The sequence below is a fragment of the Sphaerodactylus townsendi genome, linkage group LG02 (genome assembly GCF_021028975.2).
Source record: "Sphaerodactylus townsendi isolate TG3544 linkage group LG02, MPM_Stown_v2.3, whole genome shotgun sequence".
In the NCBI taxonomy this organism is placed as follows: Eukaryota; Metazoa; Chordata; class Lepidosauria; order Squamata; family Sphaerodactylidae; genus Sphaerodactylus; species Sphaerodactylus townsendi.
In genome coordinates, this window is record NC_059426.1 from 133,815,880 (window position 1) to 133,960,058 (window position 144,179).

Sequence of the window (144,179 nt, forward strand, 5' to 3'; positions counted from 1 at the left end):
AAGACATGCAGGGACCACCATTGGACAGTTTGAACTTTTCTTTGTTGCAAAGATGAGGAGCAGGAGTCTCAGGGCATTACTGAGCCCTTCGGGGGAGGGCGGTTTATAAACCCAATAATAATAATAATAATAATAATAATAATAATAATAATAATAATAATAATAATAATAATAATAATAATAATAATAAAAGGAAACAGCTATCTGATAAAAGAAGATAGCTGGGTGCGGTAGCGAGCCCACCTGGATTTCCTGAACGGACCTTATCGGCTTTCCTTTCAGCACCATTGCGAGATCTCGCGGGACTACGTTTGACAGCAGGATTTTGTGATCCCATTCAAAGTTGTAATTGTATCTTGCTTTTGTATTGTTGTTTTCTTATTGGTGTTCGGTGAGGGACTTGCCCCCTCACCTCCCCTTTCTACCTCCCCTGTTGCCCCTTTGAAGTTTGGGGAAAACAGTTCTTGCACTTGGTTGAAAGGTGTGATTCTCCTGCCAGAGCTGTGACCACCATCTCCAAATAAAATCCTTTGCTTTGAAGACCATCGGCTTCCTGCACCTCATTAAGTTGCTGAGCTGAAATCACTTATTGTTACCTGAGCAGCAGTGGTAACACTTTTAAATCTACCTTATAGGGAGAATCTGGGGTCCCCAGTTTAAACAACATTGAAAGTGATGTTGTTTTGGGGTGGATTATCCCCCACCCTGAAACAGCATCACTTTCAATGTTTAACCTGGGGACCTCAGATTCTTCTCCCTGTAAATCCATGCTGAAGGGGGTGGATTTAATAATAATAATAATAACAATAACAATAATAATAATAACAATAATAATAATAATAATAATAATAATAATAATAATAATAATAATAATAATAATAATAATAATAATAATAATAATAATCCCTTCATGGGCACCCTCTTGTTGTGGGGAAGGGGTTTGCGTGCTTCGATGATCTTGAGAGCTATGCTGGAGGTAGGGTATTCTATCAGAAGCGGCTTTCATGCCAGACAGGTCTCAACTGAGAAACCAGACTAAGAATGTCCACCAACCCATACAACATGGTGATACAAACAAAAAATTATTCCATACCGCATTGGTCGTTGCGCAGGTTAACAAGGGCTGCGTCGCATGCTGGGGTCCCTGGGCATTCGTCAACAAGTGGGCTACAAGTGGACCAACCATCCAAAAGAAAGAAGTATAGTGCACAATAAAATCGTGCCATCATGGCTTGTTACTACAACTCAGAGCCAGGAAAAAGAGGAAAATCAAGCTTCAGCGTCTATGGCACAAACCAGCTGAAATGGTCCCAGTGGTAATCGGCACGCTGGGCACCATCCCAAAAACACTAGGGCAGCACTTAAAACATCTTCGAATTGACAAAATTAACATCAGTCAAATTCAGAAGGCAGCCCTGCTGGGATCCACACGAATACTACGCCGATACATTACAACTTCCTAGGCCTCTGGGTGAGGCTCAAATTGTAATGAAGGCCAACAACCAGCTAAATATCTGGCAGCTGTGAAATCTACAATAACAACAACAACAACAAATCACAATCACCACCACCACCACCACCACCACCTTCATTAGGCATTGAGAGAATAAAAGAAAGGAAGACAACAAGCATTGGCAGGAAGGGGGTGGATTTAAAAGGAAAAACTGGGGAAATTTAGGGGGTGCCTGCTGTCAGGGGTGCAATTATTAAGATAGCAGCACCAACATTTCAGAGTATCTTTGTGAGACCCTACTGATAATACCACCCAGGTTTGGTGAAGTTTGGTTCAGGGGGTCCAAAGTTATGGACCCTCAAAGGTGTAGCTCCCATCTCCTATTAGCTCTCATTGGAAACAATTGGGGATGGGGGCACTCCCTTTGGGAGTCCATAACTTTGGACTCACCACACCTGGATGATATCATCAGGAAAGTCTCCCGAAACATCCCTGAAATTTTGGTGCTGCTAGGCCAGGGGTTGGGAACCCGCGGCTCACGAGCCGCATGCGGCTCTTCCGCCGCTGTTCTGCGGCTCCATGAGCCGAGCAGCCCGAGGAGCTCCATCTTTGCCCGCTCTGCAAAGGAGCAGGAGCCCAGGCGCATCACTTTCGCCTCGGGCGGCTGGCGAGAGCCAAGCCGCCCGGGACCCTTCTTCAACTGCGCCTCTGCAAGGAGCAGAATTGGGCACATCACTTGCTGCCACTTCGCAGCCCGGCCAGGCCGTGCCGCGGACTTTGTCTCCTGCCCTTCCGGCGGCCGGCCAGGCCGAGCCGCCGGGCCCATCTACGCCTGCCCTGCAGGCGGGGGGGGTGTGTGAGCGGGCAAGGGAGGCGCGAGCGAGCAAGTGGGCGGGGGAGCGGAGGGGGGCGTGCGAGCGAGTGGGGGGTGGGGGTGAGCGGGGGAGGGTGAGCCAAATGGCTCTTTGAGGGGAAAAGGTTCCCGACCCCTTTGCTAGCCTAAAACCTGTTCCCTCTGCAGGCCAAAAAAAAATGGAAAAACACTGAAAATACAAAAAATCCCACAAATGAACCTGCAGTTTTTGCGCCCCCCTGGGCAACTGCCTACTTTGCCCAATGGGAGGAACGCCTCTGCATGGCCCTCACCTTGACATGCGCTCCCTCTGCTAAAAGCACTTCAGTCAATTTCAAACTAGGTCAGTTTGTCAGCTACAGTCATAAGACCACACTGCCAAACTTGATTACTGCAGTAGTGTAGTTTTTAACAGCATGGTATAGTGGTTAACAGTGGTGGACTCTAATCTGGAGAATCAAGTTTGATTCCATACTACTCCACATGAGTGGCAGAGTCTTATCTGGTGAATTGGATTTCCTAAGCCCCCAGCTGAGGAAACACCATGTTCTTTTCCTACACCAATAATCTGTGTTCGCGCCTCCATATTGGAGATGAAATTGGCCAAAGGTTACTGGGGCTAAGAAAGCTCTGGTCAGTTTCATATTTCATACACTAGATGAGCATAGTTCATTCACTTCTACGAATGCATTTCCATGTTCCAGAATATTAAATGAAATTGTCAGATACTTAACAAAGGGAGCTTTGACACTTGAAAACTCATACAAATGAAATCTTGTTGGTCTCTAAGGTGCTACTGGATTTTAATCCAGCTGTTCATGAGGCAGTTGTCATAGTTTAAATTACCATGGTGAAAAAAATCTGTATAGTCCCACCTCTGCATCTGGACGATATAATCTGGGGTGCATTTGCCCAACAGATCAGATTTTCACCTTAGTAGATACTATTATATCTAGTGCTGCAAATGGATGTTCTTGTTTCATCTATACAGTGTCTTTTAGCAAACTTTGGTTGGTTTGCCAGATAGTCATAAGACTACATTTTCAGACTTTACTGCAGTGGTATAATGGTTAACAGTGTGATATAGTGGTAAATAGTGGTGGACTCTAATCTGGAGAATCAAGTTTGATTCACTCTTCCACATGAGCCACAGACTCTTATCTAGTGAAATGGATTTGCTTCCCTACTCCTACACATAAGGCCTGCGGGATGACCTGTGGGATGACCAATTCTCTCAGAATTCTCTCAGTTCCACCTACCTCACAAGAGGTCTCTTGTAGGAAGGGGAAGGGAAGGAGTTTGTAAACTGCTTTGAGTTTGAGAAAAGTCCAGAACTTTTTTTCTCTCTAGTAATGGATTGCCTTTGAAGACTGCTTGGAATCTTCATTCAGTTCCAAATTCAGCCTTTTGGTTACTGACTGCTCCATCTGTTTGAGAGGACATCTAACTATGTTAGTTACCAATTTGTTTCCATGTATAATTCAAAGTACTAGTGCTTACGCTTAAAACCATAAAGGGATATTCTGGACCAACTGCTTTTCTGCAGACTTACTTGAACATTAATATCAACAAGAGGCAATATTGAATGTACCTCCATTTTTAAAGTGGGTTACTAGGATAGCCAGAGTCTTTTCTGTGGTGGCATACATCACTTGTACAATTTTCCTCCCCCCTCCCCCAACTAGTTAACTTGCAGTTTCTTTATTAGCTTTTAGATTTCCGGTAAAAAAAATCTTACTTTTCTTGGTGTTTTCTGTGCCCATTCCTGGCTTTGCTTTCTTATTTAATTGTTTGAAGTTTTTACCACAGCTCAATTAAGTTACACACATGTATTTTCTGCTATTTTTATTTGGTAATAAATCAAATTAAATCATTTTAAAAATCCTAAAAGCTGCTGATTTTAATTTTAATACTTTGATGTTACTGTTGTCGCTGGTTTATTCATGTGCTTGACTATGATCACTTTATTGATTTTTGTTTTGTACCAAAAATGACATGGCTTTGAGGTGGCAGATGAATTAATAAACAAATAGCCTAATTGTCATTTTTATGAGTCTAGAGAAAAAACCAAAATTAGATATTGATGTGAATAATATGAACAAGTCATTAAATGGGTTCAGTAGATAAATACCAAGTGGGTATGCTATTACATCTTCCAGCAACCCCTTCAATAAAGCAAGCAATGAAATCCATAATAACAATGAAAAATCAGCATTATAGATTCAATCAATGCACAGGACACTAGTATTAAAGCATCCTCTTAGATCACTATAAGAGATGCTGATACAACCATTTCATGCTACAGTGGGAAAAATATTTTGTGTCTTACCCATCACATATACTTTTTTAATTGAAACAATGAAACATAATAATATTCTCTTGTTTTTCGGTACATCTGTGCCCTGAACTTCAGGTTCATTCAGCAATGGCACAGACAATAAAAATTAACATTTTCAACCATTCCTGCTTTTAGAATTGATCAGATAGTTCATGCTGAATAATTTATAGCTTCGTTTTCATATGCATAAGTAATCAGCAAACAATTATTTCAACTTGTTTTGAATTATTTGTTAAACACTTCCCATGAATTATTGTTGGCCTGCTACACTTTCACAGTCAGATAGTGTGGAATATTTCATATTCACTCTGACTCACATTTTGTACGAAGTAATCCAGGCATAAGTAAGGTCCCTGGATTTCAGTGGGAGTTTTATAAAGCTGATGGTACAGACAAATGGTTGTAGCCCCATTTAACTTTGGTTCAAAGCCTATTATTTTCTTCTTCTGAATAACTACATATCAAATAATTAAAAAATCTTCTGGGAAGGCTCAGGATTACTAACTCTAATTGAGATTTATTGTTTATGACCTTCTCCAGGCAGGCTCTCAGGCAGTAGCAGCAGCAGGCTCCAGAAACTCACTGCCAAGTTTAGTGGTGGAGCACACTCCAGAATAACTCCAGAATAACTCTCATTAGCTGCTCCCAGGACATGCTTTTATACTTTTTTGCTCATGCACAGAAGTATTTGAAAGAAAACCACCTATGAAACATTTGCTGTGATTGGGCAAACAGGACTGCACCCCTTAACATGCAACCCCATTGCCACCAGGACTTGCCCTCCTTCCCCCCTCTCTCCTGAACTTTGGAAAACCAGCTATTTGGACAAATTTGTAGGTCTTGACATTTGAAGCCAAACAATGATGTGAAATAAGTGCTCTGGGCAAACAGAACTGCACATCTCCCTCTAACTCGCTCCCCTAGTTGCCTATCAGAAGTGTATAACCCCTTCCTCCTGTTGCCTTGGAAATCTTCAAAGATGGAAAAGAGCAACTCTGTAGCCCTTTGAAATAGATATTTGACATTCCTGAATAATCCCTCAACCCCCCCAAATTTGCACACCCCCCCCTGGATTAGGATAACTAGCTGCATGGGGGGATTTTGCATTGACACTACTGAAAACTACCAGTAATTCATTTTTCGGGTATTTTTTCATCTCAGATACACACAAATGTACATCCACAGTGCAAAATGAATGATTTCATTACAACAAAATTAAATGCAGAAAGCATGCAAAAATGGGTGAACTTCTTGCTACTGGAGAAAAAAGTGAACATCCCTCAGAAGGAAAATCCGTATTTCACTAAAGTTCTTGCATGTGTATGAAGTGTTGTCAAGTCACAGTCGACCTATGGGTGACCCAGTAGGGTTTTCAAGACAATAGAGGTGGTTTGCCATTGCCTGCCTTTGCATAGTAATCCTGGTATTCCTTGGTAATCTTCCATCCAAATACTAACTAGGACCAATTCTGCTTAATTCCTGAGGCTTGACAAGATCAGGCTAGCATGAGTTATCTAGGTCAAGACAAAGTCCTTATATTCATCTAATTTATGAAAACGTTGGCATGTATACAAGGTTTCAATTTCACCAATCAAGCAGATCCATGTTGGAGAAACCAACCCTTCAGATACCCTGATTCAGATAATTTTGGGTTTTTGCATGACCTGGTTCAAGCAAATGCTCCTCATACAAGAAGGAAAACAAGTAACAAATTAAATTCAATTAGGCCACGGCTTATTGAAGGATATAAACAATAATGTTACTTTGTACTGGTTTACCTCATTTTTTGCTCACCAGCTGGAGCCAATTTTTCATTGATTGCTTGGCTGTTTGGAAGCATTTGGAGTCTGTTTATCAGGATACTGTTAGGTCTTAGTAATAATGTCTCCAAGTCTTATATCCAACTTCTTATTCAAATCCAGCCAACAATGTAAAACACATTTCAACAGCTGCATGCACTCCCATCCCCTACATATCTTTAAATACCAGTCTCTTAAAGAAACATACACACTACACTACATTCCCCCTTTTCTTCTTTTTAACCCATAACATAGTCCTTTGTCCAAACAGGTGGTCGACTCCTTCTTCTTCCTCTTCTCACTGTGATAGGTGGTGTATTGTGGATTGATGGTAGTGGTGGTGCCTGTTGAGGCGTGTCAAAGGAGTACCATTAGGCACAATTCTGCTGATGCCCCACATGTTCCAAAACTCACTTTAGCAGATAAACAGCCACATAATGGTATTTGATTCTTTAAATAGCATACCAACTGTAACTTTGGTTCCACCAAAGACACATTCTTAAAGTACTGCAAATAAATTGCCTCAAGTAATATAAAGACTGCTGAACCAGTATCTAACATCAACTCAATATCCTGGCCATTCCCTAAAGGGGGTAACAAATATCCTTATAGCACACATAATTTTTCCCACTACAGACAAAGGACTACTTCCATCCACATTCAAAACATTTATATCAGGCACTTGAATTGCATGTACTTGATGACTATTCTGTCGAACTTGACACACCTTAGCAAAATATTCAGTCCTTTTGCAGTAATTACATTGTGCTCCTTTTGCAGGGCACTTAGGATAACTTGCAATATGTTGTAGGGAGCCACAATGGAAACACATTTTTGTCATTATTCTGCTTTGCTGGCTCCCTGGCTGTCTGGTATATCCTTTCAGTTACTTTGTAATGTCTTGGGGTAACTTTGGTGCTTTCTGTAATAGTTCCACTTTTTCTACTCCTCCTCCAGTGCCCAGGTGTATCATATCAGCTGCACTCAAAGCTGCTTCAATTTGGTTTGCTATCATAGCCTTTCCCAGTACAAGCTCTGGATCCAAGAGCAACCTCTTCCTTATGTGGGGTATGTTTGTTTTTTCTACTAGTTGATCTCGTATCATGTCATCAGCAAGAAGTCCAAACTTGCAGGAGCCAACGAAAATCTCTTAAAGCTGCAATGTATTGTAAGGTTGACTCCCCTAGCTGTTGTTCATGCTGATGGAATTTTAAACCATAGCAGTCACATTAACCTTGGGCACAAAAAAATCCTTCAATGCAGCCAAAGCAGTTTCATATTTATCACCACCAAGGGGAAGTGTATAAAAAATATGTTGCCTTCTGCTCCCAGGGAGTGGACAAGCAGAGTAAGTTTTCCTTCTTCAGACCTCTGTGTCACTAATTGCAAGCAGGTAATTATCAAAAAGACAAATCTATGAATTAAAAACAATTGGCAGCTCAACTGAACTTGGTAGAAAAGGTACCAGTGGATTCAAAGGCAAACAAGCCATACCACCTTAGTTGCCAATGTTATGTCTTAGTAATAAGCTCTCCAAGCCTTATATCCAACCTTTTTATTCAAGTCCTGCCAACAATGTAAAACACATTCTAACAGCTGCATGCACTCCGATCCCTTACGTATTCTTAAATACCAGTCTCTTAAAGAGATATAAACACTACACTACAGATACTTTTCACATTTCAAACAATATGGTACATTACTGTGCAAATAAGAATGTTGCATAAATATGTGATATTACAGAATAAAACCCCACAGACCTATCAACACTGTATGCCACTTGGCAGCCAATTGCATCAATAAACAGTGAGTACATGTATCTAACTAGGTATTTATTTATTTATTTGTTTGTTTGTTTGTTTGTTTATTTATTTTTAAAGACTTCTGGTTTAATGCTCAGCTCTGCATTTTTAAGGTTGTTTTGGGCATGCACATTTTTGCATAGCTTTATGGTAGGTGTAGTCCTGAATCTTGCCTCTGCTGCTCACACCTGGCACCCAGAGTGCCTTCTTTTCAGTCCCTGACAGCTACCCCCTAAGGCTCACAAACAAACATCACCCAGCATAATGCTTATCCAATAGCCAGAGGAGCAAGAGGGGATGGGCAGGAGCTGACAGACCTGGGTGAGAGAGCAATGGCAACAGCAAGGGAAACACCACTCCAGCAGAGCCATGGGCCAACTCTTAGCACCCTGGAGAACTAAGCAAGCAGCTGCATCTTTAAAGAGGCGATGTGGGGTGGAGAGAGGAAGAGAGTGACTGCCCAGGAGCCAGTGCCAGGAGAAGGCACTAAGGAGACAGCTAACATGGGCCAGGCCAGTGAGCAGTGACAGAGCCTGCAGGCTTGGGCAACCAAGGTGAACTGGGGGAAAAGGCCAGCAGATTGTCTTGAGGAAAGAGCTAGGGATAGACTGACAGGTTGGTGAGAGGGGGGAGAGGGAAGAGAGGGAAGGGCTATGCAGAAAAGCAGGGCTGCAGGTTGGACAGTTGGGTAATGGGGTGGAGCGCCTCTTATAAGAAGGGAGGGGGTGAGAAGGCCATGGAGAATGGTGGTGGTTAGATTCCTGCAGAGCTGATGAATCAGCCCACCAGGGGTTGTGAGGATACTTCCAGTTCCACTTCTGAGGCTGACTCACAGGACAGGGATCTGGCGGCTGACACAGGGTGGCCTCCCAAATAGGGTGCTGACCAGGGGGAGGTGCTCACACTCTCCCACATCATTCAATTACCTGGAAAAAGATACATGACCACAGGGAAAAATCAATTTCACTTGCTGTGGAGATGTAAAAGCACCTGCAAGGCAAGGAAATCACCACAAGGAAATAAAAACTCCATCATCATAGCTACTGCTGTTCAATTTAAATTGCAGTGAACCAAATAAATGTAAACTTCATCTCACAAGCTATAATGGCTGTTGAATATGGTATGTTCACCTGCCGAATCGATTCACAGTGAAGTTTGCAAATTCTCTACTTGAAACTCACTTTTCCTCCTTCCCAGTCTTTGGGTTAATAACCCTACTCTGGATGGGATCTGGTAGTAATTCTAACCAGTTTCCTTTGCTTTGGTCACAACCTAATTCTTAAAGTTGTGAGCAAAGCAAAATAGAATGGTTAGAATTACTACTAGATCTATAAGTTCCTGTACTTCTGGACTAACTAGCTCTGTAGTGACTCCCTCCATATACACAGTTGACTCCATGCTTTTCCAACTGTTTGATCTTTTCCCCTTTCAGCAAGATGCTTCAAGATACTTTCTGATATCCTGCTGATCTACATAAATCTTCCTTTACCTTATGCTCAAATTGTATCAATCCCTAATTCAAATCAAATAGCTAATTAGAGGCTAGTCTCTCTCTCTATAGACATATCAAATCATCGATTCAGTCTGAAGCCCAGTATCTTCTGAACCTTAAATGGAGGGCACTAAAGAACAAACTTATAAACTGTTCTTCTCAGTGGGAGTCCTCATGGGTGTACTATTTAAGCCACCTTAAATTGTGTGATAGAAGACAGATGGGTATAAAAATAATAAAAAATAAAAAATACTCCTCTCCTGTTTCCCATCAAGGTGTGCTTAGCCAGCACTGGTGAGGAAGATCCAAATGCATTAAAATCTACTCAAAGCTGGAGAGGTAGCCCATAGTAAACAATAAACTTAATTGGGTCTTACCAACAATTATAAAAGTAACCCACTCAGAATCTGGGCCATATTACTATATTTAGTGTGCCAGATTGAGTTGGCAGGATTTTTCAATTATTCCCTGGAGGAAGGAAAGCGGATAGAGATTAAAAGCTATTTTACTCTGCTAATCCTTTTTGTACTGTACATTCCCACCATATCTCTTGCCAGAAATTGACTTTGTGCTAGGAAAATCGCATTCCTTTCATCACGGTGTTCAAATAACTTAGCACACTTTACTTTTCTATGTTAATGTTCAAGGGAAAAATAGGTCTGCTTCTAACACTGTAACTTCAATAGATATTCAGTGTACCACAGGAAGTATTGTAGATGACCCTATCAATATTGCAGTGAGGCTGACATGTTCCCATACAGTATAAGGGTAATAAACCTGTTTTTCTGCAAGCAAATCAAGATTTGGCATATAATGGTTTCAAAATAAAACCTTGCACTACATGTTACTTTGCCACTCTTTTGAACAGTCTTTACCTTGCTGTATGATGGGAGTGATACACCTCTGAAGATGCCAGCCACAGATGCAGGCGAAACGTTAGGAACAAAATCCACCAGACCATGGCCACACAGCCTGGAAAACCCACCAGAAGCAGTCTTTACCTTGTTCCTTCTTTATTCAAAACAGTTTGCAAAAAACACAAAATAGAACCACATTAATCAACCATTAAAGAGAGCAAATCAAAATGAGCTGTTAAGAATAACCCTCAAAAATAACTATGGATCATAACTAAATGAGAATAAATCACCCCAAAAATGGGCCTTGCATTTTTTTAGAAATGCCAGTAGGGAGATCCAGAGAGCTCTTCTTAAGCTCTCTGCCATTATTAAGTAAATGTTATCCACAAAGATTAATGAAATTAAGCCAGAGGGAAAGAGTTTTGAGTCAGAAATGTGTGGCTTGCAGCCAGATACATGTTTCACATGGGACGAGTCCTGCTTCTATCCTAAGCAAGGCTTTGTATGTACAACAAGGTACTCCAAAGAAAATAGGAACTTTAGACTAGGTTGCTTCTAAATTTTGGTAGTCATTATACATCATACCTCTGTGCCATACATAAGTTGTTGATCACTTTACCTTGTAATACTTTCAATATGTGTGGTGTATGTGACCTCCCTTCTGTCTTAAGTTGCTACTGTTCTTTGTGCCAAATGAGCAAGCTGAGCTGACCATGGTCTGGTCAGTGATATTGACCATGGAACACAACACCTAAGTACCTGAATGCTTTGACTTGGTCAATTCCATGACCATCAATCTGCCATCTATCTGACTGAAAGGCATCTATTTCAGTCTTTGAGATGCTGTTCGATACTTTGTGAGTTCCTGTAGAGCTCTTCTGAGTCCTACTTCAGTATATGAGAGGATAGCAGTGTCATCAGTTTGTGGCATTATTTAAAAGGTCCCAGTCCTTCCCACAGCAGTTTTCAACATGGAAAATGATATATGGAGCAGGAACTTATCACTGTAATAACATGATCTCAGATCATGAAGTGGCAGCTCAGATCATAGATTGTGCTAATGTTATAACAAAACCAAGACGATATCCATACATGTTGGATCACAGAGAAGGCCATATTTTCAAACTGGTAAAATGTAATGAGCATAAATTTTATTTATTTTGGCAAACAGACTAACAGGCATAGCTTTAACAGCAAATCCCATTTTAACACCAAAGTTCCAGTGAATTTTTGCAGATGAGAAGTTAAATTACCAAACTAAACCTGGCTCAGTTCACTATTTATGGACATATTTCTATCAAGTTTTTGAGAGAAAAAACAACAAGGTGATTCATGAGCTGATCAAATTAAGAACAATATATAGAACCTTAAAAAGAAACTAAAAAAGTCAAAGAATTGTGTTAAGTCAGCAGCAAACCTTAACTACCTGGCGCAGAACATTCTTTGTTGACATTTAAAGTCTAACAAAGTGAATCTTTCTGGAATGGAATTCCAAAGTGACTGCCACAGAAGATTAAAGCTTGCCCATCACTAACATCCATGTATCTCAAAAAGTAGATGACCATGTGGCAGTTTCCAAGGAAGACTTCAAAGACAGATGAAGAAAATGATAACTAGGTTCATAGGACAGAAAGCAGTTTATTTTTATTTATTTACTTCATTTATTTACTTTCTTGCCAACGGGGACCCAACACAGCTTAGAACATTCTCCTCCATTTTATTATCACAACAACCTTGGGAGGTATATTAGACTGAAACCATATAGCTGATCAATGGTAACCCAACAAGTTTTTATGGGAAACCTGGCTGTCCCAGTCCCAGTGGCAGTTCATTATGTAACCTGGGCTCAGACTGTTTAGATAAGGACTAATACATAGGCCCATTAAAGGTAAGGACTAACACGCAGACCCATTATGCATAGATCTCTTACTTTGGGGCTCTTCATGGGCTCTTCAATGCACAATGGGCTTGCAGAGGCATTTCCTCAAATTTTTCCGTTTATACTTAAGGGAACACTCTCTCATGGGTGTGCAGTTTTTCTGAAGAGTTCTCTTAACTCCACCCATCAAGTGATTCTTAAAAACACAGACCTGAAAGGTACTTATTCTTAAAGGCACATATTTCTCTATACCTGGTAATCAAAATTGCGAGCTTAGCCTTTAAACTGCACTTTTATCCACATTGCTGTTCCAAAAATAATCCCTCACCCCAAGTGAAAGAGCAAAGCAATTCCTTCCCCAGACCACATGCTGCCAAAGAAGGGGACATTGTGCTAGAGCCCTGCTAGATCTGATATCCCCCCCTCATCTCTGGCAACTGATGCTGGCAGAGGATAGAGAGGCTTGTTATTTCCAAGCACTCTCTGTTCTTCTTATGTCGAGATATCGATCTATCAACATGAAATGCAGAGGTTCTGTGTTATGGCTAAGTCGGTGTAAGTAAACCTTTTTCTTTAAATTGAAGCAGCTGACAACATAAAGAGGGGGTGAGGGGGAAGGTTGTGAATGGCAATGGATAGGAGAAGGAAGGCTGGCTGTGGGTGGAGGGAACATGCCCAGTGCAAACCTATACTCAGTGGCAAATTTCCCCGCTCTGGCAGTGAAGCAAAATAAAAGTCATGCTTAAATTGGTCAAGCTGCAGAGAGAATAACCCTTTCCACACAGCAAATTTTGAGTGGGTTACAGCTGGGATTAATGAACCCAGCGTAGCCCTGGACCCTTCGCATGGCTGGCTGTCTCATGGACAGCCAGCGCACCAGCAGGAGGGGGGCACCTTTGAACAGAGGTAATTTCTCTCTGAACCTTTTTGGTAACTTCTCTCTGAAACTTACTTCCCTCCGATGCAACTAGGTAGGAAGGCACACAGGCTCCCCCAGAGCCCTGCTGGAGCCATTAGTGCCTGCGTGGCTCCGCAGATGGGAGCTGGGAGGGGAAGAAAAAAAATGCAGCTGCATAACACACTTTGCAGCCATGGCCATTCACTCGCACATGGCTGCAAAGCAAATTAAAACAAAAGAATCACACATAGTGCAATTGTTGTAAAATTTGTGTTTGTGGGGGGGGGGACGCAGAGTTGATCCATGTTAGGATCAGGATCCATGCAAAGTTCCCTCCCAATCCAGGTTTTTAACCATTGTTATCTCAGTTTAATTGGCCTGTGCAGAAAGGGCCAATGTAAAATGAAAGCAGAGCTCCAGGGTTTGCTCCCATCATACAGCAATCATGTTGTGTGTAATCAGCCTTTGAATTGTGTCCAGAGATCAACCAGTGCAGATTGCTTCTCCCTAAATACCCCACAGAGAGCATTTATATTTCACTGGTACTAACCTCTTCGTTGTCCCTGGCCCTAAAACTATCCACTTGTCCTCAACCAGAGCCAGAATTAATTCTGTCCTTAATTAATTCCTAATCTGGTGGAACCATTAAGGTGTAATGATTAAGAGGGATAGACTCTAATTTGGAGAACCAGGTTTGATTCCCCACTTTTCCACATAAGCGGTGATTTTTATCTGGTAAACTGTATTTGTTTCCCTGCTCCTACACATGAAGCCTGTTGGGTGACCTTGGGCTAGTCAGTTGTTCAGAACTTTCTCAGCCGCACCTACTTCACAAGGTATTTGTTGTGGGGAGAGGAAAGGAAGGAATTTGTAAGTCGTTTTGAGACTGCTTACATGAGAGAAAGGTGGGTATAAGCCCAAATTCTTCTTCTTCTCCTCCTTCTCTCTGCCTAGTAAGACCTGGGCCTTGCAAGACTTCACTCAATTCTGCAGGGCCTGAAAGACCAAGATGATCCACCAGGTGTATGGTTGAGGACAATGCCGGAAATAATTTGTATCCTGGCCTCCCTCCCTTTTCTTCTGCTGGTGGTCAGTGTCTCCTGCTATACCATAGTATCGCTGATGGAGTAGAATATCCTCCCAAGATGCCATCACAATATTAGGTGCCAATTGTTGGAAATATTTATTAGTGGTTGATTTTAATTGTATAAATGTGATTTTAAATTTTAGTATGTATTATATGTAGGATGTAAGCCACCCTCAGCCTGACTACTGAGGGAGATGGGGTATAAATAAAATTTCTATTCTGTTCTAATTAGGAATCAGCTGTTGTTTCCCAAAACTAACACAGGGTTCTTCTTTTGTATTTAGCAAATTTATTTATAGTGATGTGATCTGGATGCCACAGGGGCATGAGTTTTAAACTGTACTAGCAGGCCCGACCACACGTTGCTGTGGCAATTTTCCTTCTCATCACAGCCTGCAACCCACACAGATGTCCATGCAGGTCCAATGATCTGCAGCATAGCCTTTTGGGGTGGTCAAATGGAATCCCTCTTTCCCTTTTCAATGCACATCGTTATATGGTGCTGTCTTTTTTTTAGTATAAGGTAACCCTTTCCATTCCACAACGGAACTGTCCAGAGTGCCAATCCCGCTGTCCATGAGGCTGGTTGACACACACAGTCCTGGCTTGGGTAAGGCAGAACTGGGGCAAGCAGGCTATCCCAGTCAGGCAGCAGAGGCAGGGTGGTGAGGCGCTCAGATCGAGGCCAGCTCCCTGGGTTCTTAAAGGACCACATGCAAAAGAAGCGAAGCCAGTGGTGTTGGTTCGCCCGCACCCCGTGGATTTTCTTCGAAGAAAAAGGCAAACTCCAGCTCGCTTTTAGTAAAAGAGAGCTGTGGCGAATATGTGTGAGGAAGTGGGTAAGTGGTGGTTGGATGTGAGGGAGGGCAGAGTGAGGTGTGTGAGGATGAGCTGGATGTGTATTGTGTGGTAGCAGCGGGTGAGGCACAGAGAGTGAAAGTTATCTGCGTGTGAGGGGGGGGGGAACCCCACCTGACATCTCACATGGCAAAGTGTGTATGTGTTTCACTTCCACTTGTATTACCTAACAGTATTACATATTTACTGTTTTCACTGCTCATCTCTGCCCATCTGCACGAACATTCTAAGCCCTCATACCAAGCCCTCAGACCACAGACAGGCTGCACGAACATTCTAAGGGTGCCAGTTAAACAGAGGCAGCTTCATGGCCTGGTGTGCCAGGAAAAAGACGTTTTACCTGGCTCAGGTATGGACTTTCAGGGGCTTGAAGGTCCAATTACCTGCCCGCCACAGGGAGGGACGTCCTGTGAAATTTGGGGGGCGATCTGTCCAGCAGCTTCTGAGGGAGACCATCAGGGACAAACACACTGTTAGATTTTTATATATATAGAAGATAACACAGGACGTACTCCTACTCCAGATTCCACCAGAAATACAACATTAGGACTTTTGTCTTTTTTGATCTAACATTCAGTTTGTTCACCATCATAAATTCTTTTAATACATCACTGTTTCAGGACATTAACTGTCTGCCAGAATTTGATAGAAAAGACTCCCACCCAGAAGTTTTGAATAGCTATTGAATGAGATGGGAATCTGGATGGAATCTTGCAGATGGCCATAGGGGAGGGGAATTGACTTTTCAATTCCATCCAGGCTAATGTACAACAATGAATAGAGATAGCAGGGTTCAGAAGAGTCAGGCATTTTACAATGTTTTCCAGTTTGTAATGTAGATCTTCCATTAGAATTATTAGGGCTACTTCATTTTTGCAACCAGATCTAAACCTTGAGTGAAAAATAATCTCAGGATCTCCCACAATAGACATGACCCTGCTCTAGTTATTTAGGGGGAGGGTAGCTGGAGTTGTTTAGAACTCTGGTAGGGCCAATGGCATTCCACTAGGTTTACCCAGTGATTTATCATCTGCTCCTAGGAAGGTCAAGTTGGGTTGGCTAACCAAGGATGGGCTCACATGCTTGAACGGGCTTGATTAAATGAAGAGGAAACACCCAAAGCATGATGTGGCATCACTCACAAGGAATGAATGAACAGAGGAAGAGGGGCATGATACATTTCCATGAAAAGCCCATCCAAAACACAGTGCTGAGTTGGAACCTGTGAAGGTGTGGAGGGCTTGGACCAGTTACCCCTATCAAGACTTAAAATTGATATTTGTGGTGGCATGTTAGAACAAAATGCTATGTGTTTTGGGGGAATGCATACAACGAATAGCACAGACTGAAACAGCTTTTAGTGAATATGGGCAAAGCTTTATCTTCTTCCACTTACCCACATATTAGTATTACTAAACAATAAGAGACCAAACTAGTGACAAAGAAGTGCCCTTTTGGTTATGTCAACAAGGAGCACTGAGATGGGAGGAACAATCAAGGAGTTATACATCACTTTCAGTTTGATTTCTAGGTTGTATGGCAATGTTCCAGTAGTATTTTCTCCTGATATTTCACTTGCATTTGTGGCTGACATGCACATGCAGAATAATGCACTTTCAATCCACATGCCAGTCACAGATGCATACAACCTGGAGAACCCACAACATTCTAGTGATTCTGGCCATGAAAGCCTTCGACGATACACTTGCACAATTGTTTACAAGTGGCAACATCCAGTTTCCCTCAATACGAATACATGGCTCACATAAAACTTTTGGACACACAAATGCAATGGAAATGAGTGTCAGTTTCACAAGACCAGGTTTGGTGCATTGAAATTAATTTATGAAAAAAGAAATATTACTTAAGGGCACATTGATACAAAACTTGTGGTGCAAGTTATGGTTGTTGGCTTTTAAAAGAATTAATCTATTTTTTTCCCAAAACTAAAGTGTATAAATGATTTGAACTTCTGAATTTATTTGAATTATTATCTGAAGGTTTGAACCTCTAAAATATTGAACAAAGCTAACAGAGACAACGTTAAAGATGGCTTATGGCAATTCAACAACTGTGAATTCAAACAATCTACAGAAAATGGAACAATTCATGACCTAAAACTGAAGAACTAAAACGATCTAATATTCCAAACAAAAAAGTGTGGCAAAGAATTGATATTTATTTCCAGCACAACTCTGCAGACTGCAAGCACTAAATCACCAAATTCTCAGGATTATGCTGCCTGTAACAAAATATTACCATTTTGGGATGATCAACAACATTCAACATGGCATTATATCACTGCATCTAGATTTTAAGTGTGATGTCAAAGTGGGAATTGTGGTGCCTACATTTTACAGCATGAACCAGGAACACTAAGCTGCTGTTGCTATGGCTGCAGTTTCATCCACTGCATAGCTATAGCTTTGTACAGCTTCAAGGCTTCATGGAATATAAATTTCCACTGCAGCAGTAGTTGGGGAATAGTATAACAAAAACTGCCTAAAATATTTTCTGCTTCTGAATCTGATTTCCAGCCCCATGTTTAGCAATGCTCCCTTGAATGTACAGGTAAAGTCAGACGTAGACTTAAGGAGAAAACAAAAATAGTGACTTCTAATTGCTCTCATAAAAAAAGGGAAAGTTCTTCCCCATCTTCGTATTAATATTTGACACCACCTGCTAGTTTCCTTATTCTTTATTGAGCCCAAGATAAATTTTGTAACATATGCCAGTCTGCCACTTTTCTTTTGTTTTACCCTTCTAACCCCCCTTATAATGCTTTGTACTGCCAAGTGAAACATAATTGTCCTAAAGTTTTCAATGCTGCTCTGTGGTAAGCATCAGGATTTAGCATGTATAACATTGTCTGAGGCATTTGTTCAGCTGTCTGTTGAATCCCCTGAAACTAATGCTCAGTCTCTATTAATGTCTCAGTCCCTGGAAACCGCAGCCTATTCTCTCCTATAATTAATCTTGCAGGTACTGCCTTGACATTATTGGTTCACCAGCAGAGCAGAACTGCCTCAGCCATCAATAATAATTCAACACATTAGGATGAGGCCTACATACACAGCCCACAGAGGTAGCTGAACTGTGTGAAATCTTTAGAATTTCTCTGGGGTTACAAAAGGGTATGTTTGTATGTGAGAGAGAGTGCACATGCATGACACACACACACACACACAGAGAGAGAGAGAGAGAGAGAGAGAGAGAGAGAGAGAGAGAGAGAGAGCTCTGTCAATGAAACTAGCCATTTTGGCTGCTTGATAATCTTTCAATTGAAGGTTTTCAGTGTTACTAATTGTTTTGCCTCCCATTTTTACATCCCGTTTAGCCACCATTTGGCACAGCATTTCTGATTGTCTGTTTATGGAATCCGAATACTGAAGCTGTTTCAAATTGTCTTTCACAGATGTTGGGAAAAGGAGAGGTAGGGGATTTATTACTCAATATTTCTGTATTACTGATTGGAACGTGAGGTGCATCCACAATTCATCTTACTGCAGGCTTCTCAGCTTTTTTTCTCTCCTCTTTCTTTCTTCTACAAAATTATGGGCAGCCCAAGATGTTCTTTCTGGTTTTGTGTAGACAGCAGCTGTGCAATTTCAAGCGGAATGTTTGCTTTGATTCTCCTTTCTTTAATTGAAATCCACAATTATGAGATTTGCTTCTTTTATGTTTGTGAGTTTATTGGTTTAATCTACAAAATGTGCTGTCTTGCTGTCTTGCACAGTTAAAGGCAACAGCTGGGATTTAACTTGGGACTCAGATGATAAACTGGGAAGAGGTTTTTTTCTGTCTCTGTGTCTAGCAGTTACTGGAAACAAAGCCCCTTTCATCAGATTTTAGGGCACTTGATAGTTTGAACAGGAACAACAACAAAAACATTGTTATGACCTTCAATTACAAATGATTTATTACCACTTTTTCATGTAAATGACTGAAATGAAAAGAAATCTTTAAATAGGGACTTGTTCTGACACTTTATTCAGGGATTCCTTTTCATAAGGGAATCTGTATGTATGATATCAAAATAATCATATTTTTGATCCAGTTATCCTGCAAACAAATTAACAGCTCAGTTCACTCCTTGAGTTATGTCACAAAGATAGGATAGTTTCTAAATAGTAGGATAGTTGGCTCTCTACATCTGGGCCTATCATCTAATGGGACTCGCCACCGCCCCCCCCCCCCTCTCCCGGGGAGAATTTTAAAAATGGGGTTGGCCGGATGCCTCTATTATTGCTATCGCTGTTTTAAAGGTTTTAGTAATTTATTTATAATTATGTTTTAAACTGTACACCACCCAAAGCCCCTCGGGGATGGGGTGGTATAAAAGTCCAATCAATCAATCAATCAATCAATCAATCAATCAATCAATCAATCAATCAATCAATCCCCTTGTGCTAGTGGAAGAAATGTTATATCATGTAATGGATTTATGCAACTGAAGTATACCACTGAACTGGTGGCATGTTACACTGGCATATAGTGGTAGTACTCTATCAGGGTGAGGGGCAAAAATCAGTGTAGTTCTCTGCACAAAGAAGAAAAAGGTGGACCTTATATAGCATTGTGTGTCCAGTTCATTATTATACCAGGGTATTATCTAGGGTTGTCAGATTCGGGTTACGAACTATCTAGAGATTATGGAGATTGAGCCTGTGGAGGGTGAGATTTGGGGAGGGGAATGGCTTCAATGGGGTACAATTCCATAGAGCCCAGGTTCCAAAGCAGCCCTTTTTTAAAAGGTGAAGTGATCTCCATCACCTGGAGGTCAGCCGTAATCCCAGGTGATCTCTGGCCCCAACCTGAAGTATGACAATCCCAATAGTATCTGTTATACAAAAAAATGTGTAACATCAGTCATGAAACCGTATTAAATAGAATGGGTAAGGGTGGAGAGAAGGTATAGATGATAAGGGGGATAGGGTATATTTTAAGAGGGGGTAATTTTGAATGTCCACGGTGATTCATTGTCGAATTAGTAGGGTGTAATGTATAATGTGCAATGTGATATGTGATTTGTTTGTGTTTGAATGTTTATTATTAGAATGTCTAATATGTAATGTTTAATGCAGTAATGTAATAATAAAACTTTTTGTTAAAAAAATAAAAATAAATACTTCTTACTCTTCCAATCCCACTAGTAGAATGAAAGCTTTGATCTCCAGTCCTGCTGCCTCTTCTTTCCATCTGCAGACACTGAGCTGCCATTCTAGCCTGACTTACAGGCCTGCACACTTGAGACCTGGGCAGTGTGTTCATTGCAAAGCCAGGGTCAGCCACCATCCAAGGACAAGCACCTATCCATATTAATGATATTGGAGTAAAGGGCTTGTAGAGGAATAGACTGGCTGGCTGGCAAGCAAACTTCCTATGCCGGTGTTTCCTGCAGGAAAGTCTCTCTCACCCCTTTTACATGGAACTTATCAAATCTGAATTTTGGATTCCACATGTGCAACTTTGTATATGGGTGACAGGTAGTTGAATGGAGTCAAAAACCTGCTATGGGGAATGGGGGGGAAACAGTATCTGCTGCAAACATGCTATGTGGTATGGAGCATAGACACTTGGGTGGATGCACTTAATTGTCTTTGAATATGGGTGTTGCGTTGAAATTGACAGAACTAGGTTATTTTCCACAGTTTTCCCAGCCTTTAGGTTACAGATAGCTATATTAAGGGAGCTGGTGATACAGTGGGACATTGTCATCAGTAAGACACTATGTCAGGCTAGAATGGTAGCTCAGTGTGTGCAGATGGAAAGAAGACTGGAGACAGAGCCACCACCTGTGCTAGATGACAGTCCACAGTGGGGAAGGTGAGAGAGTCATGTGCCTGCACATAGGACCACTAGATGAACAAACAGCTATGATAAGCAGCACTGTTTTTCATTGCCTGTGGCCTCTGTGCAGTCCCACATGGGAGACTGGCAATCTTACCTGTAAGAAGTGAGTGTGCTGCTTTCAGCAAACCAGAGATTGCCACATTACATTACCTGCCACAACCATCTCAGTCCTAGCATCGACATCCACATTGTAGTACTTGCTAAAAGTCAATGGAGTGGGCCACATTGCTATCTCACAGGTGTCCTTAAGGTCCACATGAGATTTAAAGCTATTGAAGCAGCTAGGGCACTAGTGTAGTGGGCCCAAATTGGGCAATTGGGCAATTGGGCAAGGAACCATCCCTTTGCAGTAAGCCAATTTGATATCAGAGGTACCCAATTAGATAAGGTCAGGATAGAGACAACAGAGCCTTTCTTGGAACCTCTGAACCAACAAACAATGCAGAGTCCTTCCTAAATGGCTTAGTTCTGCCAATATAAAAAGAAAGAACCCTGTGCGCATCCAGGGAGTGTATAGCTCTGTCTTCAATAGACTGAGGGCCCATGGAAAATACTGAAAGGACCTTCCTGTGAGAGGTGAAACCAGGACACCACATTATGCAAATGTTTAAGACTAGGTCTAGGACTACCTTGTCAAGAAAAAAAACTGTGTAAATCACTGACTCTGTGTGCAGAGGTAATGGCCACCAAAAAGGCTGTTTTGTGTGACAAAACTGTGCAGACTTGAGATGGTTTAACACCAATTTCAAGTTCCACTAAGAAACTGGGGATTTAACAGGTGGAAACTTGTTATTAAGCCCTTTCAGAAAACTCTTCGAGAGATGAAGTGAAATTAGTGATCATGGAAGGCAGACATAGTTGCTAAATGCAAATTAACAGAAGAGTTGGCTAGGCCAGTGGTCTTCAGTGACAACAGGTTAGGACAACCCAGTCAACTGGACAGGAATAGGTATCCAGCCCTTCAGATTATGCCCAGGCTACAATCAAGCCCATTTAGTCGAAAAGATCTGCAGGTAGAAGAGGGCTTCTCAAAGGACTCCAATACAGTTAACATTTTATCTGGCCAGCTTGTCAGGGAGTGAGGAGCTAGGCTGTGAGGTGTAGGGAAGCTACATTGTGAAGAATCTGATAGATGCTCAGGAAACTGGTTTTGGGGTAACTGTATGTGTCTCCTTTTGGACAGTATCTACAGGGGACCAAACCATGGCCTCCTGGGCCAAATGGGCAATCAGAATAAAATAGGCTTTGTCTGATTTGACCTTGGTGATCAAAGGGCGGGAAGATCTACATCAGTTGTCCTGACCAGCTGATCTGGAAGGCATCTCCCAGAGAGTGAGGGCCCGCCCCTCCATGGTGCCATACCAGAGGTGCTTGGCATTCATCATTGAAGTGAACAGACCTACAGCTGGTTTCTCCCGCGGATGAACGCTGGCCAGAGATACTCCTCTGCCACCACCCACTCATTCTGGGGCTTGCAAATCCTCCTCAGCTTGTCCATCCAGGTGTTGGATGAACTTGCTACATGGATTGCTGACAGGTGGGAGTCATCAAGATGGCCCATTCCCAATTTTGCACAATTGCAATTTTGCACAATTTCCTCTTTGAACAAGGAAAGAGAGCTCATTCCACCCTGGTTGTTGACATAATATTTGGCCACCATGTTGTCAGTGGTGATCAGGATGTCTCTGTCCTGAAATAGATTTTTAAAAGAAACCGGAGCATGTCTGTTGGCTCTGAGTTCGTGTTGAGACCAGAGTCCCTGCACAGACTCGTGTTGAGACCAGAGTCCCTGCACAGCAGAACCTTGGCAGTGTGTGCACCCCTCCCACAGGGAGGCATCTGAGGTCATCAATATTGAAGAAGCAGGTGTCTCCCAAGGGCATGCCATCCAAGAGGTCACCATCCATCTGCCACCATTTAAGGGATTCCAGAACATACATGGGAATAGACAATCTGTGCCATTGCAGGTCCACATTAATTCTGAATGTCCTAATGAACCAGTTCTGTAGGAGATTCATTTGGAGCCTGGCAAAGCATGCAGTGGACATTGCCAAGGCCATTAAACCCAACAGCTGTTGGCTAGCGACATCTCTCTGAAGTGGTTCTGCTGGAACTTGGCTACTAGGCTTTGAATGGCTTGACCCTTTTAACAGGGAGGATGGCACAGCCAACATCTGAGTCTAGAACAATGCCTATGAACCCAATCTTACGAGCGACTGTAACCTGGACTTGATAGCATTAATGGCAAGCCCCAGTGAAAGGTGTGTAAGGCAGTTGGTTCTGGAGACCATCTGCTGAGGGGGAATCAAAGAGCCAGTCATCCTAGTAAGGAAAAAATGGTGCAGACTTGTAAGGACAGGTACTTGACTGCTACTGTCATTACTTTAGTAAACCCTTGGGGCAGAGGATTAACTGAAGAGAGTTGGAGTTTACCACACTGAGAAGCAGCTAATACACTGATTAAAAAGATAAAAGGTAAATGTTTATTAGGAAGTACATTAGGAAGTACATTTAGGATAGCTACGAGTCTCTGTTACTAAATTCCAGGAAGAAGCAGGATATCAGACCTGAGAGAATCAGTCTAAGGACAGACAAGAGCTAATCACTTGTCTGCCCCCTGCTGGGTCATCTTCTCAGTTCCTTTTCACATTAGACATTGCAACATCCAACGTGCACATTAGACATTGCAACATCCAATGTGCACATTAGACATTGCAACATCCAGTGTGCAAAGTTCACAAGATACATCTTCTTATGAAGACTTTCAAACTTCTCGCCAGATAAGGACTTGGTGTATTCATCTGCAACCATTTCTTCTGTAGGACAGCCCATCTTCACACATGTTTCTCACAAGATGATACTTCATACCCATATGCTTGGTTCTGGAGTTTATCTTCACCATCTGTTCAAGCTTTATGCATCCTTGGTTATTTTCAAACAGTTGTATAGGTTTCGGTTCATCTATCCCAAAGTCCTGCATCAGTTGATGTATCCATTTAAATTGTTTGCACATACTCAGCTTCAGTGGATGACACAGCTACACTTTCTTGCATTCTGCTGCTCCAAATGATTGCAACTGATTGCACCACCTCCATTAAAAAACATGATTTTCTGTCTTTGGTATTTCCTGCCCAGTCTGCATCCATGTATCCCAACAGTCTGGGACTGGCACTTGCTGACAACTTCAGCTTTAGATGAGTGGTACCAAGTAGGTATCGAGCAAGTCTCTTGACTGCATTCCAGTCTCTTGTGTTTGGTAGTCTTTCTGCACAACATCCCCATAGCTGAGCCTATGTCAGGGCATATCAGTGTGTTTATGTGTATCAATTTCCCCATTGCTTCTCTATAGCACTTATTGTCAGGTAGAGGTTCACTATTTCCTTCTCGATTTAGGTAATTTGCTCCCATAGGTGTTCTCATTCATATTCATATTCATAAAGTCCAGGAAATCCAATATCTTCTGTTTTTGGTTGAGAAGATAGCTTCCAACATCTTCTCTCTCTATCTGTATTCCAAGATAATAGTGAATGTTTCCAAATTGTTTCATTTCCGCTTCTTAATTCAACTGCTGAACTATTTCATTACAGTCCTCTTTGCTTGCATAGCATAGGATAAGATTATCCACATAAATCAAAATGCAAGTCCATCGATTATCCACATAAATCAAAATGTAAGTCCATCTGTACTTTGCAGGCAAGATTCTGCTTTACCTTGTTCACATACCTTTTGGTAAATATCTGATGGTTTTTGGTTCCAACACCAGGTTGCCTGATTTAATCCATACACACTCTTCAGCAGCTTGCACACCAGATGCTTGCCCTTGTGTTGTTCAAATCCTGGAGGTTGCTCCATATTGACTTCTTCCTTTATTTCTCCATGTAGAAAGGCAATCTTTATGTCTAGGTGCTCAACTCGCATCTTTCTTGCAGCTGCAGTGCTCAAGGGCAGTTTCACAGAAGTGTGTCTGACCACTGGTGAAAAGGTTTCATCATAGTCTTCTCCAAATTTTTGAGAGTAGCTTTTTGCAATCAGTCTTGCCTTGTATATTTCCAGCCCCTGAGAGGGGTGGAACAGGATGCCTAGTGTTGGACACAAAATCTTCAGTAAAAGAATTCCAATTAGCAAGAAGTATTGAAAATCTGTCTTAGATGTCTTGATGAAATGCTACCTGTCAAAGTGGGTAGGACGGACAGGCAAATGTTCTGATCGTTGTGAAATATTTTACATGTTTTGTTCCTGATTCTCTGCCATTCTAATTATTGTAATTTGCCTTACACCATTCAAACTGGTATTTATTCTTTAAAATGGAAGCTTTATGCAGCCTTGTCACTTTCTTATGCATCATTCTTTGGTCAGTTTTACAGAGCTGTACTTATAACATGAACTTTACTACAATGTGTAAAATTGTGTGTCAGGGCTAGTTATAGACAACAAGCAGTGGTACAAAATAACAGGCAAAGGGGATACAAATCTGAACCTGAGAAAAATACAGCAAAGCATATACTTTGACCTAATCACCACTACAAGGGCAATAGATCCAGTTCTCCCTGACTGTACCCGAGAAAGATTGATAGTACAATTATTCAACCAACAAGTTTTAGCAGTGGATGTGAGAGAGGTTAGGGCAAGTTTAAGAAAGTTTAAGAAGAAAAAAAATGTGATGAATTGGAAAGGAGGATATTGTATGGAAAGAAACATAATCCCCAGACTTGAGTGATTGAGAGAGGAGAGGGCCAGGACAGATAGTAGAATTCTTTGAACAAATGAGTGCTCTTGGAAACTTACAAGAAGTAGAAGGTTTAAATAGGAAAGTTCTTCTAACAATTCTGTAATTTAAAATAAATGAACTCAGAAAGTAAATGAACTCAAGAGATAGAAGAATTATTCTTAAAGTTGGAACTGAACCATCAACAGCTATCTGATTTCTAGATTAATTCTCGTTTAATTACTATGGTGGGTATGGAGGTAGTGTTTGCTTGTTCAGGGATGATGTTGAAGATTATTCAGTCTGATCACTGTATTGACTTGGTTAGGGATTCCTTAATGTTGGGTAATGGCCTGAGGGTGGGAAAATGTAACAATACAACTGATTCTGTGTCCCTCAAACGTGCCATCATGGGGTGCATGAAGTGTTGCTATTGCAGCTCTATGTTGTAGTCCCATCTCCTATTTTCACATATGATTGCTAGCCTCTTACCCAGAGATATTACCTACCCATTCTCTTGTACTGAAAGATGCTGCAGCCGCTTCCCATGCCAGTTCATCTCCTATTTACTTCACCCATCTAATTTTTGCTTGTCCTTGGGCAAAAATATACACTACTAATAGTGGGGAAGTAATACTAATGAGCTAATAGTAGGTAAATGGTACAAAATGTACCATCTCTAAGTGAAAACCTGGCATCTTGATCCTCACCATCAATCTTCACTTCTAGATTGAGGTTCAAAAAAGAGGGGAGAGCATTTAGAATTTAAACTTAAAAATTATAAGCTGTCTTTCTACCTCATGGAATCACAATTGAAGACAGCCAATAAATAGAAAAACTAAATTAACTAAATGTCATTTTAAATAAAACCAACTCTTCCTAAAGACTGAAAATGAAGGGGCCAGGGTGTTCCTTAATTGTTGAGCTGCTACCAAAAAGCCCCTCATTAGATGAACTTCTTTGATTGGTGGAACAATCAGGAAGGCCTTTCCCTGATCATAATTTGTTCATAGTTTGTTCATAGTTCATTGCTTCTGTAAATACTTGTATATAGCTGCACTATACATAAACTGCACTTCACTGAAGAGTAACTGCTTCTTGTGGTGTTTTGCTATCATGGTGTTGCAGCTGAGTGCCAAGGCTGCTTACTCCTGCTCTCAGTAACAGGCCTTCTGGTCAGAAACAGGTCTACTTGCTAACAAAGTATTCATTCCAGGGCAGGATCATACTGGAGAAAAAAGTCCTTCAGATACCCTGCTCCCTAGCTATGTGGGAATTTAAAGAACTAAATGAACATCTTGAATTGGGCTTTGGAGCAGATGGATAACCAGTATTAGCGTTACAGGCTCCTAGTAGTTGGCTCAAACCAGCCATCTAGCTACAGAATTTTTGCACTAACTGAAGCTTCTGAACACTCTTCAAGGGTAGCCCTAAGTAAAATGTGCTGTAGTAGTCCAGCCTAGTGGTACCTAAGGCATGGATCACTGTGGCCAAATCTGATTGCACCAGGAATGGTTTTAGGTGGCACAACAACTAAAGCTGGGCAAAGACCCTTTGAACTACCACAGCCATTTGATTTTCTAACATCACTGATACATTGAGTAGCACTCCCAAGCTGCGAACCTGGTTTTTCAGAAAAAAAAACATATGATCTCATCTAAGACAGGAAAAACCTCAGATACCTGGTCTGCCTTTCTACTGCCCTAGAGAACCTCTGTGTTGTTAGGATTAAATTTCAGCTTGTTCACCCTCAGCAGTCCATTACTGACACCAGGCACCAGAGGTGTAGTGCCAAGGGGATGGGGGGTGCAATACACCGGGTGCGCACCCCTGCGGAGGCATTCCAGGGGCATGGTGGGGCATGGTGGGGCGGAACAGGGTGTTCCAGGGAGTTCCAGGAGCAAACTGGGGCTTAGAGGGGCACAGGGCGTGTGCGCGCACCAGGTGCACTTCCCCCTCACTCCGTCCCTGCCAGGCACTAGTTTGGAACATCGGTCGCATCTTTTGAATTAGATAGGGAAAAGGTAGAGCTGAGTACCACCCAAATAATGGATATTAGTTTCCACTCACATTTAGGAACCTGAATAATTTTATTCCCACAGAACATGGGCCATTCAATATCATGTAGTAACTCAGATAGGATCAAACATATGCCAATTGTGAGAAGTTGATAGAGATGGGTAGGATATAATGATCTGAGAAATTTTGGAGTAGAAAAGCATGCATCAGCACATAGCAGTAGACCTTCAGTGGCCAGGCAACACAAGAAGCACCTGGAACTTGATTCTCTCTCTTTGTTTTTCAAGATGTAACACATTCACTGTCTCCTGGAAACAAATATCTTGGAATGTCTAGGAAAAGTTGGATATTCTAACTACTTTCTTTATACTTGCAGTGTCTGTCCTCCATTCTTCTTATTTCTTACAGACATACAGATCATTCATGAAATCATTAATTTCAGAATTAGTACTTCCTTGACACAATATTGCTTTCCATTTAATAGAAAAAAACGAAGCATGCAGGTACAGAACAACTGTGTATTCTGTCCTACATTAATTCAAAACTAAAATTCATTTTAATGGATGAGGAAAAATAAATATTTCCTTTGCAGAATACACCTGTACATTTTCCTTTCATCATTAAAGAAAGCACTTCAGGTCTGATTTGGGGGCTAATTTTGACCCAGTTTTGAGCAATTATATTATTATGAATGCGGGGAAAAATGAGTGGTTTTCTCTTTCCACAAAGACCCTTTGTGAAAATTCATGAAAGCTGTATTCCATTGGGGCAACATTTTGAAGTCACTGTGGGTGAAACATCAAATTACCAGCAGTTATGCAAATGCTAATTATTTGTCAAAGATAAATAGATAAAACTCACAGTGTTAGCATGATGGTTTCAGAAAGCAAAGAATGACACTGTAAGCGTTAGAGAGATGCAAAAGGAGAGAGGCTGTGCACATTTACACATGAAAGAAGTGGTAAGTATGTGTCATGGTTTCCAATGCATTAGACATTTTGAAATACAGATGCACTGCAGTAATTCAGATAGGGATTTGGACTTTGAAGGTGGGTGGCTGTTCTTGCCAGTTCTCAGGCTGAAAAACTGAAGATGGGGTGCCAGTATAAAATAACATATTTTACTGATCCTACGCCTCTGTTTCAGAGGAATCAGTATTATCTCCATCATTTTGATGTACTATGACAACTATTGCTTCTAACTGTCCAAATAAGAATTTCAGAGCATGGGAAGAAGAAAGTCAGCATTGCATGTGGTTCATGAAGCTCAAAGCACAGGCATGTGTTAAGTTAGTGCCCCAGTGGCTTCTGGGTTGTATGGTCGCAGTTCTAGCAGCATTCCCTCCTGGAAAGGAAAGCAAGTGGAGTATATATACCTGTGAGTAAAGGTGAATAGGTGAGGGCATCTGAATAGGAGTGGCCTGGCAAGATGCTACACTTCATTGTTACTCTCTTGCCAGGCCACTCCTATTCAGATGCCCTCACCTATTGACCTTTACTCACAGGTATATATACTCCACTTGCTTTCCTTTCCAACTACCAGATCCTCTGATAGTGCCAGCCACAGATGCAGGCAAAATGTCAGGAGAGAATGCTGCTAGAACACAGCCATACAGCCCAGAAACCACACAGCACCCCAATGATTGCAGTCGTGAAAGCCTTCGACAATACAAAATTAAGCTTGTTGATAGAATAATCTGACACCTACTAAATATTAAGAATGAACTAGGCTTAAAATCAATTAAGATCTATGCCTAAGATATTTGTCATTTCTTCTTTCTTTTCAAAGCTGACATGCCAGATCAAAGAACCAGGCAGTAAACATCAGGCACCTCACATGTCACCTAAGAATATCACATAAGAACAAGCAAGGATACTCACCTTTATCAAATCTAATGTACAATCATGTCTGTCTTTTGGTCTCCCACCCAAAAAGAAGACAGATATCAAGACGGGATTGAATTAATATTTACATGACAGAACTGCCTTAGGTAAACTATTTATCCCATTAGGGTAGGCACCTTAAGAGGCTACCCAATGGGCTTGCCAGTGTTTTGGCAACCTTTAGCTCCACACCTGCTCTTTGTTTATCCTTGTCTGTACATCAAACCCATGGTGATCTGTAACAATATTGCTGTAAATGTTGGCTGATGGTCCCTTAGGTTATCACTTAGATCCATTTGAAGAGAAGGAGAATAAGCAACTCTATGCATGCATTTGTAAAAGGAGAATAAACAACTCTATGCATACATTTGTAAAAGTTGATCAAAAAAATCAATCAGGTCACATAGATAAAATAAAAAAACTTTGAAGCTTTATAAGCAAAAGACTCAACTAACTAGGATAACAAGGGTTATATGTATAAGAATAAAATGCTGTAAATTGATCTTAAATTTTATTTAACTTGAAAACTCCAATTGAAATTTTTTAAAGTTTGGATGTTATCAAATGCAAGCAAGCTTAACAATTATTTTTAACAATGAAGTTTAATTTTATGAAAATAATTTAAAAACTAAAAAATCTTTGAAGCATTAAAACTGATTTTCTCTTTCAGTGCCGATCATGAGTTTGTGCAGCTGTAATTTAGCTTTAAGAACTCTAGGAAACTACAGTCCAGTATTCCCCATGGGCTGATTTGTTTCGAACTTATGCCCATTCAAGATAGGACTTGAAGCTTAACAATTCACACAGGGGTAGCCCAAACTGCAATTTACATAAGCAGATTTATATTTTGAAATTTTTTTTATGTAGTCTCTTTGATTTAACAAAAATACAATTGCTTTGCCTTTCCCGGGTGGATGGTTAATATACTTTATAATTCAGAGCTTGGCTGTTGGAGATGACTTAAAAGCAAGTGCTTACTTCAAATCCATTCCTACAGAGCTCTTCTTTTCACTGAAGGAGATATGATTCCTGCCAAGATTAGACTGATCCAGTGCATGTGTATGTGTGTGTAGGATGGATCCAGTTAAACTTTTCAGCAAGCAAAACCACTCTCTTGCGTCTCCCTCCCACTACAACTCAAAATACGTCCCTCCAAAAATGCAGTTTGCTGCTCCTGGAGGATAGGCACCCCCATGAAAAGCATTTTTGGGACATTTTGGGCTGCTGCAGAAAGTGTGAGGAGCAAATGGTACACTCAATTGCATCTCTGTGTAAATCACTTTTTTGCAGACTTATACTTATTAAATAGAAATTCAATGTTCATTACGTATGGCCATGTTCCTTTAGTCAGATTATTTCCATTACCATCTTCAGAGAGTAATTTTCTCCAAATGTATTCATTATTCATTGGTTTTCATTAAATAATTCAGGAAGACAATTTTAATATAATTAATTTAAGCAATGTAAAGTATGCACTGTTATGAAGCAAGATCATAATTGATTTAATCCTAAATATAATTTACAATGTATTGGCATTATGTGTGAGATTTTGTATTCCTTAAACAGAAATCTCTCATATATGAGTCATATATGAACCCTACAGGGAGCTACCACCCACCAGGAAGAAAGCTTCACTACTTGTGTTACTTGAATGTTAATTATTTTTAATATCTGAGTGATAATAATTGCATATATCTTTTAAAGTAACGCAGCACTGATAGATGGGAGCACAAGAGCCTTAAAATAGTAAATTATGAGTAATAAGGCATAAAAAGCCTAGGACTGCAATCCCTAACCACACTTACATGGAGGTAAATTCCACTGAACACAACAGCACATCTGAGCATACCATTAGGGTACTAATGGTACACTAATGGTACAATGTATTTCTTAAAGTCTGAAATAAATTGGAAGGACAGAAGGTAACACCATATTTGCAAATGGAGGAAAGAGCATCTGCAAATTTTATAAGCTAGTGATACTTAGCACTTCGTGATTTAGAATTGTTATTTTGAAAAACTAGGGGTATAGCCTAGTCAAACTTACATACTTTTATCAGCGCAGCCTAAAAAAGTGTTAAATCTTCCTGAGTCAATTAGTTTCAATTAAAGTGTTATCCTAACTTGCTCCACTCAGACTCCTACTAAGGCTGTTTCTGCAGAGCCAACAGCAGCAGCATCCCACCGGCTTAAATGAAGCCGGTGGGGTGTCGGGACTGCTCACACAGTCCCATGTGGGCAGCCCTGACGCCAATGCTGCCCGCAGGGGCGGCTCCACACAGAGCCGCCCAGGATGTGTGCAAGGGACTAACGTTGCTGTCCTGTTCAGCTCCAGGCGGCTGCACAGACCTCTGGGGTTGGAGGGCAGCGTGGGCATGTCTTTGCAGTCACCCAGAGCTGAACAGGACAGCAAGGTGAGTCCCTTGCACACACCAGAGGGGCCAAAAGCGGTACCCTCATGTCGGTGCGGTTTGCACTGCGCCGGCCCGAAGACGGCGCTTTCAGAAAACCTTGCTCAAGGAGCGAGGTTTGAAAGCAGCGTCTTCATGCTGCTTGGGCGTGTCCAGCACAGCGCTGCACCTGCTGTGCAAACAGCGCCCCAGGGACGGTGTTTTAACCTCCCTAGGGCACTGTTTTCCGCCTGTGCAGAAACAGCATAAGATTTATTCAGGGGGGCTTACACCCAGAAAAATGTTTTTAGGATTGCGCTGTACATCCCACCAATTTCTACATTAAGGACCTACCTGCACAAGTTGTTTAGAACATTTCCAAAACAATAATGAAAAGTATTGGACTTCCGCATTTCAGTTTACCTCACTGGTTTTCATTTTCATCAGTCATTTCTGAAAATCCTTTTAGGATGATATTTTCCATTAAATATTTCTGAGCTAGCTTTCCTAGCAGTATGGTCATACTTAAAACATTTTATCTTTCCCACTGAAAAGCCTGGCCATTTTCCATGCCCCTGTGCCATCACTCAACTTTTCCCTTAGCACCTGTGTCCACCATTTTTTCATGACCCTAACCTCACTCTTCACTTTTTCATTTTTTTCATTGCATGTCTATTATTTGCTGTTTTGGTAGATCAATGAAGTATTGAATAAACAGATTTACAAAGCATCAAATAAACAGATCAACAAAGTATAATTTCAACAAATCAGCAAACATTACAGCAGCCATATATTGTTTGGTGAAGGTGAGCACATTCAAACATTATGGAAAGGGGGAGATGGAAAACAGTTCGGAAACATTCTACATGACTTATGCGGAAAGGGCCTAAGCTTGTGCTTATAGTTCTATTGATATCAAAGGTACTTAAGAGTGTATAAATAGAATGAGATTGTGCCTTGATATCCTGTTTCAGTTTAATTTCAAGATATTTCCTCCATGTTTACACATATATAAATATAACTATATCATTCAGAGGATAAATGTCTAATATTTATAACATTTTCCTGATTTTCCTCATTTTAACTTCTCACATCTCACTTCTCACACCTCACAGGCCACTCTTCTAAATTAAACTGGGGCTATTTTTCACATATGAAATGGATTTTGTTAACCTGAATTCCTATAACCTGTAATTACCACAAGTGAACACAAACTCCGTCACAATTCTAATTCCAGTTGATGATATTCCGGATGATAAGAGATGAGAAATCATACATTTCACTTTTAAGGAGCATGCACTTTATTCAGGGAGATGTATATTATAGGCTGGTTGCTGTTCTTTGCTGCTTGCCATCAGTAGATTAAGTTCGGTTTTAGTATTATTGTTAGTTTTTTGTAAAGTTCTATTGTATTTAACATTTTAAACTTTTATAAGCCTCCCCAGCCTAGACTCAGCTGGGAATAGGCAGGATATTTCAGATTAGCCTGTGCACTTGAACACACGCCAGCTGGGTGACCTTGGGCTAGTCACTGTTCTTCTGAGCTCTCTCAGCCCCATCTACCTCACAGGGTGTTTGTTGTGAGGGGAGAAGGGAAAGGAGTTTGTAAACCCCTTTGAGTCTCCTTACAGGAGAGAAAGGGGGGATATAAATCCAACTCTTGTTCTTCTCTCTTGAGCTGGAGGTTGGAAAAGATAGCCCTGGAGGTCCCTTCAAACTCTGTGCTTCTATGACAGTATAAGTACAAATGGGGCTCAAGCAGTAAAGTACAAATGAGGCTCAAGCAAGACATTTTCTACAGAATGAAAACAGGGAAACAACCTGAATACTCCAACTAAAGCACTTCCTAACATAACAAAAGGGAACTAGTCTGAATAGGAGTTAAATAAATTAGTATATAACAACTGGACTTGCAGTTATACCTGTAGTTCTAAGAGAACCTCTGAAGCCGGCATATAGTTGCACCCTTTTTTGATAGTTACCATATATACTCGCGTATAAGTCGACTTTTTCAGCACATTTTTGTGCCAAAAAAGCCCTCCTCAACTTATACGCAAGCCACCCACTGCCACCTGCCACCGCCGCTCACCACCACACCGCCACTGCCCGTCATCCCCCTGACTCACTCACTCATCTTTTGCTTTCTCCGGCCAGCTCTGAGGCTTGGCTTCAGGGAAGCTGCTGCTCGAGCAGGATGTCTCTGTGATTTTCTTAAAAGGGCAATGCTCTAAAGCGGCGGTGTAGCAGCGGCGGCAGTGGGGCGGTGTGCAGGAGCCTGCTGGGCGCCCCACAGGTGTGCACCCGGCATCATGGGTGGCCTCGGCTCTTCCCTGCCCCTGCCTGCTCTGGCGTTTCGTGGCTTGCAAGCAAGGAAACACCAGATAGAGCAGTTGTCTGCTTTTTGGGTCTGTCTGACGAATGCTCTGTCTGGCATTTCCTTGCTTGCAAAATCCTAAGCACTCTCAGAGCAACTCAAGAGCTGGAGACTGCACGGATTAATGAGGATCCAGGAATGGGAGGCTGATCCAGTTAGGAAGCATGCGCCTAATGCTTCCCTGCCCCCATCTGCTCTGGCGTTTCCTTGCTTGCAAGCAAAGAAACGCCAGACAGAGCCCTAACCAAGAGATTGAAACTCCTCAGAATTATAGCTAGGGACTATCAATACATATTAATTAAATCAGTGGCAGCTCTGAACCTGAAGACTACTGAAGGTGAGAAGGACACCCCCCCACACACACAAATCCAGACTTAAATGGCATGAAGAGTTTTCCCCTTGTACCAATCCTTCAAAAAATGTTTCCTTTCCCTGAATTTTTGAGACTCAAATTAAAAGGGAGTTGGACAGACCTACTGCCAATAGACAGTGTCCAATGTTCATTTATAAGCTGTATGCTCTGCCATCCTATACTATTAATGTTCTTCAAGTTCCCTTAATAGATGCCCTGGTGACTGCTCTCCATCTTCTGGCTTGGTGTCCAAGGATGGGGAGGAGCAAATTAATAATGTTCTGGACTGCAAAGCAGATCAGCTAGCCAGACTCTCCCATGAGGCCATGGTCATGGCTTTCAAGGCTTGTGCTACAACTTCCATTTTGGTTAGAGCTACCACTATACGGGCCAGGAAGCTCCTTAAACTCATCCCAGAGCATGAATGGAGAATGGCAGAGGGAGTCAACAGAATCTCAAAGTCTGTTTCTTTTTCAGCAGATGCCACTGATTGGCCAGTGGAAAACACCCAGATGTCCTCGAGTGCAAGGAAAAAAGCCCCTAAGGGAAACCAAAACAGCAACAGCTGTTTGGGCATGACCCTAGTAATTAAATTCATTATCATTTTGCACTATGCATATTACAGTTTGATCAGAATGTATTTCTTGTGAAACTTTTCAATAGGAGCTAATTTAAAAATATATTCTAAAAGAACAACTGCAGAGACAGCAAAAGACAAAAAGAAAATAAGCAGTCAGATTCATCATGTTTATAGTTTATTGCCTCATTAATTAAGTTGCAGACAATACACATGAGAAAATGCAAAGCATAAAAGTTCTTCAATAACATATTTATTACTCAAACAGCCCACTGCTGATTCACTGTTAAAATCCTTGTATAAAATAAAATGTTAAAGTAACAGGATGACTACTGATCCACTATTAAAATTATAGCATAAAATAAAAATTTAATACTTCTAGATGGCAATCCTAGGAAAGTATCTGCTAATAACTGTTCCATTTAATAGTAATCTTTCTTTTTTAAAGCAATTAAAAAAACAACATTGCTGCTATTTGAGATAAAGAACTCTGGTTTTTCTTGGAAATATTTATGTGTTTCCTTCAAAAAAAGTTAGTTTTACAGCACAGACAAGTGCAAAATTACTCTAATCCAAGTGATTACTGGAATAACTTTGCATTAGATTGCTCTGGGTCTCACATAGAAAGTGAAATCTTTTTTGTTAAAAAAAAGATTACATTTTGACTATGGCATTTAAGTGTTTAACAGTTAAAGTTCATTCAGTTCCCTATTGTACATTAAATTAAATTAATCTTGCAGCAATAATGTAATTCAGTTCCAAACATCTTGACTTTCTTCCGTGTATCCCAATAAAGGCTTGTTGTTGGTGAACATCATTCATCATCACCGACTTTCTTCCAAGGTCTGGTACAAATATTCCTTGAAGATCATTACCCCAATAAAGCAATTCACATCCACTGAACACATGAACATCCCTAATGCCAAGTCAAATCATTGGTCCATCTAGCTCAGTATTGTCTACTCTGACTGTTAGTGCCTCTTCATGGTATCAGTCAGAAAAATTTCTTTCCCAACATCTGCTGATTCCAAAAAGTGATTTGTGAAAATTTTTGCAAGCAAGGTATGAACTTCACCACTTGTTTCCTTCTTCTAAGGCATTTCTTTAGTTTTACTTCCTTCCAACTTGTAAGGCACTTCTGCATCTGCAGTCAGTGAAATCTTGTTAAAACAATGGCAGAAGGATGTATCAAGTTTTAGGAAATATCAAGATAGCCAGCATGGAGTGGTGGTTAAGAGTGGTGGACTTTAATCTGGAGAACGAGGTTTGACTCCCCACTCCTCCATGTGAGCAGCAGACTCTAATCTGGTGAACTGGATTTGTATTTCTACTCCTACACATGAAGCCTGCTTGGTGACTTTGGGCTACTTAAAGTTCTTTCAGAACTGTCCTAGCTCTACCTACCTCACAAGGTATCTGTTGTGGGAAGAGGGAGGGAAGTTTTAAGCCACTAGAGTATAAATCCCCCTTCTCTTCTTCTTTATTTGACAAGAGAAAAGGCCCCAGAAAAATATAAGGTACTCTAGGATGCAAAAGAAAGGGGGGGGGGGTAGCTTCACCAGATTTGGAATTGTATTTTGTCTCCTGCTGCTTATTTTGGATAAAAATGGATTACATAAAAATGGATTACATAAAAATGGATTACCTTTCTAAAGATATGGAGTAAATTCAAATGTAGATTTTGTCCCTGTCCCCAAAAACACATCAGTATGACTTTCACCAAAAGAATAGACATTAAATGATTTTTGAATAGAAATGGATTGTCTGTTGTTTATTGTTTATCATGATGTCCTCGACTGCTCACAAGAGGATGCAAAACAGAAACTAGAGCACAATTACAGGCAAAAGAAAAATAAAATGAAAACTATACAATAATTACAATTGCAGTTACAGGCAAAAGGTATTTGTGATTGGTTTTGTTATGCAGAGCTATAGGAAATATTTCAGTTAGATAAAAATGTATGGTTTTGATGACACCAAGATGGAATTTAAAATGGAGTTATGAACAAATGATGAACACATTATTGCTAAAATGTGTACACATTTGTTGAGATTGGAAACAGAAAGAGAATAGGGGAAAGAATGCATGATAAGATGGGCTATCAATTTTGAGTGTATTATCCATTTTGAACAATGGGAGAATATGTGGTCAAAGGGACTTAAATATACACTAAGTTCTAATTTGAAAGAGAACTTTTATCAAATGATGTACCATTGGTATAGGACACCAGATAAGCTAGCATATTTTTATAAAATGTGTGAAATAAGTGTTGCAAATGTGAACATCAAAAAAGAATGTTTTATCATTTATGGTTGACTTGTAGGAAAACTAAGGATTTTTGGAGATTAATACATTCTGTGGGACAGGAGATTAGGCCTGTATTTTATATTAAATAATATAAAGGGCATACATCTAACCAATATGACCAAAGATTCAAGATGGTTTTCTCAGTCTAGACTAACTGGTCAGTAGTTAAATGCTGGCAAAAGCACATCACTAAAGAATGTGTGGTACAGCATGTTACAGGGTCAAGAGGTCAGAAGTCAAAGGAGACAAAACTTGTCGGAACAGTGAAATTGTGTTTTTCTATATTTTAATGAACACTAAAATGATAGTGAGATACATGAAAAGTATGCATAGATGCAGTTTAGTAGAATTACATATTATAGTAATTGTTATAATCATTTTTAAACTTTTAAATGAATAAGTTGTATGTTTGTAAAAACTTTTTACACTGGATATGTCTCTCCCTTGGTATTCCCATCCCTCAGGAATTCAGGTGTCTGTCTATCTTGATAAAAGCCAGACATCCCTTTAGCTCACTCAAATGGAAGGGCACCATACTGTCTTTGTTCAGAAAGGCAGAATGGTCATTTTGATTTTAGCTTACATCATGAGGTCTGGATCTGAAAGAAATATGATAATACTGGGTATGTATGCATTAAAGGGAATGAATTTGAATTGTAACGTATGTATTCTTTGTATCTATAAAATATGAATTTCTTTGTCTGGCTAGGTGTGACTCACCTCCAAAATCACAAAAACACCCTGATATACTCCAGAAACAGTGCAAAGGGCTTCTGAGGCAAGGAGTGAGCTGACAAAATGGCACACATAAGGAAGTACAGGAAATGTAGAAATATGTGGGAAACATCTTGAAGGGACACCAAATGAAGCCTTTTAAAAAATGCTTCAGCGACAGAATCATTTTAATAGGGGATTAATTTAAAACATTTTGAGGCTGCAAATAAAATGTTTGGGGGTAAAAACTATGAGGAACTCCATGGAAGAAACATTTTATTACTTTTCTCAAAACATTTTAAACTAGTGTCAATGCAGAAATGGCCTATGACTCCTATAAGGCTGTATAAAAACAGGCAAGTGTGCTATAATGATGATAATATGGACTTCAATAAACACCAAACAGTGAGACATTTTTTTAAAAAAATATATAGGTTTTATTTCTTGTCACTGGCTGATGAATTAATTTGTTCACTATTTTGCTGTGAGACTGACTCTCTACAAACAGTTAACCACATATATATGCAGGAGAGGAGAAATTAGGGCTTCCATTTGACAATATGGGAGCACGCATGTGTGAAATATCATTGACTGTACTGTAGTGTATATTCACACATTCATAGCGTATAGTCATACATCAAGTTACCTGATGAACAAGCCTAGACAAGCAAAGCAAACAGTTGAAATGCCTTTTAAAAATTATTTTCCTGGTCAGAATTGGTGAGCAGAACATGATCTGAACTGATAAATGTTTAAATTTTTAAAAAGTTACTTTAAAAATAATAAATATATTCATTTCTATATTGAAAGGGGGCAATGAATTTTTAAAATTATTCCCTGGGTGGTTCTGTGGCACACTGTAATACTTTGGTGTTTCATTCTTTCCATACACATGACAGGAATAAATATCTGAATGCCTGATGTTCAAACTGGCATCCTTGTATTAGGCAGATTCCACATGGGCCACTACAGGAGCTTCCCACCAGCATATATGATGCTGGTGGAGCCCCAGGGCCGTCCGCATGCTGAAGTGCAAGCGGTCCCAGAGCGGTCGCAGCCCATGAAGCCACTCTGTTTTGTTTCTTCACACTTACCTTCTCTCCCTGTGGAGCTCCGCAGGGACAGGGAGGCACGCCCACATTGCCCTCCGACCTCCGGTGGTCAAAGGGCAGCGTAGGAGTGCCTCCCCGTTCCTGCGGAGCACTGCAGGGAGAGAAGGTAAGTGTGGGGGGAAATGGAGGCACTGAAAAGCGGCACCTTCAATCCGGTGCTGCAGGGAAACACTGTTTCCCAAAAGCCTCACTCATTGAGAGAGGTAGGAAAACAGTGTTTCTGCCCTGGTATTTTTGGCCAGTGCAAAATCCACCTGGGTTTTTGTCCTGCTCCAACAAAACAGCAGTCTTGACATCACATGAAGAGCAATACAAGGGTATTTTTGCACCAGAAAGTTGTAGAGTTTTGAAAATGGTTCACACGAAAGATTAGTTGTAAAAGGGTTTTCAGATAAAATGTTTCCAGGCTGGAAATACTTTGGGTGTCAGCATGTGGGGCGGCCGGGAGCTTATATGAGACTTCAACCCAGCCCTTGGCCCCACCCTGGAGCAGAGTGGCGCTGAGTTTCCCACCCACCTCTCCCCTTTGGTCAATGTTATTGCATGTGAATGCTGTCATGGCCAAGCCGACGGTTGCACATGGGAACTGATCTGATGGTGAAGGGAGCTGCAAAGCTAACCTTCTTTGGCGGAACCTCCTTAAGAGGTTTGGGGTGGAGCAAGCTGTGGGTCAGGATGCCCAGCTGGGGGCTACTGAGGCTTGCGCCCCTTAGTAAACGGATCTTCAGACAGGGGCTGGGTGCCCCCCCGAATTTCCACTATCGCTGCACTGTGAAAAAAGGATCTCCAGAAAGGGGCACTTTCCCCGGCTGCGTTCCACGATTGCTACACAAGGTTAAAGGTTTCCTCCAACAGGTGGGTTGGAGGAAAGTTTTCACTGGGGGACAGAACTCGGGCTGCCAAGTGTTCAGATCAGATCTCATGCTGCTCCTCCTCTTTTCATCCTTTGTCAATAAAATGGTTTGGCTATGGTGAAAATTTTAACCCATAGACAAGAGTGTTGTGTCGTTATTTTGGTTAGGAACTCTGAGCAGTGCCAGTCCCACCCTCAGATGGCAATTAGGAAAGGAATTGATTATAAAACTGCAAAGATTGTCATGCCCTTATATAAAGCAGTGGTGTGACCACACTTGGAGTACTGTGTTCAGTTCTGGTCGTCACATCTCAAAAAGGATATTGAAGAGATAGAAAAAGTGCAGATAAGGGCAACGAGGATGATTGAGGGATTGGAGTACCTTCTATATGAGGAGAGGCTGCAGCGTTTGGGACTCTTTAGTTTGGGGAGAAGATGTCTGAGGGGGGATATGATTGAAGTCTATAAAATTATGCATGGGATAGAAAATGTTAACAGAGAGAATTTTTTCTCTCTTTCTCACAATACTAAAACCAGGGGGCATACATTGAAAATACTGGGGGAAAGAATTAGGACTAATAAAAGGAAACATTTCTTCATGCAACGCATGATTGGTATTTGGAATATGCTGCCACAGGAGGTCATGATGGCCACAAACCTGGATAACTGTAAAAGTGGCGTGGACAGACTTATGAAGGAGAAGTCGCTCTATCGCTACCAATCTTGATCCTCCTTGATCTGAGATTGCAAATGCCTTAGCAGACCATGTGCTCAGGAGCAGCAGCAGCAGATGGCCATTGCTTTCACATCCTGCATGTGAGCTCCCAAAGGCACCTGGTGGACCACTGTGAGTAGCAGAGTGCTGGACTAGATGGACTCTGGTCTGATCCAGCAGGCTCTTTCTTATGTTCTTATGTTCTTAACTGCCCTGGGGGGCCAAACATATTAGGTCATATGTAGAGTCAAAGGTTGTCCCCCATGTTTCCTCTTAGAACTGATTTAGACAGTTTGGATAGAATCTCTTCTTGCTCTTAATGTAACATTTGATAGGAATTGGGTTCCATCACCATTATTGGATTGTCCATCTCAGCAAAATGGAAATTGAGGTCACTTAATACAGATCAAATGCTGGCTTAATAACTGTATAAAAAGTCATAACACAACTGACATACATGATTACACACACATAAATTCATACATTATTTGAGTTTTATTGAAATCAATGGGGCTTATTTTCATGTAACCTGTTTAAGATCAGAGTGTTAGTATTTTTTATGAGTTTCTTGAAGTATGTCTCTAGGTTTATAACCAAAGAAAAAGCATTCCAAGGATACTTTAAGATGACAAGCCTACAAAATGAGTAAGCACAACTATGAGCAGTTAATTACAAATTCTTAAGCAGCAGTCTTACCCCCAGTTACACATTTATAAATCCATTTTAAATTAATGTGGCTTATGCATGATTGAGTGAAAATGGAACACACTTCATAAAAAAAAGGTGTACAAGAACAGCCCAAGGAGAGCTGGATTTTGTAAAACTGTGCTTGGAATGCACCACTTCTGGGAAAGGGAGGCAGATTCCCATAACCAAGTGCTTCTCTCTACAGGGGAAAAAAAATCCTTACATGCATAGTTAAGAAGGAGGGAATTTAATATGGTTGAGCCAGTGGTTCAGGAGTGAACATATTCAGTGTGAAAACAGGGCTTTCAAGGGACATGAAAAGTTTTCTGCAAACCTCCCCAAAAGAGTTATTTTTTACCATCTAATAGACATTGACAGCCACAGCAGTCTTTTTCCTTAATTCAAATAACATCTCCACATAGTCAAATATAAAGAAACAATATAAAGAAACAATTTTAAGCAAAAAATGGCACTATACAGCAGTTATGGGGTGAGCAAAAGCAGACTACAAAGATTTCTTGATCTGGTGTGTCACCTGAATGTCAGGAATTGGTATTGCAGAACAGTAGCTTGTATTTTAGATTCTAGTATTCTTTGGATTCTAATAGCTTTCCTAATACATTCTATGTGAGACTGCCTTTTGTTATGTGATGGGGAAGTGTGATAAGCTTATCTAATGTTTGCCCAAGTGGAGTTTTACAGCAGAAGGCCACTCCACCAGATGATCCCAATGCTGTTTGACCCTACATGATATTATGGGGTGAGCAAAAGCAGAGATTGTTGGATTTTTAATCTTATGTTAGTGATTGTTCCCAAAATTTGGTAAAATTTCTGGATTTAACTGTAGGAGCCAAGAAATCAATGTGTCAAGTGAGATATTAGCTTTGCCAACTGAGTTAAGATACACATCTGCTGAGATGTCATGAGAACCAGATAGCACAGGAATGGGTTCCACACCTAAGGGCAAATGTACACCCCTCCATCACTGTTTGCATGCACAATCATCCTATACCAGAGTACTTTTTCTTGAACCTCAGACAGAAACTCATAGTTGGAAATCCTCAGACTGCTCTGCTGATCAAGCAAAAGACTGGCAAACACACACCTGATCAACATACAACACACAACTTCTTGGACAAACAAAAAGACCAGTCTCATCACTGATAAGAAGAGTTTAGATGGGCATATTATTTTGGGATATTGCGAAGATGTTATAGAAAATAGACATTTTGGTCCCTTGGTGACCATGTAAACAATGAATGAAGGAAAAATTAAGGTCATGCCTCTATCTCTAAGGAGTGGGATGCCAACATGGTACCTCCTTGCCCAAGGGAAGTATAGAAAAGCAGCTTTTCTTCTTAAGCCAGAAGTAGCTTTTCTTCTTAAGTCAGAACTAGCCTTTGGGGAGTAGTTGTATTTTATTTACAGCCTGCTTTAATTATGCACTGAGCCCTTCAGAGGCCTATCTATATCCTGCCCCCTCCCTCCCTTACATGCCTCCCCTCCATCTCCCTCCGCTAGGGTGGGTTGGCCATGTTCAGATGCTTGGCCCTTCCCCCTCCCCCTCCCTTGCATGCCGCCCCTCCATTGCTGCCCTTCCCTTACTTTCCTTCCCTTGCATGCCACCCCCCTCCCTCCACTAGGATGCCGGATGTCCAGATGCCGGACCCACTTCCTCCCCTCCCTTGCATGTCACCCCTCATTCACTCCCCTCCCTTCCCTCACTCCCCTTCACCAGTATACTACCCCTCCCCCTCCTCCCCTCCCTCACCCTTTGCTAGGGACAGTGGAGGGGGTGATGACACAAAAGGGTGACACAAAGGGTGAAGTTTAAGGATTGTGAGGCTGAAAAGTCTCTCCAACCTGGAGAACTGTGGTTGATTCCTCACTCTCCTGTGTGAGCTCTGAATGTCATTCTGCTGGGTGACCTTGGGCTAATCACAGTTCTCTCAGAGCTCTCTCAACCCCACCTAACTCACAAGGTGCCTGTTGTGGGGAGAAAAAAGGCAGGAGTTTGTAAACTGCTTTGAGACTCCTTATGGTTGACAAAAGTGGGTTGTAAATCCAAAATTCCCAGCAGGAAGTCCCACTGGGGTGATGTCGGGGGAAGAGGTTTGCCAGCTCCAGGTTGGAAAATTCCTGTTGGTCCTTTGGTGTAATTGGAAGAGAACAAGGTTTGGGGAGAGGATAGGCCTCAGCAGGATATAATGTTATAAAGCCCAGCCTTGAGAGCAACCACTTTCTCTATAAGGACATATTTCTGTCAACTAGAGTTCAGTTGTCACCCTGAGAGATCTGCAGATCCCACCTAAAAGATGGCAACCTTAATCCTGGCAGCAATCTCTGGGTGACTTAGGGTTGCCAGTTCTCCCCTGGTCATCAATGGGGAAGGGGGTGGAGGTGATCTTAACAGATGTAAAATTAGGCCTTAGGCAGCGATGTTGCCTGTGTGGTGATGTCACTTCCAGAAGTGATGGCATCATGTCAATGACAATGAGGGAGACATTTTGGTAAAAACTCTATGAAAGAAGCTGTTTTTACCACTGCCCAAATACCAGAGCATCCCCCCTGTTGTTGTCTGTGTGATGACATAATTTCTGGAAGTGGTGTCATCATACCGGAAACATTGAGGCCTCGGCCTCATTTTAAGCTTGGTAAGATGTTTGCAGGTCAAGCTGGAGGGGCCACATGGAGGGGGCCCAAAATAGGGGATCCCCTGCTGCCTGAAGGGGTCTGGCAATCCTAGAGTGACTTGATAACTCTCAACTTGCATGACTCAACTAGGCCTGGCTGTTTGCTATGACAGCAGCCATCATATGAAAGGCAGTGTAATATAGTTGTAAGAGCTTCAGAGTAGGGTCTAGGAGACCCAGGTTTGAATAATTACTATAGTAAAATTTGAAAACATCTAAATTATGAATAAATTCTGACAAATATTACTTATCTGCTTTTTACATTTCTGTCTTACCTCCAAATGGAAAGTTTGCTTTAGATATATAACCATAATGGACATGATCAATCCACTCACTAGGTCTGTGACATTCATCTACTTTTGTTCATATAATAATCATAAATGAAACATCCAGTATTTTTACAGAGCTATTTGCTAACAATATCAAAGGGATTTTGGTTGTGGCTTTAGTGTTTCTTTTGCAAGTGGGCTGTACGTCTGATTATCTTCCATTCATGCTTTACAAATGAAATTTGCATCTGATTTTTGTGAATACGCTTTGCATTTCATTAAATCACAGATCCTAGCAACTGCTCAGTATTGAGCTTCGTTCAGGCAAATGGTCATAAATGCAGGAAAACAAAGTAGTCAACATCACTATAGACGAGAAACCAAACCTATGTTAGAGCGATTTTTAAAAATGTGATCTTCTCTTTCTTTGGACATCTTCAAGTAAGAAAGTGGCATTCTTTTTAAAAAGTTGGGGTTTTTTTCAGGAAAAAGCCTAAATGTCTCCTGTGTTCACGACAGTCCTTTCTGAGTTCCTGAAGTAGTTTAAAATTGTATTTGGTGCAAAGATGGCAGAACAAGAAAACAGAAACATCCAGTATTTAATACTGGCTGTTTTCAGTAAATGTAATAAAGTATCTTCTGGATATTGCATATAAGCATCTTAATTTTCAGGGCAATTAGCTTTCAGAGAACAGAAACAAATTATAAGAGTTAGGCAATAAAACATAGATTGGATTATGTGAGAATCTTAGATATTGGTGAGAATTTTGTATGCCTAATGACTTACTATGGAATGGAGAACTCAACCTCAATAATATACTATTTTAAACAATGTTTGGACTAAAAGGTAAAACAATTTTTTAACATTTGTTGTCTTCAGTTAGCTCAAGTCCAAGGATAAGGAAAAAACTAGTGAAATTAACTGAAATTCAGAGGAGACACAAAGTGAATAAATGATCTGACACAACCCTCACCTTGGCTATAAATAAGATGCCCAAACTTTTCAAAACTTTTCAACAGCCCACTTGTAATCCTTTATATGAGGTATACAGATTTTAATAGATGGTGGCGTGGGGGGAGTGATAAGCACAAGTCTAGTCATTGTTCTGTAAAATGGAAATCTGTTCTTTTATACAAGTGGAGTATACAGGTTATGGTACTCTAGTCTGCTTCTGCCGTACCACCTCACACAGCTGAGCACTTGACTAGCATTTTTCCTCCTAGCCAGTCTGCAAAAAATGACTTTGGCTCATTCCACACATGCAGAATAATGCACTTTGAAACTGCTTTCAGTGCTCTTTGAAGCTGTGTGGAATGGCAAAATCCACTTGCAAACAGTTGTGAAAATGGTTTGAAAACAGATTTTGTGTGTGCGGAAGGGGCCCTAGATTCATCAACAAAAGTAAAAGTTGGAAGGCAGGATACATTGTGTGAGACATTCATCACAACCATTTAGAGACAAAGAAGTTACAGCTGGAAAAGCTTCTATTGAAGACAATGAGAACATCATCAAAATGCAATAATGTCTATGAACACACTATAATGTAGTACCTACATATCTATGTAGTTCCCTTTTATCCCGAACTTCTTCTAAGTAGTTCAAGGTAGCACTCATAGTTCTCCCTTTCCCTAATGGAACTTTCCCATCCTATCATTAGCGACCTTGCTCAGTTCTTGCAAACTGAGGGCTGTAGCTTTCTTAACTGAGTAAATCCGTCTCTCACTGCAGCTTTCTCTTTTCCTGCTGCCTTTACATTTTTACACTTCAGAATTTTTTCTGGCTCCATCATGGCTGCCCTTCCCAGTCTCGGTCTCCTAAATGTTTGGTTGCTGTGTCCCTTTTGGTTGATGCTTCAGCCAAAGAATATAAAATCTTTAACAATGTCAGTTGAGACAACCCGAGTGAGGATCTTTGAAGGCAAGTCAGAAGCAGAGGTGGTTTGCCATTGTCTTCCTCTGAAGTTTTCCTTGGTGGTTTTCCTTCCAAGTACTGACCCTGCTTAGCTTCCAAGATCTGATTATATACTATGTTCCCTTCCCTTCCACATTATCAATCTTAACATTGCACAATTTTTCAGAAGTCATTACGTCTGTCTTCTTGTAATTTTGCCTTGGCACTTTCTAATTTAACCATCATCATTAGTTGTTTCAAGTCTTCTCTATTTTCTGCCAGTAATATGTTGTCATCTGCGTATCTCAAATTGTTAATGTTTCTTTTACCAATTTTGATTCCACCTTCATCTAAATCTAATCCAGCTTTTCTTATGATATGTTCTGCATAAAATTGAAGAGATATGGAATTACAATATATTCTTATCTGACACCTTTGCCTATTGGAAACCATTCTGTTTCTCCATATTCTGTTTTAACAGTAGTCTCTTGTCCATAGTGCAGGTTGCACATGAAAGCAATCAGGATTTCATCCTTATGAAGTAGGTTAGGCTAAAGTAAATCAACTCGTTTAATGTCATATTTGAATTCAATGTTATTTGAACTCAAATGTCCCAGATCCTAGATAAATCCTCTAATACCTCACTGACTACTGTCTGTACACCCAACCAAAGTTGTTAAACCATTCCTGGTGACCCCTGACAAAAAACAAGAGTAATCACAGGATAAGAAAAAATCCCCAGTTCTAAATACCTATCCAATTGTCTCTATGGTAAGGAACATACAGTTTTAACCACAATTGTGTACTTTTTTTCAGGCAACTCAAGATTTGAGGAAAACATTTTTTTAAAAAATAGGTTCTGAAAGCAGACTTATTTCCCCTGCAGGATACTTTAAGCTCTCCTCTCCTCTTGCGACTTTAGCTATTTCCTAAGCCACTAGTGTTTACATGCATTTGAATGATAAATTGCTACCTGTGGTGTTTAGACAACTTGTTGTGATTCAAGATAAAAAATGGGACACTTTCATCCCATCCCACCTGCTTAGTTATTATGCTTCCTAAGAACAATGCTTCATTTCTGAACAATCCTGACAGGCAAAATATTTTTTGTTGTTTTCTGAATATGAGCAAAAAGACCTAATCATGCTACTTTCATCTGAGTCTTTTCTTGCTTTCACTGACACTGAAATCTCACCTGAAGAGCCCAATTGCAACAGTTCAGTGTGTCAAAATCATTCAGCATAAATCAAATTTGTCGATTTACCTGGATGTTGAATCTTGCTGATTATAAAAGTTCTCTACTGGACATCAGCATGGAGTGGTGGTTAAGAGTGGCTCAAGCCCCCTGTGGGTCAGATATCCTGGCAGCTGGCTCATGGTCAACTCAGCCATCCATCCATTTCTTGGTTGGTAAATGAGTACCTAGCTCATAGCTAGGGGGTAAAGAATAGCCGGGGAAAGCAATGGCAAACTACCCCACAAAAGAGGCTTGCCTATGAAATCACTGCTCGCAGTGGTACCCCAGGGTCATACACGACTGAAGCTGAAACTTTACCTTTTTTTAGTCCATGATGTCTGTAATTATGCCAGTGAGCTATTTGAGCATCATGGGCAAACCTGTTATTGGTAGTTTCCAGGTGTTGTTCCTTTGGCTGGATCTTTCTGAATCAAGTATGTCTTCCCAGTTGTTAGCCATTCATTGATTTCACCATTTTGCATGGCTTCATTAAACTGCTTGGCCATTGTCGAATGCAAATTGATTAGGTATTTGAGCCAGAAGCCATGCAATTGATGATGATGATGATGATGATGATGGAAGATTTCACAGCTGCCAGATCTTTAGCTGGTTGTTGGCCTTTCATTACAATTCGAGCCTCACCCAGAGGCCTACGAAATTGTAATGTATCAGCGTAGTATTTGTGCGGATCCTAGCAGGGCTGCCTTCTGAATATGACAGATGTTAATTTTGTCATTTCGAAGATGTTTCATCAAGTGCTGCTCTAGTGTTTTTGGGATGGCGCCCAGGTTTGTGCCATTATTTTCAAATTGTGGTATCTAGTGACCTTCTCGTGTTCTTTTTCAATGACTCTGCTGTCACTGGGTACTATGTCAGTGGTGGTCACTTTCTTGTCCTTGATCATGGTGATGTCTGGTGTACTGAAAATACCTCACCATCTTTTATTCTAGTCAACAGTAAGAGCTGTGTGTTCTATAGTTTGTAATAATTTTAGCATTTACATTGTTTATAGTGTGGCTTTCTCACTTAGATTCAAGGAGGATTACACAGTGTAAATAACTACAATAAGCAGGATAGTACATTCAGTGAGAAATGCAACAGGACTGAGATTGCAGAAATCTGAAACTGAACAAAAATCAGAAATAGAGCTTAAATGATGTACTAGTATTAATATGACATGTTGACCAGTACAAAAATAACACAGCAGAGTCATACATACAGTGGCAATATGATACACAATAGTATAGACTACAGTCCCCATCCCTTCATTAAAAAGTATCTTTCTTATATTGTCGAAGGCTTTCACGGCCGGAATCACTTGGGTGCTGTGTGGTTTCCGGGCTGTATGGCCGTGTTCTAGCAGCATTCTCTCCTGACGTTTCGCCTGCATCTGTGGCTGGCATCTTCAGAGGAGATCCTCTGAAGATGCCAGCCACAGATGCAGGCGAAACGTCAGGAGAGAATGCTGCTAGAACACGGCCATACAGCCCGGAAACCACACAGCACCCAAATATCTTTCTTATAAATTTCATATCAATGCAGCCCTATTACCTGTGTAATAATTCCGTTCTGAATAGTCCTCAACACCTGAATAGTTCAGTTCTACATAACTTGCAGGGTACCTTCAGAAGACTTTCTTAATGATACCACCCAAGTTTGGTGAAGTTTGGTTCAGGGGGTCCAATTTTATGGACTGCCAAAAGGGGTGCCCCATCTTCCATTGTTTCCAATGGGAGCTAATAGGAGATGGGAGCTACACCTTTGAGGGTCCATGAAATTGCATCCCTGAACCAAACTTCACCAGAGATGGGTGGTATCATCAAGAGAGTCTCCTGAAGACATCCAGCAAGATTGGTGCTGCTATCTTAAAGGCATCCCAAGAAATGTCCCCAGATTCTCTTTTTGAACTGGCATGGCTCCATTGCAGTCAATAGGACATTTCTGGGTGGTACAAGCAGGTTGCACATTTTTTAAGGTAGAGACACCAAAATTTCAGGGTGGCTTTAGAAGACCCTCCTGGTAAGAACACCCAGGTTTGGTGAACTTTGCTTCAGGGGCAGGGGGCAACGGGTCCTATCCCTGTGAAGGTCCATAAAATTGGACCCCCGGAAGCAAGGTTCACCAAACCAGGGCACTTTTACCAGGAGGGTCTCCTGAAGCCACCCTGAAGGTTTGGTATCTCTAACTTGAAAAATGTGCATGCTGCTTACACACACCCAGAGATGACCCATTGGCTGCAATGGAGTCACGTCAAATCAAAGAAGCTGCCAGGCTCTTCAGCAGCTTAAATGGGGCTTGCTGTTATGCCCAGCTGGTTGGGGTATCTGGTGGGGATTTTGCTATGGGTAGGGGCTCCAAATTTCCTGCAGGGCTGCTGGTTAATCTCCTGAAAGGAACCAGCCAACTTTGCTGAAGTTTGCATGGTTGGGGTCTCATTCTGTTGGCACCAGGTACTGCTTCAGTTGGGTGCCTATAGCATTTGCCTCTCCCAAACAATCTTCACTGAAGTTGGCTGGTTCCTTTCAGGAGAATCACCAGAGAGTATTATCCGAAGAGCTTTCACGGCGGAATCACTTAGGTGCTGCTGTGTGGTTTCAGGCTGCTTGTATGGCCGCGTTCTAGCAACGCATTCTCTCCTGACGTTTACCTGCCATCTGTGGCTGGCCTCTTCAGGAAGAGGATCTGATGATGTTTGGGAAAGCAAGTGGAGTATAATCATGATCTGTTGGAGTGTCCAGGGTGGGTGGGGAAACCTTGTCTGTGAGTAACAAAGGAGGCGGTAACCAGGTCAATAGTTGCGGCGACATCTGAATAGGAAAGTATGAGTAATAATGAAGAACTATAGCCTGGGAGTAACCCTGTAGATAGCAAGGTCACTGGTGGGAGACATCTGAATAGAAAGTGATCCCACAGCCTTTGTTTCTTTTGTCTATGGTTCATCCTGTGTTTGTGTGGAGCTGGTTTGACACAGTCTTGACCCTAGTAGTTTTTTCAACACTGGCAGCCAGAGTTGCCCTGTTCATTTTCATAGTTTCTTCCTTCCCTAATGGAAATTGTCCATGTGCTTATGGATTTCAATTGCTTCTCTGTGTAGTCTGACAGTAGTGGCTTTCCAGAGTGGTCCAATTTCTGTTTTTTCAAATAATACGCCTTCTATGTTCAGGTTGGTTTATCATGTGTTCTGCTATTGCTGATGATTTTCTGGCTGAAATAGTCTGCGAAGTGCCTTTAGAGTGTTCTTTGATACGTGTCTGTGCGCTGCGTTTGCGTGGTCTCCCCTATAGCAGACTTGTCCTGAGCTGCATGGTATGCGATAGACTCCTCGCAGTAAGCTAAAGCGATCCCTCTTATGACCTTTGCTGAACAGTAGCATCTGTTGAATTTTCTTAGTGGGTCTCGTAGATTGTTTGTGGGTTGTGCTTCTTCTTCATCAGTTTTCCTATGCGATCAGTGGTTCCCTTGATGTATAGGTACAGAACGGTTCCCTCTAGATGGCTCTTTATCTTTGTTCACGTAATAGCTTGTTCTTGGTCTTGCAGCCCTTCTGATTTCTGTAGCTTACAGGTAACCATTAGCCTGTAGAGCCCTGTTTAGGTGATTCAATTCACATCTTGTAGGAGGTGAGGTTCACAGATTCTGTTTCGCTTGCGATGTACCAAAGTTTTTATGAATTGCTCCTTTTTTGCCCTGGATGGTGATTGGAGTTTTTGTGTAAATATCTGTCTGTGCGAGTAGGTTTTCTGTATACTGTGCTGTCAACCAATTGCTGGATTTGGGTTTTGCGGATATTCAAAACATCCCTAAAGGAATGCGTAGTTTTCCTTCATTTTCTTTCTCCATAGTAAATTGGATGTTTGGAGTGGATCTTGTTGATATGGTCCAGGAACTTGTTTTAGTTCTTCTTCTCCGTGGCTCCAAATGAGTAGATGTGTCATCCACATAACGGAACCATATGGGTAGGCTTTTTTTAGTGCTGTTTTTCAGAGCTTGTATCTCAAATGTTCCATATAAAAAATTAGCTATTACAGGGCTAAAGAGGGGCTACCCATGGCTACCTCATCTTTCTGTTCATAGTATTCATTATCCCACTGGAAGTAGCTGGTAGTGAGACAATGTTGAAATAGGGACTGTGATGTCTTTTGGGAATTTCTGGTTGTGAGTGTCATGGTGTCTGCTAGTTAGGGACCTTTGGTGAATAGGGACACCACATCAAAGAGCTGAATCCAGTTTAGTCATTGGGGTTGAGTTTGGGTTTATGCTCATAGAAAAAAAAATCAGCAAACTCAAACTCAACCCCAAATGACAAACTGATCAGTTTTGATGTGGTGTCCCTATTCACCAAGGTCCCCATAGCAAGACACCTCATGACACTTCATTAACCAAGAAATTCCCAAAAGACATCACAGCCCTGTTTCAACATTGTCTCACTACCAGCTACTTCCAGTGGGAGTTAATGAATACTCATGAACAGAAAGATGGGGTAGCCATGGGTAGCCCCCTCTCTTAGCCCTGTAATAGCTAATTTTATAACTGGAACATTTTGAGATGACAAGCCCTGAAAAAACAGGCACCAAAAGCTCCACCATATGGTTCCGTTATCAATGGACTGACACATTCACCATTTGGTAGCCACGGAGAAGAAGAACTAAACAAGTTCCTGGACCATATCAACAATGTGAATCCACGGCCAAACATCCAATTTACTATGGAGAAAGAAAATGAAGGAAAACTGCCATTTTTAGATGTTTTAGGCCATCGTCGCAAACCTAAACTTAAAAGCAATTGGGACACACAGTATACAGAAAACCTACTCACACAGACAGATATTTACACAAAAACTCTAATCACCATCCAGGGCAAAAAAGGAGCACCTATAAAAACTTTGGTACATCGCAGGCAAGAAACAGAATCTGTGAACTCCTCACCTCCTACAAGATGAATTGCGTCACCTAAACAGGGCTCTAACGGCTAATGGTTACTCGAATACAGAAAGCAGAAGGGCTGCAAGACCAAGGACAAGCCACATGAAAAAAGATAAAGAGCCATCTGAAGGAGGAGGAAGGTGTTCTTACCATACATCAAGGGAACCACTGATCGCATAGCTGGAAAACTGATGAAGAAGCAGCACAACCTACAAACAATCTACAGACCCACTAAGAAAATTCCAACAGATGCTACGCTTCACAACGAAAGGATAAGAGGGATCCTTTAGCTACTGTAGGAGTCTATCGCGATCACCATGCAGCTGTGGACAAGTCTACATAGGAACCACCAAACGCGAGCGCACAGACACGCATCAAAGAACACGAAAGGCACTGCAGACTATTTCAGCCAGAAAAATCAGCAATAGTAGAACACATGATAAACTTTCAACCTGGACATAGAATATTATTTGAAAAACAGAAATTCTGGACCACTCTGAAAGCCACTACGATCAGACTACACAGAGAAGCAATTGAAAATAAGCACATGGACAATTTTGCAATAGGAAGGAAGAAACTATGAAAATGAACAGAACTTGGCTGCCAGTGTTGAAAAATACTAGGGTCAAGACTGTGTCAAACCAGCTCCCCACAAACACAGGATGCCCATAGAAAAAAGAAACAAAGGCCAGGATACTTCTATTCAGATGTTCCCACCAGTGACCTTGCTATCTACAGGGTTACTCCCAGGCTATAGTCTTCATTATTACTCATACTTCTATTCAGATGCCCTCAACTATTGACCTGGTTACCGCCTTTGTTACTCACAGACAAGGTTTCCCCACCCACCCTGGACACTCCAACAGATATATTATACTCCACTTGCTTTCCCAACATCAGATCCTCTGAAGATGCCAGCCACAGATGCAGGCGAAACGTCAGGAGAGAATGCTGCTAGAACACGGCCATACAGCCCGGAAACCACACAGCACCCAAATCACCAGAAGCCCTGCAAGAAAATTGGTACCCCTGGCACAGAGCAAGACACTAACCAGAGCTGCCCCAAATAAAATCTACAGCACAGACCCAGCTGGGCATAACAACAAGTTCCACCCCTCCCCTCCCACTGTTTCAAATGGAGGGGAGAAAATGGCATTTTTCCCTCCAGGAGATCAGCAGAGCTCTCCCTTCCTTCCACACCCACAGCAACACCTCTACCTTTAAAACAAAACCACTCTACAACAAAACCTAATGAAGAAGACATGAACTAAGCACACCACAGCATCATGACAACTCAGACACAGTCCAGCACTGTGGCCGCAGTAGATTAAGTCAAGGGGCATGTTTACCAGCCCTGACTTCCACTGAAACACCACCACACTATTTAACTATTTGCAAAAAAACATCCCAACCCTGTCCTTTTCTATTGTCCACAAATTGTTATTTGGCATTATTTTGCCAACACTACAATTTTGGCACCCACTGCAGCTTACAAAGTTAAAAAACAAGTTGCAATAAAAATGAATACAATAATAAAATTGACTGTAACTACAACTACAAATCAGATACTAGAAAATGTGGACTTCAGTATATTTTTTTTCCTTTCTGCAACACATTGACTAAAGCCCCCACTTCCATCCTTAAGCCATCCCAATGCTGTTGCTCCTCATTTCTATTTAGGGGATCCAGTGAGCCTGGGGGAATACAACACCCTTCCACCATCTATGCACACTGAGCAAATGTTTTACATTTTTTATTTTAAAAACCTGGTCCAAGATATGTCTACCAGGAAGACATACCTAACTGACAAACATTGCACATACTTTAAAAATGTCATCATTTTTTTTAAAAAAATCAACAATCAGATAGGGGAGTGGGAGACAAGCCTACTTATTCCTTGTCCCAGTCTCCACATGTGAACCTGCCATCGTTATGAGCAAGGTAAACGGATATCTGATATCTTAATGTCAACATCACTACTCTGTTCCAATATACATTAACTTCTTCAGTTGCAGAATGTGCTTTTCTGAACCTTGATTGACCACAACAGATAGAAATACTAAATGAACAAATGAATATAATTCTCAGCCCTTCTGCTAACTTACACCCTTTTTTTCAGATGTGTATTAATGTTCAGAGGAATTTCCCTAGCCACCTGTTCCAAATTTACCAAGGGCAAAAGGAAGCCTTTGGAATAACTTCCATTATAGTCATTTATATCCAGGCAGCAGCATTTCCCCTTTCTCCTTGTGTTGGCAAAGGTAGGCTTTTATATGCATGCCAAAGCACTACAATAATACTGTGTTAATAAAAAAGGGGGAACGCCTTGAAATTAAAACTATTAATTGAAGAAATTAAAATCATATTGTAATCAAAAATGCCTAGCAACTACTAGGCAAATAAAAAAATGAAATGTGAAATAAATGCAGTATTCTGTGTTCTGTTTAATGAAGGCAACTTCTATCTTTTTAGTAGTGGTCCACAGCTGGTCACATTTCTGAAGCCATCTTTCCTTCAGTTAGGCCACCATCTTCAGAACTCTTGAGAAAAATTTCTCACATCCCAAGCAAAAAACAAAGGATATCTTCCCTCCTTATGCAAATACAACTCCATCTCTGCAACCTGGAGAAAGAAATGCAAGCTAGTAAACTTAGTTCTAGAAAATTCTTTGGGGATTGATTGGGTTTGTGACTTTCTGTCTATGGTTTTTGGAGACCCCATTGGTTATGAATGCATTAATTACCATGCTCCCTGCTCAAGAACACTGAGAGATAGCTACAAAAATAACTTATATAGCCTTTCTGGAAAGACTGTTTTAGGTTAACTTGTGAGCATCAGAAGAATGCCAACTGATCAGTTCTTTTCCCATCTATACATTTTACACAGTTGTCCAGTGGAATAAGGTACCATACCTTCCATATGGTGTATGCTACAATCATACCAAGTGCATGGATTATAATAGTCCTACCCCTCTATACTGCAGTCCTTCTCTATATTAGAGCAAGAAGAAGAAGAAGAGCAGGCGGAGTTGGCTTTTACACCCCACTTTTTTCTACTTTGAGGAGTCACAGAGAGGCTTACAACTGCCTTCTCTTCCTCTCCCCACAATTGGCACCTTGTGAGGTAGGTGTAGCTGAAAGAGTTCTGAAAGAAATGTGACTAGCCCAAGATCACCCAGCAGGCTTCATATGGAGAAAAAGGGAATCAAACTCAGTTCTCCAGATAAGAGTCAGCTGCATGACCACCACACCATGCTGATTGGCAAATAAAGCCTGCTTTTGTGAAGCATCCTGGTATATAGCTTTCTTACAGTGGGAGTTTTCATATTTCAAGGGCAGGTAACTAACTCCAGCTTGTGAAATTCCTGAAGATCTGGGTGGAAGACTAGGAAGGGTGAAGTCTGGGAGTGGGAGGGAGCTCAGCAGGACAGTACTGTGATATAATCCATGGCCCAAAGCTGTCATTCTCTCCAGGGGAACTGATCTCTGTTTTCTGGAAATCCAATATAATTCCAGGAGAGCTCCAAGATCCAACTGGTGGTTAGCAATCCAGGGTTGCCAGCCCCCAGGTAATGATCTCCTGGAATTATAAATGATCTCCAATCAACAGATAAAATGTTTACTTTTGTGAGTGGACTCTATGGAATTACATTTCTGCTAATCCAAATCTCTCCAAATCCCACCACCCTCTAGAGTGTACCCCCAAATCCCCATGAATTTACCTACCCAGAGATGGCAACCCTAGCCAAGGATGTGGGCAGAAATGGCTGTGTGATAGCGTGAGACGAGAAATGAAATAGCCTTAAGACAGTTCCTCTGGATAATTTGTGACAAAGGTCATTCTTCTTTTAAAAAGAAACTCACTGTGGTGTTGTGTGTGTCCATTGCAGCCAAAGAATTGCAGCTAAAGAAAATTATCATCTTAAATAAAGATTTCAGACATAAAGCTTTAAAGCAAAAAGAACCATGATCAAATATTAAGCATGTTCAAATATGTCTTTGAATATGACAGGGGAGGTGTAAAAGGATGTGTAGGTCAAATGCGAAATTAGTCAGATTAGCAAAATTCTTACTCATTCTAATAAAGCTGATTCCAAAAGAAAAGTATATCATAGCTACAAGAGGTGAACAGTCAACTGGTTTTTGTTGTTGTTGTTGGCCCTTAGAGCCCTCTAGCATTTATGTTAATTTCAGGCTCATCTTCTTTATTGCTAACTGTGAAGTGAAAACTTTCAGGCTCCTTGAAGTAGACTGTCTAATGCTGAAACAAAACAAAATCTTCTACCTCTTTGTTGTAGCTTTAGACAGTTTAGTTCAAGGAGTCTGAATGTGTTCATGCATTGTCCTTCACAGCAAATCTTAAGTTGATTTTTAGTACACTCTTTTCATATATTTCACAGTTGACTATTCTTTGCACATGCTCGTGAACATTCTTTGCTCATGAGCATTCTTTGCTTTTTATCTCTAGTCATGTCATATTTACCTGTGAATATATAATGTCAGCATTCAGGGCTTTTGTGGAGAGGTGAATGCTCTATATTGATGTCACTTTTTCCTTTTGTATGTTAAACTTTTTCACTAATTTTATTTTTGCGGGCTTTTCTGAATCCTAATGGGGAGGCATTTTTTCTTGTTGTGTATTGGGACTTGCAGAACTGCATATTGTAATACTTTTGGGGGGTTTCCTTTTTGGCATTTGAACACATGCTGTTTGACCTCTGACATTTAATGCTTGACATCCAATGGAGACCTGAGCATCTACAGTGAAATCATACAGAGAACTAATCCACTCAAAATTCATTCACTTTAATTGGTTTAGATGTAGAATTAAACAAATATGAATAGGATTGCACTGAAGACTTGTCCCATTCCATCTGCCCCTTTTCAGTTATTCTGGTAACTGATAAAAAATAGACTAGGAAAATGGATTAGAAAAGTTGTCAATCTGACCAGTGTCATTGGCCCATTGACTGAAGATGGTATCCAACTATATCCAACTATCAGAATAAAAATCAACAACAAATAGATGTTATACAAGCATGCCACCCATGTGTGTCATTTTGAAAATATTGAAGATTATCTGTTACCTAGTGAGGTAATCTTTGAGATTATTCTCAGATCAAGGTAACAGATTTGTAACAATTCAATGTATCAAATCCATATGTAATCTGCACTGAAGCTGAATGTTGCCCAAGGATTTATTTATCATGTATTTATTTATTTTAATTAAATTATTTATAAGCTTTTATTTTTCCTAGATAACTGGGGTCCAAGCCAAGTAACAATAATGGGTCAAATACAAAAAAAAATCATTGTTGTGACCTCTGTACAGGCACACATGGGACTGTGCTTGCACAGAACTAACCATGGAGTATTTTAGACAGCATATTAAGAGCTTTAGCTGAATAGTAAGTGCTCTCCTCCTCTGGCCACAGGCTGGGCTAGCTGCTTTTCCCACCCAGGTCATGTGACTGGGAAGAAGGGGTGTACCCATCCCCTCCAGATCTTCCATTGCCACCACAAGAAACAGAAGTGATTTCAATTTTTTCTGATAGGTGAACTGGTCAACAGCGGTTGTTCCTGAACAGCATTCTAGGTTATTGTTTTAGTTGTTTTTCCTTTCTAGAATCCTTCAGTTAGCGTAGCTTTGTTTTTGCTTTTCTTTCCCTTGGGTTCAAAGTGGTTTCTCGTTGGCACCTCCTTGTGCTCTAATTAAGACAAAATGGTGCCTGCAAAGAAGTGCTGTGCTTGCAGTGCCTCTCTTACAGCAAACAATGATCATACTATGGGTATGATCTGCCTAGGGAAGAGCCACATTCTGGTCTCCTGTGAGGTATGCTTGAAACTTTCTAACAAAGTTCACAAGCAACAGGCAGACCAGCTGAAGAAAGTCCTTTATGCCACTTTGCTGCATCTAGAAACACAAGGGGACCTTTTGTCCAAAGGGGAGGGTTCTTCTACTTCCATGGCTCTGGAGCCTCCTCAGAAAGCAAGATACAAGACAAGGCATATGGAATTGGCTACCACCATGGAGAGCACATCCCCCTCCTTGCAGGACAACACTCCCCATCAAGGGTCAAGGGCTCTCCCTACAGCTGGCTGAATTGCCTCCTTACTGGGAGCTCTGTCTAAGGAGAAAGACACTCCCAGCACACTATAGGTCACCCTCCCTGTAGAGGAAATGACCAGCACTGGCTGAAAGAGGGTTCCCACCTGGGCAGCATACTCACTGTTCCCCTACTCATGCACAAGGCATCCTTGCTCAGGAAAGGGAGCACTGACAAGCACCACTCTCCATCTCTGTCTTTAGAGAATATCTGAGGCTTCTCTTCAGGGGACAAATAGATGGACTAGGTAACCCTGTCCAAGATTCCTCAGCACACTGGGGAGCAGGAACTTAGTCCACAGCTACTAGAGCTGTGGCAATATATCCTCTTCCATCCAGTGAATATGCTGTCTTGGCAGAGGGAATGGGTTCCAGGAATGGGTTCAAGCCATGAAGACTGCAGCCCTGGCAGCAGACTGGAGCAAACATTGTCCTTCTTACTCGATCATGCTGCATTGTACAGACTTGGAAGGAGACTCTAGGGAGAACTCAGCTCCTGACGATGAGTGTAGCTGTGCTGACTCTAAACTAGACTCTAAAAGCTGCTTGATTTCTTTGGAAGTGCACAAGAGCTGCATTGATCACTTGCTGTATTTGGCTAAAACATTCAGTGTTGAATATATCCACAAAGGATCACAAGCATTGGACTAGGTCTTGAACACTGTTGTGTTGGTGCTGGACACTTCTCAAGTCAGATTGCCACCTGTAAAGGGTAAAATGAGGATTATGGGAAAAGCCAGCCTCTGGGTCAGCCTCTACCTGCAAAACAGAAAACTTGTTTAAAATGCTTGCTTCCAATGCTGATTTTCTTCTACTTCCTCTACCCCCAACTCTCTGGTAGTTTCTTCTACTTCCTCTACCCCCAACTCTCTGGTAGTTAAGGTGGTCATGGTCAATTCCAAAGCTGGGTCAGTGATGCTCCCCCAAGACAAAAAGTGGAGGGAATGGGATTCTCTGGGCACCACATTTATTCTGAGGGAGTGATGGTACCTAGAGAATCCAACAACCTAGTCATGATGGAATAGTACTAGCATTATGCATGGCAGTAATCAGGCGCATAATTGATACTTCCCAGGAAGAGCACCTGGTTCATGTGCACCTCTTACAGGCATTGTTCCAAGGGGAAAGACAGGCTAGAGGGAGGGCTTGCTTAGGGTGTGCTCTGAGAGAGCACAGAATTGCTGGAAGGCCAAGAAGATGGTCCTGGCACTGGGCTGTCAGTGCAGGATGGTGTTTCTGAGTTGGGTTGAAGCACCTGCACAGCTTTACACTCATCTACTGGTAGATCTAGATCAGGGGTAGGGAACCTGCGGCTCTCCAGATGTTCAGGAACTACAATTCCCATCAACCTCTGTCAGCATGGCCAATTGGCCATGCTGGTAGGGGCTGATGGGAATTGTAGTTCCTGAACATCTGGAGAGCCGCAGGTTCCCTACCCCTGATCTAGATGATCTGATGCTGCTTTACTGACAGGCAGCTCTTCCTCCTCATCTGAGCTGCAGTGGCTGTCACTCTCAAAGCTGAGGAATGTCCCTGCATTACTGATGGAGAAGTTGAGGGTGGGGTGTGGCAGGCTGCTCTCACTCTCAAACCAGTAGAATGTCCCCTCAATGTCAGGCAAAGTGGGTAGAGGAGGGGACGGAGGACTGGCCATGACACTTATTTTCATGTGGCCATCATCTGCCTCACAGGTCTTTACCAGGTGCAAGGAGCAGTGGTGGAATATTTGTTCCTACAAGGAGGCACTATATTTTCTTACGTAGATGTCTGGCTCTTTGTCTCCAAGTCAGCAGCTGATCTCCAGTGCCAGTTAGCAACTGCCCTCCATGTTTTCCAGGCCCTGGGCTGGTAGTTAATTCAACCAAATCCAAACTAACTACCACTCACAAGATAGACTTTATAGGCACTATGATAAAACTCTTTTCCCTTGACAAAAGATTTGAGCTATCCTTTGGCAATTAGATATCAAAAGCACTGTTCACCTTCTTGCCCATGCCATTGATTTGCAGAGTTACTGGCAAGGCCAAATGGACAAGGCTTGCCTGATTCTGGTCACTCCATTCTGTCCCAGGAAACCCTGTCCCAAGGGACCCTGTCCCAAGGGAACCATGTTCACTTGCTTCAGGCAGTGAACCTTCTGGGCATAGGTAAGGTTTGCCATTGTGATGTGGCATCCCTGCACCTCACAACCTGGTTCCTCACTCCCTGATGGGGTGGTCAAATGAGTTTTTAGAGGTGTTAGTGGCATCTAGGAAACTTTCCACTAGGTGATCTTATTCTGCTTAGTGGGTTTGATTTACAGCATGGACTGAATTTAAAGGACTAGACCCTTTCTCCTGTCTGGTTGACACTGGTTTTTTTAATACCTTGTCCCTAAAGCATGCTGGGTTAGCTTGCTCATTGGTTAAAGTTTATTTGGCAGTGATATTCACTTTTCATGATGGGGTGGGCTCTAACTCACTACACTGACTTATAGCAAGGCTCAGGTTTCTTGTCCAATTGCCATTAGGGCATACTGTACAAGGGCCCTAGCCACTTCTATGGTTTTTAAGAATACAGTGGGCCTTAATAATGTGTGCAGAGCAGCCAGTAGTCTACTCATTTGACTTTCATCAAGAATTATGCTAGGGCTGAGACAAATGTGGTTCAAGGTGTATTGCAATCTGTTGTTCATTAAACAGCCACACCCACCTCCACAGTTAGTAAGCTTGGGACTATACAGAGGTCACAACAATGAAAAACAGTGTTACTTACCATAACTGTTGTCCATCTAGTTGTTCTCTATGCAGGCACACATCCCTCCCACCTTCCCTGCTGTGGGCTGTCATCTATGGAAATGGTGGCTCCTTGGAGCAGTGAAAGGAAATCTGGAGGGAATGGGTGCTTCCCTCCTCCCTAATTACATGACCTGGGTGGGAAAAGTAGCCAGCCCAGGCCTGTGGCTAGGGGAGGGGAGCACTCACTATTCGGCTAAAGCTCCTAATATGCTGTCTAAAATGCTCCACAGTTGGCTCTATACAAGCACAGTCCCATGTGTGCCTGTACAATTGACCACAAGATAAACAACAGTTATGGTAAGCAACACTATTTTTCTAAAAACAAAGCAAATTAAACCAACCAGGAGAAAAAAAGCAAAGGTCAAAAACAAAGGTCAACTGGGATTGCTATCCACAATGCATCCACAAAGCAATGATCGGTAGAAAAGTCAGACAGGGTTTTTTTGTTTGTTTCAGAAAATGATTTAGCTACTATGACACAAACAGAAGATCAGTATCGTTTACTATTTGATTGTGTGTATGTGCCTTCAAATGACCACTGAGCTGTGGCAACTCTGTTGGGTTTTCAAGACAAGAGACCAACAGAGTTGGTATGCCATTGCCTCCCTCTGCACAATAATGCTGGTATTGATTGGTGGTCTCCCATCCAAATACTGACCATGATCCTACTTAGATTCTGAGTTGTGATGAGATTAGGCTAGTCTGAACCATCCAGTTGAGATGCCTGATCTAATTGGCATTGGACTGCATTTGACTAATAATACAATGAGATAATAAAGGCTGAATAAAGGTCCAGTATAGGAGAGATGTTGAGTCATTTATGAGAGTTTCTTCATTTTTTTCATAGCACAGACAGTCCTATGCATATGAGGTTTGAAAATTAAGAATGCAGTTGAATATTTTATATTAGGTTTTCCAACATAACCTTTTTAATTTATCATTTCATATTTTTGTTACAAATTGTATATTTTTTTGTTTGCTGTAGTCTGAAAGTCCTGTCAAGAGCACATTTAGGAGAGACACAGCACTCATTAATCTATATCTAGCTAGATACTGAAACTTTAATCTATTCATGTATTTGTGTGTCATTCCTGTCAGCTTGCAAATGGCTGAATCATTGATGCAGGCCTTTAAACTGACAAATGATGAAAACGATGCAGAGAGAACAAATCAGATTTCGTAAAGAAGCATAAAACGCATGTAGAAATGTTGCTCTTTTCAAGACTTTCATGTAAGACTACTGGAATCAATGAATGTTACAGTCAGGAAATTTGTATCACACCCCATTTTATAAACAGCCCCTCTCCTGAGAGTGCCACAGAGCCCCCTAAAAGAATGCACACATCTCAGAAAAATGAAACAAAATAACAGAATGGTTTGAATGTACGAAGTCTGCTTTCCTAAAGGCTCTGACAGTTCCTAAGCAACATTGCTCTTGTAAATCCTTTCTGTGGTCTTTATGCTATCCCATCAGGTGACCCTACAAGAAGAGACAAGCAAAAGCATCTGCAGACACAATAATGATTTCTGTCCATCAAGCTTATTTGTTATGCAGGGCTGTTTTCAGGATTTCTTCTGTATACCCTAACAAGTCCCCAAAGAAGTCACTCTCCAAGTTAATTCTCTTAGCAGCCATTCTTGCTTTTGGAGACCACTGGAAAAAAATAACATAACAGGAGCTGCTGGCTCCTTTTCCCAGATCTCTTTATGCACATACAGCTGCGCCTACGCAATCACACAAAATAATATATGTAATGTCCTGGACATCATCCTCAGGATTTCTGCTTGATTGAATAAGTAATTTGAGCTGAGCCAGACTTTTCACAGGTATTTTTTTTAATACCCACATTCAGCAGCAGAATATTAGCAAACCTCCATGTATGGTGTTCAAACATCTAATGAGAAAGAAGGAATTTATTGGTGAAGAGAAAAATGGGGAGCCATAAAATTGAAGTTCCTGACCCAGTCTCACCCAATCTTGCACAAATTTGGGAGTTCTTCTAAGACAAGCATTGGCTATGCTGAAAATCTGCTACCTTTCCATTAAAAAAACAACAACCACCACCCCAGAGCCCCAGGAAGATTTTCCATAAGCTATACCAAAATGGTAGTGGGTGGGCTTTAAAGCCTTGCAGAAAGTAGTATGAATATGTTGATCAAAGCATTTTTATTTTAATGTGGTTTTTTATTTTTTTCTGCTGATGTAGCTGGGGACCCCAAAATGTTCTCTCACAAAAGCCATTTTCCCTCAGCTTTTCACGATTGGGATTGCCTGTTATACTTAAACCATCATTTTGTCAGACAAATAAAACTGGCAAGATTGGGGGTGTGTGTGTGTGTTTGGTTCAGTTTTACTGAATGCATACCCCTACTGATGACTGCTCTGAGCTGCTTGACAAAAAAAGAGCTGTAGGAACACAATTTAATCAATTAATACATTTAATGTTGACTTTGGGGAAAGTTAAAATGATATATAAAGGAAAAAAATGCTCTGCCTGGCTCAGACTGCAATAAACCCACAGACTTTAATAGAAATAATTAAAAACACTATATCCAATAACCCAAATATCAGCAGTGGAAACAATAATGCAACACATGAACAACGAGACAGAAAAGGTATCTCAAAACATGCACAAAGGATACGTCTCTGTATAAATAATATCCCTTCAGTGAGAACCTTGCTATTCAATTGTAAGCATCAAGCAGACCTCCAATAATCAAATCTATTTAAATGACAAGAGTGTTTGTCCTTCATCAAAACATTGGAATATTCAAATAGGCTGCTTGTTTCTCTGATGATAGAGGCTTGAAGTATTCCAGTTGCCAGACCTCACCTGGATACCATGTAAAGAGATTAACTGACCATACATAAGCCTAAATAAATATTAAAAGCTGGAATTACTCCAGTTGCCAGATGTTCAGATCTGGCAACTAGTGTACTTCAAGCCTCTATCATCAGAGCAACAAGCAGCCTATTTGGATATTCCAATGTTTTGATGAAGGGATATTATTTACACAGAGACTTATATTTTGTCCATATTTGGGGATACTTTTTTGTCTTGTTCAAGTATTGCATTGTTGTTTCCATTGTTGATATTTGGGTTATTGGATGTAGTGTTTTTGATTATTTCCATTAAAGTTTATGGTTTTATTGTTGTCTGTTTGAGCCAGGCAGAGCAATTTTTTCTTCATATGTCCATATTGGTTCTGACTCATTCTTTATATTGAGAAAGTTAAAATAATCCTTGAATTACTTTTCAGCAAATGTAAAGTAAACCTTCCATTTAATTCTATGTTTTTATTTCTTTCAGCTAGCACAATCCAAACCCAGCTCTTTTAGCAAGAGTGTATTTGGGTAGGAATACTTACATTTTAGCTAAGACTTATAAACTGCCTTGAGCCATGATGAAAGATATATCTATTTAAAGACATAAATTAATAAAATGGTCACACAACTGTGAAAGACCACATATGGATATGTACATCTATGTGTGGTAAGTGCATCATGCAGATAAACTGTTTCTAAAACCTAGTAGAAGACACTAATCCCCAAACATATATTTGTGATTGCTTGATTTGAGGTGGATTCTGTACAGGGCAAATATAACGACTGCAGGATGTCGTTAAAACTGTTTTGTGGGAACTTCATACCGGCCCTGTTCCTAAAATGAGTTTGGTCCAGTTTATTCCCCCCTCAATCCAGGTTTTTCAAAAATTGCTAAACTAGTGATCCCTTTGCACAATCCCATGATGGATGTGCTCTTGCATAAACGCAATAGGCAAAAGATGCCTATTGAGGTTCCATCCCATCAACTATGTCAAGGAGAATCTGCCTGCCTGCCATTCTGTGCAGTTTGCCCAGCATGTTGTGGGCAGATTCTCTGAGCGCCCACAAGTGTACAGAGTCCCCCAAGCAAGTTTTCTCTGTGTGGTGGCAGCAATTACAACCACCATGAAGATCCACAGCAACACATTCATTATTGCCCCACCATTACAGGGAAGTCCCTTTTTCTTTTTTAAAAAGAAATGTGTTTATTTTTTATTGTATTAAAAGAATTGTGTGTTGAACATGCGCAGCTGTGCAGGTGCAGCTAATCAGACTATGGCTGCAGGGGTTCATTTCTGTATGCCTTCACACAGTGGTGGGATTCAAATAATTCAACAACTGGTTGTTTACAAGCACCGTTTTAACAACCGGTTCTGCCTAAGTGGTGCGAACCTGCTGAATCCCATCCCTGCCTTCACAGCTACGAATGTGTTGCAGTGGGTGAAAAAGAAGAGAAGCATCTCCATGTGAAAGCTTGAAAGTAACCCAGATTGTTTCCATGGGATCCAATCCCTGCCTGAATGGGTGAAGGGCACACAAATATGAATGGTGGAAAAAGGGTTCCTTTATAATGACTGCAATCCATTATACATATGCTGTATATCCACCTGAGTTGTTTTTTTCTGCTACCCAGCCTTCAGTGTCAGCTGTATGCCTTTAAATTATGACAGCTATAGGAGTGCTATTAAATATTGTATTAGGTAGTTATGGTTTCTAAATAACCTCCAGTCAGTCAGCCAGTTGCAGACATTGCTTATGGGGGACTCCTGTAATATGGGGAAGATTTTCAGAATAATATGCTTGCCAAGTTAAGAAATAGTTTAGCGGTCTTTTGGGGGGGGGGATCTGATGGAGCTCTTGTTCCTTTAACTGTGGATGACAAACAGAAATCCAGCAGCTGAAGTATTTCTTAACATCATACCTTCATGCAAGAGAAATGTTCTCCTGTTTAAATATCTACAGGTTAAATGGCTGTTAAAAACAACAAACAAGCAATAAAAAACCCTAGCAACACAAATTATAAGGATAGAGATTAAAGACCATTTCAATTCACCTTTCAGTCTAATATCATAAGCATCCCTTTACAGTTGAGTTTATTCTTATTATCTACTAAGTATGGTTCTTGTGTTTGCCAGAAATATGGGGGGAAAACATTAGAAAGCAATTGATTTCAAATTAAGGTAAATCAAAATCTTAAATAATTATAGCATGGGCCATTTGGATTTCGCCTCATAGCAAAGAAACCTAAGGTCCCCAAAGCAAAATTAGTGCTGTCTTGTATGTGCAGGGGGAAAAGGAGGCTAATTCAAAGTGAATTAATCTGCAGTTCATTAGCAAACACTAATGTTGCTTTGGGGACTGAAGGAAATTAGCAGGATTATAATTATAAGCAACAAGTGTCTTCATAAACATCTAATTACTTGTCAAGTATGTACAATATACTATGCAAGGCTGTTGGATGACTGGATGCCATAAATCAGGTTTTCAGTTATGCAACAGTCTGTGGAGATAATATATAACCAGGCAGTAGTGACCAGAGTAGTCTCAAATATGTTGGGGCAGTGATAAGAAAAACACCTTTCTAATTTTTTGTTTACTTGAAACATGAAGTATGTGTACCTAGTTTTTATTTCTTTGGGAAATGTATAAACTTCAATATTACTCTTGCAATGTCCCTCCAAATGACATCCCTGTAAAAATTCCACATACAGGGGGAGTTAGAAATTGAGTACCAAGGGCTTCCTTTGATAAGGCAGGCTAAAGCTGTGATGAGCCAGGAGCAATTTTATAACTTTTCTGGGATTCAGAAATGTAGCTCATACAGAGGAATTAGATAGCAAGCTCATGGCAGGAATATATGGGGATAAGAGGGCAGGTTTAAAAGTTCTAATTGTAAGAAAAGCAGCAATCATAAAGGAGGTATAAAGATGGTCCCCACCATCTGATGCTGGGCAGAATAGACATTCCTTACCTCTACACTCCATGCATCTCAATAGCAGCTGGTAACATTTGGGGAGGTATTCCTGTGAGAAGAGTAACATGTACTTGGGATTTTGTTTAGAACAGGGGTAGGGAACCTGCGGCTCAAGAACCCCATGCGGCTCTTCTGCCCTTGCACTGTGGCTCCATGCCCAGCCGACGCTGGTCTCCATCCTCCTGTCTCGGCCTGCAGGCAGCAGGGCTGGCCTGCACCAACCTGCCTCGCAGCCGGGCTAACGCACTCATGTGGCTTCCCCTCTTGCCTGCCCCGTTGGAGCGGGGCAGGTGCTTTCCCGGTGGCCGGTGAGGCCAAGCCGCTGGCCCCATCCTTGATGTCTGCCTGTTCACCTAGGCAGTAGCAGTGCAGGGGCGGACGCATCCATGCGCTTCTCAGAATGAGTGGAGTAAAAGGTAAAAAAACCCAATATATACAGTGTTATCTTTATTTTAAATGTCAAAAATTATTTGTGGCTCCAAGTGTTTTCTTTTCCCATGGAAAACGGGTCCAAATGGCTCTTTGAGTGTTAAAGGTTCCCTACCCCTGGTTTAGAAAGAAAGCTTTACTGAAATCAGTGGAACATAGGGAAACTGTATATGTGTGTTCTAGATGATGTTGCAGCCAATATTTTTCATGACCCACCACAGTACAGAGAGACAACATTTCCACTGCTCTGCAGTCCATTCTCCATGCTGGCATTCTTAAGCAGGCACATGTTTAATGCAGAAAAAAATTATATTGCAAGCACATACCCTTTCTGTGTAGTGTAAGGGGTATGAGTGATTGCTGAATCCTACATAGGTGCCCTCTGTGCCAAGAGTCTCTATGTTAGGGATTTCAGGCACAGACAGACTTAGTTTTTTTTTTCTTTTACTTCTTTTACTTTTTCCTTTGGTTCTGTTTGGGCAACTGAAATTGCATGGAATTCCTGCTGTATCTTCATTATAAACTCCTCGATGTACTTCAGTTCTTTGCCCAGGACTTTTATCTGTTCAGCAACTGTTCTTGCTCCTCAGGCATTCTTGCGCATCAATCCTCTCTTTGCCTTAATCCCCCAGATTCATATTGTAGACCAGCACTGGGTTGTGAAAAATTGAAAATGTATTTTATTCCAGTGGGACAGAGAAGACAAACAGAAGCAAACATGAAGATTTCATTTTCATTATTGTTTCAATTTTTCCTTTAGAATCCTTGAAAAAATCTACAGAGACCCATCTTTGCCAGTAATAGAAATGCAAATATTACATTTCTTCAAGCATGCTCTTACAAAACTTTCATATGGCCCTGCTGGTTTTCTATTGTCAATTCACTATTGAGGATTCTATCAGTCCTCTTGCTAGAATCCTCTAGTGCCTTTTTACCTCTCCCCCAAAAAGCTCCACAGCTAACTACAAAGAAGACCCAGTGCAAATTCTGTTTCTTGTACAAATCCCTAAAATATGGTAGAAGTTCTTCCATACTCTGTTCTTTGAAATCCTTCTATGCATTTGCCTGGCGGGCAACTATGCTTTACAGTTCTGTGAAAGATGATGACTTGCCTATTTGGAATTCTGAGCACACACAGATCCTCACCTTCTGCACACTGATGATGGTTATGTTCCCTGCAGGCAAAACTTCTCAGAGATTTTTTTTCTCCAGTCAAAATGAGTGAACCCTTTCAAAAACATATTTTGCTGGGGAGATAGATAGCTCTGCTTGCAATGTGAGGCATCTTGTATATAAGATGCAGCCAGTAATATTTTTGTCATTTCTAACAAGCAAGAAAGAAATATACCTCATTGCACCAGATTTTTAAATTAGCTGTGCTTGGATTTCATTCAGTAAATAAATGGCACAGAAAACTGGTTTGATAGCATGCACTGTAGCTATTTCTCTTGCACTTAATTCTTCTGGCTTTTTGTGCGTAATTTTGTTGTTTCAATTAAAATAAACCCTCCATTTACATATATACTTAAAACCATCCATATTAATATTTTTCACTTTTTCAGGGGTTTCAAGGCCACCATATGAAAACAAACAAACAAAACAAAACACAAATGCTTCTTAATGCCAACACATGGGTCTGAATAGATTAAAGGTAGATTTCAGGGCAGATCAAAAACTCTTCAATAGTGTGCATACCTGAGTAAAGAAACACTGAAGAAATCCATGCTGTCCATTGCTGTTTTAACAGTAAACTGTCATTGGAACCAATGATAACAGCACAATGATAAAAACACATTTTATGTACAACTCATGCTGAGTACAAAAATGTAGTGTTAGGAATAGGCTGCCAGAAAGAACACATTTATGATTATTAAATTTAGCAGTGACAGATGAGAGATCTATAGCAGATCATCTTGTTTGAAAAGTGATAGAAGAGCAGAGACAGAGTCATAGTTTTATTTCATCTCCCAAGAAGCCTATATTATGGTTGCCTACCTCCAGGTGGTAGCTGGAGACCTTCTGCTATTACAACTGATCTCCAGGAAGCAGAGAACAGTTCACCTGGAGAAAATGACTGCTTTGGAAAGTGAACTCCATGACATTAGACATGGTATCCTTTCCCTCTCGAAACATTGCCCTTCTCAGGCTCAATCCACAAAATGTTCAGGTATTTCCCAACTCAGAGATGTAACCATAACTTCTATGCATAGTACTGGAATTTCCATGTTGCTCCTTCCTTCTCTCCTTAAATGTGAGATATCTGATTTAAAGATTTGTATGTGAAGGGGTGCTTCATGATTTCTCATTTTTCCTGGAATCTGTTTTCCCCAGACAAAAACCTAGAAGATTTCTTCCTCTGGAACTTCTCTTCTCTGCTGATCATAGTGATTTTAGAAAGGAAAGGCCTCTGTGTGTGTGTGTGTGTGTGTGTGTGTGTGTGAGTGAGTGAGTGAGTGAGAGAGACAGAGAGACAGAGAGAGACAGAGAGAGACAGACACACACAAACACACACACACACACACACACACACACACACACAGAGAGAGAGAGAGAGAGAGAGAGAGAGAGAGAGAGATTATCGATGGTCAAGCCTCAAGACGGCCAATTAACCGACGGCATGCCTGTTTGCACAGCGGCGCTTGTTTAGACAGGCGCCGCCAAGCTGCAAATTCGCAGCAGCGGCGCCTTCGGATCACTCTTCCTTCCCCTCTCCAGGGCGGCGTCAGAGCTGCCCTGAAACAAACAACCCTTTAAAGGGTTGTTGTTGAGGGATCGCTTCCCTGGCGGCGCTGGGTGCTAACCGCTGCCGCCGGGAAGGTATAAAGCTTTCTCCCTCGGCTTCGATCTTTATTGGTCCTCTTCGTGCCTGCGGGGAGTGCCCCAGCTCCTCGCCCGACTAATAACTGCTGTCCCTCCAACCTCCAGGGGCTTGGAGGGCAGCGGGCGGGGCTGCGACGCCTCGCGAGGTCGCACGGCAGGGAGTGGACACCGTAAGTGGGGTGGGGAGGGCGCAGAGGCGGCCTCTGTGCAGCGACGCTTCGGCCTGCTCAGCTCTGTGGTGGCCTCTTCCCGCTGCCTTCGGCTCGTTTCAGATGTTTGCAGTGCGAGCAGGCTCCCGCACTTCCATCACGCCGACAGAACTCCTATGGCCGGGCGCATGCCAGGAAACGGCCGTGCAGAAACGGCCTATGTGTAGGCCTCTGAAGATCTGGGCCAACAGTTGTTTCCTCTCACAAGACTGCAACTTTCATCCTGAAGTGAATTTTGCATGTACATTTTTTAAAAAAATCCTGAGTATATTGTGCTTTAGAAAAATATAAAAAAAATCACTTAATGGAATTCCAGGAAGCAAAGGACAACAAAGGAAAGAAAGAAGCATTTTAATTATGACTCTGTAATTGCTTTGCAATGTGTAACTCCAAATATTTTGACATAAGAGGAGTTGAGCTGCAATTAGAAGCATAATGAAGGGTATATTGATCTGGGTTTGCATCTTGCAACACAGCAGCCTTGAGAAATTGACCTCTTTTTGATTGCCATAGCATGAGGTTTTTAAAGCATGGTTAAATAGCTATAGTGGCCAAGGCTCAGTAGTAACGCACCTACATTGCATGCAGGTCAAATTCCCACCCAATTCAGTTAAGGAGCAGCAGTGGCATAGGAGGTTAAGAGCTCGTGTATCTAATCTGGAGGAACCGGGTTTGGTTCCCAGCTCTGCCGCCTGAGCTGTGGAGACTTATCTGGGGAATTCAGATTAGCCTGTACACTCCCACACATGCCAGCTGGGTGACCTTGAGCTAGTCACAGCTTTCCGGAGCTCTCTCAGCCCCACCTACCTCACAGGGTGTTTGTTGTGAGAGAGGAAGGGAAAGGAGATTGTAAGCCCCTTTGAGTCTCCTGCAGGAGAGAAAGGAGGGATATAAATCCAAACTCTTCTTCTTCTTCTTAAAAGAATCAGGTAGGAGGTGATGTAAAAGAGTCCTCTGACTGATATCCTGGAGAAATGCTGCCAGTCAAAATAGACAATATTGCTCTTGATATACCAATGGTATTACTAAATATGGAAAAGTCACTGGAAAAGGCAATGATGTTAAGAAAAGTTAAAGGAAGCAAAAAAAGGAAGGCCAAACAAGGAAGCAACAGCTCTCAGCAAGACCTGAGCAAGGCTGTTAACAATAGGACATTTTGGGACTTCCGGTACAGAATGGGTGGATGTGCCTGTCTTCACTCTAGCTTTTCTAGGCACTGAAGCTCCGGTATGCATGTAGTTCTGAAAAGAGCTGCATAAGTCTCTCTGGATGAAGGAGAGAGTCAGAGAAGCCACATGTACTCCTAAAGCAATCTCTTCTAGGCAGGATTGTGCTGTAACACTCACTGTGGTGGTCCACTGGAGTTAGTGGTATAACCATATTTTCCAACTTAAGCTATTGACCACCCTTGTGAGGAAACATCCAAGCTGTGTATCCTTTATGGACAGAATGAAGACATAAAGCGATTGAAAGAGGAGTCCATATCCTGCTGCTGATAAGCCCAACAAAAACCAGAAGATCTTCCTAAGTGGTATGGAATGACAAGCAAATGCAGAAAAAGATTTTTAAATAAGGCTACACTAAAAGATATTCCCAGAAGAGAAGGCATCAGAGGGAGATACCTATTTTAAGGGGGAAATCCAGAACTTATTCCCCTCTCAGTTGGTGGGTTGCCAAAACAAAACCAGAAAAGAAACAATCTTTGAAATAGGACAGCAACCAGATGGAGGAATTTGATCCCTGCATTATATTACTGAAAACTGCATTATACTACTGAAAATTTGATCCCTGCATTATGCTACTGAAAACTGGGAAATAGTGGGAATAGTGACATCTAGTGGACAATGGTAGCTACTCAGAAAGGCTCTGTGTCCTTTAAAATAGGCAAGATGGCCATAAGAGTATATCTGCCAGCATGCTGTCTCAAGGCAGAAATAGACTCCCTGAAAGACTCTGTTAATAAGAGTATTCCCATAATGATTTCTGAGTTCATCAAGGAAATTAAAAAAATGAAAGTTGAATTTTTAAAAATAGCACAAATAGAAGAAAAGATAGAGAAGACCAAATTGGAAATGAAAATCTTAAAACAAGATGTGAACTCTGTACAATTGGAAGTTAAAATACATGACCAAACAATTTTTCGACTGCAATATCAAATCAAAGAGAAGGCTTTGAGACTTAGGATGGTACCAGAGGATCCAAATCTAGCAAAAGAGGAGTTCAACAAAAAATTGCCTCAGTTCTAGCCAATCATTTAAAGATCAAAGAAAAAGAAATTGTGTCAAACACTGAAAAAATCTATATAGTCACATCAAAAATTCCAAAAGTGAAAGAAATGAGTAACAGCATTGTTATCTACTTCCACTCTAAAGAAATGGCAGATCTGATCTTGGAAATGCATAGAAAATCAACAATCAAGATAGAAGACAAAGACATCACTGTGATGAGGTAGATTCCTTTTAGAGTCTTCCAAAAAAGGAAAGGTTATGCATTTTTGGTGGATGCTTTAAGAAGAAACCAGATAAGATTTTCATGGCTTAGATGGGAAGGAGTTTATTTACAAGTGACAACAACAAAGAATTACTTCAATAATGAATGTCAAAGAGATCTTTACAAAGAACATACATAAAAATGTTCTGCTAGAATAATTAATGATTAACAAGATGGAAAGTTAATGGGTTTATTAGAGATTTATGATAAAGGGGGCTGTAAATTGAGATATCAGGTTAAGAGAATGTGGATAAGGGAAAGAAGGGGGAATTTGTGTCAAAAATCTTTGACTGATATATTAGAAAAGGTTTAGGAAAAATGAGGAAGCTCTGGTAGGTTTGAGGTTAAAGGAACAATGAAATAACGTTATGGATAAGATTAACAGCAGGGTCTCGTGAGAAGTCAATTAGTTATATGAAGCTTATATAGTATAAACTGTTGTTGTATAAGTTGAATAGGGTGGGTGGATCACTTTTGTTTTTCCCCTTTTATATAAGTTGTTGCAAAAATAAAAAAAAACCAATAGGACATTTGGGAGGATATCAATTCATAGGGTAGCCATGAGTCGGAAGTGACTTGATGGCAGTTAACACACACATTGCTCAATGCAATGCATCTTGGTCTACAGCAGGGGTCCCCAAACTACGGCCCGCAGGCCGTGATAGCAAGGGCCCCCAGAAAACATTTATCCGGCCCGCTGGGCAGAAGCGGATCTTCCCCTTCTCTCTCTTCCTTTCCTTCCTCTCCCACCCCAGGAGAGCCCCGTCCTGCCCCCTCCCCCTTTCCTCCTCCTCCTCCCCTCTTTCTTTGCCGGCTGCAACTGAGCGAGAGAGGCAGGCGAAAGAGTGGGGCCAGGCTCCCCGCGCTACGCTATCCCAGAAGCCTCGGCTTCCCGCCTCCTCTCCGCCTTCCGCCCAGCTTCCATCGCCCAGGTGGGTCAATAGGAGGAATGAGCCAGGAGGTTGCAGCCAGGAGGCTGCAGCCTGAGCCGGGGGGTGAACGCCCAGAGGAGGAGGTGGCAAGCTGTGAGGCCTTGTGCAGGCTGGCCGGCCAGACGGAGGAGTTGATCGGGCGAGGCGGAGGAAGGAGGAGGGGGCTGGCTGGGTGCGGAGGGGGATCATGGCTGCTCAGGTAGCCCCCGCTGTGGCCGCCACTATCTTGGGTGCCGGGCCCCATTGGACCTGAAGAAAGCCAAGCCACTGCAGGATTGCTCGTCGGAGGAGGCCAGGAGCGAGGTGGTGGGCACGCTTCGGTGGGCACGCTTCACTGAACACGGTGGGCATGCTTTGGTGGGCACGCTTCACTGAACAATAACCTGCCGGAGCAGCCCAGCAGTGGGAGCAACAACAGCGACAGGGTGGGCACGCTTCAGCCTCAGCAGCAGCTGCCTCAGCAGCAACAGTTGCCCCAGCCGCCCATTCCCGCTCCTCACCTGGTCACCTTGGCTCTGCCAGCGTACGGCTTTGGGTACGGCCGAGGCGCCCAGGCCATCGCCTCCCACCAACATGAAGAAGAAGAAGAGAAGTTTGGATTTTTATCCCCCCTTTCTCTCCTATAGGAGACTCAAAAGGGCTTACAATCCCCTTGCCCTTCCCCCCTCACAACAAACACCCTGTGAGGTAGGTGGGGCTGAGAGAGCTCAGAGAAGCTGTGACTAGCCCAAGGTCACCCAGCTGGCGTGTGTGGGAGAGTATAGTCCGGCTCTCCAACGGTCTGAGGGACAGTGAACTGGCCCCCTGTTTTAAAAGTTTGAGGACCACTGATCTACAGCAACAGTTCAGTGTTAGCTCAAGAATTCTCTGTGAACATATGAAACTATTGTCTGCTGATTTAGACAGTGTCCATCTAAACCAAAACTGTCCATAATGGAATGGAATTTTTAATTTGTATACCACCCTCCCCCAAAGGGCTCAGGGCAGTGAGCAACATCATAACAATAATATATAGCAATACAATACATCATAACAATACATGCAACAATAAACTAATCAACAATAATACACAATCTCAATAACACTAACATTTTCCAATATCAGATTAACAAATATTCAATATTCACATATCCATTAACAAATTCAAACTCAAATAATGACTAGCAATGTTTTTCAAAGGTGTCACCAAGAGTTTTTTTGAGGTGAGCCAAAGACCTTCAGAATGCAGGCAGTACTATGCCACTGACCTATGGCTCTTCAGGAGAAAAAGGGTAAATATTGATGGAATCTGAATGAAATAGGAACTTTTACATGGGTATAGCATCAACTTATAGCATTGCCTGACACACATGGCTAGCACTACTGACCACACTATGCCAGTATGTTTTTTAACTGCTGGCAAGAAGGACCACTCTACCCAATAAGCATCCTATGCGGAGCTTTCTCAAATCAAATTGCAAACTAAATAGTGAATATTTATATATTTAGGCTTCTTCCCCACAATGTCATCCAAACTCTGCCCCAAATCTTAAAGTTCTATTTTGTTAGTTGCACACAAACCAGTATGTGACTGATTACTCCTAAGAAACCACACGCACCACATTTTTTATTGTTTCTGAGCTCACAATGCAGCAATTTCTGGTGCATCACCTACTTAAGAAGTCACTACACACAGAGACTTTCTTATCCCATTTTATAAAGGGATTTGAGGGGATCACGGTGTAAGGTCCACAGAAACAAGAACAGCGTGAATGGTTTATGCTTTATCCCCCTCTGCCCACAATTGTATCTACTATGGAGCAGCCTTCAGTTGAATATACAACAATTCTATCCAGATTTTGACTTGCCAGCTTCTTCGAAACTTGCAATGCTCTGTGGTCAGACTTTCATCCTTGAACATATGAAAATGTTCAGACTGATCCAATATGATTATTTATTTATTTATTTATTTATTTATTTATTTATTTATTTATTGAATTTGTATCCTACCCTTTATAGGTTGTTAAATGAAAAGAAAGTTATCTAAGGTGGCTAATACAAGAGCTATAAAACATAATCGGGCTCCACATCCCAGCAGAAATCTCATATGGATTTTAAAAGATGAGTTGTCTATATTGTTAACAGGGATTTGATTCTCTATCATTCTCTGTATAAAAAAATAAAGAATTTTGTAAGGCTATTCACAATTCTTCTTATGCACAATGATACTTAGAAGATGAAATATCACACTTCATTTAGTTGTGTTCAAGATGCTTGCCTCTACAGAGACTCCAGTGTTAATTTTGTTGGTCATTGTTTGCATGGGAATTTATTGCAAATGTGATCCTGGAAAAATACTTGTCCAAGTTGCATTTCCTGTTCATCTGTCTTTCAAAACATTTTTGATTGTGAATTAAACTTGTATTTTAAATATACTTTGATCTGAGAATTCAATATCAATGCTAGATCAATGCCCGAAACATTACTTTTTATTTTATCTGTTAGGAGGAATTGGTAAGTAGGTGCAGCTGTGGCAATCTCCTTCAACAAGCAGCAGCAGCAGCAGCTAAACTAGAAATGTTGTAATGTCATTATGAAGACACTGGAAGTAAGCTGATGTCAACTGGGGAAAGAATGAAAAAGCCCAAGCCCAAGTAAAAAAGGGGCAGACAAGGGAACCAACAGTATGGGAAACAGTGTGGAGCTATCTACAGTTCTGGAAAGGGCAGGAACTTTCCCAGAAGGCAGGGGTAGGGACCTAATCCCATTAGGTTTCTGGAGAGAACCAGAGGCCTTCCTAGGGAAATCATTGGAAGGCAGAAGACGTAAGCAGCTCACACAAGCAAAGGTACCTTTCTCAGGCAGAGGTAGCAAGGAATCAATAATTAGTAAAATTCTCACAAGATTTCTGAAGAAGCTTATTGTGTCCATCAGATTTTAGGCAAGGACTGGGCAATACTCTTGAGTGAAAGATGACAGTATCGTATTTTGCTGGGATCAACCAGCCAGAATGTCACTTTATTGGCCAGTTTTAAGAATTAAATGAAGTAAAGACATACAAAATAAACATATATGAATTACTAACGTATATAACATATATGAATTACTAACTTCAGCATGAATTCTCACAGCTCACATATATGCATTCAGAGAGTAATACACAGGATTGTGCAGACACAGTCTGTGCAGATGTCCACCTTAAGCTGTATTTTTTTTGGGGGGGGGGAAGCTTAAGAACTCTGAACATCATCAGAGACCCTTTTGATGAAATGTCAGCCATCAAATGTCAGAAATGTCAGCCATCAAATATTGAAATTTCATGGAACATCTATGTTAAGGTTGCAAACCTGTCCTTGCTACCACGTCCCAGCAACTACAGGGTTGCACAGAAGGGGTTCTCAGGTCACAGCCCAACATCAAAGTCCAGGGGCAGATAACACAATCCAAATTCAAGGTCGGAATTCAGTCCAAGTCTTCTGTTCAGGGTCAGGACACAGATAGAATCAAAAAGCAGTCCAAGGATCAAGTAACAAAAAGCAAAAGTCATTCAGTCAGCTCAGGGGTCTGCAACCTGCAGCTCTGCAGATGTTCATGGACTACAAATCCCATCAGTCCCTGCCAGCATGGCCAGTTGGCCATGGGAATTGTAGTCCATGAACATCTGGAGAGCTGCAAGTTGCAGACCCGAGTCAGCTACTAGGCTCATCAGCAGTGAATGTTGGCTGTAGCTTCACCGCAGCCCTATGTAGGCCATTTCCCTACAGGTGAGGCTGGTGCTACATATAGGGTTGCCAATTTCCAAGTGTTGCTGGAGACCCCACCCCACAGATTACAACTGATCTCCAGACTACAGATATCAAAGATGGCTGCTTTGGAGGGTGAAATTGATGGCATTATATTCTGTTGATATCCCTCCCCTCCCCTCCCCTCCCCTCCCCAGACTTCATATCCAAATCTCCATTAATTTTCCCATCTGGAGTTGGCAACCCAACACATTCAGCTCCTATCACAAGCTGTGTCAGCGCTTTTTCTCCTGGGGCCCAGATCATGTGATGACTTAGGCAAATTCCACGCGGGTAAAAAACAGTGGTGTGAAAACAGTGTAAACCTTTTTACACCGTTTTAAGCCATTTACACTGTTTTCACACCGTTTTCACACTGCTGTTTTTAGCCCATGTGGAATCCACCTTAGTTTATTTTGGCATTCCCTCAGCAGAAGAGAAGTCTTGGGCCTCCAAGCACGCACTCTTTCACCTGGTTCAAGCCTCAATCCTTTCACCTTCTCCGCCTCTGATAACTAAATTATTCCTTTATAACATAATGCCTTTAATTTATACTCTGCCATTCTTCCTAACAGCAACTAAACTAGCTTACATCATTCTTCTCCAGTTAATTTCCACTATAGCTAATGTGACTGGTCCATAGCACAGTAGGTATTCAAACCTGACTCATCTAGGTCCAAATCTGACATTTCAACTACTACATTTATCTCATTTGGATTTCCAGTGGGGATTTCATTCCCCTTTCTACATTTTATACTTACCACAACCCTATGAGGTAGGTTGGGCTGAGAATAATTGACTGGTTCAAGGTCAACCAGCAAGTGTTAGTGACGGGAGGGATTGGAACCTGGGTCTTATATATCCCAGTCCATACTCTAACCACTATGAAGCATTAGCCCTCTTTCTCCTCCTTTAGTTCTGGTATAGATCTGGAAAGAATGGATCTTTGTTTTGAGATTTCATATAACATCTTTGAGCACTGAACCTCATTAACATCCCTTCATTACAATCTCAAACCTTCTGATCTTTCAGCAGTACCATATTGCACTGCGGTAAATAACAATTCTGGAGAGCAAGATTTCCCTCAGAAGCTTCCTTTAATTTAAATGGGAAATTCTGTGAAGGGCACACTTGAAAAAAGAGCTATAGAAAAGAAATGTTGCTCTGCTGAGGGAAAAACAATTGACATTTAAAATATATAGCACTGCTTATTTAGCTTGAGTAGGATTTAAGTAGCTAGCTTTATAGTAAGCCTCCATGCCTGCATGTCCAATTCTAATAAGAATACTAAAGAATCATGCTTCCTATAAATAAGTGCCACTCAAAGACTGATACATACAAAGAAACTACAAATGGGACTTCCTGTGGCTTTAGGTAATCATTTGTCTTCCAGTTCCCATTTTCCATTCTTACAAAAGAACTCAGTCCCAGTTTTGATCTTCTCACTGCAGTTACATTTGTTCTCTGATAATTCATCCTCATTCTGAATTAATGAGTCTGACTCACAATTTCTTGGCGAGCCTTGTGTGTACACATTCATTACTACTTTACAATGTTTGCACTAAACAGAATCCAACTATGGTATTTTTACCACTTATTCTAGTCCAACCCATAATAAAAGAGAACTGTAGTTTGGACAGCAAAAGGAATACAAGGATGTCAATAAATGCCTGGACCTTTCTTGGCAGTGCTGATACATCTTTAAGAATATAAACTCTCCAGAGGCAGGTGGAGAAAAGATGGCAGCTGAGAGAGAACAGGAAAAAGATTACTTGGGGTATTTCTTCCAAGCCAAGTGCAAATGTTGAAACAGGACTCACAGAAAGTGTCCAGTAGAGCAACTCATCCATTTTTTGCATTTGACTCCCAAAGGTATTTCTCCAGTCCCATGTGTGTATGGAAACTATATACTGTAGAAATTCCTCTAATTTCTGTGGGAACGTCATCACCAATCACAAGTCACAGTGTTGTGCAATAAATATTTATTCACATTCAACAGTGTGGATCCAATCATCTTCCAGGGAACCTTCCTGATTTCAATGGAATAGCCACAGGTTGGAGAAAGGCTCCTTCAGCTCTAGGAAGGCTTTAAACTTTGCCCAATAGAGTGAGAGTACATACATAGAAAAAATCAATAAATATCCAATCCAATCCAATCCAAAAACCTTTATTAGGCATAAAACCAGAAGTACCATACATTCCAAGTACAATAACAGGAACATTGTTACACATCATGTAGAACACGGATTAAAAATGTGGCAACTGCTTCAGAAATGTCCACATTAGGGCTGTTCAATAGCTTATCAATAAATATGAGACAGAAGCCATGAAACCCATGACATCAACCAACCCAGTGGTCACTCACTAACTCCATCAATTAGAAACCAAAGTAACATCTTTGCAGGTAGGACAGGTAAGAGAATGGCACAGAGGCTTCCTCGGCAAAGGTATTGTAGGAAGAATGCCTGCATGACAAACAGTCCTATATCACAGCATACAGTAAAATTTTATTGCTATGAGAAAACTCAGCATTGTGTGTGGAGTGAAGGTGGGGGTCAAGTCCATAGCAAGCACTACTGTCAGCCACACATTATATTTGTGTGTGTGAAGTGTGTGTGCGAGTAAAAAGGGTAGGCAACCAAAGATATACATTTAGCCACCCAATCCCTCAAAGATAAGACTGCCACTAGGTGCTATCCATTTTGAAGAGATTTTACTGGAAAATATAATTCAAAGTGGAAATGGCACTAAACCAGTCCTTACCAGACAACAGCACCCTAATCACACAGCAGCATAATGGGTCCACTGTAAATCTCAAGGGTTTTGCTAATAGTGCATACCCTTTCTTCCTCATCAGTTTCATATGGGCACAAGGACATATGTAAGGGGGGGGGTTGGGTTCAACCCCCCATTACATGTCTGACGCTCCGCCCCCCGTTTGTGGGGGTTTTGTATTTTTTAGTGCTTTTTCTATTTTTGGCTTCCAGGAGGGTGCTGGTTTTAGGCTAGAAGCACAAAATTTCAGGGATTTGTTGGGAGACTCTCTTGATGATATCACCTAGGTTTGGTGAGGTTTGGTGAGGTTTGGTTCAGGGGATCCAAAGTTATGGACTCCCAAAGGGGGTGGCCCAACCTTCATTGTTTCCAGTGGGAGCTAATATGAGATGGGGGCTACACATTTGAGGATCCATAACTTTGGCTCCCATAAACCAACTTTCTCCAAACCTGGGTGGTATCATCAGGAGAGTCTCCTACTGATACCACCTAGGTTTTGCAAAGTTTGGTCAATGGGGCCCAAAGCTATGGACTCCCAAAGGGGGTGCCCGCATCCCCCATTATTTCCAAATAGCGGGGCCCGGCCATGCGTTGCTGTGGCAATTGTCCTTTTCATCACAGTCCGCAACCCACACAGATGTCCATGCAGGTCCAATGATCTGCAGCATAGCCTTTTGGGGGGGTCAAATGGAATCTCTCCCTTTTCAATTCACATTGTTATATGGTAGTGTCTTGTTTTTTTTAGTATAAGGTAACCCTTTCCATTCCACAACGTAACTGTCCAGAGTGCCAATCCTGCTGTCCATGAGGCTGGTTGACAAGCACAATCCTGGCTTGGGTAAGGCAGAACTGGAGCAAGGAGGCTATCCCAGTCAGGCAGCAGAGAAAGGATGGTGAGGCACTCAGATCGAGGCCAGCTCCCTGGGTTCTTAAAGGGCCACGTGCAAAAGAAGCAGAGCCAGTAGTGTTGGTTCGCCCCCACTCCGTGGATTTTCTTAGAAGAAAAAGGCAAACTCTAGCTCGCTTTTAGTAAAAGAGCTGTGGCGAACATGTGTGAGGAAGTGGGTAAGAGGTGGTTGGATGTGAGGGAGGGCAGAGTGAGGTGTGTGAGGATGAGCTGGATGTGTATGAGACTATGTGTATTGTGTGGTAGCAGTGGGTGAGGCACAGAGAGTGAAAGTTACCTGAGTGTGAGTGGGGGGAACCCCACCTGATGTCTCACATGGCAAAGTGTGTATGTGTTTCACTTCCACTCGTATTACCTAACAGTATTACCTATTTAATGTTTTCACTGCTCATCTCTGGCCATCTGCACGAACATTCTAAGGGCATACCAACCCCTCAGGCCACAGACATGCTGCATGAACATTCTAAGGGTGACAGTTAAACACAGCCAGCTTCATGGCCTGGTGCACCAGGGAAAATATGTTTTACCTGGCTCAGGTATGGACTTTTGGTGATTTGAAGGTCCGATTACCTGCCCGCAACAGGGAGGGATGTCATGTGAAAATTTGGGGGCGATCCGTCCAGCCGTTTCGGTGTTAGGGTATGACTAACAAAGTCACTGTTAGCTTTATATATACATAGATAGATGGGAGCTAATAGGAGATGAGGGCTACACATTTGAGGGTCCCTAACTTTGGACCCCCTAAATCAAACTTCACCAAACCTGGGTGGTATCATTAGGAGAGTCTTCTAAAGATACCCTGCAAGTTTGGTGCTGCTAGCTTAACAATTGCACCTCTGACAACTGGCACCCCCCCCCCCAAATTTCCCCAGATTCTCCTTTTAAATCCACCCTCTTCGGCATGGATTTAAAGGGAGAATCTGAGGTCCCCAGTTTAAACATTGAAAGTGATGCTGTTTAAGGGTGGGGGATAAACCTTCAATTTTGTTTTCTCCCTTAATGTGGATTTAAAAGGAGAATCTGGGCTTCCTAGCTTAAACACCATTGAAAATGATGCTGTTTGGGGATGGATTCCAGCATCACAGCAGCCACCCATGCGGGAAGCACAAAACTCAGATTTTGCACCAGGCTCAATTTTCCCTAGCTATGATTGCCTGGCCTTGGAGAGCTGCTTTTATGAGCACTGAGGTTGGAGGCAAGGCTTGGGGAGGCATGGCCATGCCCCAGGGGTGGTTGTGGGTGGGGGCCCTGCCCCCTGAAACCCCTCATAAAATCTATTTCTACATCCCTGTATGGACATATAGCCCAAGAGATTCTATGACAAGTCTAAAAAGACACAAGCTTGATGGGTTTTTTGTTTTTTTTAAATAGTTTATTAATGAACTTTAAGTACAATACATAGTTACAAGAACAATTCAAACATAAAAGATAAAACATAACATATGAGACATATATATCATTATAATAGAACATTTAAATTGTCGTTGACTATTTATCGGTAGTTAAAATAAATATAACTTTATAAGTACTCTTAACATTGATTAACTTCTCTTTCTGACCTCATATTTCAGTAAATAATTTGACTAACCCCTAAATACCCATGGTTGTTCAGAGTATGTAAAATGCTCCACTAATTTCTAACAATCCATCTATTGTTGTAACATTTATATATACATTCTATATAAAAGAAAAGATGGTTCATAAAGCCTCTTTAATAGAGATAAAAAAAGAAAATCATTAGGAGAAAAGTAGAAAAGTAAAAAGTAAGGAGTCTTAGGCTGTTTCTGCACAGGCAGAATACAGCGCCCCTGGGATGGCAAAAATGCCGTCCCTGGGGAGGATTTTGCACAGTTGCAGCAGCGCCGTGCTTGGGCAGTGCAGAAATGCCACTTTTGAACCTTGTTCCACAAGCAAGGTTTTTCAAAAGAGGTGCCTTCCCCCCCCCCCCCGCCGTGCAAACAGCAGTGGGTGGAAGGCGGAATTTCCCTCCCACCTTCCCCAGGTGGCTTACCTTCTCCTGCTGGCTGCTGTCACGTTGTGGCGGCCAGGGGACATGCACCTCTGGCATCCATCTCCAGAGCTGTTGCTCTGGCCAGTGGGGTATGTCCCCTGCCCTCCACAACATGACAGCAGCCAGCAGGAGAAGGTAAGCTGGCTGGGGAAGGCACAGCCTGTGCAAAGGCTGTGTCTTCGCCTGCACCCCTACCGGGATTGTCTGTGGGAATGGTCCGGGGGGGGGGGGTGCATTGGCATAGTTTATGCCAATGCACCCCCGCTCGCTGGCCATGCGGAAAGGGACTTACACTTATTTCCCTTTTTCTTAGTAAAGATATGAAAATTGAAAGAAAACACAAAACAACATCACGGTATTATATTTGTCGTTTTACATAACTAAATTAATATACAACTGGATAGATTATTGCATCATTCTCTTCTGAAATAAACTTTAACCATGGTTGCCAGATTTTATTATATCTTTCCACTGGTAATAATTTTAGCTGGTGAGCACCTTTGTCCATTATGTACAACTGGTTCACTTTATCTTTTCATTCTTCTAGACTTGGGAGATGTTCTGTTTTCTTGTACTTGGCCAAGGTTAAATGTGCTGCAACAATCAAATTAAAAAGCAAATGCATCTGTGCTTTCAGTTTGTTATTATTCACTAACATAAGATTTAAGACGTAAATATCTGGTTCTTTTAAAAACTGTATCCTAATAATTTTCTGTATTGTTGTGTGGATTTGACTCCAATAACCTTTTACTTTTTCACATGTCCACCAGAAGTGAAAAAAGTCCCAACTGTATGATGGCATTTCCAGCAATATGGTAAGTATGTGATGTTAAATTTTGAAATTATCAAAGGTGTCAAGTAAGTACGGTAAAAATTTTAAGACTATGTTCCTATAAATCAGAGTTGGGTGTAAATTTGTAAATATTCTTGCAGTACCTTTGCCATTGTTCTAGCATTATAATTAAATTAATGTTTTGTGCCCATTTCACCATATTTGTCTTAACTATTTCTGCTTCTGTTTCTTGCTCCAACAAGATGTTATAAAATTTACTGATTAGCTTATTACTATCTCCCATAAATATCTTATCAAGTTCATTAAATGTCATTGCGACCCCCCAGTTTTATATCTTTTGTCCAGCTCATTTGTAATTGTGCATATGTGAACCATTGACAAGGTTCTGTTCCTATCTTTATTAGAATTCTGAGTTTCAGCATCAAGTTGCCTTGATTTAAAACAATTATATCTTTGTAACATAACCACCTTGAATGATAATTTCTCTCTATAATTTTTATTCCCTCCATTCTGGAGAGCCAGGATGGAATTTTTTAATAGAATAACCTCCTATATTTAACCCAAATTTTAAGCAATGGGTTTCTAACATCGTGATTTTTGAAGATCTTACCCCCTTCTTTATTTTGTGGATGGAGAGGCCATAAATAATTTGGATTTTCATATTTTCTAATTTTAATAAATCTAAATCTTGTAGGCATATCCATGCTTTAACCCAAATAATGGCAGCTGCATCGTGATACAACCGAAAAACAGGTAATGCATAGCCACCTCATGTTTTAGTATCAATCAGGAAAGTATATTTTGTCATGGGCTTTTTACCACACCAAGTGAATTTTATTATATTTGATTTCCAGGTTTTAAATATCTTATTGAAGGTTATCAAAGGGATATTTTGGAATAAGTACATCATCTTGGGTAGTGTGGACATTTTAATCAAGGAAATTCTCCCCATGAGAGATAAATTTAAGACCTCCTTTAAAAAAAATCCTGCTTTATTTCACTCCATAACTTAATATAGTTATTTTTATTAAGTTCCTGTTGTTATTTTCCATTACTATTCACAGGTATTTTACTGTTTTCACAACTTTAAGATTAGAAATTTGTTCTATTTTTTTAATTTCTTGACCAGATATGTTTTTTGTTAACATTTTGGTTGTAATTTATCTTTAAGCCAGATATCTTGCCATACTCCTCTATAGTCTGTAATACTTTGTCTATTTTCTTTATAGGATCATCGACGAAAACTGCAATGTCATCCGCGAATGCCTTATTATTGTTATTAAAACCTTTATGTTGTAAACCTTCCAACCACTTTGATTCTGTAATCTTTTAAAATAAGATCTCAATTGTCAAAATAAATAAAAGAGGGGAACGGGGACAACTCTGTCTTGTTCTTCTTTTTGTTTTCAGTTTCTGAGTAGTTGTTATTTATCTTGATGTTTGCTTCTTGGTTTTTATAGACATTTGTTGTCCTTTTTAGAAAGTTACCATAGATACCAAATTTTTGTACTGCCGAGAAAAGAAATTTCCAGTTAACCTGGTCAAAACCCTTTTCTGCATCAGGGTATATTAAGGCTATCTGTTTGGGGGATGTAAATTAAGAATTTCTATGATATCAATTACCGTCCTTACATTTTGGACAGTTGACCTCCTAGGCAGGAATCCTGCTTGGTCCTTTCCTATATAATTAGATAATGTTTTCTTAAGCCTTTCTACCAAAATACTAGTATAAATCTTGTAATCTATGTTAAGCAATGATATCGGCCTAGAATCTTTGGCCTCTGCTATTTCAGATGTTACTTTAGGAATTAGCGTTATCACTGCTTGTATCCATGATTTAGGAATCATCCCTTCAAAAAGTTAAATAAGAAAAGGAGATGTTCTAATTCTGTGGTAAAGGTTTTACAATATTGGGCTGGGAGTCCATCTAATCCTGGCATCTTGTTCTTTAATCTAGTAATTGCAGTTCTTATTTCTTCAGTTGATATTTTTTATTAAGTTTATTTAACTCTTTTTGTGTGATGGGAGTTATGGACTGTTCTAATAGATATTTATCAATTCCATCCATGGTTGTATTTTCATTTTTATAAAGGTTTTTATGAAATTTTAAAATAAGGTTTTTCATCTGCCCTTTTTCAGTTATAATTTGAGAGTCCACTTTTATTAATTAGTTTAGTTACTTGTTGTTTTCTAATTTTATAGGTTAACCACCTACATGGCTTGTTCCCCAAAGTATAGTTTTTCTGTCTCATAGATATCAAATTTCTTGTTACCTCATCAAATACCTCATTAAATATTTCTTTATGCAATTTACCACTGTCTCAGGGAAGTTTTGCTCCTTGGCCACCTTAGAATTAACCCGATATTATCTATTTCCTTGGTGGCGTCATCTTCTTCAAGGGCCCATACATATTTCAATAGCGGAATTACTTGTAATAGGTTTTCATTATCATGTTCTGGAAGTCCTGTAATTCTGAACATCTTTCTGTCTGTACTCCATCATCTCTAGAGCTTTCATAGTGTCCATCTCATCTTCCACAGCATCTATTCTCTTCACATTTTTTAAGAGATTTCTTTATTTGTTTTAAGGTATCGTCAATTTTTTAAAACTGTCCTAATTCATTTTTAATATATTTAATTTCTTGTGCCATTTTACCCAGTTGTTCTTTGTGTCATTTTGGAACGTCACTAATAAGTCAAACAATTGTACCATCTTTAAAGTATTTTCTGTTTTTTCTCTGGGGTACTTTTCTCAGTATTTTTTGCCCTTTTCAGATGTTTGTTGTCATTTTGATTTTTCCTAGTAGTAGCCAATCTCTTCAACTAAGTCCAAATATGTGTAATAAAAGTAATAAAAGTTTAGTATTAGTATTTCGCCTTCACCCCAGCTATAAGGTTCCAAACAGCCTTGATTGTTGAATTGGCTGTTTCATCTATTGTACTGCTGCGGCAGTTCCAGAGAAGGAGCCCATGCCTTCCTTCCCATAGTTTTCCCTCCTCACCTCATCTGCCACTCCCATTTTCAGGTATTTATGTTGCAAACAAATTAAAGTCTCCCAAGTAATGTACTATACTCACAAATTATATCCATATAAGGGTCTTGTTTTTTAGACCTAGTTTCCCGCAATGTTCACAATTTCTCTATGGTTTTTATCCAAGGGGACTATGTGGTATTTCCTCCATCCCAGAATTCTATGGCTTGGCTAGGGCTTCCATTCTGTCAGCTTTCCTTAATACATTTAATGTGCCATACCAGAATATTTTCTTCAAGTCGTACAATAAAGTTCACTTACAGTTCAGTGCTGCACTTTTTCCGCAATTTTAAGCGTTCTAGTCAGCATTGGCTGCCATATCTACATGGCTCCTACACTGCTGCAGTCTGCTTGTCAGCCAGAATAATAACAGGTTCAGCTTCCCCACAGTCCCATATCCATGCTAGAAATTGTGATATCTATAACTGTCTGTTGTGAACTCTGAATCGGCATCACTAAAATACTTGTTCAGAAGAAGAGAAAGCTTACCAAATTGGCTGTAGGTATAGCTTGTGGATTGCAAGGCATGGGTGTGGGAAGGTAAGGAGCATCCTTTTTTCTTTACATAAAGAGTGGCTGCTCAGTTGCCTATAGAGAGACTAGAGAAAATCTATTTATTTATTTGGTTCAATTTATATGCCCCCCCCCAAAAAAAAAAGGGCCCAGTATGGTGTGGTGGAAAATAATGATTTGCAGCTTTTCAGTATAGGTAATTACTTAAGATGCATTATGTCTTTTCTATTCTGTCTGACTGAGGAAACACTCCCCACACTTTTCAGAAAGACTGACAGATAACAATGCAATAAGGAGGGCTAAAAGAACCCACAGATGGCTGTTTTCAGTACTAGTTCAAGCCCAGTGAAGGCTAAATGCTAGATTGCACGTCATGAATCTTCTAGCTTCTAATAAGCATAAGGTGTGCCTATTTGAATTGCTATAAAAAGAATTCAAACTTCTATTTTCAGTCCTAAAGTATAAATATTGCAACAAGTGCTTTTTATTTTTGTAAATACAAATGATGCTTTAATTCTACCACACTACTCCTTGTGGAAGTATTCAGTTTGCCAAGAGCTGGTGTGGGCGACTGGAGAAACTTTATGTGCATATGAAATGTTTTTGTAGATACCTAAAATGTATAGTGCAAATTTGGCAAACACATGATTAAAAAATACCAACTCTGCTGAGAGAGCTGATCACAGTTCCTGTCAAAAATACCATCACTACCTAGAAAAGCCATATTTGTTCCCAGATAAGTTACAAAATAAATCTTGTAATGGGTTAAATGACCTTGTAATGGGTTAAGCTGAAAGTTGATGACATGTCCAATGCAACCCTGTTGTTGCTTACCTGGGAATCAAACAAAGAATTTCCATGGCCAAATCCAGCAGTCCACCCCTGGACTTCAGTGTGTCTGTGTTTTTAATATCTTAATGTAGCAAAATATATTTCATTTTGCTTCTGCAAGGTGCATTCTCTTGATTAGAAAAATTGGTCAAAGTCCTCTGATTCAACATTCAATGAGATAGAGAAGGAAAAAACCCAAAGCATTCAGCCATAATACTGATATATGTGAAATACTCATCCAAAGTCAATATTTCATGCAATATTTCGGCAGACAAATAAATGCCACAAAGTGAATAATTTCTTTGGTCGGTAGCCACTTCCTCCATTTAGTATTTAGTGTTTCAAATAGGTTCATAAATCTCAATAGCATTGGCAAGTGTTTATGTCATCTTTGCATCAGCTATTTATATATTTTATGTAAGCATTGGGTTTCTACCATCAGGGCTAGTGAATGACTATGTGGCAACAAAAGGGAGGCTGTCAACTGATTTAAAATATTTTAGTCTCCTATCTGCCTTTTCACTGATTAAACTATTGACTACACTCAAATAAATGTGCAAAACTTTAGTATAGTCCTTCTTGAGATGAAGCAAAGTAAGAAAATGTGCAATTTAGTAAACAGAAACTCATTACTGAAAGGAAGAAAATTCATTTTTCATAGAGTCTTACCCAAAATAGCTTTTAAAGACAAACGTGCTGTCTGAGGCTCTCTCCACACAATCGAATATTGTGATACTGTTGTAGTATACCTATCTTTGGTATCTAGATTTCCTGTAGATGAGACAATTCACATGGGAATGACTGCTGAGGTATAATGATAACACAATATCCAGTAGCATGACGATGCAACCTAAGGTTCATTGCTGATCTTCCTTTGCAAATGCTAACATTACTCAGTTAAAGCTTTACAAGTTTCATCCACTGAATCAAATTCGTAATGATGGTATCCTAGTACAACATGACTAGTAATGCAAAATAGGCCCAGATTGTTATTTAGGAAACTAAATCATACTTTTCCATCACTTTGTGTAACATATCATAATTATTAGGAGGATTTTATAAGGTTACTAGCGGGGCCCAGCCACGCATTGCTGTGGCTTATTGTGGTGAAATGGAAAAGGAACAGTAGCAGCAAATCAATTGCAGAGGCCAGCAGTAGGTGCTCATGCAAACACGCAGCCTGATACTGTGCGATGTCATTGATGTGTGTGCCCGCATTCCTTTGGGGGGGAATGGAAAGGCACACCTCCCACACATCTAGGCTGGCTGGTCATGATCCTTTACCTGGGAGTAAGTTTGGTTGGTGGCAATGGGTGTCGCTTCTGAGGAAACCCTCTGAGGGGCGTGATGCAGCCATTCAAAGTATGTCACGGTTGCTGTACCGAGCTTACTCTTGAGTAATGCGTGCCTGGTTTTCTTAACTGTAACTGCAGTATTCAGGGAATCTAGGGTGCCTGGCCCCTCCCTCCCATCCCTTGCATGTTGCCCCCCACTCTCTTCCCTCCCTCACTTCTCTTCCCTTGCATGCCACTCTCTTCCTTCCCCCTCCTTCCCTTCCCTTTTCCTCCGCTAGGGTGGGTGGGTCATATCAAGATGCTGGGCCCCCTGCCTCCCCTCCCTTCCATGCCACCCCTCACTGTCTCCCCTCTCTCACTTCTCTTCCCTTGAATGCTTCCCCCTCCGTCCCTTTCCACTCCCTCCCTCTCTTCCCTTGCATGTCACCCCTCCCTCTCCCTCCCTTCCCTCTCCCTCATGTGTATGTGTGTGTATGTGTTTCACTTCCACTCGAGTTACTGCCTATGTACTGTTTTCACGGCTCATATCTGGCCATCTGAGCGAACATTCTAAGCAGCATGAACATTCTAAGGGTGACAGTTACACACAGGCAGCTGCATGTCCTTCACCATGGAGTGCCAGGAAAAAGGTGTTTTACCTGGGCCAGGTGTGAAATTTCAGGTATGTGAACATCTAAAAACACTCTCACTTGGCTGACTATAGTGGCTGGGAATTTTCAGAGTAATTGGCCCAGCAGTTACTGAGTTATACTATCATCAACAAAAACACTGTTAGCTTTTCATATATATAGATAAACATAATAAACAAAATGTCACAAGTACGAGATCTCTCTCTCTCTTGATCTCTCTCTCTCTCACACACACACACACACTCTCACTCACTCACTCACTCTCTCACACACACACACACACACAGAGCAATCTAATCTAATATATAAAGCAATCTAATATATATGCCTGTCTATGATCTTATGTTAGGTTGCTGATAACTGAAACAATCATCCTAAAAATGAGGATCCTACAAATACTATATTTTCGACTTATGCAAATAAAGCTACGGATTCAACTTACACACACACACACACACACACACACACACACACACACACACACACACACACACACACACAATGCTGCCACAAACAGATAAGTTAAATATGAGAGTTAGTAATTTATTTCTTGAGTTTAGTGATACAATTCCTGCAGTTTCATTTAACAAGAAACAACAACTGCTTGGCCTGTAGCCTGAATTTTGACACAATGTATTATGTGGTGCTTTCAAAGCTTGATGCCCTTTATAGTTTGACTTGGGCTTTACATTTAGCTAATAACAATTTAAGTGAAACTGGTTGGAAAGAGAGGAAATTGAGTGTTACCATTCAAAGGTTCACTTGTCCCAAAGAATCCACAACTTATCTTGAGCACTTTAAGTCAAAATCAATCTAGCTCACCCATTACTGCACAACGTTCAACCTTGAACAGTCCCAATAATTCTTAACTACAAGAGGCAGTCATTCTTTCTTTAATATCCTTGAAAAGAATGACTATCCAGAGACCAATATTCAGAGGAACTACTGTTCCCAACAGAATATGGCTAGAGAGGATAAGAACCTGCCTCTGTTCACAAACTCCTTGTCCTTTATTTTCATTGTAATTCGAGGTTCACTGACAAAGCTATTAAACACATTTTTAAATAGGGAGCTATCATCTAGATGTATGAATCTGCTTCATTGTTCTTCATAGCTTGGCTGAATATTAGACAGGATCCAAGGTGCATTGATCTGCATTACTGTAGAGGTGACAGAACAATGTGTAATCTATAATTTGCTTAAGCACTTTACCACTTGCCACAAAAGAAATAGCTCTATATCACTTATAGAGCAATCCTTCCAAAAAGAATTATATGAAGAAAATCTATAAACTGAAAATCTCAAAAGAGGATCAAAGGATAGATTTTTTAAATTATTTAATTAAAATGTATCAACTAGGACTGTGCATTTGGGAGAGGGGGTTGACTGGAAAAGGCTTTTTGGGAAGAGCTAAACAACCGATGCTGAAAAAAGCAGAATAGTATTTTGACCTTTTTTTGGGTTGTTGAGCTATTCTCATGGCCCAGTTCACACACACAGTCCTAGGATATAAACAGTTATGAGGGGATAGCTTTGGAAAAATAAGGAATAAATGGTGAGGTCAATGAAAGTTATAGGCACCTGATCTTGGAGCGGAATGGTCTGATGAACAGAACAGAGTGACCTACACTTAGCTCTGGAAGAAACAATGCTGTGGAATAGTTTCACTGACAGAGTGTTGTCCAGAGATACTGAACACTTAACTGTTGTGAGAGTGGGCTTCTTATAGGGAAAAATAGACCTTCAGGGTTATGCAGAGTGATCCTAAATCTTATCAAAAGGATTCCCTGCCCTTCCTGGGAAGGAAACATCAACCTTAATGGCTGGGTCATTGGTCTAATGGGTTGAGACATCAGCCTGATGTGTCCATTCTCAGGAGTGTCTCCAAGGGGGAAATTAGCTGAAAAAATTACAGCTATGAAACAAGTACAATGCAAAGTAAGGTGGTCATTCAAGGCATTAGTGGTCATTCAAGGTCATTCAAGAAACATTAGTAACCACATTAATACAATTATTGTATTCACTGGGGTGTATGGCCCTGGACTGGAGATGGGATATCTATCCAGGGCATGGTCTTTTGTGTAGACTTAATCCTGTGAGGAAGGGTGTGAGAAAACATTATGCAAATTGCTTTGGAGGGAGGCAAGTCCAGACAAAGTTCTTTTTCCTTGTAGGTACACTGAGCAAATGCCCAAAACAGCCCCCCCCCCATTTGGCACTTCTGCTGGGAACCCCAAAGGTTGGCCGAGGTGGTAAAGATGCCACTGCATTAAAAACAGGGGACTTGGTCCACCATATGTCAGTCTGGCAACATTGTCTTCAGAAGAACCTTCAAGTTTGTTGATGTTTACTTTAGGGGGTCCAATTTTACTAGCACCGAGATGAAGGAAAACTGACTACTGATAGAATTGGAGCTACCACACCAAACTTGGAGATTCTTCTGAGGTAGCAGTACCTTTACCCCCAAGAGCCCCCAAGACTCTCCAATAGAATGCAATTGGAGCAAAGATGTACCCATATGAAAGCCAGTTATGGGAAACTTTGTTCCTACAGATGCTCAGTTGCGGCATTGGTCCATTATAGCCTATAAGAATTTTGGGGAGTTCTGGGGGGCTACTTTTCAATGTAAAGTCATCACATTTACAGTGTAGCTGCAGGTGACTGTCCTTAGAAGGACTTTTCAAGTTTGGTGACGTTTGGGTGAGGGAGTCCTGAGGAAACCTGTTACCCTAGTTCCGTGTTGGCAAACCTTTGGCACTCCAGATGTTATGGACTACAATTCTCATCAGCCCCTGCCAGCATGGCCAATTGGCCATGCTGGCAGGGGCTGATGGGACTTGTAGTCCATAACATCTGGAGTGCCAAAGGTTTGCCAACACGGACCTAGGTGCCCCATTGGATCTCCCAAACCAAAATTGGATCTCCCAAACCAAAATTTACCAAACTTGTAGCTACACTGCAAATTTGGTCCTTCTATCTTGATAACATCCCCCAGGGCCTCAAAAATATTCCAAGACTATCTTGTCCTTCTAACAGATAAAATCTCACACATATGAATCCCCATGTATTGGTATTAAAAAGGTAAAGTTTCCCCTTTAATCGTATCCGACCCTGGGGTACCACTGCAAACAGTGATTTTATAGGCAAGCCATTTTTGTGGGGTAGTTTGCCATTGCTTTCCCCAGCTATTCTTTACCCCCTAGCTATGAGCTAGGCACTCATTTACCGACCAAGAAATGGATGGATGGCTGAGTTGACCATGAGCCAGCTGCCAGGATATCTGACCCCCAGGAGGATTGAACTCCTGACTTTGTGAATGGCAGTGCAACCACGTGGCTCCTGTATTGGTATTATACTTGCAAAAATTTCAAATCTCCATTTGTAATTCTGGTGAATGACACTAGATTGTAGTTCTCATTTTAAACAGGTTTCCTCAAACCCGTTAAATTCATTTTCCCAAATAGTTATGTTTCACACTACATTTTTTAAAATAAGAGTATTATATTGGAAATGCAAAATACCTAAGAGTGCTAACAAAGTGATTCATTTGGAGGATTTCAACAATACTATGGCCTATAGTATATTTTACCTTGCTACTTATAGAGAAAAAAGCAAAACATCTTACTGTATATGTTTTATTAATAGATTATTTAATTTCTTTTTAAATTATGATGTAATAGAATTTCATTGTTTTTCTGTAACAGTTCACAAACTAAATCTTATGTGAGATGAAAAATGTTATGGTTTTAAAGAGATGATTTAAAGTTGCTAGTTCAAATTGTCATTTTATTGTCTTGTGTACAGATTGCATGCTGAAGTCCATCCTTTCATTCAACAGCGCTGAAAGATATGGCACGTACATGAAGGGACTTATAGCTGAGATTTGGTGCACATTTGACAAGTCATAATGGAATTGTTTGCAAAGTTTTATTGAAATCCCTGCTTTCATTTATCTTTGTTAGCACAAGCCACAGAAATTTGTGATATAACATTCTTGTATAATTTAAACTAAATATAACCAAATTAACTCAGGAAGCAGAAAGAGAATAGCATATTTTATTCTAATAGAAAAATTACTTTTAGAGATTATTATTATGCTTTATTACTTTGTGAATGTAATAACAATTGGTTTGGACTTTTTCATTTTTTAAAAGGTGAAAGCTAATATAAAAAGCTGAAAGCGAGCTTTGCACAAATTTGATATTTTCATTAAAAAATATTTTTGGGACACAAACATAGCTAATTTACTCCAAAATATTATTCTTCAAAAGCCAGAAACTTACGTTCTTTTTTCAGTTAACGTTTTGTTTGCTTGCTTTTATTAAGAATGCCTCCACTGCTATTGTAGATGCAGTTCGCTATAAGAGAAAGGTCTTTCCCAACACCTGATACCTCTGGTCCTTATATTGCAGATTCCAAAGACTGAAACATGAATTCTACATGAATTCTATTTATCTGGCCATTGAGCAACATCCTGATTGCCAAGACATGGTTTCTTTATGGCAAGTGTTCTGCATCCCTTTCCCAAGTCATAATGGATTCAAATTTTCGAGCACATGCTATAAGATCGTCATGCTGTAAATAATCCTCATTGCAGCAATTCCCATGGAGCAGAATAGGAAATACACACAATGCAATGACACCATATCAGAGATAACATGTATTTAATGAAAGTGAGGAAGTGGAAATCTTGCTGAAGTGATGTGCATTGCTGTGTTGTACAGACCTGAAGACTGGTAAGTGAGAGGGGAACATGTGTTCTTGAGAAAGCACTGCAATGGCAAAGGCCTGTTACAATTAGCAAATTAGCAAATTTTATAAGTATCTGATGCATTCAGTCAAGCAACATGGCTGGAATCACTCACAAAATGGCATCTTAAAGGGTCAGAACACAAATTGAGCCTTTTAAAAACATTGCAGCTGAAAGAATTGTTAGAAAAGAGAGTGCATTTGAAATATTTTTGAGCTGCAAATAAAATGTTTTTTTTTGGAAAAAACAATGCAGGACTCCTTGGAAGAAACATTTTATTTCCTGCTTTACAATGTTTTAAAGTGTCTGTGCAGAAAGGGTCACTGTCAGCTTCTCCGTACTGGAAGTTTATAAAGTAATGTGCATGTTAATTCTTTGCAGACCATTCCTGGAGGTTATACAGCTTCATAGGCATCTAGTACAATACAGTAAAGAGTACTTGGATTTCAATCACTATGGTACCATTCAAAGTAATAGGATATGATGGCCTTCAATCCAAACATTTAATCTATATTGTTTGTCACTAGTAGACTGCTTTCAGTCTCAAGACAGACAAGTGACTCACCACAGCTAGGATCTACCAAATATTTGTTTAATTATATGTGTAATCTCATTGAGCCCAATGATTCATTGAATAGATAATGAAAATATAAGCATATTTGAAAACCTTGATTTAATAACCTTAAACCAATACTAGTAATTTGCTTTTGCTAGTCCAGTGTACACTCACTCCCCGCAAGCTGTACAAGTAGCTCCACCATAATACAAATGCCCCCATCAAGTTCAAAATGTTTATTCTGATTCATAAATTCTTGATCCCAACTGAAGTCTACATGCCCACATATCAATCAAACCCAATCTTATTCAAATCCCTGATAGCTTTTATGAAAATATGCTTAATATGAAATTAAAAGGTTTTGTGCCATGGAAAATCAATGAAGTGAGTGTCATTCAACAAAGCTTTTTAGAAAGGGATTTTAGGGTTTTTAAACTTGAATATTCCCCATTTCCCCACAGTCTAATAAAAGTTGAGCATCCTTGAGACCCACTGAAACCAAAGGGATTTTAATGCACACTTCAGAATTAAATATGGCAATCCTATACATATTTACTATAGAACAATTTCCATTGAATCTTTGGGATTTCTTCTGAATATACATAAATAGGAAAATGCTGCTTTTTTCATTGACTTTACTGGAACTTTAAACTGCATTATTCACAAATGCTGCAAGCCATTCTGAAACTAAGGCCCCATTCCGCACATGCAAAATAATGTGTTTTCAAACCACTTTCACAACTGTTTGCAAATGGATTTTGCTATTCTGCACAGCTTTACAGAGCACTGAAAGCAGTTTGAAAGTGCATTATTCTGCATGTGCGGAATGAGCCTTAGAGATGAAGTGGCATAAACAAACAAACAATGAACGGTAATAAACTAATTTTTTGTGTGACCTTACTGTTGTTTGCAATTTCTTATATTATCCAACAACCATAAAAAAGAGCAGCAAACTATACTTCAAAATATTTGAAATGATTGAAACAGCAAAATTTCAACTAGTATTCCCAAGAAAATTCCAGAGTTGTGGCAGCTATGTGGGAGAGAAGAAAAAGAATTCAATCTAAGGCAGCCACATGCTATGCTTAAGGATTTATGTTTATTCTTATACTGTACTACTACACCTTACATGTACAGTCAAGTAGATGGCCTTTTCTCTAAAAGGTCCAGTCCCATATGCTAGCCTCTCTTGTCTTTCTGTATCTATTTTCTCTGTCAGATAAATGTGGGACATGAGCTTAAAATTTTTGCTAGAGCATAAACCGTGTGCCCCCAGTTTTCAGAAGCAAAGAGGACTCTGGCACAATGTTGCAGGATCGTATTTACAGGTAGGTCTGGATTGACTCATAATGTTAAGTTAGCATGAGACAATGGGTTGAATTCATATTGTCATTATATTGTGCACTATTGTTCTCTAGCTGAAGAATTGGTAAGAGGAACGGGATCCCCTCCTGTTTAAGTAAACCTTAATGCATTTCACTTAGAGAGGGACACCAGGAAAGAAGCCTGCAAAGCAGCCCAAGGTGGATAGTCCAACTGCAAGAAGTGATTCAAATAATTAGTACAAGTTAACAAGTATGCCTGCTGATATAAACTAAGACCAGGGAAGCCAAATCCCTTTCATTGAATGGAAGTTGTAACCTCATTTAAAAAAAATCGAAAGTGCTAATAAGTTCTGCATATGTTTCCAAGAAAAGGTATTAATTTTTGAATATATTTGCAAGATACATAGAATTTTATGTAAAAATATGAATAATTCTAGGTATAATATTTTTGAGTGTATTTGCCCCATAAAGACAAGTTTAAACTGTCTAAATACAAAGATATATCAGCAATTAGCTTGTTAAAATTCATCATAATCATATGCATAATATCTCTAGTAAACAGTATTCCAAAATAAGGAATGACATCTGAGCACCACTGAAAATGTCCATAGGCAAATACACTCCATGATATATTGTCTCCCAATGGCATCAACTCAGATATTGTACAATTAACTGAATATCTAGACAAGTCTCCAAAGGTATTAATCATATTCATTAGTGTAGGTTCCAAGTGGAAGACTTGGGCTTCAAAATAAATAATAAAAGAAAATCTGTATAAAAATAATTTAAAACTCTGAAGAGTTATGTACAAAGTCATGAATAGAATTATATTCTTTTGTCTAGTGGTACAAACCAGAGTTCCCAGGCCTAGATCAAAAATAAGAGGAGACAAAGGACAACCCTGTCTAGTGCCACTCTCAAGAGGGAATGATACTGAAAAAAAGCCATTGGTTAGCAGTCTGAATCTGGGAGATTAAAAGAATTCTCATCCACATCAAAAAAATTGTGAGAAAAATCAAGTTTAGTAAAAGGAGCAAAGATAAATTTCCAGGATCAAAAGCTCTTTCAGTATCAAGTGAAAGAAAGAGCAGCCATGAATTAGCATGGCTGCCATTGCTGGCCGGGTAAGGGCATAGCAAAGAGGCCCCTGCCATGTCTTCCCTTTGAAGGCGGGGCAGGCAGTGGCCATGCCCATCATGGGCAAAAGAAGTCATGACGCTGGCGCAGCGTCATGACATCAAAAGGGGCCAAGGGGGAGCCTTTATAAGGCTCTGCTCACCCATAGCCCTCCCCTTCTCAGACTGATATGGCGAGTTTTCCCACCCACCTCTTCCCGGTCAGTTAATGTTAATGCATGTGTTCTCTGTCATAGCCAGGTCGATGGGCTGCGCATGGGAACTGATCTGATGGTGAGGGGAGCTAGGGAGCTAGCCCACTTTGGTGGTACCTCATTAAGAGGTTTGGGGTGGAGCAAGCCATGAGGCAGGACACCCAAGCGGGGGCTACTGAGGCTTGTGCCACTTGGCAGTAAAATGGTTCTTCAGCATGTGGCCTTCTACCCAGCTGAATTCCATTATGGCTGTGCTACACAAAAATGGATCTCCAGTATGAAGCCCTCTGCCTGGCTGAGTTCCAACAATTGTAACACAAGGTTAACAGTTTCCTCCAACAGGTGGGTTGGAGGAAGATTTCACTGGCGGACAGCACTCGGGCTGTCCAGTGTACAGATCAGATCCCATGCTGCGCCTCACGCTTCTTTTCATTCTGTGTCAATAAAACAGTTGGCTATGGCCAAAATTTTAACCCTACAGACATGAGTCTTGTGTCGTTATTATGGTTGGAGACTTGGAGCAGTACCAGTCCTGACTTCGGGTGGCAATGACAACTTGATCTCTTACAATTTAAAACAATCAGATAAGATACACACACACACACACACACACACACACACTAGCAGGGCATCCGTGCTTTGCTACGCATACTTCATCACAGGCTCTCTATGAATTTCGGGGTGACATTCAACATATTTCTTTAGAGCCTGTTTGTGTACTTTGGAGTGACATGCAGCATATTTCCTCACAGCCTGTCTGTGGACTGATGGGTTTCACATATTTTGCAGCAGCTTCCTATAGTTATCTTTTTATAATGCAATGTGTTATTGCTCTCTTTCACCTGGTGGGCTCCAAAAGACGTCATCCCCCTACGGGGATGGGGCGGTATAATAAATCGAAATAAATAAATAAATAAATAAATAAATAAATAAATAAATAAATAAATAAATAAATAAATAAATAAATAAATAAATAAATGAGTGAGAAGGCTGTGAAGAGGTTCAGGGTAGGATTGAAGGGCAGGGTGTTGGACTGAACCACCACTGTAGCACATTCCTGGGGACTCATCCCACCACTTCAGAGCATGACACCAAGCACAGGGTGATCGGAGGCCAAAAGCAATAAACTTGCCTCCACAGTAATAAATCTGATGTCCATATGCAAAACCCAACAAATGTTTAGTAGTTCAAGGTGATAGTGTGGTTTGTAATCTGTTTTGATAGTATTTGGCTGTAGTGGTGTTGTTAACGTGAGGGTGGGTGGAGGAGTACTTTTTCACAGCCTGTCTGTTAACTTTGGGGTGACATTCAGCATACTTTTTTGCAGCCTGTTTGTGAACTTTGGGGTGACATGCAGCATATTTCCTCACAGCCTGTCTGTGGACTGATGGGTTTGTTTTCAAATAGATTCACATGCGTTGTGGAGGGCGGTGGTAGACTGCAGTTGGTGGAGGACATGAAGCTGGTGTTTTTGAACTGTCACCCTTAGAATGTTCATGCAGCATGTCTGTGGACTGAGCAGTTGGCTTGCCCTTAGAATGTTCGCATCAGAGATGAGCAGTGAAAACAATAAATAGGTAATAAATCGAGTGGAAGTGAATATTTTGGGAAATCCTTTCTTAGTGAGCACCTGGAGTACGTAAGGAACAGGTGTGCCAAATTTCATGTGTGTGGCTTCGGTGGTTTTTGAGTTTTATATATCTTTCTATATAAACCAAAGGATTAAGGTTGCCCTCTCCTGTCATTTAATGGAATGCTTATTTTTTCTTAACAGGATGCTTATTTGTTTTACCAAAGCATTTCTTCACTATGCAAGCTTTCTTCACTAAGCTGACTTCAAATCCTAAATGAAAGAAAGCCAAATGAAACCCTGCCTAGTCTCAAATCCCTGTTTAAGGAGATCAGGGTTTTTTCTTCCTTTTTAAAATGAGGCTTCTTCACCACCTTCCATCTAGTGGAATGTTATTGGTTCTGATTGACAAACACTTGGGTTTGCATTAGATCAGAACCACAAGGACTGGTTAAGAGCCCTGAAGAGGAGGTCTTTTTGAGGGGAATGGATTGAAGAGTGTTTGACTAGCATCCTGTTTGCCAGTCAGGAATGGGGAGCCAGTTTTTCAACTCAACTGACTGTTCCTTCATTCATCATGTTAGGCAGGTTGCTTCACTATGTTCCTATATAATAGCAATTGGCATTTTTCACATGCACATTTTCCCATAGGTCATTGTAGTTCAGTTCCCTTACCCCATCTTTGATGGATTATTGCTATAAACACATTTTAAAATGTTCTGTTTAAGCAGTCCTTAACAATTCCAGTGCCTTCTAATATATTTGAGTCAGTAATGTCAGTAATGTTTTTGTGCATATGAAGTTTGAAATGGCTTTTTGAGCCATTTTGTGTTTTGCTGAACAAACATAAGAACATAAGAACAAGCCAGCTGGATCAGACCAAAGTCCATCTAGTCCAGCTCTCTGCTACTCGCAGTGGCCCACCAGGTGCCTTTGGGAGCTCACATGTAGGATGTGAACGCAATGGCCTTCTGCGGCTGTTGCTCCCGATCACCTGGTCTGTTAAGGCATTTGCAATCTCAGATCAAGGAGGATCAAGATTGGTAGCCATAAATCAACTTCTCCTCCATAAATCTGTCCAAGCCCCTTTTAAAGCTATCCAGGTTAGTGGCCATCACCACCTCCTGTGGCAGCATATTCCAAACACCAATCACACGTTGCGTGAAGAAGTGTTTCCTTTTATTAGTCCTAATTCTTCCCCCCAGCAGTTTCAATGAATGTCCCCTGGTTCTAGTATTGTGAGAAAGAGAGAAAAATGTCTCTCTGTCAACATTTTCTACCCCATGCATAATTTTGTAGACTTCAATCATATCCCCCCTCAGCCTCCTCCTCTCCAAACTAAAGAGTCCCAAACGCTGCAGCCTCTCCTCATAGGGAAGGTGCTCCAGTCCCTCAATCATCCTTGTTGCCCTTCTCTGCACTTTTTCTATCTCCTCAATATCCTTTTGAGATGCGTGACCAGAACTGGACACAGTACTCCAAGTGCGGTCGCACCACTGCTTTATATAAGGGCATGACAATCTTTGCAGTTTTATTATCAATTCCTTTTCTAATGATCCCCAGCATAGAGTTTGCCTTTTCACAGCTGCCATGCATTGAGTTGACATTCCATGGAACTATCAACTAAGACGCCCAAATCCCTTTCCTGGTCTGTGACTGATAGCACTGACCCCTGTAAGCGTGTATGTGAAGTTTGGATTTTTTGCCCCTATGTTGCATCACTTTACATTTTGCTACATTGAACTGCATTTGCCATTTCTGAGCCCACTCACCTAATTTATCAAGGTCCGCTTGGAGCTCTTCGCAATCCTTTGTGGTTCTCACCCCCCCTACATAATTTGGTATCATCTGCAAACTTGGCCACCACGCTACCCACCCCTACTTCCAGGTCATTTATGAATAGGTTAAAGAGCACTGGTCCCAATGCGGATCCTTGGGGGACACCACTCCCGACATCTCTCCATTGTGAGAACTTCCCATTTACACCCACTCTTTGTTTCCTGTTTCTCAACCAGTTTTTAATCCATAGGAGGACTTCCCCTCTTATTCCTTCATTGCTGAGTTTTCTCAACAGTCTCTGGTGAGGAACTTTGTCAAAAGCCTTTTGGAATCCAAGTAGACAATGTCCCCCGGTTCACCCCTGTCCACATGCCTGTTTACACCCTCAAAGAACTCTAGTAAGTTTGTAAGACAGGATTTGCCTCTGCAAAAGCCATGCTGACTCTTTCTCAGCAGGTCTTGCTTTTCTACATGTTTTATAATTTTATCTTTAATGATAGATTCTACTAATTTACCAGGAACAGATGTCAAACTGACTGGCCTGTAATTCCCGGGTCCCCCCTAGATCCTTTCTTAAAGATTGGTGTGACATTGGCCATCTTCCAGTCTTCAGGGATGGAGCCTGATTTCAGGGATAAGTTGCATATGAAAGTGAGAAGATCAGCAATTTCATGCTTGAGCTCTTTAAGAACTCTTGGGTGAATGCAATCTGGGCCAGGGGATTTGGTAACATTTAGTGTATCAATGGCTGCCAGAACTTCTTCCTTGTCTACCACTATCTTCGCTAGTTCCTCGGATTCGCCTCCTAAGAAGATTGGTTCAGGGGCAGGAATGTTCCTCACCTCCTCTTGGGTGAAGACAGATGCAAAGAATTCATTCAGCTTCTCTGCAATCTCCCTTCCATCTTTTAGCACACCCTTTGTTCCTTTGTCATCTAACGGGCCTACCGCTTCCCTTGCTGGCTTCCTGCTTTTGATTTACTTGAAGAACTGTTTGTTGCTGGTCTTGATGTTCATAGCTATGTGTTCCTCATAATCCTTTTTTGCCTCCCTTACAGCTAACTTGCTTCTCTTTTGCCACCATTTGTGTTCCCTCTCATATTCTTCATCAGCCAAACTGGACTTCCATTTTCTAAAAGACATTTTCTTTTTTTCTGATAATTTCCTCAACCTCTCTTGTTAACCATGGTGGCTTTCTTTTGGACTGGGCGCTGCCTTTTCTAACCTGTGGAACACATTCCAGCTGAGCTTTTATTACTGTGTTTTTAAATAACCTCCAAGCATCCTGGACAGTTTTGACTCTCTTGATTTTCCCTTTCAGCTTCCTGCGCACTATCCCCCTCATCTTTGAGAAATTTCCCTTTCTGAAGGCGAATGTAACTACATTAGTAGTTGCCATTTGTTCGCATGCTGAGATATTGAATCTGACAGCATTGTGGTCGCTGTTCCCTATCGGCTCAACAACACTGACTTCCTGCACCAGGTCCTGGGTCCCACATAGAATTAGATCTAGGATCACCTCTCCCCTGGTTGGTTCCACAACCATCTGCTCTAAGCCACAGTCATTTAGCATATCCAGGAATGCTCTCTCCTGAACAGACCCAATGATTGGCTCACATCTGATTGTCACAGTTCCTCAGCAAATAATCTGAATAAATCCACACATATCCATTTGAATAGTAAGCTACACTCAGCTTCCTCAAGGAATGACTATGCCACTTGCAAAACATGAGATCCCCCTACAGATATAGTGCTCTTGTCAATTACCCATGCTTTCCAACAGCAATCCAAGCCTGAATCCAGGATTAAAAGCTGGTTGACTACAAAAAATGTATACAAGAGTACTTCCTTAGAACACTCAGCAGGACAAGAAAAAATTAACATACCTTATAAAAGACTGTATGCCCTGGATGCTTTTTAACCTTATTTATAATGCCCTCCTGTTTGTAATACTTTTATTTATACAGTCTTGTCTTTTCATTCAAAAGAGACCCTAACAAGCCATTCAGGTTTTTGAAAATCAGCTTGACATTTTCCTTGCTTTTCTATTATTTAGACCATACTTTTGTATTGTATTTATAAGCCTATCTTTTTGAGATGGCAGTCTATCATTGAGGGGAATCATTGATCATTACGTTCTTGTACTAGTGCCAAAACAATGGGGAAAAGGTTTGTCGAAAGGTTGATATTTCCATTTGGGTACCTGGGATAATTGAACTTCTACCGCTGTGAGCCGCAGAATGGACTGAATTAGAAATCATGCCCACCCACAGTTTCTGATGTGAAATGCCTTGCTGTTCATGTAGACTATCTAAACTTCTTCAAGGATCATTCTTCTTTTTATGTGTCAAAGTATAGTTGCATTAAAGATACAGAGGATCACAAAAGGATCTATCATTGTAGGAAGATAGATACTAATTCTTTACTCCAATTTATGACATTTATGCTAATATAAAATGTCTTCTTCCAATGACTCTTCATCAAAAAAAAGTTTTGTAATCATCTTTACTAACTGAAATTATATTCAGCTATATACACTAGTTGCTAGTGTATTAGTCTTGCTTCTGAGTCAATAGACAGCATGTTGAACATGCCCAGGTCAAATTCTAGTTCACTAAGGACGTTATCTGCACATATAGTTTATTTCTTTTGTATATTTATTTACAGCACTTATGTGCACCTTTCTATCAATTCTGGCACCCAAAGCATCTTATAAAGCTGTAAAAACAGCACAAAACAAAAACACTAGCCTGCTCTGAACAGGCCAAATAAGATGTCCTGAGGACATCAGAAAAGCTGTCTTGGGAAGGTATTCTGCACAGCTCCAGGAATCTTATTTTGAGGATGCGAGCTAGTGGACTTTTTTTTGCCATGTCATCAGCAAGATGCCCCCTGCTGCCCCATGTAAAATGCAGCTCTTGAGACATCTTTTTTCTCCTGCCTGATCTCTCAGCCCTCATGCGCCTTTCTTCCCTTCTGGTTTCAATTCTTTTGATGGCCACCATTTTAGGTGAATTCTCCACCCACCCACAATATCACAAGGTTCACTAAGCACATTCTGTGCTCCCCAAGGCACAAGTTTTCACCTCCACCATTTGTCCTTTCTTCCATTTTACACCTCAGAGTACAAAAATACATTTCATAATTGCCTTGCCCTCAAATTACAGTGCTGAGTTCCCTTTTTTCATTTTGTGTGTCTGACATTCTAAGCTATGAAGCTTCAAAGCACAGCAGCACGGAGGGAGAAATTGTGAAGGGATGGGGTGGATTCTTGGGGGCAAGATTTTCAGTTATCATTAGACATAACTGTCATGTTTAAAAAGTAGATGATACATCTCTGTAATAGGACAAAGGGATGGGAAAATCTCAACATTGTGACAGTTCTGTAGTGGTGTGGAGTCAAGGGGGAGTTGGGCCAATGAGATCTGTGGTGCAAAGTCACCACTAATAGGAAGTCTTCTCTCATCTGAGAGAACACTACCAGGGCAGGGAAACCATGCATGGGCTGGGCAGACATTTTGTGTGATTGCCTCAGAGAAGGTGAATGTGGGTGTTCTGGGTGACTAGAGAGAGACAGAAATGGTGAGTGGGCAGCCTCTGCAAAAGAAAAACTCTGTTCTACCCTCTACTTGTATATTTTCAAAGTGCCTAACTTCCCAAGCTGTGGCTCCAGCCAGCATTTTGTTTCACAGCTCTGAAAATACCCTTACATTGGACTCTGAGGGGAACATTGGAAATTGGGGAACAATATGCAATTGGACTTGTGGGGGGGGGCAGAATTGCACTTGCGCTGGAAATTGATTGCTCTGAACGTATGAGGAAAGGGAAGATTAACAGAAATTTCATGAGCAACTAATGTAACACAGCTTCAATTAATTTTGTATTCCTGCATTTCTCCATCCACCAAATGAATTTGTGAGAATTTAACTGGATCAGGTATCCATACTCCAATTTCCAGGTCTATTTCCTTTTGGAAAAAGTGACTGTAACCTTTTCCCCTGTAGTCCAAATGTCAGGTCTACCATCCACTGACAATGTGGATAAGAGATCCAGCCTCTGGAAGAAGACATTGTGTACTGATATCCAGTTCTCAAGCCTGAAAAAGTTATTGAAATGGATTCTGAAATTTTGAATTGATTTTGAATTGAACTTAGAAATGAAAACAGCCCATGAAGCCACTTCCTGATGTCAGCCTCTTGCTACAATCAGGCTGCTGCATTAGAAGCCAACTCAACTTGTTGTCATCAAGGGCAACCCAACTGCTTCAGCAATCTAACCATGAAGTATGAACTGGTGTGGCAATATTGGCTAAGTCTTGGGCTGTTTCTGCACAGCCAAGGGAGAGATTAATCATGCCGATGCAGGCTCTGGGGCCATTCGCACAAACGGCCCCATGGGCTGCACAGCTGTTGGAGCAGGCTCTGCACAGCTGCACAGCCCCCTTGCCTCCTGCTACAGCCGTCGCTCTGCTGTCACTCTGAGGAGGCCAGGGGACACGCCCCATGGCCAGAGCGATGGCTGCAGCTATGGAGGCCAGGGGGCGTGTCCCCTGGGCTCTTCAGAGTGATGACAGCCAGCAGGAGGTAAGGAGGCATTTGAGGCCGGGGAGGGGAATACGCCGGCTTCCACCTGCTGCCATTCGCATGACAGCGGATGGAAGCCGGCATTTGCAGAAAAACTTGTTCCCCGAGTGAGTTTTGAAAACACTGTTTTGGTGGGAACAGAGCACCGCTGCATCGATTTGGCAGTGGCAGCTGTGCAAAGGGTCCCCGCCTAAATGGTGTTTTACCCCTATTTCTCAAATTGCATAGCCTAGTATTTAAGTACACCAGGTACTTAAATCCACATATATTGCATGGATAAATTAATATCAGTATTATCATTGTTGTATACATTTCATATAAAAACCATAACACGTGTACATAATACAGTGAATCTATAAAAACAAAAGTGAAAAATTTAATCAACAAAAAAATAAACAAGAATATAAAGAAAGAAACAGGAAACACTTGTTCAGTCCTACAAATGGCATGTTAGAAGTAATGGTGAGAATAAAGCTATAAATTTAAAATTAAATTTGGAGTGTGTGTCCGCCGTATGCGATGATGTCATATCTATCCAAAGATGCAATAATTCACTTCCTGATTGCAAAAATGCACTGCAGAATCATCATAACTGGAATGCACCTAATCCTGACAATTCGTCCAAAACATATATTAGTACAGCTATGAATAAATTGTAGAAATGTTTATATTGTGAATCAACAGTTCAAGTGTCCCAAATGTATCAGTCATTTTCTAATAGATAAATAAAGAAGCTTCCTTTAAATATTTCAATAGAGGTGGTATGGAGCTGTGTCTGGGAAAAATCTATAAAATCTACTTGCCCCAATAGCATTTTTCATTGATTTTCATATTACAACTTTTTTCAATATAAACAGTACTGGGACCTTGTGCTCATTTTATCATCCCAGATGTTTTAGTGATAGCTGACAATAGATCACAGCACTGCTGTGAGTCAGTCAGATACCCTGTGATTGTGATCGTCCAGGAAATTGAGGCCATTATCAAGGTCAAGAATGGGTGAACACTGTTTCAGATCCTCAAAATTCAGGTAGTCTAAAGAATGCTGTATCTTAAATATATCAGCCTGTCACTCTCCACTAGGTTGGCCACGATTTCTTCAACTGATTAGGAAACAATTTGAAAGTCTACCCATCATCTGTAAGCTATAAGAACACCCCTTTTAATGAAATTCAGCTACATAGCCCATTATCTTGAAAAGAGCTGAATTAGGGAATACTGGGAAAAGTCCTACCTGACAAGAAAATCATGATGCTGGGCCAAAGACAGCCTAGAACTCTGGCAGAGTGAAAAGAAGGATGCAGGAGGAGCAGACCCTTGAATCCAGGCTACAGGCAGGCCCAGAAATAAGCATATAGGGGTGGGGGAACAAACAGGCAAACAGATCAAAGCAGAATGTTAATCAGGCAAAGCTTAAACCAGGAGCTTGAATTTGTAATTGCTCGAGTTCACCACAAGGGACACCAAAGTGTATAGCCTTCTGTTTCAGCTCTAGTTCCTCTTGAGAAAATGACATATCTATCAAGTGACATAATAGGGATATTTCCTAAAATATATTTCACAGTCTGAATAAGTAAAGGATTTTGTATTACAGATTTACAGAGATGCACCTTTTGCTTTATTTAATTTATTCGGCTCATTTATGTAAAATATTTATACCCCACTTTCCTCTTGATCAACAGGACTCAAATACTACAGAAATATCCAGAAACTCATCCCATGCTTTTTTTGATCAAACATTTCCAAACCGCTGAATGCCTGTAAGTGGAGTTCTTGTGACTTACTTTCAGCCATTCATTATATACCAGCCAATCATCAGCATTACAGCAACATTAGCAAAAGTGTATGTTAGAAAACTTAAGCCCCAATCCCAAATGCTGGGATCCATTTTCCCCTAAATTCAGCTATGAATTGAATATACCACAGTGTGGTGCCTTCCCTGACTGACCGTCCCCCTGGGGCGAGTGTGCCGTCCCTCCTCCCTTGATCTGGGGGTTGTCCTCCCCAGCCGATGTCTTAAATAGTCTCACCCACAGAGTGCCTCAGCTTTGGGCGTACCCAGACACCCATCCGGCACCTTTCCCCTCGCTCTGTTACTTCACTGAGTGAGGGTTGGTCCCCCTACTGGGCTTCTCACCACTCTCCCTTCCCTGTTGTACCTTCACAGGGTTGGGACCCAACACAAGTCCCCCAGCTTGTTCTCCAGCACAGCTGGCCTACAGGACTCTCCCTCTCCCTGCCCTCCTGGGCTACACAGTCCTCTTTCCCTACCTCCACACAGCTCTCTCTTCCACCCTCTTCTCTCAGCCAACGCACCAAACCTTCCTTTCCCACCCCCTTATATCCCTTTTCCCCTCTCATCTCTCTGCCTTGTCCCAGCTATCGTCCCTTCTGATCTCCATTAACACTCTTAGCTGAGGCTGGGCGAGCCCGGCCGGGCTCAGAGCCCCGCCACTTCACCCCCTCAGCACTGCGCGCTCGTGCCAGCGGGTCAGCTGATTGACAGGTCGAAGGTTCGACGGGTAGGTAGATCGCCATGCCGTCCGATTCTTGGGTCAGTGAGTCGCCGTGGCGGGGTGGCAGCATCCCGGCGGGGTAGTGAGGCAGCGGATCGGTGAGGCCGCACATTGTCTCCTCTTTAGGAGAGGGCGTGGCTGTGGCCTTGCGCGGCCCCGTCACAAGTCCGGGTACCTCGTTGGGACTCGCGCCCGGACACACAGTTTAATCCATCTGCTTAATCAGCAGACACAGTTCAGTCCTTCAGCTTAAAGAACCCATCTGAACTATCAATTGGTTTGAGTAAAACCAATTAACCTGATACATTTTTCTACATTTTCACTCCTGAGAACAAATGCCACAGAATTGAAAAGCAAGGCTTTAGACTTACTTTATAGTATCAATATAAAACAATATAAAGCCAACTAGATTGGAATCACTGGTGTATGGTACTACCAATAGCTGTCTCAGTCATCCAGTTCAGAAGGGTACTAGCCAATCCAAAAGCCAAATTGAAAGATGTCCAGATAATTCATCCTATCCAAGGAACCCAAGACAGCACATTCCCTCCAAAGGATATATCTGATAATAAATATTAGGTATTCATCCCTTGGGTAGAGGGATTTTTTTCAGAATAGTTTTTCACTTGGGGTGAAGAAGACAAGAGTTGGCTTTTATACCCCACTTGTCTCTACTTTTAAGGAGTCTTAAAGTGGCTTACAATTGCCTTCCCTTCCCTTCCCCACATCAGACACCTTAGGTGGGGCTGAGTTCATTCTGAGAGAACAGTAACTAGTCCAAGGTCACCCAACAAATGTTCAGTGGAGGAGTGGGGAATCAAACCTGGTTCTCCAGATTAGAGTTCACCACACTTAACTGCTACACAATGCTGTCTCTCACACTGGCAAGTGACCAAAAAAGAAATCTGAGCTGCATTCCTGATATCTTCAGGAAAAGGGGCAAGTGCAGGGAAAGGTTCCAAAAAGCCAGAAGCTGATCTTTCAGTACTCTTTGTTCTCCCCTCCCTTACAGATAGGAAGACTCTATGGCCCCTTCCACACATGCAGAATAATTCACTTTCAATCCACTTTGAATGAACTTATCAGCTGTGCAGAATAGCAAAATCCACTTGCAAACAATTGTGAAAGTGGATTGAAAATCCATTATTCTGCATGTGCAGAAAGGGCCTATGTTTTGCAAAGTTGAGGTTTTTAACAGTAAACTAAAGAGAAAATGAAGAGAGAGATGAGAGGAATTAGGTTTTTCGCTGCATCTGAAAGAAGACCTGGGGACACATCTTGCCACTTCCTCCCTTTCCTAAGTGTATGCAGTTTCCATGAATATGCTATTTGACAAGAGCTATGGTTTCTGTTAAACACATTATGAGGCTGACTGGAAAAAAAAAGGAATAGAATGAAAATTCATGTAGCATATGAAAAAGCACACCAAATATCAGGTTCGTTATTGTCAATTGCTAAGTATGTTTGATTTCAGTTGCTTTATTTGGGATGTCCGGACTCCTGAGTCTTTTTTTTTACAGTGGGATAATCTTTTTTGTGTGTAGTTTTGTAGTTTGGAGACAAAGTTCCTGATGAACTCAGTTGCAATTGTGAATGCTCAGCACTTCTGTGCCTCAGACTCCCACTGTGTCAAGTAAGCACTAAGAAAATAATGAATGCCCAGGTCCAGCAATTCAGTTTAAGAACTCAGAGTGGCACAGCCAACAACCTAGTTTTCCAAAATGTCATTCACTTTCCTAATCTAAGAGGCTATCCTTTCTTTATCTAAAGTCCCCTTCCCATTCACTACACATTCTTCCAATTTCTATAGCAAATCAGGCACAAATCTTTATAGTCAACATCACTTCTTTATTGAAGGAGCTTTTGGTAAGCACTGTTCAGCCTTCATGCTGAAAAAGGTAAATGTTGAACACAAGCATTCTCGAAGCATTGCACAATTCAATATGGTTTAATTCATTTTGCCCTTTCCCTCCTTAATATTTCACTTTTCTTTGTAAAATATGTTCACAGAGTTTGATAGTGGTTTTCTATGTTTCTATCAAAGCATATTTACACCTACTGAAAATCTTTCAGTATGATTTACAAAGGGTAAAAACAAATAAAGAAGGTAAATGCTAAACAAATATGCAGTTCTGATAGATTATGTCAGTGGAATGGCCAGTACCTCACTTGGGAAGAATAATGAATTACTTGATATAAGAACATGAAAGAGTATCTACTTTATCACACCAGTGGTCCATCTAGTCCACCATTTTGTTTCTCCTGATGGTACAAATAGGAACAAAAAGCCCCTTTTGTCATCTAGATGTTGCTTTCCCCAGCTGCTAGTATCAAGATGGATGCTGCATCTGGACATGGAGGTTCTGTTTTGCTGTTAAAGTACCAAGGAGCCTATCCTTGAATTTGTCCAATCCTTTTTTCTTTTAAAACATATTAGTTATTTATTTTTATTTATTGTATTAAGTTTTTATACCACCCCTTTCCTTTCAATACATTGTGACTAACAGTACATCTTGTGAAAGTGAATTTCACAAGTTAATTATGTGTTGTGTGAAGAAGTGACTAAAGGGAACCCCTATGTTCAGAGACTTGTAAACTCAATATCGGAGCCTGGATTAGAATGCTTCAACATCTATGCCCTGTTGTTGGACTTCCAGAGGAACTGGTTGGTTATGTGAGACAGGATACTGGACTAGATGGACCACTGGCCTGATCCAGCAGAGCTCTTCTTACATTCTCTTGTTAAGCACTTCATTTTGTGTCTTCTGAGCCTTCTACTCTTCTTCCTAGGAGCCCTCCTCCTTTCCTGAATTTTTGCTAGCAGTTGTTCAGTCTTTTCAGGTCACTGTAAGTGACATTTTAAGCAAAAAAGTTAACTCCTTTCTGCACTGCTGGCATGATGTGAAAAGATCTAGGACATGCTGTAGTTTATCCCCACAAAAGCAATGGTCATATTCAAAACTGGTGAAAAACAGACCTAGAGATAGGCTGTGGCCTGGAGTTTTTTCATATGATCCTAGATCTTCTCATATGGTCCCAAAAAAGTATGGGGAAGAGATGCAAAAAGCAACCCCCTAGCATAATGTAAGACCTCAGCATAATGTAAGATGTAGGCCAGAAAAGAAGACAGTATGTACTTTCTGAGTGAAAGAGTCTAGCTAAGAGATTTTGACTAGTTTTGGGCTGTCCATATTTTCCTTTTCCCTTTGAAGTGTATAAGCATAGTTCGCAACCAGACTGTGACTATGTATGAATTCATGAAAATTGCCTTATATTAAATCATATCATTGGTCTATCATGCTTAACATGAATGACAGAGGTTCTCTAGAGTCTTATTTCACTCGGCCTATTATTTGATTCTTTTTCTAGGATGTCAGGGATTGAACCTGGGACCTGAGATGTTCCGTGCATGAGGCACGGTCCCATGCCGAAATCTGTTGGAGATTTATATATTTGAACTATATTATCTTAATGGATAACATATTACTCAATTGCACTGATAAGAAGAGCACAACATTATGTTCTAACATCAGCTATAAAAACAAAGACATGTAATAATATCACACCAAGAAATTCTTCCTCTACTCCGATTTATCTTCAATTAAGAAGCTGGTTTCTGATTTTTTCCTCCAGGACCTTAAACTTCAAAAGTTATGATTCCCTAGGAAAAATAGTGATCTCAAACATTTTTGCCTAATCAAGTACCTCATTAAGCAAGTTTAAATACTTTGGAACTGCCCTTATATTAAATAAATTATAGTGGGGAATCTGCAGTAATGTTAACATGATCAGGAAGCACATCAAAGCTTTGCCATAAAGATTATTGATCAAATGCCCTCAGTTGTGATTTCCTTCTCAATTAGAGCCAGGTATCACAAGCTGTTCAGTAGATTTTAAGAGACTGTCAAGGAGTTTGGAAAACAGCCTTGTAATACTTTAGGTACTCTTATACAAAGGTCAGTTCCTAATTGGATTTGCTTTCCTTCTTTCTGGTCTAATGAAGTTGAAGTAGTATTTGCTGATTTTTATGTGAGTTTTAAGATAATTTGCATATGTAGTTATTTTAAGATGCCACTAGCATATTCCTTCCTCACTCCCCATCCCAAAACCACTAGCATACAAATTGGGGGCTTTGATGAATAATGAACAACACACTTTGGCATTCTTATTAAGTCTGTCGCACTAGTCAGCTGCCCTTTATCCAAGGTGCGCCAAGTGGTATACAGTGTGCTTCCTTCTTCCCTTTCATCCTTGTATCAACCTTATGAGGTAAGTTGGCCTGAGACAGTGATAGTCAGCCAAGTGAATTTTACGACTGAATGGAGTTTACATTAACTTTGATCCTCCCAGTTTTAGCTTGACTCAAATCCCCACCGTCAATTAAACCCGCGCTATTCGTGGCAAACACAGTTTGTGCAAGCACTTCCCACCACATACCTCCTGAAGACGTCTTCATCTAAGTTCCATCATACATTCCACCCCTTAGCGCGGGTTTTTCCAGGACCTGCTTGAAATGGAACCTTTTGAAAAAATGCACATTGAAACCAGATTGGTGGGGAGAAACAGGACTCAAAAGTGTGTTTGTTTTCACGCTGTTGGAGTGACGCAACGACTTTCCAACAAATCAGAAAACAGTGGGCTGTGCCTGATGCAAGTGCAGCCTTTTTTCTTTTTGCCGTTCCCTAGGAGTACCTGATCATTTAAATCTGAATGGTGGCGGCGAAGTGACAGCTCTTGGGGCTACGACACAGGGCGTTATGCTGTAAAAGCAAAGGGGAGGGGAGGGGGTGATCCTCTCGTGCGCTCCCCTTTCCCTGCCCAGTTTCTGAGTTTTGCTCTCAGCAGCCAGCCTGGCGGTGGGGACTGAAACTGGAATAACCTCCCAGATGCAGCAAAAGGCCGAGGAGTTGTCGGGAGGAGGAGATGTGTTTAGGATTGAGCAACTGTGATGTGCAACTGTGACGTGCATGGCGGTCCCACTTGCCGGAGACCAGGGTGGGAAGCCTGCCTTGCAAGCATGCACACCATGTGGGGAAAGGTGCACGGAGCGGAGCCAGTGGAGTCAGGGCTCTGATCCTGTGCTGCTTGCTCGGGCAAAGAAGGGAGAGCAGCCGGGGAGAGCCAATGCTTTATGCCTCCTTTCATGGCTCTATTTTTCCACACTTCCTTCTACAACCGTTCCTCCAAGTCTGCTTGCTAAGCCTCTCCTTAGGCACATTTCTCCTAAATTGTTTTCAAATCCATACAAGCTGCATTCCTGGCCAAGTCCCAAGTCTGAACTGCTTTGCTATGCTTTGCCTTGCTCAATGGAAAAGCTTGACAATGGCGCCTAAGCACCAACACTCGAGCCAAGGAGTTTTTACTTGTGCTCAGCATGCAGGCTCGGCTCTCCGGCTTGCTCATTAACCCTGAGGGAGAGCAGCCGGTGTTCCTGCCTCTGACCTTGGAGGCTCAAAGGTGGTGGCAGGCAGGACAAGGAAGGTTTCCCTCTTCTGCAAGGTAACACCCCAACACGACATGCAGCCAATCACAATGAGGGAGAACTCGCCCACTGAGCGGATTGCGTGTTGGTGGGGAGTACTGCTTAGATCCACATTATTTAATTCTGAGACAAATGTCTGAGTTTTCAGTGGAGTAGGGAGGGAGGGAGAATCTGCACTGAAAAGGTACTATATTTTTTTCGAAACCTGGATGTATCCAAATTAGATTTGTCCATGGGGATTTGACCTTTAACTACTATACACCCTTGGCTCTCTGAGTCCATTGGGAGATGTCTTGTAGGTTCAATTGGATTAAAAGTTTCCTGCCATTGTAATGCATGCCAACAAAGTATCCTTTTAGAAATAACCTTTCCCAGTTGTTTACAGTTGTTCTGTATGAAGCTCCTCTTTCTAAGACAATTTGTTAGGCTTACATCCTATTCCCTGGAAAAAAGACCCTTGCAGCCATAGCCTCAATGGAGCACCAGTTGTCAAAAGTGTTTGGTCAGCATGTGTGTCAGTTGCCATATTCCACTTGGCCTTTGGCCGTTTCCTCACTTTACAAAAAAGCAGAGGCAAAACGGTTTTGTAAGCTTCGGGTGTTTTTGAGCGCACAGTCACGCTCTCCACTGCAGGTAGTCACGCAGGGTTTTCCAAAGGTGCTGTTCCGAACAGGAACAGAAATGACGCGTGCTGAGGGGTTGCGATGGCAGCAGAATCAGGACGGCTGCGTTGTCGTCGCTCCAGTAGTGGGGAGTGCCGCTGGAACCCATGTTACTTGGAGCGAGTAGCGCACAACAAAAGGTGAGTGGGGAAACGGCCTTTAATAAAAAGAAATAGTGCAAAGCTTGTGTTTGTGAAAGGTTGTGGTATATAAGGATCACTACGCCAGGCAGGCAGCCATTTTTTGCTTGGAGGATGTTCTTTTGTGTTTTGAACTGAGTTGAAGGATGCTGTTCTAGTCAATAGTTTGTGCCTCCAGAATGAATATTTATGTTTTTAACTGTTATAAGCCACATCAAGCACATGGACAGATGGATTAGAAAGATCACAAGTGGGCTCTAATGGAGCAGCCAATAAAGCATGAAACTCTGAAATCTTTAGTTAGAAATGCAAACAAATTTAATAGGTGAATAAAAAAAGATACTAATCAAAAACTAATCCATAATCATTTTTTAAAGATACAGCTTTTGAAGGTTTAAAATACAGACATTTATTATAGTACTAGCGGGCCCAGCCACGCGTTGCTATGGCTCAGTCTGGTGAAGTGGAAAAGAAAGAAAAGGGGAAGCGAACGGTTCGAACATGTGTCATTGCACAATGCTTGCAAGGGAGGGGCAAGGGGCCCCTCGCTCCCCTCCCTCTCTCCCGTTCCCTTGCATGGCACCCCGCCCCATCCCTCCTTAATGTTCCCCTTCCTCAGCTAAGGTCAGTGGGCCATGTCCAGGTGGCTGACCCTGTCCCTTTCACTCCCTTCCCTTGCAAGCAAATTACCTAGCTTAAAACACGCTGGGAGGCATGAGCTACGTTGTGTTCAAATTTCAGAGCATTTGGTCCAGCAAACCCCCGGACCCTCCCTTACCTTCCCCTTCCTCCGCTAGGGTGGGTGGGCCATGTCCAGATTGCGGGCCTCATCCCTTTCACTCCAGATGGCAGCGGTTTTCAAGGAAGGCATGGTTGGTTCTGGAGGGTTTTCCGGGCTTTGTAGTGGTCGTGATCTGGTGGATTTTGTTTCTAACGTTTCGCCTGCATCTGTGGCTGGCATATTCAGAGGTGTATCACAGAGAAAAGTCTGTTTCAAACTGTGTCGAAGTGAGAAGGGAAAGTTTAGTGGGGTATATTGTCCATGTCCCAGGGTGGGGAACCAATCATTAACTGTTTGGGTGGAACTTGCTATGCAAAGGTGTGGTTGAGTGCATTGTATTGCGGGTGGGATTATCAGTCCATTTTTTTAAGTACTGGGAGCCAGGCCCTGCTAATCATCAAAGTCTCTTCTTTCTTATTGAAGTTGTCCTGGTGTTTGTGAATTTCAATGGCCTTCCTGTGCAGTCTGACATAGTCGGCTTCTGAATTGTCCAAAATTTCAGTGTTCTCAAATAAAATGTTATGTCCAGTTTTGTTTAACACATGTTCTGCAACTGCAGATTTTTCAGGATGGTTAAGCCAACAGTGTCTTTCGTGTTCCTTAATACCGAGTGGTCAGTCAGAATGCCGGGCGCTTTGCAGTTCCTATGTAGACCTTTTCCACAGCTACAGGGTTATAATGATATACTCCTGCAGAAGTGAGGGGGGTCTCTCTTTGTCCTTTTGCTGAAAGTGTAGCATCTGCTGTATTTTCCCTAGTGTGTTTGAAAATGGTTCTTGTAGGTAATGCTTTTCATCAGTTTCCCTTATTTAATCTGTGATTCCCTTGGTGTATGGTAGAAATATTTTTCCTGTGGTAGGCTGTTTCTCCTCAGTCCTCTGGGTTTCTCTTGGTTTTAAAGCTCTTCTGATTTCTGTTGTGGAGTAGCCATTAGCCTGCAAAGCCCAGTCTAGATAGTTGATTTCATCAGGGAGGAGATGAGGTTCACAGATTTGTTTTGCACGATCTGTCAGAGTTTTGATTATGCCCCTTTTCTGTTGTGGATGATGATTGGAATTTTTATGTAGATACCAGTCTGTGTGTGTCGGTTTTCTGTATACTGTGTGGCCCAATTGGTGGTTGGTTGTATGTTTGGGTGGATGCTGTTAAGGTGGTTCAGAAAATTCAACAGTTCCTCCTCATCATGGCTCCAGATTGTAAAAGTGTCATCCACAAATCAGAACCAAGTTGCAGGTTTCCTGGGTGCTGTTTTGAGGGCTTTTTTCTCAAAATGTTCCATGTAAAAAATTGGCTATCACTGGGCTGAGGGATTTTCCCATGGCCACCCCATCGGTCTGCTCATAATAATCATTGTCCCGTTGGAAGTAGCTGGTTGTTAGGCAGTGTTGAAATAAAGCTGTAATGTCATCTGGAAACATCTGGCCGATGAGCGCAAGTGTCTCTTTCACTGGAACTTTGGTGAACAGTGAGACAACATCAAAGCTGATAAGTCTGTCGCTAGGGTTGAGATGGAGATTTTCTCGATGAAGTGGGCTGAGTCTTTAACATAATGCGCTGTGTGTCCAATATGGCTTTGTAACTGTGAAGTCAAGAATTTTGCCAGTTCATATGTGGGGGAACCAATTACACTCACAATAGGTCTGAGTGGAATGGAGTCCTTGTGGATTTTGGGGAGTCCATATAACCAGGGTGGAAGAGCTTCTGACTTGCAGAGTCGTTGGCATGTGTCTGGTTGAATGGAGGAGCTCTTAACCAATGTGATGGTTTGGCAAGTGAGTTTCTTGGTTGGGTCTTGTTTCAGTTTTTTTATGTTGTGGGATCCAGGAGTTCTCTGATTTTTTTTCTTTATATTGTTCAGTCTTCATGATTACTGTTGCATTTCCCTTGTCTGCTGGAAGTATGATGATTTCTGGATCTGAGCTGAGATTCTTAATAGCATTTCTTTCCTTTCGTGTAAAATTACTGGGGGGAAGTTTTGCTTTTCACAATATTCTTGCTGTTTCTCCTCTTAATTCCTCTGCTTGCTCTTTCTGGAAGATGCCGGATGCTGGACGTGATCTACGTTGCAGCAAATGAGATGTCTTCCACAGGAACTCAGGTGGGAATAACAGCAAAATTGCCTCCCTAGGCCAGGATGGATGTTTCATCACTGGAAAGATGCCATTCAGTCAAATTTATAATGATTCTTGAAGTGTCCAATGAAGGTTTCTGTTGGTGCTGATGTTTTTGGATTTTGCTGAATTTCTGCTTCTGTCTTTTTGTGTGGCTGGCAATGTCTTTCTCCATTTTTCTGTAGGTAAGGTTGTCAATTTTGTCCCAGTCCAGGCTTCTCATTTTTTGACTGATGTGGATGTGGAGAAGTAGTAACACCTTGTCTATGGCGCTGTTGCGGAACAGAACTGTGGTTCCAACTGTCACAGGTGTGGCATGTACACAATAACTGGCACAGTTGTGACATGTACACAACAGAAAGTGTGGAAACAGTATGGAAACCTGGTCGCACGCGAGTGCGACGTTGTGTGAAAAATTGAAAGCAATCGGTCCAGTAGTTTGGGAGATTACCTGTCAGCAGAAAAATGCACTGATAGATTTTTATATATATAGATATTATATTCAAAATGTGTAGTTGTAAATTTTAAAATTATTAGCAGCTCACTAAAAGAGGACTGGGGGCTTTCTCTTTTGGTTTGAGCAGCGGTAGCAGCAGTCACTTTCTGTTTTCTTCACTGGCAAGTGCTAGATGTAGGCACTGGCCAAGATCCAACAAAGGAACATGCCTATACAAACAGCAGGAGATTTGCTTGTGGTTTTCACTGCAGCACTTTCCACTGTTGACAAGATAAGCTGCTTCTTAGTTTACAAATCTGTGTGTCTGTTTGGCAGAAAGAATGGCTGTAGAGAATGTAGCAAGCAAATCTTTGGCTTCTGTCATGATTCTGCCTCACTTGCACATACCCCTTCTTGGAACCCTGTCACTGTCTTTAATAACCACTGTGGTCCTAAATATCTATGTAAAGCTGTCCTCATTAGAAAAGACAGTAGGAACTATGTGATAGAAGGTAGGCTTGGTGATTTGAAAAAGCTGAATAAGAGAAAAACCTGAAAAAAGCCACATCACTTTTTTCAGCTTTTCTTTTGCCAATAAAAATAAATCCAAGTTTTTCCAGGTCTATTTCAGCTTTTTAAATCTCTCTCCCTTCTGCTAAAAGGGGGGAAGCAAGGGCAGGAGGAGGGTCTGATCATGCATGTGGGGATTAGCTACCTCAGCCCCAAGTGCATGACTGCTCCTCCACCTTTGCTTCCAAAGCTGCTCAGGACTTGAAAAGCAAGGGCAGGGGAGAAAACCTGCATACAGGACTGTGCTAGATAAGCCCCACATGCATGATCAGGCCCCAAAGACGGAGGGAGAGTGACCTGCGCCTGGAGCATGACCTGCTCATGTGCCCCCACCCCGCTCCCTGCCCGCCCACGCCCCTCCTTGATCAGCCCACACCCCTCCCCAATCTGCACATGCCCCGCCCCTAGGGAGGGGGGGACTGGGGGAAATGTTTTGCCCCCACATGATGCCAATGGGCACACCCAGGGTATGCCCCCCGCCCCATTGCAGCTTTGCCACTGTCAGCCCCTCTCCCCACCCTTGCTTCCCCCCTTGCAGCAGAAGGGAGGGAGATTTAAAAAATAGAAATACACCTAGATACACCTGGATTTTTTATTGGTAAAAGAAAAGATGAAAAAGGAGATTTTTCTGTTATTCAGATTTTTCAAATCACCAAGCCTACTTTCTATCACATAGTTTGTACAGTCTTTTTCCAAGCCCTGTGAGAAGGGGGAGGAAAGGGCTTAATCCTGCATGTGTATCACTGCATGAGCACTCATCTGTCCCTGATTTCCATGCCCTCTAGTGGGGACAATCCGCTCCCCTTCCCACCACTTTCCAAGCCCCAAAGGGTTTGGAAAATTGGGGGGGGGGGGGAGACAACTGTAACATTTCAGGTTTGGGTTTGTTTGTTTTAACCTGAAATATTTTCCGTAATAGCTGAATGGAGCAGATGCATATCCGTTTTATTTGGCTTTACCAAAAAATTCTGGTTATAAACCCAAACTCGAAATTTACCAATATTTTGTCTGAGTGCATCCGATTTGATCCAAGGAATTTATAGCCTGTAGTCTTGAGGAAACCAGAATAGTGCATCCATGATCAACTCAAAAGTCAGACTTGTGAGTTGCATTTTTTCTTTGTCTAAATTATATTTTACCGGTAGATGTTTCTTTGTAAGGTGCTTTGAATTGACAGAACAGGAATACCTAAATAAATAGATAAATAATACTCCAATACATTTTAGGTGTGTTTCTTTTTCCTGCAGTGGCATCAGAAAAGAAGAGAAAGAAGAAGTGTTGTAGTAAATACATTTAACCTATCTAAACCCAAGAAAAGTAAGTACTGCCTTCTTTTGACACCAGATTTTAGTCTTTCTGTCTCAAAGTGCCACAACAATGCTTTTGAATTGCCATAAAACAAAGTTCAAAAAATATGGTAAAACTCAACACTAATATTAGCAGCCATAGGGGACAATATAAAGTCAATATGTTTGATAGGCACTGGTTATTAGAACTTTATTGCTTTTTAATCTTTTATGTTGTTGAGAAAGAACAAGGGCAAGGACTGTGTCTAGGGCCAGTGTCTGAAAAACAGCTGTCTTCAGATTGTGGAAAACAGAGTTCAAGTCAATTCCATTCTTTGCCAGAGGCAAATTTTTGACCATACCATAAATGACTAAAGTGGAATAGTATCTATTGGACCCTGCTGAAAATTTCCACTGGTGGAATGATTTCTATCAGTAGAGCATGACTTGCTTGTCTCCCCCGTTATTTGATAAATGCATTTAGGAAATTTGCATACTTGTTCCATATTTGTTTTGATGCAGCTCTCTGAAATGCTTTTCTTGGAGAATAGTTAACCTCTGAGTTAGTATAAGGTTAGATTTTGCAGACTGCAGCAAGGGGGTAATCAGTGAAAACCACCCCAATAGCAGAAATTCTCTACACTGTTCAGCCCAATGAATTCCAAACATAGATTTGTCCAAACGAAAGCATGTTGATCTCACTTAGGTGTTTCTTGAGATGAAGTTCTAGAATTGCAACTGATCTCCCAATTACAGATCCCCTTGAGAAAAGGAAGCTTTGGAGGGTGGACACTTTGGTATCACATTCCCCCTGAATTCCACCCCTCCTCAAACATTGCCCTCCTCAGGTAGCAGCCCTGAAAAAAAAATCCTGGAATTTCACAAGCCAGAGATGGCAACCTTAAGTGCATGCCTGTCCTTAACAGAAGGCAGTCCTCCCAAATACTTGGAATACAAATGGCTTGGTGAATGCAGGGAAAATAGGGGCACTTCCTTGCTCACTGTCACATAGGACAGAATGACCATGGAGAAGAAAATCTTCTCCAAATGAATGATAAGCCAAAACATACATCTTAGGAAATGCTTCTTGTTTACTCATTGGCACAATAAGATGGACAAACCTCAGTCATATGTCACATCCATCTACTGTTCCCTGTTATATACCAAATAAAACCACCAGGCCCACATTACAGTTAAGAAAAATATCATTGAAAGATCAGGACATGACTAATGGGTGACTGGAAAAGAATAAGTGCAGTGTTTAGCCTGTGAGATTGTTTATTGACTAAACTTTTCTACCATAGTCTATTTTTGACTGACCTTTTCTGAGATAAAAGGATTGGTTTAAGTCTGTCACTATGTTTATGAGGTTTTAGTTCCTGTGATTAATGGCTAAGGAGAGTAAAAAGCAACAAAAGCTTTATTCCCACAAAACTTTACCAGAAAGATCTGTTTATTACCAACTACTGTTTATACAAAATGTGCAAGCTCTGCCATGATTTTATTTTAACCTTACTTAGACCTTACTTAAGTGAGGAACCCTGCTCTAGAACTGTAATTGGATGAACAGCACAAGAGGACACTTCATAAGTGGTTTTTTACCTTCTATGCTGACAAGCATGCTGTAAACTTGGGAACAGTTTTCTTGCTATAGTAGTGGCTCCATTTCCCTGCTGCAACTTCACTGGTCAGTGGGGGGAAATTATGAGGGTTCACCAGTGTCATACTGATGAGTAATGTCACTTCTATGCAAAACTGAAAATGACATCATCACACTGCAGCAACATTCTAAAATTCACACAAATTGTATAGAGTATCTTCCCAACTCTTGATCTTGTGCAACTAACACCACCAGCACCCATCATCAAAAGTCTTGGAGTGATTCTGGATGCCTCCCTGTCTATGGAGGTCCAGATCATGAATGTAGCCCACCTGGTATTTTACCACCTGCACCAGGTGAGGCTGCTGGCCCCTTACCTGTCCCAGCCTGATCTAGCCACAGTGATCCATAAAACAGTTATCGCCAGGCTAGATTACTGCAACTTGCTTTACAGAGGGCTAGCCTTCAGGCTGCTTTGAAAGATCCAGCTGGTGCATAATGCAGTAGCACAGGTGCTGACTGGGACACCCTTGCTGGAGCATATCCAGCCAGTGCTCTGCCAACTGTTCCTAACCCAAACCCACTGAAACTAAAGGATCCACTCTTTCTTCGGGTTATACCAGCATCTTTTGGAAACATGATGGAAATGCCATTCAGGTCTTTCTCCTGCCAAAGAGGAGAGCTTGGGGATGGGATGTTTGTTGGGGGCTCACAGGAGGCAGTCAGCAGACATAGCTGGGATGGGGGGGGGAGACATCTCATAATTGCACCCTGTTCCTCATCTTCACTTCACAAGTTGGAGGGAGAAAAACAGTGGGGGGGGGTCATCAGCTAGGAGAATACACATGGAGTGCATGGAGTGTTAGTGTAGAAGAAGACCATATCACATCTTCTCATTCCCCACATCTGTGATCCAGGCTCCTTTGGAAGTGTGATGGGGAAAAGCTCATTGACTTACAGTCTAAGGTACATAGTTGTACTAGAAAATAAAATCTTCAACACCAGAATATTGCCACACATAGAACCTCATATTGTGGGGATATGCACAGCAAGGCCTTGGATAATGACCTACGTGTTCAAGAAGGTTTATAATTAAACATAGTTGCATATATATTTTTGTATACTCCTAGAATATTTATGCAGGATCAATTCCTCTTTTAGAAACATCTCTATGTTGTCGATTTTAGCATACCTATATACCTTTGTCAAGAAGAAGAAGAAGAGTTTTGGATTTATATCCCCCCTTTCTCTCCTGCAGGAGACTCAAAGGGGCTTACAGTCTCCTTGCCCTTCCCCCCTCACAACAAACACCCTGTGAGGTAGGTGGGGCTGAGAGAGCTCCGAGAAGCTGTGACTAGCCCAAGGTCACCCAGCTGGCATGTGTGGGAGTGTACAGGCTAATCTGAATTCCCCAGATAAGCCTCCACAGCTCAGGCGGCAGAGCTGGAAATCAAACCCGGTTCCTCCAGATTAGATACACGAGCTCTTATCCTCCTTCTGCTCCAAGCCAACAAAAAGAGAGTAACTCTTGCCAATCAAAAGAGAGTAACACCATCTCTTTTATTTTTTAAAAAAATTCTAAGATGTTGAAAAATAAAAGAGAAAGAAATTAGAAGGAAATATTTTGAAATCAGTAAACAATGAGAACTGTTTCACATTTCATTATAATAGTCAGTCTGTAAAATATACCTGGTTTGATAATTCAGTGGCAGCAGGAGCAAAAGAATTGGTATTTAAATGAAGCCAGAATACATTGGACAGGAATTGATATGATTATTCTTCGACTGATGAGTCATAAATAATGACACAGTCTAATGCTCATGAAGCAAAACTGATGACAGAAGTGAGAAGAATGCAATCAATAAGACTTGGAAAACAGCCGAGAAATGTGTGATCATATAAGCAAAGGGGGTGGAAAAGGGGTGGTGAAGTGGAGAAGGCAGCTTATTTTCTTGTGTTATGGAAGAAAGTGCCTTTGATAGTTGATTGAGGAAAAAATGAAAGGAACATGAATGCATTCAAAAATGTCAGCAATTAAGCAAACCAGGAAATTATACAGACCATTGCTGAGCAAAATCACCTGATTGTATTAACAAATTAAAATTATACAGTCAAGTTTGATACCTGCACAGAATAATAAAGGATAGTAACAGTCATATAAGAGGGATTGCTATGCTGAACAACCATGCAGGGATTTTTCCTACCCTCTATATATCGGTAAGTCACAATGCACACGTAACACAACAATTCTAAACAGGTCTACTCAAAATCTTACATAAATAAATAAATCTCCTATCTCCCCTATATCCAGAGGCAGGAATGTTCCCTAGTTTTTCTGATGCTTGCTTCTTCTGATACATTCTTCTGCTGCTGCTGGACAGCTTTACTATATAGAACCTTCTTTGGGGTTAGTATTCAATTGTGCCACCCCACACCTTACTAAAGTAAATGTACAACTGAACTGGCTTAAAGAACTGAGGTGACCCTCCATATTCCCTCTGCTGTGTTTGATCTAGAGCAGGGGTAGGCAACCTTTACCACCCAAAGAGCCGTTTGGATGTGTTTTCCATGGCCCCGAAGATCTACTGAGCTGGAGAGGCAGCTCCGCTCCAGTTCGGTCCCTCCACTCACCTTTCCTTTCAGCCCTGGGAGGCGGAAGTGCCAGGCAGGGAAACCTTCTCTGCCCAATGGAGCAGGCAGCCGCCTGTTCCGTGGGGCGGGGGCGATGGTGGCTGTGGCCTGCCTGGTGCCGCAGTATCTCGCACTGTGGGAGGCAGCAGCACCAGGTAGGGAAACCCCCTCTGCCTGATGGAGCAAGCAGCTGCCTGCTCCGTGGGGCAAAGGGAGGGATGGTGGCTGCGGGGATGGCAGAGGGGGGATGGCGGCTGTTCTGGAGAGACATGCCCATGCTACCCTCTGATCTCCAGGGGTCAAAGGGCAGTGTGGGTGTGTCCCTCCGGCCTTCCAGAGCAACACTGGAAGGAGAGGTGAGTGGAGGGGATGTGAAAAGTTGTGCCCTCACACACAGAGCTGCCTCTGGTTTAGCCCCTCCACTCACCTTTCCTTCCAGCATTGCTCTGGAGGGCTGGAGGGACATGCCCACACTATCCTCTGACCTCCAGGCCATGTGGAGCCACAGTAGAAGGCTGAAAGAGTGGCTCCAGAGCCGCGGGTTGCAGACTCCTGATCTAGAGATTATCCCACTAGAGCAGGGGTAGGGAACCTGCGGCTCTCCAGATGTTCAGGAACTACAATTCCCATCAGCCCCTACCAGCATGGCCAATTGGCCATGCTGACAGAGGCTGATGGGAATTGTAGTTCCTGAACATCTGGAGAGCCGCAGGTTCCCTACCCCTGCACTAGAGGCTTTTCTAACTATAAGAACTATAGAATTTTATTAAACTCCCCAAGGGGATAGGATAAGGCTGGGGATAAATTTGGTGTGAAGGAGAGAAGCAGTTTTACATACAAATATTAAGATATTCTTAATAATACAGCTCAAATGGCATTTGGCTGTTTGATAAAATTTTGGTTTGTTAAATATTTCTAAATTCTTTGAAATAAGATAAATCTTGTTATACTGTGCTGACACATAATTTGTAAAATCTGGTGCTTGAAATCTAAAAGGAATTGAGTGTTCACCCAAATTATTTTTTTCCCTTCAGAGTTCTCAACCTGTAGGATCACTGCAGAGATTTGAGAGTAAATCCACCTTAGAGCTAAACATGGGAATTCTTCTATCACACTAATTTTAAATTTCCATCCTGGCTAGAGATTGGTTCCTCTCAGATATCATCTCTGTCACTCATTACCTGAGCTAAACACAGAGTTCAGGAGATGATCTAGTGTCCTGATCAGTCCATTTCAGGTTTGATCCTGCCATGTCTTCTTTCCCTAGAAGTTTATTTCCCTCTTTGGTTAGAGTAGGGTTTTTTCCCCAAAATACTCATTCCATGGCAACATCACAGGTCTATACTAAAAAAACTTTATATGTGAGAATTCTCAGGTTCCAAGAGTTCCCATAGCTGTAGGAAAGAGGAGAAGGAGCGGGATCACCTGCCTCTACCACCAGGCACATGAATGGTGGTAGGGACAGCGGTGTTATGCTAGCTTAACAGTATAAATGTTTTAACATTTAGCAATGGGGAAATAACTCAGTTTAGCAGCGAGTGGTGGGTAGCGGTGGGATCTTTGTAACAACCATACCAGAAAAAATGGCTTGAAACGTTCCACAGAGAATACAAAGGAGACCAAATTGAATTTAAATATTTTTTATAAGTTTTTGGTGCAAACATTCATACAGTGAGGCATAGAGAAGCATACACACAGTTTCTAAGAGATATAAAAAGGGTGGAAAAATAGGTTTGGATGAAAGATTAGGAGGGGGAGCAGGGGACTTATACATTACCTAGGTTCAGCTGAGAAGTTCTTAAAGGCAAGTATTCAGAGTGTGAGCGAGCTCCAGCAAGCATGCAAGCCTGCAAGCCAGCCAGCCAGCCAACAAGCAAGTGTGCAAGCGTGGAACTTGGGGTGCGGTGTACTTTTATACCCCATAGCATAGGTAGGGGTGGGAGCTAGGAGCCCTCTTCCTGAAACCTCCTGGATTTCCATGCTGGGATTGCTGAGTTGAGCTAATTAATAGCTCATCTATTGTCTTCTAAATGTTGGGTCAGTAGAGTCAATTGTCTTGTGATTGGATCGGGTAGCACTGAATGGCTTATGCAGAGTGTCTTTTGAGAGTCTCTGCCCAGGTATTCAGATTTGGCTGAGGCTTTGAGTGGATCAGGGAGGGAACGATTGTTAAGGAGATGGTTCCTAAAGTCAGGAAGATGCAAACACCTTGTAACAGGGAGTATCCTAGGTTCTTTGTGTTACAGCAACTTTGGCAGGGTGTGGTAATCAAGATGCATGTCCATGAGGCTTCCAGTGTCTGTTAGCCGGAATAACTCATTCAGTGTTTTAATTCTGCTGACAGGCATTTTTGCACTTTGTCTGTTTTTTGGTTTGGACCTCTGCTCCACACATATAGTTGCTGATATTTACCAGTATATCATTGCATGAAAAATCATATCCATAAGGCAGGGTATGAAGGGTAGGGCAACAGTGGGCAGGAGGAGGCAACCAAGATGCCCCTCCATTTGAGTTTAGCAAGGCCCCTCAGGGAGGTATGTAAGCATGAGGGTAGATAGAAGAGCAAGCAAAGGTGGAGGAGGGGTAGGATGGAATCTTCCTCAAGTCCCACAGATCCCCTCTTCTATTAATGATATTTTATTTAAAAATAAATCATTTGTGATTATTTTTGTTTTATTGGGTTTTCCTCAAGTTTACAAAGACATTATTTTAAAGTGTAATCTATTTGATCTTTTGATCAATGTTTGAAGTACCAACTGGGTTAAGCAGTTTGTACTTCAAACATAGAACAGCAGGTCTCCTTGCCACATATCACATCTTATTTGAAACTGAAAAGATTTTTAAACCATCTCCCAGTTGATGCACAAACTCTTGGATATAGCTGAAATAACCCCCACTAAAGTAACCTTTAGTGATTACACACAAATTTATTAGCACTAATTCATTACCTAGGAGGGAAGCCAGCATGGTATCAGCTGGTGTCATCAGATTTCAGAAGCGAAGCAGGATTGGTGCTTGAAAGGGAGATCACCAAAAAAGGATCAGCAGCGGACAGCTATGCCAAATCACCTCTGCCTCTGACATGCCATGGAAAGTCCTTGCTGGGTTTGCCATAAGTCAGCTGCAACTTGATGACAAATCCACTTGTACTGGGTGGGGGCTGGGGTGGGGGCTGGGGCAGGAGTGGGGGCTGGGGGCTGGGGCTGGGGCGGAGAGGAGAGGAGAGGAGAGGAGAGGAGAGGAGAGGAGAAGGAGAAGGAGTGGCTTTGCAATAACAATCAAATGATTGAAAAGTGGGTTTGGGGTGACTGCGAAAAATACAAGTAAAAAAATCACATTTCAAGAAAAAAAGGTGAAAAGAAAACATTGGGGTAAAAGTGGTTTCAAAAGAACCAGACAAAAAGCTAGGGGAAGGGGGGGGGGGAGAGACAGAGAGACCAATATTAAAGATGAAGCAAAAAGTAAAGGCACAAAAATGTTTGCAGAAATCAGCGGTTAAATCAAAGCAGTATGGAGCCAGTAGATAGGCAGGCAGGCTGGCAGGAATTTTTGGCCAATGAATATCTAAACTCAAAAGTATCTTTTATTTGGATGTACCACAATTTCACACATTCACTCATTTGTCTGACTTCTTTTTTTAAAAAGGGAAAGTATATTTTGTATTATAATTATATTTTCATTATTCCACTTGGAAATTATGTTAAAAATATAAGAAGCCTCTGAATAATGATCCAGAATGCACTTTGAATTAGTAGTAACTGATCAAATGCCACAGAAAGCTCACAGCAAGGGTGCAGATGCTTAACCCCCACCCACTGCAGTCCTGTCCCAGCAATTACATTTATAGTTATACTGCTGCTGAAGAGGTCTCATTAATCCACCACTGATAATAGCTATTGATGAAACTTTCCTCCATAATTTTGTCTAATTTGTTTCAAACTCTATTGATGTTAGTGGCTATCAACATATTTCAAGTTCCAGCAGTGCATTCTGTGAAGAAATATTCTCATTTAGCCTTTCAGTGGTGACCTGGATGTTTACAGCAAACATTCTCAAATTTATTTTTCTTCTCCTTCATGTATAAAAATTGAATTTATTTTGTATTCCATTCTTTCTCTCAGTCTTCTAATAGCGCTAACATTGCTCATCCATTTTGCCTATTAAATTGAAAACAAACTGGTAGTCATACTACAGCTGTGAGTTCCCCATGGGAACTCTATTCCAAAACACTTCAAGGGCTTCATTTGAATTGGGACCATGGCTTGGAGACAGGAAGCATGGCAGATGAGAATATTCAGTGCACATGCAGCCTCCAGCTCAGTAAATAACATTCCTATGACATTTCAAGTCAGAAAAATCATGGGAAGAAGGCAGAAACCTCTCCATCCACATGCCATTGTTCCAATTCCAATTGGGCCTCTGTGAACATTCTGAATGGAATTTCCATTGACAACTTTCAACTGGTATGACTATCAGTCCCTCTGGTCAACACATGTTAGACATCATATTTCATTCAGATCTGAGTGTCAGGTGCATACAGCTTCATGCATGTATATGCAACTCTATCTGTACGATAATGAATGCTGGCAAACAAGGGTCTCCAGACTCATTTTTTTTTTTTGGTATCTCCTTTCTTGAATACTCATATCTACACAATAAATTGATATTGAAGTTCCTGCTGTTTAGCTGACATTAGGGTGGTTTAAAAATAGCAATTTTAGGTGTCTGGCAACCAGTGGCATAGCCAAACTGGGGACATCCAAGGAGAAATGCCCCAGGCACCCCCCCAAGTGAGTCATATGTTTTCTCTCAAGAACCTTATATGCTGAAAAACCTTACATTCTAATACCCAACACATAGATCCCACCCCTATAATGAGTCTGCCCCATATAATTTTCCCTAAACCGGGTTTTTGAGAATTGAGATATGAGTGAATATTTTTTAAAAAAATCCTGGGTTGCAGCCACTCACAAGCAGGAGGCATTTTATTTACCCCTGTTTTCCCATTTTTTTAATTTTGTGGCTTGCATTCACGTAGCTACGCAGGTAAAGATGGTTATATCGTAAGACATTAGCATGGCTGTGGGGTTCATTTGTGCATGCCTGCATAGCAACGCATCAGTGGGAAGTAAATAAAAAAATAGATGCTCCTCTGTGTGAAGACACAACAACGTAAATTGTTTCCATGGGCTCCAATTGGTGCCTGCATGGATGCACGTGAACGCAAAAACAGAAAAATTGGTTACTTTATCCTGACTGCAACCCATTATACATTTGCTGTGTGGAAGGGGCCACTGTCTCCCCCTTTCCTGCTTCCTTCTCTTCTTCTCACCTACCTGCTAACCTAACTTTATTATTCCTTCCCCATCTTCAGCTTTCCATCCTTACTCACTCCTGGTAGCCTCCAGCCAAGCCCAATTGTGCAGTAAGGAACCCACAAGAACTTGGATGGGAGGACTTCGTTTCCCCCTTTAGACTCATCCACAAACCATTTCCTCTTTTCCTTATCCTGGCAGCCCCCATATCCTCACTTTCCCTGCTTCCTTCTCTCTTTCCCACACCCTCACCAACCTACCTTTTATCCCTTTTCATCTTCAGCTGCATTTATTATTTATTTACCACATTTATATCACATCCATCTCTTCAATGGGGACCAAAAACATCTTGAAGTATTCTCTTCTCCATTTTATCCTCACAAAAATCCTGTGAGGCAGATTAGGCTGAGAATATGTCCCAAAATTACCTAATAATCCTGATGGCAGAGTGGGGATTAAAAACCTGACTTTCTCAGATATGCTCAGACCCCAGTGGCTTTCATGGCATGTCTGCTGTTGTGCAGTAGCAAGCAGATGGATGAGTGATTCATGCAAGTTGCAACATAAGAAGTCATCTAGTGGTTGCTGTCAGGCCTGGCTGTGATGAGTTCTCCCTCAAAGGCCAGAAAAACCATGAAAATATCCTGACTCCCTCCACTTCCTTTTACTGACAGAAATGAAGGCTTGAAGTGTTGAAATGCAGTTGTGGTGTCCTATCTGTGACCACAGAGAATATTTGTTTCTTAAAGCTACTTGCTCTGCTTCTGGGAGGATTTAAGTTCCCCATGTTGTTGTTGTTCTTGTTTGGATATTAGATTTCTGTGCAAAGCTGGAACATTTTTCAGGTTTGTAGAAAGATTTTGGGAGAGGGATGCAGGCAGCATCCTTCACCCTTCGGTTAGATTAGATTAAAGAACCTCTTAACTTTTCTATCCAGAATGGAGTTTCCTGAGAGTAGTCACCTAGGCATCAAAGGGATAGTGTGAGAGCAGTAGAGAAAAGATGCCCAGTCTCTAGTTATCTGACTTACTGATCAGTCCCCTTCAGTCACTGAGGCAGGAGATAGAGCAAAGTCCTTCACTTTCGACATAAAAGACAAGGAATACCAGTGACAGGGTCACAATCACACAAAAAGTCTTCAGGTACTAAATTCTAGAATTTCATGATGTAGTGCACAATTTTGTTGACACATTATTTAAAAAAGGAGCCATGATGGCAAATTAACAGCAGATAAAACCATTATTAAAATCATGTTGCTCACTCAGAAGCACACACAGACATGTCTTCTGCCATCTTGCAAAGTTACAACGTGGTTTTGAGAAACACAACTTCCCTAAGAAAAGAGTTTTAGAGTTGCTTCATTTCCAGCACATCAGCTTTACTTTCAGGTACTTCATCTCCCCTGAAAGAAACTTCTATTTGAGTAACTGACTCTGCATCACAGCACAGTGCATGGAAATGGAACATAATGTCATGACTGTAGATAACAAAATATCCTGCCTTTCCTGTTCTGCTGCCCACTGGGAACTCCCATAGCTGGAGATGCAGTACTGTACATTAATCTTCCCAGCATTACACAGGACATCTGTAACTCAATTCCCCTGCATGCTCAAAATCTAATATGTCCAATTTCTGAAAGATAAGAAACAAGGATGATATTGTTAATCAGTCACATATTTCTCACTGGGAGTCAGGTTCAGGAACATAACACGGCAGCATGGAGGATAAAATAATAATGCATGGTGAAGTCAGAAATGTATTAAGGACAATAACCTTGTTATAATTGAAGAATTACTTGGGGAGAAGAAACAAAGAGGAATGATTCTTGCTGTATTCTCTCTAGAGTTCCGGACAGTAGTCAAAAAATGGTATAAGGGAAATGCGATAACACATCACTCCTTTTCTCACAGTTGAATATACTCACAGTCTTAATTGAAAAGCATCATGTTTGAATTAATGGGACGTGATATGAAAGCTCTGTCTGTGGGATGGTTCTTTCATGCATGCGCATCTTTTTCCCCCCATCATTTGAAGGACTTTGAGCCCAGGCAGAGCTGCCCTTACCTTCAGGAATTCCCTCACCATTGTATGCATGTAAATACTGATTCTGTTTCTCTCCTCCTCCATTTGGTAACTGGATGAAGATGTGCCTGCAGGTAGTGTCAGTAAATTCTCAGGAATGACAAATGCGGGCAGTGCTAATTAAGCTCAAGGAAATCCAATTGTATGTCAAGCTGGCCAAATGTGAGTTTCATAAAGACAAACTGAACTTTTTTGGATATAGGTTCTCTGCAAAAGGCCTGGAAATGGACCCAGCGAAGATCCAGGATGTGGTGTGGTGGGAAGCCCCACAGACAAACTACAAAATTTCCATGGGTTCACAAATTGCTATCATCCATTTATTCACAATTTTGCCCAAGTGGTGTTGCCCCTTCCTGACTTATTAAAAAGGAAAGGAAAGGGGATAAAAGCCAGTTTGCCCAATGGAAAGTTGGAGTGGACTTCAGAGTGTCAGCAGGCATTAGAAGCTCTAAAGAAACTGTTTACTACCAAGCCAGTGTTTTCATGGTCTATGCCAGTGGTGGCGAACCTTTGGCACTCCAGATGTTATGGACTACAATTCCCATCAGCCCTTGCCAGCACGACCAATTGGCCATGCTGGCAGGGGCTGATGGGAATTGTAGTCCATAACATCTGGAGTGCCAAAGGTTCGCCACCACGGGTCTATGCCAACCATATAGCACTTGGGGCTGTAACAGTGCAAGAGGGAGAGGGTGCCAAACTGCAGCCATGTGCCTACCTCTTCAAAAAAAATCAATGAAGTAGAACAGAACTGGACTATATGAAAAAAGGAGGCTGCAGTTATTAAATATAACCTATGGATATGGAGACATTAGTTGGAGGGGAGCAGTCAGCCCTCTGAGGTGTGGACCAATCATAAGAACCTGGAGGGCCTTCAAAACCTTCACAAACTTAATGCCAAGCACTTATGATGGGCAATTTGAAGCATCTGCTGGGGAAAAAGAACATCCTGGTGAATGCCTACTTGTTGCAACATGAAAGCAACCAGGAGAAGGTAATGGAACATTATTTTTGTCGCAGCAATTGGGACTGGGAGTAATCACCCAGAGCGAAGCAAAAGAGACCCTTAATGGCCTGACAACTGGCCTCAGGGCCACGACCCAAGGGTTGACCCATCCCGCAGAAATCAATAAACGAGATTATGCATGGAAATACAGATGTGAAGGGATTGACCAAGAAACTGGAAGATAAGGTGGACTGTGGTTTAAGAAGCCCCATATCTATATTTCCAAACAACTGAGGGGAAGAGTCCTGAAGTTGTACCATGACATCAGGGCTGCTAGACACTTTGGCTCATTGGCAATCCTGGTGAAAAATGTTGACTGGCATGTAGAAGCATACAGACAGGAGAGCAGCATGTGCACCTTGGCCAAGAAAGCACATGAGAAACCTTCAGGGACCCTTAAGTCCTTGGAAACTCCATAAATGCCTTGGCTTATTGTTGCCATGGACTCTATAGCTGACCTGCCTCACAGTCATGGGAAAATGGTGGTGTGGGAAGTTATGGAACCTTTCCCAAGCAGTTGCACTTTGTGGTGTGCAAAGGAGTACCCACAGCCCAAAAGTTGGCTAGACTGTTTATACAGCACATGTATCACATTCCAGCAGCTGATCTCATCAAGGGGTTTTAATTAATCAATTAATCATATTTGTATGTTACCCTTCTCTATTTACAGCCTCAGGGTAGCTTCCATTATGTAAAATACAATGAATACCATTCATTTTTTTAAAAAAAACAACTTAGATAATTTTAAAACAATATCTGAAAGCTCTAAAACAGATGGCAATTAAAATCTCAATCTCAATAATGATAGGGGGAGGGGGTTAGAAAAGAGGTAGGCCAAAAGTTGGTAGAGGTTGTTGCTTACCCAGCTTCTGCCTCAACCATAAGCCTGGAAGAACAGCTCTGCTTTGCAGCCCTGGAAGGATTGCATCGAATCCTGCAAAGCCATTGGACAGGGGCAGGTCCAAAAATGCCCTGGCCATGGTTGAGGATAATTGAACCTCTTTTACTCCAGGGATCACTAGTAAGTTGTTATTCACTTGTTGTTATTCACTCTTTGGGGGACATGACAGGAGAGGCAGTCCTGTGAAAACCTGAGAAAAAATGAAAATCAGAGATGGTTTAGCATTGCCTTCCTCTACAGAGCCTTGCTTGGTGGTCTTATATTCAAGTGCTGACCCTGCTTAGCCTCCAAAAATGGACAAGATCACTTCCCCTTCCCTCACCCCATTATTTATTACATTTAAGTCATTCACTTGTCACCTCTCTACAGACCTATTCAAAGAGAAAGTTGACCGAATGGGTTATACGGGAGGAAGCATTCCAAAGGTGCCAGGAAAGCCTCAAGGGGCAGGGCATCAGAGGCGTAGCTGGGCCAAACTGTGCCTGGTGCACATTCTACATTTTCTGCCCCCCCATTCCCTCATGGTGCCCCACCCCCATGGGCCCCCCCTTTCCCCTTCCCCCACTTATCTTAGTTCCTTTCCTTTTTCAGAACTTTTTCAGGCTGCAAAAGGCCTGTTCTCAGTAAAAACTGCCTGAGGAACTATACTTTCCAGGAGACCTTGTGAGCCCCAAGGTCTCCTGGGAACTGTAGTTCCTCAGGCCATTTTACTGAGAACAGGCCTTTTGCAGCCTGAAAAAGTTTTGAAAAAGGAAAGAAACTAAGGTAAGTATGGGAAGGGGGGAGGGGGCATGGAAGGAGGGTTGGGGTGCCATGGGGGCACTGTGGGGAGAAAGGGGAGGGGCCTGGAGGCTATTTTTTGCACCCCCCAGGCGTGTGCCCGGTGCCTGGTGCACGGCGCACCCCCCTTCCCCTTGTAGCTCCGTGACTGCAGGGCATTCCAAAGGGGACATCACTGGAAGCCCTTTCTTGGGTTGAAAAGCCCTCTCTGGCATAAAGAGCAGTGCCAGAAAAGTGGATGTTCTAGTGTCTGGATAGCAGGAGAAGCCCCAAGCATTTTAGGGCCTTCAAAGCAACTTTGAATTGTGCCCAGAAATAACTAAGGAGGCAAGTAGGACTCAACACCAAGATGTGGAGGATGTTGCAAGAAGAAAATGAGTGTGGCAAAACATCAGCTTTAGTTCATTTCTCCTTGTGTGCGGTGTAGCACCATGGGGAAAGATCAAATTTAGAGTTTTTCCCAGCTGCAACAAAAATGAACAACCCAAATAATAGTCTGCATACCATACCATTATCAAGAGTGTTTGCCATTTTGTCTAAGCTATGCTAGCAATGTAATAACAGCAACCCAATTTCAACTGTATCGTATAATTAATTAACAGTTCTCATGGGCATCCTAGCTCACACATTAAGATTCAGGAAGAATTTTTAAAATCCTCTTATTCAAACTGTGCTGTCTCCCCATGTCTTTGCTCAAAGGAAAGAAACTTTTAAAAAAGAGTTCTTTCTGCTTCTTTTAAATTTATCACTAGTAGGTTCCTGCTAAATAAATGGCTGAAAAATAAAAGAATTTTTTCACCCTGTCTAAATATCCTGGAGCATCATGCCTCCTTAGTGAATGTTCAGTTCATTGTCTGTTATGGCTCTTCCTCAATCTAAAAAAATGATTGTTGTTCACCACTTTTGATGTCACATTTAACTGAAATACGAGAACGATGTGTCAATCTTTAAACAAACAGGCTACTATGGCTGGGGTTACACTGTATACATAAAGATGGCTATTGTCTATCTATAGTGTTTTGAGTAGTTCTGTAGTATGCAGATTGCAGCTGGCCAGATAACCTTTGCTAGCACATGCTCAAAATTTACTACATTGCTGAGGTGTGTAATGTCATCATGGGCAAATCCTGCCATTTAAAAGTTTGCCATGTGCAAGAATTCCCAAGCATTTGTAATTCAGTTTGGAATACTTTTAAGCACTTAGAGCTAGGTGTCAAGCAGGTAACATGGGGAAGGCTGGAGAGCTCTTCATTTTTTTCTCTTCCATCTTAAGAGGGCTGATGCAGCCAGGGGAGGAACCCTTTTGTAAATTTATGTTCCTTTCCCCATCACATTAGTGAATGGCTGTGGGAAAGCAGTGGAATAAAACACATATCCAAAATACTGGCACAATAGTTCAGATAATTTTGAGCTCTAGATACAAATCAAGCAGTGGCATGTAATGTTCTACTCCACTAACCTAGGCAGATTCCGCATGGGCCAAAAAGAGTGGTGTGAAAATGGTGTGAAAACAGTGTAAACCCTTTTACACCATTTTAAACCATTTTATACCAGTTTCACACCGTTTTCACACTACTGTTTTTGGCCTGTGCGGAATCTGTGTTCTGAAGACCACTTCCAGCCTTAAGAGCTTTCTTCCTACTTCAGTTATTCTTTCTCCAATGGAAGAGCCACTAAAGTAGGAAGAAGACATCTTAGACTGGAAGAACTTCTTCCATTCTACGGAAGCATACTGCCCATTGGATTGAATCTAGACTAGGTGTTTCCACAGAAACAAGGATTTTCACTCAGAGTGCAATTTTTCCATTTCTACCCTTCCCCAGCTCATCCCCCCTCTGAAAATGCCAGCCACAGAGGAGGTTGAAACATTAGAAGCAAAAACTACCAGAACATGGTCATGAAGCCTGGAAAACCCACACCATTCAGTTGACCATGAACAGATGTCAATCCTGGTATGCCAATTAGGATATGCAACACCTGGATTGAGATTATCTGTCTGTCTGTCTGTCTGTCTTGTGTCCTATAGTCACAAATATTTGGGATCTTGGATTCTTCCAATGGAGCTCAACAACTGATAATTGCTTGCATCACAGGAAGACCTAGCTGTGGCATAATGGAAGCGCATGTGGTATTGGATATCATGTTGTGATATGTGTTTAAGGAGAACATACACTGACAGCCTCTTCTAGGAATGCTCATGGAGAACAGCCATGCTTCTTAACCCAGCTTTCAGATGTTTTTTTGTCATTCAGCAAATGGGTGCGAAGGGCTGTGGCTTGTAAAATACCATCCCTGTGTTGATATTTATAAGTGCAGGGTTAAGGTTAAGCTCTGCCCCTATTTTCAAAGGATTTTCTTATCAGTCGAGGCTGGGAGTTGAGCTCCTGTGGGACTTGAGGCTTGCAGCTATATTGCTAATGGATAATGCCTTGAAGCACCATCTAGCTTTGCTCACCTTCATACAAGGTTTTTCTCTCTCTCTTTAGCTTCAGCTTCTCTTTTTTTTAAAAAAGCTGACAATTGTCATAATGTTTCTGACAGTATGTGTACTTTTTAAACAGAGCAAATTCTAGAGTAGGTAAGCTCTGTAAGTCTACTGCCACAGAAGTACTGTGACATCCTATTTAAAAGAAACTTTCTCAGTATAGTTTTTAGGACTCCTAAATTGTCAATTTGTCCATTGTTTCACAACTGTCAGGTATACATACACACTGCACAATCCTAATACATCTACGTACCTACTATCTGCAAGGAATTAATATTTTTGTTTTATTTCACCCAAATCATAGAATTAACATATTCCCGCCGCCCTCCCCCACAATTTGTGACTCCAGTGCTTACAAGCTCTGCCTCATAACCAAGGAGAAGAAAGAATTATTCATATCCCTTCCAGTCACTCATTTCTCTACAAACAAATAGGCTTATGCAATAATAAAAAAGCTTCCTAAAAGTCAAATAACAGTAGAAATATATAAGGTGAAGTTTATTTTTCTTTGAGTCTCCTAATCTTTGGCAAACCTATTAACAGTTTTTCTTCCATTTTCTTCTGAAGCTGTGCTCAAAGTAAGCGCCCTAATGAGGCAGTCATTCTAAACACGTACAGACAAAGAAGTGGTTTCCTTAGCAACAAGAACCATGAAAAAGCTCTCTGAGCAGTTATTTCCCTGTGTGGTAGTTGAATTTCTCATTGGTTTCCATAGTTTGTTTGCCTGAGTTCATGGGCATTGATAGACTGTCAGCCAGTTTGGAAATGAAGTCTGCATGAGGAATGAAGTAATTGTTTAAAATGTTAATGTATATATTTGGAGTGGCATGTTTCAGCTGAAACGGAGGCATGGATAACCTGATTTCCTCATGCTGATAAATATGAGTCAAAAAACAAAAGCTCATGGGATCTTAACTAGCAGATTGTAACTACTTTATGCATTTTAAAATATTTATATTCTTTTTTAAGAAGAGAATCTCAGGATGGTCTGCAATGGTCTACAATCACAGACTAAAATGGAAGGGGGAGCAGTCGCCGCCCCTGCGGCTCTCCAGCATTGTTTGGAGACGATTGCTGGTTGGTTGCAACAGAGCAGGTTAAAACTGAATCCATCGAAGACGGAGATCCTTTGGCTGGGGTGCGAAGGGGGGGCTGGGGATTTTCAGCTGCCGGTGTGGGAGGGGGCTACATTGGCACCGGCCTCCTCCCGGCTCCGGCATATTTCCTGGGGAGTCCACACCTGGATTCGTCTTCTTTCAATGGAGAACCCAGGGTGGCTCCATGTAACCCCCGGGTTATGCGTTTTTCCATCTTCTGACTTGAAAGCTCCGGGCGCGGCTGGCTCCCCCTTTCCTCTCTCCCAAGCAGACCTAGCTACTGTGATCCATGCAACAGTCACTTCCAGGCTAGACTCGCTCTACGCGGGCCTGCTCTTGCGTCTGATCCAGAAGTTAAAATTGGTCCAGAATGCGGCGGCCCGTCTGCTCACAGGGGGTGCCGCTAGAGACCACATCTCACCTGTGTTATGCCATCTGCATTGGTTACCAATAGAATTCTGAATCATTTTCAAGGTGTTGGTGCTAACCTTTAAGGCCTTGCGCGGTCTGGGACCTCCCATTGCATCTGCATGCGGACCTGTCTTTCAAGCCCCATATAAATCCCGAACCGGCCTCTGCGCTCTGCAGAGGCTCAATTTGCTGGTGATCCTCTGGCCCCTCCCATGATGCGGCTAGCCTCTCCACTCGGGCCAGAGCTCTCTTACAGCTCTGGCCCCCCGCCTGGTGGAGACTCCTCTCCCTCCACAGCTGTCGCGGGCCCTGCGAGGATCTCAATGAGTTCCGCAGGGCCTGCAAGACTGAGCTGTTCCGCCAGGCCTTTGGGGAGGCTGGCCGCTGATGCCCCCCCCGTTAACATCTGTGGATCCTGCCGTCCCTCCCCTCTTTTAGGGGATTGGTTAGTAGGTCGCCTCTTGTATTATTTATTGTATTTGATATTAACACGCTGCTTTTATGGGGTTTTAATGATTTAAAGATTATAGAGCCATTTACTATGATTTATTTAACAATTTAAGATTGATTGATTTTATTTGTGCTCTATTTGTATATTCATGTTCACCCCCCTGAGCCCTTCGGGGGAGGGCGGTATATAAATGTAATAAATAAATAAATAAATAAATAAATAAATAAATAAATAAATAAATAAATAAATAAATAAATAAAAAACCCCCACACAAAGCAATTATCCAAATAGACCTTACTTGAGAAAACATTCCACAGTTCTGGAACTGCCACAGAGAGGTTCTTGTGTCACATTGCCAACTCTGAATGTGGAACCTGGAGATTCCTTGGAATTACAGGTGATCTCCAGGCTACCAGAGATCAGTTCTTCTGGAGAGGATGGACTCTATGGCACTATACCCCACTGAAGTCCCTCTCTTCTCCAAACCCTGTAATCGCCAGCCCTCACTAAATGTTTAGGAATGTCCCAACCTAGAGCTACCAAGACTACAAGGGGGCACACAGAGCAGGGCCTCAGACTGGGAAGGTTTGTAATTGGAAAAGACAGTCCTTAAGTATTCCTGTTCCTCATAGAGCATTAAAGATCAGAAGCACACTTTGAATTTGGCCTGTAAACTCCACTGGGAATCATGGCAGTTGTTTCAAAACTGGACTAGCATCTTCAAATGGGTATTCTGAACTGATAATCTAGCAGCCATTTCAGATCAGTTGTAGATGTTACAGTTGCCATCCCTTAATTGGCTGTCCTAAGAAGCATGGGGGAGGGGAGAGGACATAACATCCATAACACATCACTCAACACTGCCTCCCACCTTCCCCAGGTATTTTGCTTCTGTTCCTCCATTGAGCAGAGCAAAGGCAGGCAAATCTATAAATTGTGCTGCAGGACTGTAATCAGGAAGTTATCAGGGCTTGTACAAATTAGGGATGCTTGAACACGTGCTGGTTCAGCTCACATTTCGCTCTCCAGCCATGAGAAAGGATTTTTTTTTTCATTTAGGAGCTTGACTATTCATGAACAGCTTGAGCCACTTTGGTGGGTTCCTTTCCGTGCATTCAAATAGCAAAAGCATTTAATACATGTATGTTTTCATAGAGCTCAATGGAGGCCAGGGGCATATTGCCCACGGGGACGGGGACGGGATCCAACTACTTCCCAGACTACTATTTTTTGTAATCTACCTCACATACCTTTTGTGAGGATACAAGAGGGGGGAACTATATTCACAACTCAGATGTCATTAAATAGAAATTGGAATTTTGTTAAAAAAATCTTTAAAATAATTTATTTTACATTGTTTGGTTTGGCAAAGACAGAGTCAAACAGTGTATTGTCGAAGGCTTTCACGGCCGGAATCACTTGGGTGCTGTGTGGTTTCCGGGCTGTATGGCCGTGTTCTAGCAGCATTCTCTCCTGACGTTTCGCCTGCATCTGTGGCTGGCATGATCCTCTGAAGATGCCAGCCACAGATGCAGGCGAAACGTCAGGAGAGAATGCTGCTAGAACACGGTCATACAACCCGGAAACCACACAGCACCCAAGAGTCAAACAGGTTTGTAGTTTTGCAAACAATACATGTGTGAAAATGCCACTGTCCCAAACAGATTGGCAGTCATTAATATCTCTAAGGGGAACTTAGCAGAACACCAAACTATTAAGATTGCTTTTCAATATAGTGTTTATTTATGATCTATTTCTTTTATGTATAACTGATTTAACTGACTGTTTAAACAACTACATAGCAAGGATTGAGGGAAGTGGAACTTCACAGGCTGTATGAGAATTCACAAACTTGAAAAAAGCATACAGTATTGTACTGTACAGTTAAGGAGTAGCTGAAGAAACCTTCTGTACAATTGTGAATGTGTCAGTAAACAGATAAGCAACCTGTTGAAAAACTGGTTTCTTGTTTTTTATTGGTGAACAGGATGTGAATGGATTCATGGGTATTCAAGTATGCTTACTTAGAACTGGACTTCCATTGTTCTTTCTACAAAGTTTATAGTGATAATGTGTTGGACTAGAACTAGGGACACACTGTAGTAGTAGTAATTTATTATTATTGCCTTTAGGCCAGCCAAGGGGACACACAGTTTCACATCCACACTTAGTCAAAAGGTTTATGGGATAACTTCTAGCCAGTCTCTCTTTTTTCAGCCTAATTTATCTCATCAGTTGTTGTGAGTATAAAATGTTTGGTTAAAAAAATCCCCCTTGGAGAAAAAATCAAGTTAGATATTTGGATCTGATCCACTTTTAAATCTATAGAACAGGTACCTTCAAATCAAGTTCAGCCCTAATTGTCTTTGTTGGAGGACATTTCAAATTTGAGAAAATATTTAAATTTAGCTGATGTAAACAGAATTTGCCAGATAACTCTATAATAAGCAAAAATATAGTGAGTATATTTTTCATTTCAGCATGTCTAAAAATATCCCAATTAAAAAGAAAGCCTTCGACAATACATTAAAAAGAAATAATACAACAAATGATAATAAGATCCTTAATGTGAAGAATTATTGAAACAATGCTTGGATTATCTGTTTTGTACAACACAATATCAAGTGTGAATATATCACAAAGCGACGTTAAAAAGAAAGTGGATCAAAATTATTTATTGCTACTGCAATTGAGACTATCTGTATTATGACTACCACTTTCTATGCATTTCACATTTATTTCCACATATTTGCATATTGTGTCAAATCAGCAATTGCAATATAGCAAAAAATTAATGAAGGTTGCTGGGGGTGTACAAAGGACTGAAAAGTTTGCTTTAAAATATTAACGATGATATGCCTCACTTTTTACCTTGGAAAAATTGCACAGGAAAGACATTTTAGATTTGTAGAACTGCCGCAGTCACTTCAGATGCAAAATGAATCAGGCCTCCTGTTGGATTATGTGGGTGGTATTTCCACTCTTCCCTGGTGTGATAATTCACTGCCTGCAGCTGTGACATGCAAACTCAAATATTTTCTCTTTCTGTTTGGTTTTCAAAAGGAAAGGCACCAGACTTTGCTGCTGGTCTTTTGCAGAGACACTGAAGTTTAGTAATGTGGGACAGAGCAGTGTTCTACTGTGAAAGTAAAGCTTCTTGAAACAATAGATTTAACAAAGAAAGAGCAATAAATTCCTTGCAAGCTGTGACTGGCAGATCTCATACTCTTCCCTACAGTTTGTACTCTAATATAGCCATTCAGGTTGAAAATAAATTATTACATCAATTGTGCACCTATTGTCAGGTTTTCATTTAAAATATACAAAATGAGAAGCTTGGTGATACTTGCTGGTCAGTGCTTATGTGTGAGCATTTTAACAAATGGGCAGACACTGTTTACAACTCATGGGTTATTTATGTGTTTGGTAATCTTGCATCTAGATATGAGGCAGAATTAAAATGAGCGGAGCTCAGATATCAGATTTCTGAAGTCCGTTTTCATGATTTGGTTTCTGATTGTATACCAAGATCCACCCAGAGTCTGAGACCCACAGAGCCACATCCAAAGGCAGGGGGTGAGGGTGGGGATTTGCTTGTGGGAGTGGTGTGCTGGACACACTAGCATATTTGCCCTCCCCAGGGCACTTGCCCCAGCAGAAGGGAGAATCCAGCTGTGTGCAGCTGCCATGGCCTCCCAAGCACCGGAGCACAGCATTGAACATGGCACCAGCATTTCAGCACTCCTGACATAGCAGGAACAGCCTGGGAGGGTGACTGTTCATCTCCCTTCCAGCCATTTGGTGTGCTACATAGGCAGCCAGGATTCGGACTTATGCTACCTTTTTGGGTAGCAAAAGTCCGTGAAGCCCAGTGGGGGCTTCTTGCTGATGGTGAGGCTGTCACACTTGTGCAGCTCTTCACACTATCAAGAAATTCCTTTGGCACCAACAGGGTGGGGCAGTCACATTGCTGCAGCCAGCCACTTGGACCTGTGATTAGGGTAGCCCATCAATTTCAAAACAGATCCATTCTTAACTCACCAACTCACTATGATCCCTACCCCCTACTCTTCCATTTCCAAACTTACCAAAAAACAAACAAAATGAAGGATCCTCAAAACTACTGTAGTAGAACTTAATATTTCTCCTGGAGGCTACAGCAAGCCTTTGCTGAAGTTTCCAGAGATACTGAGAACCATGGCAACTATATGTTACATGGTTTGCAGTAACTAAAAAGTACTTCTGCACAGGATTATGGTAGTAATGGAGTTCTCTTTACTTCAACTTTGCCTTGGTATATTGGGGGGGGGAGTAAACAAATAGCAATCAGAAAGAGCAGTCTGCGGTACAGTAGAGATATCAGAAAACCCAGAGGTCATGGTAGTTTGGACTGCATCTACCTGTATATTATGTTAATTTATGTAATCCGGGAAGTTTTCTAAATGAACAGTTTCAATGAGTTTACTCTATATTGAATTATGAAATGATAGAATCAAAATTATTCATCTCATCCAGTGACATGTCCAGGACTGAAAAGCTAGAGCAGAAAATCCCTAACTGTTTTC

At 41.4% G+C, this 144,179-nt stretch overlaps 1 long non-coding RNA gene across 2 annotated transcripts; it reads left to right on the forward strand.

Annotated features, from left to right (window-relative positions):
• The first annotated feature begins 18,323 nt into the window (after positions 1-18,323).
• Positions 18,324-86,088, forward strand: LOC125427409. Of its 2 annotated transcripts, none has more exons than XR_007243680.1 (4): positions 18,324-18,401; positions 18,654-18,749; positions 84,657-84,705; positions 85,909-86,088. It is a non-coding gene; the product is annotated as an uncharacterized LOC125427409 (long non-coding RNA). The 2 variants fall into 2 exon arrangements; XR_007243679.1 differs by having other exon boundaries at positions 84,657-84,701.
• The last annotated feature ends 58,091 nt before the right edge of the window (positions 86,089-144,179 follow it).